Consider the following 122,988-nt stretch of genomic DNA (forward strand, 5'->3'; position numbering starts at 1 on the left):
TATATTCAATTCACAATTTACCTCCATTAATATAAGAAAATCTATTACAAATATCAACAATTTGGCACATTCCATTCCTGTTTTAAACACTTACTAGAACTAAAATAACAATGGCAAGGAAAGGAACGAGACAGAGGAAAGAATACCTACCGTTAGAGATGAAGTGTGCATAGAGGACGCGTTCGTTGCGACGCATTCAAATGTTTCTTAAACGAAAAACGCAGGAATATTATTCTTCTATCGAATGACAATCGAATTTTAATACATAAACTGATCACATTACTAATAAATACAAAAATATAATATCTATATCCCTTTATAAAAAGTATAAGACTCGAAATAAAAATCATCTTTTTATTGAATAAAGTCAATGGACCAGGAAAATCATGAGAAACATTTCAGTATAAGCATGTTAGGCAATTACAATTTCAATTGTAGATTTAAAAAGGAAAAATGTTCACATTCTATTTAATTTTCTTCCCCACGACGTTAATTTCAAATGTCACTGCAACGAACGTGCCAAGACAGAAAGAGTTCCACTAAATACGTATAACAAATTATGATTATAGGAGCACTACGAAGGCTATATAAGGACACAATTCTACGAAGACAGTGCACGCGATTTTAGTCCCTAAGATACAAGGACTAGTACACAATAAAGTCTAATTTACTGTAATATTTTTAACGACACAGATCGTTTACCATCTATAATACACAATAAGAGTATCGCATTTTCAGCCATTCATGTTTTGTTCAAGTCTCGATGCGGCCTTCAAAAATTTGGACGATATTTCACTTTACTAAATTGACTCTAATTTTGAGGATGAACATTTTAATACAATTTCAACTGATTCGTCCATCAGTAATTTAACCTCATTAGTACACAAAATGGAAATCAAGACAAAGACTGCCTAATTACAATTTTCAGTCACATTTCGCTAGTACTAAGTTCTTGAGAATAAAGTTGTCTACTGATAATAATCAAGATAATTATTTTGATAGACATTAAAAGCTTTATCCGCTGCGAGAACATTTAATATTATACGATTGAATAAAATAATGACATTAAATTAATTATAATAAAAAAAAACAATGATATAACGCAAATATTAATAGTTCGTAAGCTAAGAGTACAAACATTATCTATTAAAAAAATTGATTACACAATTAAATAGTTTAATAATATAATTGATATCTTAAAAAAAAGTATAACGTTGAGCTAATAAAAACGCTTGATAGTGACAACTTCTCAGCAGAAAGTCAAATATTAAATTGACAAGAGTCCATTGATTAGCGCAAAAATATACAATACCGGTATCACGGTCGGGTGAGACGCGTCCCCGTGTAAAGCTCTCACCGCGTGTCGCGCCGGCGAAGGAGAGGTCTGTATCGACCTTCTGGGAAACACTGCAACCGCACCGCCGTTAGACGATACAGCTACGCACCAGACCTCATCAGGTTCCGGTACTAAGAGCACTGCTTTCCAGCAATGTTGAGCCAGATCTGGTGTGAGGATGGCGGGTGTGGATCTACCCCCTCTCAGCCATAGCACGCGAAGGTTACGGCCACAAGCACCACATTCTAGCCGCCAGCCGTTGGGTGTAGGATCAGCATTTACAGCAGTCGCTGTGGCTCCGCCTAAGGATTTGGGAGACATTATTATAACATATAAATTAGTTTTCGCCATAATATTCTTATTTTTTTAAATATACGATACCACAATTATGGTAGATGAATTAATATGCTGTGAATTGTAACTGTAAATTGTACTTCAAAAGTAGGCAGTACACTGAATATGTTTTAATTTTTATGCAATCTTTTAAATTGATATTTTCAATTCGGCGTTTTAGTTAATCTGGCAAACTTTGTACCATAGCCTTTTTTATTTTATTTAAATTAATTTTATATTAAACTTTGAACAAATTATAACAATAGACTCCGTGTATTATATGTTACAAATGCCAAAGAATCTATCGTTACAAGTAAAACTTAAGAAGAGATCACTCACTATTTATTATATCAGATTAGTCACTATTCGAAAAAACTATATGTTTTTGTTTTTTTGTTTATTACTAGCTGTTGTTGAAGTTGAATACATTTACAGATTAACTTAAAATATTACGTTAATTTAAGACCTCATTGTATACCACATTGGTGTGTATTTCAGCCCTTAGGGTAGAATATCCAGAAATGCTTAAATACGTATCTTCTCATTTTTAATCAGTAGTCCAAAAATAAAGGTTCATGTTTATAACTTCAAAAATGACGGATTTCCAGACTAACCTATATAAGAAATGTCAAACCCTATTACACCCTTTAAGGGTAGAATATCCAGAAACGCTTAAATATCTATCTACTCTATTGTAATCGGTTTCCGAAAAATAAAGGTTCATGTTTCTAACTTAAAAAATTGTGCACTTCCATACAAATTTTCAACCCCTATTTCACCCCTGAGGGGTAGAATTTCCAAAATGTCTTCCCTATTGGGTGTCTACTCAATAAAACAATCCTACTTTCCAAATTTCAAAACTTTAATAGTTTACGCTCGGCGATGGTGAATCAGTCAGTCAGCACATGTTATTTTATAAGTATAGATAGTAAAACACAGTAGAAAGGGCTGATAACTAAGGTTACCAATCATATTTTATCTTGATCAAGAAACATCCATCTCGACTGATCATTGGGTTTTGAAGCGAAATTTCGTTGTGCGCTGCAGAAGCAAAGCTTCTATGTAATGTTACAAAATGAAATGTTTCCAATGCTAAATCTTCTTATTGTCCCGTAAATGTAAAAAAAACTTCTCGCTTTTCTCGCTCAATTTTTATGATAACATACCTGTTACTTTAAGCGTCACTCGCTTTAATTCTTTCAAGCGCTTGAGATCCGGCGCGCGCGCTCCCACGCACCTGTACTCGCCGCCTTCTTCGTACAAGGCTTCTTTAATACCTGCCCAATTCACACTGTTATAGAATATTCAGTATTCCACTTTCATATTTATGAATTCCTCCCACACAAACTTAATGTATTTTTTTACAATCTTTAATATAACAAAAGTGACGACAATATATCAAATTACGGTTTAATTAATTTGTTAGTTGATAATATAAATATTATATAAAATTAAATGTACTAATTTTACATTGCAATACAAAACACATCCTATACTGAAACTTGATTATACATGAATAAGTACGCTCCAAAACTATAAATTCAATTCATACCCAGAACGCCGTGCGCATGATGAGAACCAGCGGGAGCCCACGACTCACTTGAGTTACCGACCACTCGTCTCCACCAGCACCCCACGCTTCCTGTATTATATTCAAGGCTTAGTTAATTTGTAGAATAATATTATCTGCATATGAAACAGCATGCTTTTGCTATTGTCTCTCTAAGATAGAAATCGTGATTAAAGTTGTGATGTTGATGATTTCTAAACTTTAATGTCTGAAATTATTAATTTTATCTTTTTTCATGATATCGTTAAATTTTTCACAGACTTTAATTATGAAATTCGAATTATATATGCATCTATGTTTATGTTACTTATTTATAAGATAATTTAATTGTAAAACTTCTCTCCACTAAATTAAAATATTAACGAAACATCTCTGAATTTATTTATATTTTTTATCAGAAACAAGTTTTTTTTCAAAATAATTATGTAAGTTTAGTGTTTATTGTTATATTGAACATCATTTAAAATACTTTCAAGTAATATACATCTACAATTTTTAACTGCATGTTCGTTAAATATATTTGTCTAAGCGCTCGATACCTTTAGGGCAATGTAACTGAACGTTCCCTCCCAAGGGCACTTCAACTTTCTGATGATCTGGTTCTTCGTCGTTAGCGTCCGATTCCGTCGTTTGTGCGTTTTCATCCATAGCTGCTGTATAATTATTATTATTATTAATACAAATAAGCTTATCTTTTAATTTACCACCAAGACTTTGTTTTTCTTCATATCCCTCGGGAGACTAAATCGATGGTCATTGTTATGAGGCTCCGTTGTGGATTAAAACGACGTACCAAAAATATTGGGCTTTTCTATCGAGAAGTTCTCAAAAGGAGCTCAGGGTCTCGAAATGGGCAGTGATTGTATTGATGCTGCCGTGCTTCGGAAAGCACCTAAGGCCGTTTTTCTAAATTATTAGAAGATGTATTTGCAGTTATGTTACCTAGTGATATTATTTGTTTTTTGCTCAAGATGCTTAAATCTAAATTATTTGGCAGCAATAAAGTACACTATAAGAGCAAGTGATGCATCTCTACAGTGCCATATCTGTACATACATAATTATATCTACATAAGTATATCAGAACTCTTATGCATTCCAATTTAGAAGCGGGATCAATTTAATGGTGAATTATTTATCAAATTAAATTTACATATTTAAATCATGATTATTATTTGTATTTGAAATAATTATGTTCTTAATATTACGACGACCAAACATAATTTGTAAAATTTGATTAACAAAATTTGTAATATTAAAAGATTTTATAAAACAAAACATAATGATCTTTTCTCGAGTAGACTCAACTTTTGAATCGTCATTTCACAAGATTATGCTGAGTGTAATAATAATGACACCCAATCAGAATATTATAGCATATACCCTAACTATCTACAAGATTAAGACAATTTGTTAAATTCAATTACGGGCCTAATTGTATTGTATTGTTGTAGTGAACATGGCCATTTCATAAATGGCTATGATCTAGGAACTTAGCAGTTACCATAAAATTAAACACTATTTCTGTTATAATAAACATGGGATCTTAAGCTGGTTTTACATATAGCTCAATTCAGTACACTAACGAGACAGATGTGAAGGCATTTAGTCTGTTAGACGCTAATTGGGCAATCAGAGCCGTCACTGCCGCTCTATCCTCTACGATACTATGTAATTTATTATAGTTATATGATAGTTAATAGTCATATCAAAAGCCAGCTTCAGGTTGTCAACGTAGAAAGTGTTGACTATTGCGAGTTAAAATTCACGTACAACTACTGATTGACAAATTAATGAAAGTTAAATACATACGCAGCACATTAAGGTAGTATCCAATGGAAGAGTACTCGGTGTCCATCCATCGTGCTCGACATCGATACCACCCAGCATGGGACTCCCTCAGCCTAGCCCAGCGGAGCGTGGCAGAACCCAGAGACGCACCATCTTCAGCGCCAACTTCCAGAGGTGTTGGTGAACTAGGATTGTTAAAAATCGTTCAAAGTAAAGCTTATCTGAGGAGTATGATTTTGAACTAATTATACCGTCTCGCTCCAATTTGGGTTGGTCAAACGCGCGGTAAAATCTCATTGGTGCTCTGGGTCGAACATGCATACTTTGATTAATATACACTTATTCAAAAAATCAATTTTTAAATAAATTTCGTATAATCGTTCGAAGATACTGATAATAGCTGAAGTGGAAAATACTTCTCAGACCGTCACTGCGACGACCACAACAGAGCCAGAGATGTTATATCCCTTGTGTATCTTGCATGCATTGACGCTGGTTTCCTTGAACCCGAAATACAATAATACCACGTCTTCATGTGTTGCAGATCAAGTTTCAAACTTCGAAAGTCAAAGTTTGGAAATTAACCAGGTTAGCGCTACAGTGTATCGGAAAGCACATAAAACAGTTGGTTTAAAACCCTGTCTGGTCGTTTTGGATTGCTGTTCCGTCTGATCATGAGCATAAAATGTGTAGTTGGCTGACTTATTTCGGTAGACATTCTTCGTTCAGGATCGATTCGATGATCGAGAACGAAATCGATTAGGGTCATCATCGACATAATTATTATTACTAATATATTGAGGGTAACGTTTGATTACGGAGACAATTTCCTAGTAACAATAACGCATGCTCGAGGGAAATCTCGATCCAAGAATGAAGCAATTAGGTCAGTGCTGACTTCTCGTACAAGAATAGAAGAGTAAATGTTCCACATGAACCATTCAATACATCTTTAAAACATTACACAGCACTTTCTCCAATTAAACAGGCAATAGTTCCCTTGACATTGTCAGTCAACATTACAGTCAATGCCTGGTCCAGGAAGTTGAAGAAGAAATGTGACTTAGCACTCTGAAATTAGAGAAATTTAATTGCAACTACACAGAGACAGCAAGGTTAATGCACTATTTAAACAAATCAAGAATTTCAATTTTATAATATACCAAAGATATCATTTATTTTAAATATAGAATATCGGTAATTGAGAGTTAAGCTAATTGACAAAATTTGACTTTTTTTATATAAGTTTTAGAGGTGATGATGACCTACTTAGATGACAAATACTGGCCTCGGCGGCAAATGAAGCTCTATTGAATTTATCATAAACTTTGTCAGATATTGAGTAATAACAGATTATCGGTAGATAACATTAGTAGAACAGGATTAGCTAATACCAATGTATATAATATAAATATATATAATATAATGCGAACAGCTCACATGTGAATGCTCGTATAATTTCCTTTTTGTGTTTCACAAGCAGTTTTCCTAACGGGAAAATATAATAATTTTAATAGCATTTGTGCCTTGACTTATAAAAATATTATTTGGAAATATTTCGCTGAATGGAATATTGTAACAATAATTTTAATGAAGCCCCATACTTCATTCATTTATTATAATATGATTTATTTTTAAGTCATTAAACTAAGAATTGAAGGAACCTTCATTTGAATGGATTTTCCACGACACGTCATGGATTTTTTAAAGAAACACAACTGAAATGTAGTTATTTTCAAAAAGTTCCTCCAATTAAAAGTAACACTCGGGTCAGGAGTGGTCACGATTATAGTCCAGGGCGCTCGGATAATAGTCCAGGGCGCTCGGCGAGTACACCGCCGAGCTATTGTACTTTATTCATCCTAAAACTACCAAAACTTTTAAATAAAATAAGTTCTAATGTTCCTTACCATCCGATGAGAGAATTATTATGATAAATTAGCAATAAAAGTTTTAACTTACAAAGGGGTTATATCTTTACACTCAGAGTTTTTTTGTAAATAACCTCTAAAATGTTAGACTTCAAAGCGTTATAATTTTAGGTATTGTAATTAATTTTGAATATTTGATTAATAAAGTATATGATTACTGTTACATATTTACGATGGCGTTCGAGACTGTAGTTACTGAGATATAAGTTACAAGAAAGAGAATATAAAACAATAAGTCGAAAATTAATAATGTATTAATAAAATTAATATGATACTATGAAAAATAAACAAGTATTTCGGTCGTCTACCAGAGGTTTTGTTCAGCGTTAACTTTTTTATATAGCATAGAATACTTCAAGATCTTAAGACCTAACAATGTTAACAGAATCAAAATAACTCTTTCTATTTTATACTGGAATATTCCCTATAATATATTAATATTTGTTATTTTACCCGTTTGACGATTACCCCCGGACAAACGGACAGACCGTCAAATATAAAAATAATTATTGTTTTGGTAAATTTCAAGTAGCTGTATTAAAGTTTATACAACCAAATGATACAAACCAAATGAACGCAAACTTTTGGGTGACCAGTAACAGTAGAGCAAGTCATTGAGCTCCACTAACGTCCTGCCGGTCCCATTATCCTTAATTCGCTAGATTTCGCAGCAAATTTTTGTATTGTCATCCCCATTCATATTATGCGTCATGTAAACTTCCAAATCAATAAGATAATAAAACATTTAAACGATAGTTAAGTCCGACTTACCTAGAAGGTCTGTCAGTGTCTCTCATCCAAGTTGCTCTAGCCGGAGGGTTGGCGTCCACGTCACATCTCAAAGCAGCAGCCCCACCAGCAGAGAGTGATATCCCGAAGCCTGGCCACCGTGAGATCACGAATGACGGCGGATCTGGTATAAAATTTATATTATATATATATTTCATTGAGAAACAGTAAATAAAGGTAATTTATATAATTTTAATATAGATAGCCTATCTAATACGCCACTTATAATATGTCACCGTCTAAAGGAAACACGATGACGTATTTCGTAGCTGTCAACGCTAATCCACCCCGAGGGCTTAATATTATCCAAATTAAAAACAGATGAAAAGGACTAGGCTCGTGCCAGACTCACCCACTGATACACGAATAGTCGTTGCTTGGATGTGGACGTTTTGACTATAATTATTATTATTTTAAAAAGTGCGCCAGTTTAAGGGTATGTATAGTTGTGATGTTTCAAATATTCCAACTAATGACAGACAACCAATCAGCAGCACCTTAGGATTTTCCACCTCTAAGTGTGGCCCTCACTTTCGGTCCCTTATGCTGATAATGCTTACAAGTGACATGAACTTCGAGTTTTGCTGTGAGCACGTCGTGCGCCGGCGCGGGCGGCGTGTCCGGACGGCGCTGTCTTGCCTCACACTGTAACGTGGCGTTGTGAAGTTCTCGTGCCGCTGTTACGACCACTCGCGACCACGACACGCCTTCTGTTATAAGAGGAGATTATATAATTTCAAAGATTGCAAGGGGAAAAAATAAAAATAAATCTTTTAATTTCTTACCGATGGTATAATTGGTGTGATGTATGCGAAGATACGGTCGATGATCTAGAGCTGGTTCTAGAGCCAAAAGACGCCATGACAGTTCCGGAGGAGGAACCCCACCTAGTAATAAACAAAAAGAATACTTCAAATACAATATGCAATAATATAAAATTAAGTGGACAATTGACAATCATTACTTGTTGTGGACGGTCTGTACAGCTAGTTTAAATAAAATATGTCGATGGCACCATTCGTATATATGAGATATACATTGATAAAAGTCTGTACAAAAAATGTATTCGCCCTACTTTAATAAATATAGAATGTAATTGAAGAACTCTTCATCAGCAGCGAGCAGAAAAGAAAAATAGTTGTGATTTGCTTTCAAAACAATGTTCTCTTTTACAAATAATTCACTCACTCATAACTGGAATTAAATGAGAGAATAAAACACGTTCCTGTAACAAATTATACAACATATCTTTCCTTTCACCGTTCCGTATCGGAGTTCACGCCTCTATTGTTCTGCAAATCTTTAAAACTTGACCGATTTCACGCTTAAATCTAAGCCAACTGCACGAATAGCCTCCATTCTCTTTTACCCGTCCAAAGACTTCAATAAAAAGGCTTTTAAGAACTAGCACTGAAAGCATTTGAAAGTTCGAACGCTGCCAGAAAATGCAACTTGTATTGTAAAAGCATTTTTAACTCCAATAGAACCATTTACAAGTATTGGATACTTGGTAATTCTGTTGTTAGCGTTTAGAAGGAAAATGCGCTGATCTTAGCAAAAAACGAAAGAGAAGTATTCGTATTAACAATCCAAGCCCATGCTTGGATTGTTAATACGAATATTCCATAGCGTTCCATAACGCTTAATCCAAATATTGACCTAATTTTTTATATCGACATGACAATGGACTTTAAAATATACATTTGCTTTTGTATGTTTTGCCTAAAATATAATTTAATAACTTGAGGAATATCCGAATCTGAATTTAGAGTCAAGTTATATTCTTATTTTGTTTCAGACAATTATTAAAAAGATTGCTTATATAAGGCATAAATAAAAATAAATGGAACAATCAGGTCTAAGCAAGAAAACATTGATAAATCTCGTACAAAATAAGAAACTATCATGCTATTTATAAAGTTTTGACTCAAACTAAAAAAGTAAATATATATAAATGTTTACCTTCAGCCACACATCTAACTTCGAGCACGGTCTTGTCCCGCACCGGCACCCAAGTGTTACCAGCGTCCAGACGCCTTCCGTCCACTGCCAAATAGACTGACCGCACAGGTTCTGTCGCCCAAGTTTATTAAATTAGATTAAATTATGTTTGTATTATTTTGAACAAAATATAATTTTCATGAAACGATGCTTCCTCTGGTTCTTTTTAAATTAATAACACCAGCAAATTATTATACTTTTAATTTGAGCACGTAGTCAAAATTGCAAAGATATTGTGTTTCTGACAATATCGCCTTTAATAACCAATGGAATTCGTTAGAAACTTCGTTAAATCCAACCCGGCAGATTCGACGGATTCTGGCAAACCCTTTAAACTTTGGTATATTATCATATTTTGATGGGACGGTGATATGTATGGAAAGAGTAAAGGTATAGGATCGAGAGAGTTACATATTTTCCGAAGTAAGGGAGTGTACGCACTGTACCAACTTCTAAAGTCCGAGACGCACTGTGATTTTTTTAACTGCAAAACCCAATAGTCTTAACATTGTCTATAATTGCTTGCGATATGAGTGAAATCTATGACTTTATAACTATTATTAGAATTACTTCATATCAATATAGTATTATGAATAACTTCAAATGAGAAAACATTGTTTGGTCGTATTTCAGATAAGCAGCTTACGAAAAATCCAAATAAAGATGGAAACAAAAAGAATATCTGTCACTGGGTGACACTTTCGATTCGAACGTGACGTTGGTGCTACGCCTTTTTCCTGTTGTGAAGGAGTCGCAAGTGCACTATTGCTTGTACACATATTTGTGAACTATAACTTCTACTTCACAGTAGTCGGTGCTGAGATTAGTCATTGTGATTGAAATCAGGAGAATGTCCTCCTTTATTATCATCTTCAATTTAACAAACTAACACCAAATATCGTCTTAACGGTCGTATATTGATTTTGCTTAGCTCTAAATATTACTGTTTAACAATAAATTTTAAACTACCCTTTTTTATTACGACGTAAAATTCATGCCAATGATATACGACCACACTTAAAATTTGTTTGTTCTCTGTCATTGATCATCATCATTGATTTGATATTTGAAAGAAAAAGAAAGCATGTTTAATTTATCATCTAAACAAAATTATAGATCTATTCACTCCTGAAGGCGCGCCCCCCCGCGTTGAAATATTATCGTCCTGCACTAGTATGAGTGAGTGTCACTCAGGCATGTCTTGGTGTGCGTTCGACAACCAGGAGTAAAGACGGCAAAGAAATACAATGTAGATTATCATTATTTGTTGAATTTATTTTATTAGAAATTTTTTTTACCGTGGAGGGGTGTGGCATTAATATTAAAATTCCTATGATTTCAAGTCTTCAACTTCTTCTTCAACTTCAAATTTAATTCTTGCGGCAGTACATAATAAAGTTCAACTAGGTCAATGCAATTCTATCCATCCATTACAAATTTAAACGATACTCATTAAAATGTATGTAATGTTATTTTATTGTAAATATTGTTAAATTCCAACCATCCATTCGTGAATAAAAAACTTCTATCTAACTAAAATACTCGCATTGATTTAATTTTATTATTAAATTCATATCAAATTATTCCCTAAATCATAATATCTATTTCACATTATACAAACATTATGCCTTGGATTAATTCGATATGATATAAAATTCACTTTAGAAAATAATTATAATTTAAACTAAAACGTGCTAAACGAACTCAGTTGTCCCAGTGGTTAGAAAACGTAGATTTGAAACGTCGATGCGGGATCGAATCCGGGTAAGGTCAATTTACACATGCATAATTAAATGAGCGTATTGTTTTTATATAAGTCGATGTAAGTCTCATGTTCGATAGTGAAAGAAGACAAGGTGAAAATCTGTGTTGTATGACAAGCCATGTGTGTGCACAAAGCCACAATGAGTGAATGGAGAATATGTAATCTTTAAATGGAGAGGAAGACCAGTATGACATTTATTCGCCTTTATTTATGTTACTTGAAATATTTTTATGGAAAATATACAATTTTATGTTAGTCGACAGCTTTAGTTACTAACTAAACTACATTAATACGTTTCTGTAAACTATGAATAAATTATTACTGATTTTATTAAGCAAAATTAAATAAGCAATTACTTATATTATAATACGAGCTGTGCTGTTCAAATGGATGAAACGCATGCAACTGATCATCAGCTGCAAATGATCGTGGGTTGAAACCCAGGCGAGTACTTCTAAGTTTTTACGCATTTAGTACTAATCTCATGATCGGAGGTGAGAAGACGTCGACACGAGACCTGCGTTTATCATGCAAAATACCACATAAATATTGACGAACGCATATTGTAGCGGCGTGGTGGATTAAATTAATAGAAGATGAGGTCCTTGCCCGTGGAATCTTTAATGACTGATGTTTTACTTTTCTTTCTAAATTTAGCGACATAACTAATAATATTGTTCACAAATAGAATACTAGGTAATTACGATTAATACGGCAGTAATAATAATTACGAAGGTTAAATTTTACCATATATGAGAAGCCTCGTTGGTTCACCGGTCACGGTGCGTCCGGACCGGTCACGACCGGAGCACCTCCAGCGCGCGGCGTGGCCGCGAGAAGCGCGCGGTATTTCCACCGCATCGCCTTCTCTCCAGGCTGACTCTCCTCCACCAGGCGAAGACGGGAGATTGATTTGCTAAACGTAAATTGTTGTTGGAATATAAGCAGGTTGATTTATGTTGCTGGTTTGATGTAAGTTGTCTTTTTATGCATGGTAATATCATCTTAGTCAGCGAACTTGCGATGGAATGTCAAAAAGTGGGATTGTCACTGAATACGATGAAAACCAAATTCTAAACAATGGAGAACCTAAACAAATCACAAATAGAAATGAAAAAATATAATATGTTAACTAATATGTATGTCTCGGACAGTTAATATCATTTAAAAATAATACAAACAATGAAGGATACTTTAGCCTGGAAAAAATATCGGGGTTTGAAGGAAATAATGAAAAATAACACCATCAATACTAATGTAAAGAAAAAGGTTTTCGAAGCAGCAGCATTACCATGTCTAACATACGGTTGTCAGGTGTGGCCATTTAAAAAAGAGGACGAAGAAATGATTGCTATCTGTCAACGTAAAATGGGGAGAAATATGCTCGGATTAAAGCTTTCAGACAAAATTAGCAACGACTACATCAGAAGAAAAACAAAAATAACTGATGTACGAAAATGAATTAGATTACTCAAATGGCATTGGGCAGGACGTATCTACAGGAAGCGTATCAAAAGATGGACAAAACGTGTCACAGAGTGGTTACCACGAGAGAGGAAAAAAGGGAAGACCAAATCAAAGATGGAGAGGTATTTTCACTCAGAGATGTGGATCTGATTGGGTGCATAAGACGCGGGAAAGAGATATATGGAATGGTTTAGGAGAGTAAAAATGCTAGTTTTTTAAAGTAACGGATTCTGTTTCGACTTATTGAAATATCTTAACTCGTTAATTAGAGAAGTATTTATTGACATTTCGCTTTACATATGTTTTCAATTATTTTTTATATATGTTTAAACAATTTTAGAATTATATTATTGGCAAAGTCAAAGCGGTTCTGTGAAAAGAACATATTGATTTTAATCAAAGAACGCGGGCTCTTATACGAACATTTACCCAGTATTACGTTATGAATTTTAATATACGAAAAATTGTTGTTTACAGCTGTAAAGACGTATCACTGTGAATGTTACCCACATCGGTTATTAATTTTAAGTGCTTAGTGATAAGTTGATGGTGTAATTTTCAATAAATAATAAATAAATAAAATTACTGTAGAAGAAAGTCAATTTCATAAACATCTAAAATTTCTACAATCAATGTGGAACTATATTTTATCACGCTACGTCACGAAATAGAGACACCAGCATCACTTTTGATCAAAAATGATATAATTACGTGTTTTATACATTAAGTAAATCAAATCAAATTAATTTCCTTTTTTTAAATATAAAAGCATTACACTTACTTATCGGTTGACAAATTAAACACTACCACCTGTTCGGAAAAAATAAATACCTGAGAAAAACAGCCGATAGAAACTCGGCGGTTTTTTTTTTATAAATTTGTGATTATGTACAAATATTCAATTCAATATCAAAAAAGAAATAACCAGGTGGCGGTCGTTCATTCCCAAGAGGTGCTACCAACCATGAACTCACTAATTATATAAGAACCTTTTGTTTAACAATTTTTAAAATTTGGCAACAGAGGCATTTTGAATGCTTTCTGGGAGAACCTATTGTAAAAACATTGCCCCACAAAAGAATTACTGACTCTACGCAGTCGAGTAAGAGAAGAAACAAGTTTGAATTTGTTTTTTTTTTGTTTCTTGTACCAATGTACGAGCATTTAGGAGTATCACATCTTCCCACAAAGTGGTTAATTTCTTTCCGTAGATACATAACATTACAGAATATATATTGATCTATATAGTACATAATATCTTTTGAATTTGATTTTAATTTTGTCGCAAAAGTTCCTATATTCAGTAAATGAAGTGCTCTGTATCGTATTTTCGATTCAAAACAGGAAGCGTAACAGTTTGAACGTACGCTGCTTGCTTACGAAACAAATGCTTGTCCAGAATTTGTTTTACATATTAATTACTAATTAACTTCGCTACACGTCGATAGAATATTAATCAGGCAATCTTAGGTTATATTTTTCATGGAATATTTTAATTCCAATCTTACGAAATAAAACATTTTAATCTTGGGAGTAAATATTTGCTCCTTTAGCCATCTGATATCTCGTTATGTTATTATCATCTTTATTAACTTTTAATATTTATTAGGTTTTATATTTGTAATAATAAGCTTTTTATATTTATAATAAGATGAGTGGATAACCTCGACTGTGAGTGGTCTGCCTTACACCATCAAAGCGCCAACAACTACCCATGGCTATCGTAAAATATTAAATCCCCTGCGCGCGTAATTACACCAGCTCGCTCAATTTTTTTTTAATTAATATATTTTAACTTACTCCACTATTTTTTCCACCCGAGGCTATTTTATTTCCTTTAATCTTTTTTATGAAATGCATTATTGTAATTATTAATAAATTATCAATTTAAAAATCCCTTTTTCGATAAACAAATTCATATTCATCATTTTATAATTATCACCAGCGTAATATTAGCTCCACCGGTGAGAACAAGCTGTTTTAAAATCCAGTTGCAAGACTAATATTAATTATTATTGCCTTTGTTAATGTTGTTAAATAAAGATAAGAATCAGGACTTACCTCATTATCTTTATACCATCGCAGATTGGTGACGTTGACGAGATCGCACGGTATTCGAGCGTGCGCGTGAGGCTCCACGAGTAGCTCTCGTTCTTGTTTCAGCGGCTACGTAAGATAAAAGAAAAATAATCGGTATAAAGGATACTTGTGTTTATAAACAGGGATATAGTTCATTTCTATACGAAACCAAAAAATATATTATAGAGCTCGTAAAATATGTTAGCGCTTTTTTCAACCGCACTGAAGCGGACACTTGAGCTACCCTTTAAGTCTCTCTCAACTATCCTTAGGTAGAAGTGATAGACTTTAGCATTATAAGAAATATCATGTATGCGGCTTAGGCCCGCAATGAAGGTATAATTCCCTTGTGTCACTAAAATTACACTGGCTCACCGACCATTCAAACAGATATATAATAAATAAGTGTTGCTGTTTTGCAGGAGAATAAAATGGTTCCCAACAAAGTTTGCACAGAGACCTATTGACTTAATACGAGTAAATCATAATTATTATTAGAATTATCGAGAGAAGTAAGTTAAATAATCGCCTTTGATAAAAGGCAGCCCCAGTAAATAATTATGAAAGGCAAAACTATTTACCAAAATCTACCTAAAATATTTTATACAAATTCTTTGGATTTTTTTATAAAATACGTTTAATTTTTTAATCAATTAAATTTCTCGTAATTATTATTAAAGCAAAAACTTTTAAATGAAGTTCGGTACTTCATAAAAATATAAATTTAGGAATCTATACCAAATCAACTTTACTTCGAAGACACTTCGAACTAAGATAAATATTTTTTCTATTATTCATTGGTTCATTCAAGTTGTACTGAGTACGAATTGACTTTATTTATATTAGAACACGAGTCCCCAGTAATTGAACGTCGCACGACCACAAACAGCAAGCAGCGAAATTAAATTTAGCTTGTCTATATTTATTTGCGAACCAAAATACAAAATAATTTCTCAACGAAAGGAGAAAAAGGAGGGAGCAAATTAAAATTTAATGTCGAATAAAAGGCCTCCATTTGAAGCGGTCTGTTCCGTAGGACGGGTGGCGACCGTCTCGTAATTAATTGGCTTTTCTTGAGGATAAAATGTTGACTTCGCGATTGAGAGAATGTTTGAGATGTTTTCAGCATCTTTGCGTGAGTTAAGGAACAATTAAGAATTAAATACTTAATGTGTGTCACGTAAAACATTTCATTTTAGATTGAGTTTGATTTTCAGAGTACTATTACGATAAATGTATTAAATCTTATTATTAATACATATTTAAACCGTAACCAAAATGCTAAGACTGATGGAGTAGTCGTATGTTAGTGATCAAATAGACATGATCAGATTTAGATATATGTACATATATAGACAAATATGTTTTTTTGGGACATTAGTTAATCTAGAACTAACGAGTATATTGTCAGTCCATTTATAGTACCAAAATAGTAATTAGATTAATTCTATTAATGCTAATCTAATAGAAATACTAGGTGCCTATGAATTTTATGAAATATTTGTTAGTCCAAATTACTCGCGTATTGCTTAGTTTACCTGAGGCGGTGACGCAGATACTCTATCTCTTCTAGCCTCCCTCATCTGATCTCTGGGCTCATCTCTCATAGCTGGTGCGGGACGGATCACGAATGCGTCCACTCGTGATGACGCTCGCATGCCTGGAGCTGCCCCTGCGTCACCAATAGCATCGCGGACTGCTCCGCGGATATTGAGGATTGTGTCACCGGTTTTAACTCGACGTGACTGTGTATTATTTTTGAAAGATGTAGCAAATGTCGCAAAAATACGCTAGTCTTTATGAGGTCTATGAAAACTTAACTTAAGTTACCATTTTCAATTAATAAAGATAGTTGTACAAATTGTCCAAGCCTTGGAACTAGTATATAATGTTTTATTTCCTTTGTTAAATGTATCTTTAATATCTTATGTTATATTAATTGAAAATGTTAGCCGAAATATATTTTTTTGTATTTTACCTTAGTTGGTTTTTCCCATTCTTGTCCGCTGCTTCGTTTCTGACGATCAATAATATCATCATCCTCGGTTACTTTTTGGGGTATAGACCCTAGTATTGTTTCTCTCAACGATTCGTCGAAAGCAAAGTTTTTATTTTCGTCTTGAACTCTGCTTTCTTCTGCCATTAAAATCTTATTTAATTCGTCTACATTGGAACCTCGCGCAACTATAAAACCATTTGATTCTTTTAATTCTTCAGGACCATCGGAGAAAATATTTCTTGAATTATTAACGTCACCCGTTAGTTTTCTGTTTTGTACCATGCCTGCAGTAGTAACATCATTATAATCATTTTCAAATAATTTACTCTTATCTGTATAATCGATTTCATATTTATTTTCATCATATAATTTAGGAACTTCAACAATTTTATTTGAATTTGTTTCAAATTCACCGAATGTAGATTCTTCAGGAGTAACTAGAATGCTACTGTCTTCGATGCTTGTTTCAGGATCATCGTAGTCAACACCGTGCACTTCATTTACATCAGTGTTTTCAATAGAATCCTCATCGTTAAACTCATTTGTGTCAAAAAAAGGTTGCAAATCTTCGCTATTAAAATCTGGGATTAAATCACTTTTTGCTTTGTCGTTGTTTTCTTCGTTGATGTTTCTCTTTGCGAGGTTATTAATATCTACATAGTGGTCAGAGTCACGTAGAGGAGGGTAAAGGGGAGCATCACGGAGAAGCTCAGCCGCGTCGAGGGGGGCAGGGGAGCGTTCAGAACTACTCCTATCGGAGTATACAGCGGGAAGGAAGCCTGCGGACAAGATAAGTTGAATTATTTATTTGCAATCGATTTTATTTTGAATATAATTAAATATTTTCTAATTTCGATTCGTTGCAAGATATACATTTTAATAAATATATATTCGAATCACAATATTTCTAATATTTATTTTCAAATATATTGTGATATACATCACAACGCTGTTTATATAATAATATAGTACATATATTAAAATACTATAACAATTTTCAATGTGAATAAAAAAAAAACAGTAACAGATTTAGAAAACGCAACTTCTTCGGATTTTTAATGTTGTAGGCAAGCACTATAAGATCAATTTAAAAGCATCTGAACCATAAAATTTAAACCCAACTTCGTAACTTAAATATAAATAAAAGACACAGTTGATCTCACTTTCATTATTCATCGTGATGATAACCTGACAAAACCGGAGGAGTTCAACAGCAGGACCAACTTTTATGCATTTTCCACTGCACGGGGGTGAATACACTGCCAGAATTTGTCAACCTAAAGAGGTTTACCTGTTGGAACACAGGCCACTAAACTAATGACGTAGTAACGACTATACTACAATATAGGCAACAATTATGTTGTAAGTACACGGCTTCGTACTTTATTACTCTATGCTACCCCAAAATAAATCAGCACAATTTTTTGTTTTCTTATTTTATTTATGAACTATATTATACTGAACACATGATTCGCAGAAAACGAAAATGTTTGATTAAAAGTGAAAAAGTAAAAAAAAAATTGCGCCTACTTTAATACAAATCACTAACAAGATATTCGAGATAGGTATTACGACAACTCATTTAACTCGAAACAAGACGCAATCTAAATGACACGCAATAAAAAACGCCAAAATGATTGACACCCTCACCGAGAGTGGCGCATTTTTATTTAAATTATATTTCAAATTGTGACAAAGTCGAATTAAATGCCTACAAATTATATTTATTTTAACTAAGCGTCGCTTCATATCGCAGGGCTTAACTTCAATTGCGACATAAATTTGTTAAGTTGTTTTTCTTTACGTAATTGTTACATTTACTTGTCCTTGTTCATTTATTATCTCAACATTTCATTTCATTTATTGAAAATTTATTGTAGAACCAACTTTGATTAGAATTAGCTTATCAACCTGAAGGTCAATCGATAGGTTTCCATAAGGGCTGCTTAAGGGATGTTTTGTATTGATTGCACTCATCAAAAACAACAGCACTTAATACCTCCACAATCGATAGTGTTATGGGGATCCAAGAAAGCTTTCCAAGAAGGAAAAGGATCAGACGGCCGACGGGCTATTTTATTTCCCAGGTGGAATCATCTTATCTTGGCAACAATATTCTTACAATGTCAATGGATGGCGGTGATAGCTTACTGTGGTTAGTTATGTAAGCCTTGCTTTTCCAAATTTAAATAAATCATCTTTAATTTGATTTAATCCTCATTAGTATGAAAATTTAACTAAATTTGAATTTACGAGTATTTTAAATTCACTCAAGACTTTTTCTTAATTAATTTGAATAATCGCTAATGCCACTGTCCACCTCCCTAAAGGTTTTTCTTAAAAATACCTTCTACTGAGTCGTAATTTAAAGTTAGATTCTTTCAAAATAAATGATTTGAATTAAACAGTAGGTAACTTGAAACGTTGAATCTGTCCTGTCGCATAACTTCCAACTCTTAACCCTTCCTCATAGCAAGCGGATCAAAGCTAATAGAGATCGCCAAGTCAGACGTGAATATCCATTTAGCTGTTCTTTACAAGTTTCTGGCGCAACAAAATTTTATTTCCTAACAAATTTTGAGGCCATCCCTTTGTTCATTAGGAAACTTTGTGTCGCCGGAATTTTGCTTAAGAAGTCGCCTAAGGCTTTCCAACCAAAAAATATGTAGTTAGTCACAGCCGTTTCCTTCACTCGCTGGTCGGAGGTTAAACGTGAAACAGAGACGATAAATAGATGAAAATTAGATAAAACTTTTGTGGAACTAAGAAAAATAAATGATTACTCTGAAGTTTCGCAGTTAGTGAATGATAAAGACGGTGTTGAACCTTAATTAGAAATCAACGCTTTGGAAGTCGTAATTACAGTTGAATACAATTTGTTATTAAAACAATTTGGAAATTAACTTAACCTAACAGTAACCTAACCTAACCTAACCGTATTCGAAATAGATGAATCGTTGCGAAAATTTTGCGAACAGTTAAGTTTGTGCACTTTAAAGTATTCGTTATATTTATATCGTACTATTAATTATAAGTACGATACAATGTACTCGTAGTTTAATTACATAATTTTCAAAGATAATAATAATACTTTAGTTTTGAATTGACTTCAAACGCGCAGGAGACTCTCCACTCGTCTTTCTAAATATACATGTTTATGTACGTTCTGGTATAACTTCGGTTTGTAGGGTTCAGTGTATCTCGAAGGTAGGTAAGGTCCTATCATTATTTAATATGTATCGTTAACTGTTAAATTTTTATTCTGAAGCGTACCATCAGACAAATTGTTATTGAAGGTCTTTATTTGATAAAAAATAGTATACATTTTACATTTCATCTATAATATTTAAATAGTCAATTGATATTTTTTCAAATGAAACTGTTCTGAGCACAATTACTGTAAAATTTGGAATTCAATGTCGATTTCAAACGTTGCAACGTTTCTATATTTAACGTTTATTGCTAAAAATAGAAAATTCACATCTTTCACGTTTGTACATTTGCTCGCTCTTTTTGGCTAAAATGAAATAAAACATTAAATATAACCGGGCGTAACTTTTAATTGCTTACGCAAGAACGAAAAATTAATGATGATTTTAAATACAAGCAAGAAAAACGAATAAGCTAATATAAATAAAAAAGGAAAGGCGCTTCCCAAACTTCGACCTAAAATCGTGTACTTAAAACCCTAACCAGATTTGCCGGCTTCATTTATATTTCACTGAAGATCGCCGACCGTAAGCTATCTCATTACGTCTTAACGAAGATCTCTTTAAATAAAGATTCTCCGGTGCTATAGGATATATCGTATCGTGCATGTTATTTATTTATGTGTAAACATCTTAGCGCTTTGTATACGATAGGGAACTGAATTTCGTACAAGCATAACACTTAAAGCTTCAAATGACGTCAACACGAGCCTTGTTTACTTATCAATTCACATGACTACCTCGGCACTTGCATGTTTTTTTTGTAGGTACCAACAATGTTCTTAAATATATATAACGTGACCAAAAAACCCTAATTCCATTTTTTTTATTTTGCAGCCGTTCGAGTTAAATACTTTCAGTATATATATTACGTACATTAAATTAATAAGTATTTATATTTAATTATTAAAATACTTCAAACAATAATTGGTCGCTTCATCTTTCATAAAATAATACTGTAAGACGAGTTTTTATTAGAGTAATTATTATTTATTACATCTAGCAACACTACACCGATAATTCAAACAAAATATACATAAATCATTTACCATTTCATTAATATATTTATTATTAACATACGTCATTTGATTTTAAGCTATTTTGGTAACTTATTTTTCTAGGTTGCTTTGTATCGTCACCTAACTGGTATTGGAGCAGCAAAGACTGTTATGTACATTACTAGCGACCCGCCCCGGCTTCGCACGGTTGCAATGTGGGTTATCCCTAGGAAATAGACATATACCATCGCGGACTTTTTTGAAGATCGTTTTAAGGTATACAATACTGTAGTACATTATTTTGATCTATCTCGTAGGGTTCGGGCCACGTTTGCAATTTAAGCGCAAAAAATGTGTTTATTTAAGACATCACATTTGAAAACTAACATTATCAGTATTTCTCATCTATATAATGCATGTGTTATACATATAAACCTTCCATTCGAATCACTCTATCAATAAAAGAAAACCGCATCAAAATCCGTTGCGTAGTTTTTAAGATCTAAGAATACATAGGGGCAGACAGCGGAAAGCGACTTTGTTTTATCCTATGTAGTGATGCTGCTTACCGAGCATGACATACCATGGGCTGATTAGAGACACGTTTGATTAAGAAATAAGACTTATTTTCTGTAGGTATTTATTTAACTTTATCTGATACTATTTTTTTTAATTTCTAGTAACTAGACAGACTGGCAAATGGGTCACCTGAGTCATTGTCATTTTAAGAAATATTACGCATTTCTAACATAGCTGATCCTTCACCAACTAGTGGCTTGGGATCTACGATATTATGTCCTTTGTGCTTGAAGTTACACTGGATTACTCATCCTTCAAACTGGAACATCAATATTAAATTTTGGCGGTAGAATACGTTATAAATACCTACCAAATCTTGCAATTTAAAAACTATGTACACCCGACTGAGCTGAATTTTTCGGTATCGGTTCGTCAATTTAAGTTTCGCGAGGTGCAGAATATTGTTTCAATAGGAGATTAAAAGTTACTTCGAATTGAATACTTTTTATTAAATTTATCTTTTAATTATTAGATATTAACTGCCCAAATATATTCACACACCTTCACATATTCACCACAACATAGCACCAGCACACAGTAAACCACCATGCACATGACCAGGAGCTGTTCAAGTATCTGTACGAACTGTTATTATTAAATGTTTTTGCCTTATTTCCTTTGTGAACTTAAATATAATGACGATAAAGTATTTATAATATTATGCGAGGTTACTATATAGCCTGGAAATTAATTAAAAAATATGAAATAACCTCGATGTCCTGATTTAGAAATAAAATGTGATCTCAATCAACTTCAAAAAACCGTGACGTATAAAAGTAACTTCATTCAGCCTCTTATAAATAATTCCACGTCCCTTAGATTAAGAGGCCTCCGAGAGACTTTTATAGGACACAGCGGAAAGTAATAGCTGCCGCAGGAAGATTCTAAGAACCATCGCTGAGGATTATTTTAACCTCGCAGTTTAAACTTTTATGTGTATAAGTGACGACTTGTCATCAAACAGTTTTTTTAATATTAGAAGAGATATTTGATCTTTTGTTTGAAGATAAATAACTTGTACGCACTGCACTTGTTCAATAGAAGTCATGTCAGTATCATCCTCATATATGTTACAGTATGCTCAGATCATTGAAAAGGATTCTATATAATGATTTTTAGATTAAGTGGAACAGAAAAAAAACAACCGAAATAATACAGTTACAAATGTAGATGCATTTTATTGCACACGTGGATAAATAAAAGTGTATCTGTGGACGTTTGAAGATAAAAACGAAATAGAACGGGAACACATAGGAAAAGATTAACAATGTCATAATATATATGAGTTCAAGTTGGGTTGAAAAAAAAAACATAAATTCGTTTTTATTCATGTTGTTATCAAAACGTCACAAATGATATATGTAATGTCAAAAAACCCAAAGTGGCTCAAGCTCATCTTATTGGATCATGTACGAAAACTAAATTATCCGTGTTTCGACGTCATCTGTGCTAAGGGCCGACAAGCGACAGCCGACACGCCGACACGCCGAAACGTCGAACATGTACGTTATAAGAATTTTGATAGGAACTAATCGTAGTTATATAGTGAATCTCGGGGCGTGTGAAGTTGAGATTCTTGGCACGTCCCATGTATGAGATCTTGTAGCTGAGGCTGAAGCAACGAACACACTTATGAATTTAAACTTTAGTGTACATACAAATTGCTAGCTTCCGCGTTCGTAGCTAGTACAGGAGATGGTACTGAGGTATAAAGGAATGCTGCACCTACCATTCAAAACTCTAAGAGCACATTTTAATAATAAAAATAAATAATATGTTTTTGTATGATAAATACGACGTTTTTCTAATATCGAATATATTTATTTCGTTCGTAAATATAACTGTAGCGTTTCATTTAGTATAACATGTAACCATAACTTCGCTCATTAATAAATTTACACCTTGTGTTGAAAAACATAAGGAATAAGGTCTATTACTCATCACTATAAAATACAATGTGCTTAAAAGCAAGGAGTTTACTACCTTATAGTTTTGTATTTTACTTATTTCAAGAATATATAATTGATTTTATTGCCGGTTCTTCTCAATGGAATATACTGAATGTATATATTTATTGTAAGCTATACAATATTTTCGATTTGATTTTTGAAGTAGCTGACACCTTATCATGGCAATGACGTGGAAGCATTTATAGCCCAGAGATCATCATCTTATATTCCCAGCTAAGGTTACGGGTTAAGTGCGACTAGAATATTTTTTTATGTGATAAAAACAACACAATTAACCCCGAACTTGAAGTTAATTATAACTTGTACGTGCTCGCGGTTAAGAAACACAGAGTCAGGAACTTTAAAGTTGAGATGTATTCAAGCGCCGCGGAACAGTCTAGTTTATTTAACGCGGTCCTTGAAAATTTATCGTTTTCTTGACTTACTTCTATTAAGTATATACAAATATATGCCGTGACTTTGCCTATGTGTTCGGTGGTCTTGTTAATATGAACATATTTTAATTTTTTTCTTACCGTTAATCACGTTACTAAATGTCATAAAACTATGTATGTGTAATTGATAACCGCATTTTTTAATGAGGCGGTATTGAACAAGGTAGGAAGTAATTACTAATAATAATGCACATCTGCATCACCAAATAACTTAATAGTTCCCAAATCATATCATAGAAAGCTAGACATTGAAGCGGCTACTTTCCACATCATATAAAACAAACATAGAGATAGACTTTCTTTTAAAAATTACGCCTGAAAAATAACTTACCAAAATATATAGACAAAACCGTGGTATATTGTAAACAAATAGATTTAAATAAGCCAAGCGTCCAAGAAGCATTTCAAATTATTTTCAGAAATTCAATAGTAGCAAGTATTATGACAGGCAAATTTCAAAGTAGAAATTCGTTTGAGTTAGAAGTTTTATATTCTAATGAATGGAAATGATTCTGCGAAACTGGTAAATGAAAACAAGAAGTAAATATGTTGAATATCGCGCGTTCCGCTCTAACGTGACTTTGGACATATTTTAAAGTATTTTACAACTTTCCCATTACAAATTTCTGCTTCAAAAACTTCGATCTAAATTCTATGGACCCTCTCCGGGTAATCACCCGTCATTAGCATTGGAGAGAGACTCACGTAGCGACAATTTGTGGTCCACCCCATCACCTACAGCTTTAGAATCTTTATTACTTTCTGTATAGGGTTCATTATCGCTTGTTTTTGTTATATCTTCAGTATCGCACTAACGATCTTTATTATCATTGTAATAAGGCCCATTATCACTTGGTTCTGGTTTTATTTGTTCAGCCAGGAAACGATTCGTTAGATGTTAAGCATTTTATGAATCTGCTGTAGGTTTGCTAAAAGATAATTTGCAACAGACGTCATCATCTTTAAGTATTAGAAAATTAATCAACAATTTCACTTATGAATTATAAATCTTTTATTCCAAAAACGATTTCTTTTGCTATTTTTATAGAAAAATTACAAGAAAACATTGTTTGAAAATTAAATCAAAGCGATCGAACCATTACTTTGAATCAACACTTTCGAGAGTTTCCTGTTTAAAAACGAGTTTTCATACAATTCCATCAAAAGAGTCAACATTAGTAAGACCAGAATGTGTTCAAATACAGCAACGGATACAGTTGTTCCAGTTGTAGCGCTTCATTTGTTTGTGAGTTTATAAAGTTCACTTTACGATTGGATCGATATTGTTGATTGTTCTGGTGTTAGGTAAAATGTTAATATTTATAAAATTCCTGCATTTCTCAGTGACTTGCGTTGAATTATTTTTTAATTTCAAACCTGTTATTCGTCAACTGTTACTCATAGGCGTACCAGAGTATCGTTGCTAAAATATTGAATATCTATATTCAACCCGAAATGAATTCTGTGCTAAAATTAAATTGTTCAGTAAATTTTATCCAAATTGTCAAAAAAATGAAGTACAAAATAATGAAATCAGAAAAATAAGAGAATTCCATAAATTTCCGCAGAATTCCGCTGTCTTGCGGCTTACAATAAAATTAACATACACTAATTTACAGTAATAAGACAAACTCCCACGACTCTCGCAGTGTCGAGAATTCTTAATTCGCCCTAAATTTAAATAAAAGGGCCGAGATGTCTCGTTTGATGAGCACTTATGTATTAATCATAGGGTTTGAAATGAATAAGTCCTGAGTTTTCACGTGATTAATAACACTCCATAAGTCATCTCGACGGGAAAGGAACGTCGTAAAGAAATTTGCATGTGTCGGTCGAAATAGCCACAGTCCTGAATGAGCAGAGATGAACGAATGGCAGAATACGTGGTTCCAAACCAAAGATGGCGGGTTCAAGCTCTTTGGTAAATATCTGCCATATGGTATCTAGCATATTGGAGTAGCAGCAGCAGCCCATGTGTGAGATATTTATAAGCTGTTTCTTTACTTTATATTTCCTTCACATTCACTATGCGTGCTAGAATAAGTTCTAAGCCTTCTCTTTTATCGGAGTGGCCGTAATTGTTCGAGCATCCATGTTGATAAAATATTATTTGTAATATTATTTTATTGATATACAGCGAAATATAAAACAAAAAACATCGTATCCGCGTTTTTATAAATCGTGTATTTACTACTGGTACCCTGATATTGGATATAAATATAATTTTCGGTCGCTCTGTTCACCGCATAACTTGAAATTATTACTCAATACAAACATTACATCGGTATAGACTTATTAAGTCCTGCAGATATAACAATTTCATTAATATTAATGTAAGTCGTTAAACAGGCCCGAGTGAAGCAAACGAAAATGAACCTTGTCTATTTGGCATTAGAGTGGTATTATATTGTCTCCAAACAGTTTTCACATACACATACGAAGGGAAGTAAATTTAACATCTCCGGGTTCTACATTAATTTCAAAGGACCGAGACAGGAATATTGTTTTTACAACGAATCCGCTAAATAGAATTAAGGATGATTACTCGATCCTGATTAAATAATATATTTAATTTATATCTCCTGAACATTTGCTGGAAAACCAGGTAAGGCGAACTTTAAATGTAGAACAAAATCAATAAGATCTTTGAACCAATTTTACCTTCCATTCATTTATTTTTCTTTTCATTTAAACGATTTTAAATGTTAAGCTTTGTATTTTAGGTACAGTATAATATGTAACTATAAAAAACATGTAACTCATACTTTACTCAGATAACGTTCTACGTACGGGGCAAAGTAAATTTTACAGGAGAAACGTTTAAAGTTTGTAACAGATATCTAAGAAATCTCGCAAAATATTTGACTGAAATTTGCCACATAGCATAAGACAATGATCCTTTAGAGGTTATATATTTATATGATAATTAAGTACGTTTTAACGAATGGCACTTTCAGCTTTTTGCTTCAAAGAGATTAAGGGAAACTTAAACAGTAAATTCAATAAAATGCCGCATGTTTCTTTACACCTACTGGGCCTTTTTGTAAACATATCAAACAGTGATTATTCATTGGAATATTTTGATCATTGTCACAGATACTGGACCTTTTATATGAATGAAACAGCTTACATCAAATTTACTTTATTGCAGTCAAAATAAAATCAGTTTCGCTATTATTTACAACGGCTCTCGTACTAACGATCGTAATGACGATAGTATTGCGGCTGCACGCTGACACATCGCGTAAATGAACGACCAAGGCACATGCGCCCACGATTCTAGCCGTGCCCCGGCCGGTGGCACGTCTTAAAGGGATGAATGGTGATGTACGCCCCTTTGCGCGGCTTTTCTTGTAAGAAAATAAAAACATTAAGAACTTACATTACTGACAGTCTCAAAACATAAATATAATGTACTTCTGTATATACTTATGCATTTACACGTAGACAAGTTCAGTTCACGTCGCGTTTGTTGCTTTTCCTGCCACAATTAATGAACGCGACTAAAATAGTTTTCACTTCAAAGATATAAAAATTCTTAAATAAATTGAAGTTGACCTCACCTATTTCAGTCAAGGCGGAACACTAGAATTTTGCAGGCGATATTGTAATGTTCATGAAAATCAGCTCCCACTTGGTATAGTAATTCCTCAAATGTTGGATATTTTTAGTGTGGATTTAATGGCAGTCGGTGGTTCAAAGTTTAATGTTTCAAGGAAATATTACTAAGCTAAGCACAAAACCACCCGAGTAGTCACAACTTGCGGATGTGTGTTTATATGTGTAGAGCTACGATGCCCCAGATTTTCGATTTCGAATCAAAATAACACCAAATCAAATGTTTCGACTTGGACCAAGCATTGAATATAATAGAACAATGAGCCAACTTAAGTCAGAGATAAGTAAGTAAGCAATAAAATCCGTCTAGTTATAAATAGGTAGACGGATAGATCTACAGAGCGCTATCGACAGTAATTTAGTGAGATCGCGATATACCCTGATCCCCCTTTATGCCACCAAGTTGATTGAACCTCGTAAAACGGACGGATTCAGGGAACGAATTATGAAGTGAATTCCGTAATACTTGTGTCTGTTGTAACATTTACTAGAGATATTAGAATGTTACTTAATATATTAATTAAAAAAATTAAAAAATACCGTGAAGAAAATAAAATATATATATATTTTATCCACGTACTATAAATAATAGGTATACTAGACCTTCAATAGTAATACTGTGTGGAAACTGGAATAAGAATATCGAAGAATTAAATCAAAATGTTCTTTACATAATACGCACTTTAGAATCGTTATGTTACAGTATTATATTAAACATTAACTTACTGATATTGTTCTACTGAGAAAAACGACCACGTAATTCAGTAGTTACTATTTTGTATTAGTTAAATACAATTAAAGTATTATTTATACAGAATTAAATTGCTATTTTAGAACTTATTTTAACAAGTAAAGTAAAATTTAGTTTTGTTGTGGTGCTTTTTGTTGATTTTAGTTTAACTTGAAAACTTTTCAGCCTATTAATGTTGAAGTTTCTTATCATGATAATTTATAGTTTCAAAATGTAGGTTTATTCGTTGTATATTTTATGACATATAGTTAAGTCACAATGTAGTCGGAGGGAATGTCTCCCAGGTGCTTTGTCTTTATCTCCCAAACTCGAGAAGATATATCAAAACTTTGTACAAGGACTTCTACACTAAAAATGGGTACTAAAAATTCCAAAAAAAACTTGATCAAAATCAAAGTTTTATCATTCGTGTAAGTTATAACGAGAACCTTTGAACGTATTTCATACAATAATACATATTGTGAATCTTCTATGCAGGGATGGATTCGCTCACTGAAGCTACTAGTCTAATAGTTGCCCTGAAGAACCTTCTTCACCACCACCGGATGCGGAAGACAGAGAACCGGAACTCGGGCGCATCATGGGGCAGTCCTATATCGAGTAATGTACTGCGAATGGTTGACTGCGACCTTAAGGAGTGGTAACTTCTCCTGATCTGACAAATTGTACGAAGATTGCTTGCTTGTTCCAAAGTTCACGTTAAATAAAAATATTATAGTACTTATGAGCAGTTGAAGACTGAGGAGATATATGTATTTTGATTGACTATCGTGCCAATCGAACATTAATAACGTAAAGTGCCTTGACATTTCTTGGCTTTTAATATAAAATTTCCAAGCAAATGAGATTAAACAGTTTAATTCCGAAACTGTCTGTTAGAACCCTGTAACGTTCACGTCATATCAATTTAAGTCGGGTCGTAACGTATTTGCTGTAATTGAATTACAACGAAGCTTTGCAGAAGTCGAGAGCTAATTACATAAGAGGGCAAATTACGGGGGGGTATTCGAAATTTTATTATTATGACCTTTTTGTAACCATTGATGCAGAAGACGCTGAAATCGAGTTACGGGTTTAGGCGATCGCGTCTCTGAGCTAATACTGTTTATCTACTTACGCACTAAATCCAAGTATTCACAACTTTACAAGTGCTTACTTTAGTCTCGGTAACTTATTTTTCAAGTATTTTTTTTCTACTTTATCGATAGGAACCGACAAAAAATTCAGCGATTTTTCATAATTCTCAGCTTTTTTAATAATCATATTGAATTACGTTTATATATCGTGTATGAATGGCCCAGTGGTTAGAACACGTGCATCTTAACCGATGATTTCGGGTTCAAACCCAGGCAAGCACCACTGAACTTTCATGTGCTTAATTTGTGTTTATAATTCATTTCGTGCTCGGCGGTGAAGGAAAACATCGTGAGGAAACCTTCATATGTCTAATTTCAACGAAATTCTGCTACATGTGTATTCCACCAACCCGCATTGGAGCAGCGTGGTGGAATACGCTTCATACCTTCTCCTCGAAGGGAAAGGAGGCCTTAGCCCCGCAGTGGGAAATTTACAGGCTGTTAATGTAATGTAATGTAAAATGTATGAAAATCCAACAAAATACAACAAAATATTTACGAACTTCGAGTTCTTTTAACATTATTTCGTAAACAAGTACAACCTTTAATTGTTCTACTGCTGGATAAGGCGACGTGTCCCTTCACCGCTGAGCATGGGATGAATTAAAAAGTAAAATTGAGCACATGAAAATAATCTGGTACAAAACACGTACATGGTACGTAATAATTTATTGATGGGCTAAGTTTTTTACATAAAAAATGGTCTTTCAAACGAATCTGTCATTTGACAAATCAATTATTTTATTCAAATACAACAAATTATCAGCATAACGAGCTGATGTTTGTTGTGTAATAAAGAAACCGCTTTAATATCGTAAAATAGATTTTATCAGTGATGTTTTCAGACAAAAGCTGAATTATATTTACGTATTCATACCAGGGGTGCATAACAAGTAGGAGCGCGAAAGAATGTCGTAATTACGAGCGATCATTGTTAGCATTGCGAAGTTCGGAGGTCTTGTCCCTACGCGACTGAAATGTAGTTGCGAGATATAAAATTATTTTGCGGAACTCCGCGACAAAGCCGGTGATCATCCGTCGTAGACTTAATTCCCAAGGGATGGTCTCGTTTCGAAGCCGGTTCTACGTTATATTTAAGATTATTTTAAATCACTAGGAGAGTATATTCAATAAATATTCTTTTCTAAATATATGATCATGCAACTTCAACGGCTGGAATCACTGTCGGTTCAAATAAAATATATTGTTAAATAAAAATGTTATTTAACTTATCAAATCGAATCAAATCAAAATATATTTTATTCAAGTAGGCTTTTACAAGCACTTTTGAATCGTCATTTAACAAACTATTTAAAGTAAAGCTACCACCGATTCGGAATGTAGATTCTACCGAAAAGAACCGGCAAGAAACTCAGTAGTAGAAAGTATACGTATACTTTCATATAACTTTTATGTATTTTTTTTTTATATAATTCAAATTAGAATAATATAACACATATAATATTATATTTGTGATTTTTGTTAGGGCTTGATGCAGGCCCGCCAGGGGAGGCACCGCCAACACATATATTCTACCGCGAAAAACCAATACCTATTATTGTGGTATCCAGGTGAGAAGGGTTCATTGTAATATAACGTAATTATCGTTGCCAACATTTTAGAAACACTTCGTATAACAGATGTTTGTTTTTTATATAAAATATAATTCAAAAATGAACAAAATTATATGTCTTGCTTATTAATATTCAAATGAGTGGGGAAAACACTTTATCATGGTTTCATATAAATATTAAAGAGTCTACCTGACTAATGACCGGCGGAAAACAATTCGATGTTTTCGGCGGAAACAATGACAACTTTGTTTTTTCTTTGGTTTAGACTTTCTTTCAATTTGATTTTCTCTGCATTATATTTAATTAAGCTAGACATTAGCTAAGATAACAGACGAACACAGACGAATATAAAAATCTCCCAGAACATTCTAGAAGATCTGAACCGGTTACCGAGAGCGATGAAAAGGAGAGGAGTAATGCAAAGGAAAATACTTAAACACCACAAGGAAATGTTTTTATTGCTAGTAATATACACCTCAAAAACTAAAAGTATATAACTTTTGTGTATGTGTGAGTAAAACGTGCTGTCGAAGTATAAGATTTATTTATTTTAACAATACTTCTTAGAACAGTTCGAGGTTACTTGCATTTATTATTTGGAAATGATCGAAATTGTTGAATAAAGTAAGTAAGCTTAAGTTATACAAGTTGATAATTCATTCGATATTTGATCGATTGACAATTGGCAATCGATAACGGTACGGACGACAAATCTGACGATTAACGTATAACGTGAAATTTTAATTTTCAACAAATTGATAAGTTCAACCATAATTGGTAGTTAGGCTCTAGAATCCCCGCCCCGTATCCCGTCTGAGTACCACTTAAATATTCTACCGTTAAACAGCAAAACTTTGCCTTGATATGTTCTCGTTTGAAGGGTTAATTAGCCAATCGCTAAACTGACTACAGACACGAGGGACATAACATCTTAATTCCCATGGCCGGTAGCGTTGGAGATATTTAAATATTTACGAGGTGGTACATACTCCCCACCGGGCAGCCTATTTTTCCACGTTTCCCTTTTAAAATATATTAATAAACGCCATACGAGATAACGAGACATTAAGGAATTAAGTTTTGCTTTCACGTCGTATGTTATAACAAGATAACGATGCGTGTTATATATGTAACCTATATGTTATTATATGTTTCGTAAAGTGTCTAGTATTTGTTGGGGATCAGTATTCGCTAATATTGTATGACATGCATATGATTAATGATAAATATTACGGAAACTCTTTCCTATGGTAGGACTAACATTCCGCACCGAAGACTGTTTTAAATATGATTTATTCTTGTAGAATTACGATTCAAAAATGCTTGTAAGTCTTCGTAAAATTTGTATTTTGATTTTAAAATTAAAGTACGTTTGTAAGTAGTTTTTGAATTGACTTCAATAACATTAGTAACAATCGAAATACCCTAGATACTCTGATGGATGTATCTTCTAGAATTTACGACTTTAATATACCTGTATCATTCATTATGGCCGGACAAAAACAATTTATATCAACGATAAAAACATCCGAATTTAAGAGGAAAGTTTTAAAAATATGCCCTTGTTTGTTTCCATTGTGAGAAGAATGATGGTTTCCGCTCGTTTCGATTGCAGTACACTTTGCAGAAAAATTTACGTCAAAAACGCATTCAACTTTGAACTCTATTGTTTAAATTATACGATGTATTTTGCGTTGTTCTTTATTATATTTTCATTGGCCCCACACAGAAGACTGACGGAGCATTGAATTTTGATCTTTGTTAATATAGAATGAAGGTTCATTATCATAAGTCATATTTGAGGTCTCGTGAGCGGAACTGTGGTTAGAGGAAAAAGGATCTTACAGATCTTATTACAAAGACTATGTTTAAGTTAGGGCGAGATAAACGATTTTATTTACCAAATAACTTTACTGTTTAATATTCAGGTGGAGTTTCGTCTGGGGATGTTTTGAAGGAGTCACAACTAGTTAGAGCGAACGACTGACTCTGACTCTGCTTGCCTTATAGATTTGTCTTAACCTACAAAATAACAAACATTCTGACCTGTGAGATAGATTAGTATATTATCGGGTTGCTCCTGACAAGTCAAAACGCTCTTACTTCGATTCTATAAAAAGATGTGATTAATCCGCTCGTCACTAAATTGCTTGCGGATAGAAGACATGTCTTCGTTATTATGAAGAGTTAATAAAACGATTCGTAAGTTACCTTTCGAAGTTATTACAACGATACTTTTTTTATGTTATATTTGTATCTCCATAAACATGTTGTCCTTGTGTTTGGTATATATCTTTAATTTTGAGTTTTTTTTTATATTGGTATGCCTGTATATTTGTATGACCAGGCAGCATCACAATTTAAGATTGAGGATTAATTATCATTATCATTATTTCTGTACATAGCATTTCAGGCTTTTGTTCACAAATATTAAAATCAAAATCAGACAAAATCACAAATGTTACTGAGGCGATAGAGACCTGGAAGGTAAAGTGCCCCAATGATGACATCCCCAAGGAAGTTACAAAACAAAAACTTTGGGATTCGCCATTGGTCCACGTTACACTACACAGTTTGACACAAAATTTAACAAGTGCCCAAAACCGTGCCAGCCTATTCTAGCGTTATTAACTAAAGAGTCAAGTCACTGGTTGAATTCATTACCCTCTAAAAATCTTGTTACACTTTTAGAGAATTAATGTTTCCGCATATCAATTGGTCTCCGACTGGGAACACCGCTGTGCTCTGAGCACAGATGCCCGTGTGGAAAGGAGGTGGACTCTTTCGTTTCACATGGTCTCTCTTGCCCAAGGAGTTCAGGAAGGTTTTTCCGCCACGGCTCTCTTAATGATACAATAAAAAGGGCTCTTGCCACCATCGACGTTCCTGCTCTTACAGAGCCTCGTGGATTCAGTCGTGATGATGGTAAGAGACCTGATGGATTAACATTAGTTCCCTGGGAACGAGGACGGGCCCTTGTGTGGGACGCTACATGCGTTGACACGTTGGCCCCGTCTCGTATCCGAGAAACAATGTTAAGAGCCGGTGCCGCTGCGGAAAAAGCTGAAGCAAAAAAAAGATCTAAATATTCGTGTCTTACGTCAAATTACTTTTTTGTCCCATTTGCTGTCGAAACACTTGGCCCTTGGAGTAATGGTGCAAAAAGCTTCATCAAAAGTATAACACCTCGCCTTATTGCCTCCACTGGTGACAGGAGGGCTGGTTCGTTTTTCCAGAGGATCGGAATTGCGAGTCAACGGGGAAATGCTGCTAGCATTCTTGCCACCATTCCACGCGGTCAAGGTTTATACAGTAACTATTTTTAATTCATATTTGTATATATATTTAAGCACTTAATGTTATCTATTTTTTTATCAGTATTTGTTAAAATAAATTTATTTCTCCAACTAATTGCTAAACAATTAAAAAATTAAAAATTATTTTTATCTTATATATTTTTTGTCTTGAATACATACAGGTTTCCTCAGAATGTATATTTAACGCGGAGCTCGCGATGAATTTATAATAAACACAAATTAATTATATGAAATTCAATGATGCTTATCCGGCCTTGAACCAGTCAACTTCGGTTAATAAATACGTCTATACATACGTACATGTATATCGATATTTCGACATTATAACAAAATTCTATTATTATATATTTTCCAGCTTAAAGTCCATATTTATGAATCGATTTACTTAAGCGAATTATAACGAAACGTTTCATACAAGTTCGAATGTCATTCCGCCCAAAGAAAAGTCAAATATTTAGGATAAATTCTTCCGAATGTATGATTTATAGTATAAAGGTATATCAAGAAATTCGATCGGAAACAGTCAAGCAGGCGAGCTGATCAATGGTTATCGTCGCTCTCGTCCTGCCCCGGTCTGACGTTCCCTCAGATTTGATCAAACTAGGTCAAGGCATCCGAATGTCTGTACCGATACTTCGAGATTTACTTCGAAAAATATTTGTTAAAAAATGTTTTCATAATTATTTGAAGACATTTGCATGGGGTTATTGTAGTATTATTTTGATTCTCTGTTTAACCTTTGATATCATACTAAAGCAACTGAACCGATCTTAATCAAATTTTCGGTTGAGGAAGGCTGGGACGTGGAAGAGTATAAGAGTAAAGAAGAAGTGAAAGAAGAAGAAAAGAATAACAGGTAAATTATAAAGTATGCAAAGGCGGCTATTCACTTAGAGTGATATTTTCCAGGCAAACTGTATTCAGGTTTAAAAAAGGTCATAAATCGGAGACACACAAAATGTGCACTTAAAATCAAGTTAAATAACAAAAGCTATGTAGTAGTAAGTACCATATCCATCAGATATTCTACCGCCAAACCGGAACACAACAATACTACTCTGTATTGTTATGTTCCGGTTTGAAGGGTGAAAGAGCCAGTGTAACTACAGGCACAAGGGGCATAACAACTTCGTTCCCGAGGTCGGTTGCTCATTGGCGATGACCATTTATCGTCAGGTGGCCCATTTGCCCGTCCATATCATAAAAAAGCACTTACTAGTTTAATTACAGACACAAGAGAAATAACATCTAAACTCCTTTGTAAAGTCTCGGAAATTGTGTCGCCTGATACTAAGAAGACGTTTCTATAATCAATAGGAAAGTTCGCTTGTTCGCCGATGTTATCTTGTAATTTTTATTTAATTTTTAATTTAAAATGCTTATTTATCTATTAAAATAATCAAATTAAATTAAATCCATTAACGTCTGTCATCAATATCTGTATCGTAACCAAAACGCTTATCGAATTTTCCAAATACACCTTTGAAATCCTTATCCTGATATAAAGCGTTCCCTGGATTACGTCATACGTTTCTTATGGGTTTTAACACAGATATCGTATGTGCTGTCGGCAAAATATAACTTAGCAGGGAATCAGGTGACGGGACAGAGCGAGCCCGTTGTTAGCACAATCATTATGCTAACATGCCTTTGTGTGACACCGATGAAACGAAGCCTTCAATGACGAACACGGCTTTGTAGCGCAAACGAACGGCCTCTGGCTGCGACGGCAGAGCAATGTTGATGTTTGTGTACGCGATACGTTACGTTGCGTACATTTCGATGTCTCCAGCACTTAATGTACAGTTAATGTAGTTTCAGCTTACACTGAGCATGTTAAAGTCGGTATTCGATTTACTTCCCCCCTCTACTTCACCCTTTTCATCGCAAAAACATTTAAGCAACTCGTCAAATGCTGATAAGAATTTTATATGTATTGATAATATAATTTATTTTTTGATATATGTATATTTTATATGGATTATTAACATGAAGTCTAAAATAACTATGAATTAAAGATAGTTACTGTATAAATCTCGACCGCATGGAATGGTGGCAAGAATGCTGGCAGCATTTCCCCGTTGAATCGCAATCGTGTTTGCATTTTTAATTTATTTTAAAACAATACTGAACTCGTGATATGGGATTTCCAAAGTTTCTGTTCGTTACAGCATTCAATAGGAGATATACCGATTCACAAACCAAATAATCTTTAAAAGTTCAAGAAAGATATTTTTTTAGCTTTAACCAACATGTGTTCGATAACAACGCTTTAATACTGAAGCAGCATAATATTTCCCGCAATTCCGATCCTCTGGGCAAAAAATGAACCAGTCATCAGCAGTGGAGGCAATAAAGCGAGGTGTTATGCTTTTAATGAAGGTTTTTGCACTACTGCTCCAAGGTCCAAGTGCTTCAACAGCAAATGAGACAATACATAATTTGGAATAAGACACGAATATTTGGTTCATTTGTTCGTTCCAGCTTTTTCCGCAGCGGTTTCGGCTCTAAGCATTGATTCTCGGATACGAGTCGGGGCCAGCGTGTCAACGCATGTAGCGGCCCGCACAAGGGCCCGTCCGCGTTCCCAGGGCAGCGACGTCAGTCCATCGGGTCTCTTACCATTGTGTATTTTATATTTACATTTATTAATTTGTTTGTTCTAGTTATAGATTAATGCTATTTTATTTATTATTACGACAACTTATAGTTTACTGTAATTCCGTTCTACTAGGTAAACGAATAGACACTGCCTTCGTGTATATTTGTTTTCTTCAGTACAATTATACAAAAAAGGTAAAGGTAATCCGTTGTCAGATATCCCGATGTTTAACCGATGATATGTCGATTGCCAGCTGATTAACTTATGATATAAAGAGAAAAGAGAAAAGTCGCTCTTAAATTAATAATGCACTTCGTTTTGAAGTCAACCGGCATCAATAATATCAAACGGAATACCAAAGCAAACAAAAACACCAGCACCAAGTACCGAAGAATACTTATTACGTATCACTAAAAGCAAGTCAAACGCTGAAATAGTTTAAGGCATTTTCAACTCTATTTTTCAATGTAATAAGAATTACAATAACTTGGATTCCAAGTTTGTAATAGCATGCAGTATTATTTTCATTTGATTTATTATAACCCTTGTTGAGTTGGTTTTAAGAGTCAAATTTACTTGTAGAATACTTGCAATCGTAGATTGGAGAATAAATGTACGATTATTGTTCCAAAGTGCAATTATGATTGCACTAACAGTGTCGGTGTAAAGGCGGCGCTGCGGCAACAACACTTAGGGCTTCTGACTCATTTGACATATACTCTGCATTACGTCCAACATTTGATCAAATTCATCAGCTGAGTAGATCTAAATTGACATCAACATTAGCTTACACTAATAACGTTTGCAAGTTTTTTTTAAATTAAAAATAATTTAGTTTTTATTAATTAAAGTATACTAAATATATTAATATTACAGTTATTATAAAAAAATATAATAAAAAAAAAGAAAAAGAACCGACCTCTCATTCGAAGTGTAGGCGAAAGTTTGTACGAACGTTTGTTAATCTTTCACGCAAAAACCGCTGGGTGGAGTTAAATATATTATATACTTTATACACCAGGATAATATATAGGCTGTTAATGAATAAAACCTGACAACCAACCCTTAAAACGCGAGCGAGGGCGCGGGCGAAAATTAGTTTGTCTTAAAAATAAGAAATAAAGTTTTCATGCGCGCTCTGAGGTCTCACGTCATTAAAGTTGATTGTCTTTTATAACGCGAATACATTAAAATATCACCAACATAAATGTAATTTCATACGTTTCTCAAACACTATCGTAGACTATGTATTAGGCACTTATTTTAATGTCATATTCAAAATATTCGACAAATAAAATGCCAGGCAATTTCGAAGTTATAACAGAATACGCAAATTTGAAAATTAAATTATAATTGTCTGGGTTGTTTAAATAGAAACGAAGAATAAATTGAAAGTAAGCAGGTAAAACCTAGCTATTTTCACAAGCGTATGTCAGGTGACCTCACGTTAGGGCGACGGCGGTGCGCACTGAAGTGGCTTTCAGCTGTGCGCTCACAAAGGCCCTAATGAACGCGACACGCGAGTTTGTGGCCGCAGTAACACGTGTTACGGCAGACGAAATTAAGTGGACAGCACGGGGACAAGGTAACTACAGAACTATAGCCGTGTTTGCATTTTTAACTTATTTTAAAACAATACTTAACTCGTGATATGGGAATTCCAAAGTTTCTATTCGTTACAGCATTCCATAGGAGATATACCGATTCAGAAACCATAATATGTATATCTCTTTAAAAGTTCAAGAAAGAGGTTTTTTTAGCTTTAACCAACATGCGTTCGATAACAAACCTTTAATACTGAAGCAGCATAGATAGCCGGTATTTGCCCAGCAGCGTTGATTCGATATTAAATCGATTTAAAAAAATAAGTATTATTACAGTATTTTATATTCAAAATACTCAAATTATTAAAGCATTGGGAAATTTAGTTTAACATAATATGCATGAGAAGTTTCGTCTTTTTATCTTAATGTTGTGTGGGTCAGAACTTACCAATTCCACCAAACAATTTAACTATTTTTTAACACTATCTGTCACAATACAATCAAAGTTAACTAAAAGCTCTCGCAAAAACTACTACAACTAGAAAATAGTAGTAGTAGTATTAATTTTTGAACATGGATTAAATAAAAGCTTGCTTTTAAAATCCTTACATAACATTTTCTATTCATTGAGTCGTTGAGACTTGCAAACTTAGAGCTTTAAAGTTAACGTTGTTTTATGTAAATACGAGGAAGGTATACGCGTTGATATGCAAATGTTCCGCTCAATACTAATTGATTACGTTTGCTCTCAGATATTAATAACGCTTGGGACAATTGTGTGCTTTGACATTGTCAATACGCTCTAACCGTGAGATACGATTCGATACAGCTGCCGAAGCATCGCCGCCTGTAGGGCAATCATTATAATCAATCAAACGTAACAATATAATAGCTATACCTCATCCACTTTCTATCGTGATATATTATTTTCACGAATCAACTTACGAATCATCAATAAAGACTTGTAAAAAAAAATGTTTTAATTTAAAGAAAGAATGCCTATTATTTCTAATAGTAGACTATATCTTAACAAGATTATAACATATCAAATATAACCTAAACGAATGTTATTTAAGAATAAAATCTTTATTTAAATCTGACAATTAATTTTATACGAGTGTTTTGATGCAAACTTAATTGTTTATATCGAAACAAAGTCCGTCGAAAGGAGCGGGATACTCCGCGATAAGTCAGCAGCTTTCCAGCGCGCCGACGGGAGAGCTTTCACTTATAATTTTAATACGAGGCCCCAAGATTAGACGCAATATATTCACAGATCGTAAGCAACCTTTGCGTAAAAAATTATACGCTAATTATGTATTTATAAAATTATATATTTAAACTTTTTTAATTCATTTAAATACTACTGTTCCGTTTAAAAGGTTCAGAATGTCAATTGCTTTAACCTTATCTTTAGTCGGCTTATTGCCGGTTCTTTTGATTATAATATTAAGATGACAATGTATAAATGATTAGATAGGTATTGAAATTCCACCTTTTTTCGACGCAGATTCTTTTAGAATGTTAGTATAAAGCAATCATGTTTGCCAGAATGGCGACTGTTCAGAGGTGGAGCCGGCGTGTTCACGGGACGATAACGTAAGCCGATTACAGTTGTAAAATTTCTTCTCGATTTAAAGTATAATTTATATCGCTCCCCGACAACAGGTCTATTTGTTAATAAATAAACTGAAGATAAGGAATTTAAATTCCGAAAGCCGACAATTGAAAATTCTCAGAACCGTTATATAACAAAACAGAAATATTACGTTTCTATTGTTGTTTATATCTGTTAATTAAAAATAAAATAAATAATGCTACAAAATGAACTATGTAACACCTCTCTTATAATAGTCAGAATAAATTATTCAAAATCGGAAATAAATTATCCATGACGTAGTTATGAATAAAAATGCTTAAGTTATGTACTAACATAGTTGTATATTATAATATAATCATTTTACTTACTTGAGCACTGGCTTAGTAAGTAAAATGATTTTTTCTCTTTGAGTAATAAATACCTTTTAACATAAATACACTTAATTAATAAGAATTTTATCAATATTGTACATACCTACATATAATGCTAAAAAAGAACAAAAAAAAAAAATAGAATATTACGGTACAATTCTGTGAATGTCTCACTGGGCGTCTTCACTCTTCACTCTTTCAGCTCAACTGAAATTTATTTATCAAGTTATATCCACTTATCATCAATCGGGTCGTAGATTAATCTTAGATCTTAATCAAATTTACATTTGAGTCATTTTCCAATGCAAAACCAATATGTAATGATTTAATTCCAGCGACGAGTTCGCTCGCTGCTGGGATTTCATTACACATATAACATGTTATGGGCACATCTCGTGGCAATTACAGCGGTCCTACTGTAACCGCAGCTGTGTGAGGCCTTGTGTAACGACTAACGTGAGGTATATTCTAATGCGTTTGATGTGTGTTATTTGATTTGTAAAATAATTTCGTTACTCCAAAATGATTATAGCTCTAAATAAGTTTAACAATTTGCCCGCTTTGAGTGTATGTGTACACTGTCAGGTTTTAGTAATAATTATATGTATTCGGAGTTCTTAGTGACGAGAACTTATAGACATATCTAATATTGTTCATCACCCTACATAATCATATAACAAATAATGACAACAGCAAAATGTATGCCTCTGAATATAAAGCATTGCTTGCAAAGATTGTTGATGACAAAATCAGCGCTAGGAATCCTTTAGTTTTAGGTGATGCTGAATTTCTTGGAGATACTGGAGATTTCCAGAGATATAAATAAATCAATGCCATAAAATCATTTTACACATGCCATGCCTTTCACATCGTCCTGTCTCAGTGTGTCCCAGTGTGTGACACAAGCACTACTTGTCGCGTCTCCTGAAACGGATTCAGAGCAATGAAACGTCGACGCGATATCAGCATCTTGTCACCGTGATTTAGATAATTTACATTGAAGATAGCTGTTAATAGACAGTAACAGTAAAGTTAACTCCAAGGTCGCAGATGATGTTATTTCATTAGAAATCCTTATACCAGTGTAAATGCAAACATAAAAACAAAATCTATAAGTAATGAACGCAATATTTTTGGTCACCAATTAATTTGATCGCGAAATAAAATCCATACGGACACAATTGAAATAACTAAATAAATATCAATTCATCTTGTTGCTCCATCAATTCGTCGGATTGAATGATCGTTTGCGTAAACAGACGATATTGGAAATTTTAACGGCTGTAAAACGAGCAGGATTCAGAACGAAGCGTAACCGAATGATGCCGAACGTGACCGAACGTTGCCGGTCAGTCGTTTCGGTCGGAGGCAATCGGGAAGTTGTTTATTTCGATTGTTCTGCGATATGCTCCATTTGTCGTCCTTGATATAAATTTGAAAGGGTTGATTCGTACCTGACGATACAAAATTATTCAGTCGACCTTTTTACCATAATCGCTTCGGGGTATATTATCTTTCACGAATCGATTGTTTCAGATTACAGTCATCAAATTTAGTCGTATCCAATATTATTTTAGTAAATTGTCTTTTAATGACCCCCTGTTAGGCTAAGGTCTCCGACCTAATGAGGAGATGATTTTGCGCATATTTAACTGTAACTGTAACCAATACGGCTAGTGGATACAGATCAGTATGTATTAATTTGTGGCAGAATCTCATCCCATACATACGTTTCCATTTTTGTTTTGGAACGAATTACCAGGTTTCTAATGAAAGATTGTGTTCACCTTTTAATTAAAAGTTATAAAATATTTTTATCTAGCATGTAATTTATAAATATGTATAAAATCGTACTTTTGTAAATCTATAATATATACATATTTATATGTATTTGGGTACTTATGATGTGTATTTATAAATTGACGTACAGACCTTTTTGACTGTAAATCCCGGATTGGTAAATAGGGAATCCGTTCATAATGACGTAATTCACTTACTTAGGTACTTAATTAACTTTGATAGTGTACCCTCTGGCGAATTTCAGACGGTGGCTATTCTCAAGACCGAAAACTAGTCAACTGCGCCGAAAATTTTGCACAAATGTGTGTCCAAACATTAGTGCACTCTCTATTCCTTCATATTTACTCTGTCGGATATAATTAGGTGGACTAATAGCTTTCCGTTATCTTTAAAGCACGGGGGTGTAAACACGTCCAACTCCAAGCTTCTACAACCTTATAAATATTACCCATCAATAGTATTATAAATCAACTTCAAAAGTGTATTTATTGCGGAGATGAAATGCTGCGGAAATAGAAAGAGTTCCGAGATGATATTAATATAAATCTGTTCCACGGTCAGATGAATAAAAGAGCAATATATATCTGGAGCTGAGTCCGAGCCGGTCAGGCGCGAGTTCAGCAATCCTTGACTCCTCTGTTAATTACTTCGTTGTTTTAAGTCTCAGCTTAGCGCAGGAATACTTATTGCCTCGATTCCCTTTTGGGGATTAACCCGAGATGAAATGTTTTCTCGATTAACGGATCGTTGTTTGCCGAGATATGGATTGCGATGAATTTGTGTAAAAAATCATTGTTTCAATTTTTTTACCCACCAAACGTATTAAATAATTATAAGTTTTCTTAAACTAGATTTTTACAATTTCAATTCTAACTTTGGCAACTAAGAATATTTACTTTATTCCGTTTGTCATGCTATTTATTCGTGAGCACTATAACTTGAACTGCTAAAACTATACCCATTAAACATACGAGATATACGTCCATGTTACCCTAGTAAAATAATATTATCTATTGTCAACGAGTATAAAGTCGGTCGCCTAGCCTTTCACACACCGAAGCGGTAAAAATATATTTATAACAAAATTTTGGTCGCAGTCGCGCGTAAACGAACACAATTATCGAAACCATTCCCAAGAGATATAAATTGCAATACAAATGAGCCGATACCGCCCGGTGACATCTGATTTATAGAATCGCTCGCGGTCCCGAGGTGCCCAAGGTGCCTAAGTTTTATATTCGCTACATTAATTCTCGGATGCCTCGGACGACTATTCAATGAGTTACCAATTTAATAAATTCGAAGTTTCTACTGTCTCGTTGGTCTTAGCAAAATCAAATCCCAAGTCGGACAATAAGAGTTTTTCATTTTCATCAGTTCCCTGTATGCCTCGCTACACATGTGAAGGCGTTAGTGTTAGTTTGTTGTCTGAACTCTTAGTAATTATAAACTTAATACACTACTAACCCAAGGAGGTCTCGCCATGAAAATGTAATTTAATTATTATTATTATCGTTGTTTTATAGGCAAAAAATCTATTTCTGTATTCTGTATTACATATTTTTACTTTTCTTACTCATATTTTAAAACAGAACGAAAAAGGAACCAAAAATATGGTGTTGTATAAGTAGGTAAGTAGTGGTTTATTGTATAAATAGGCGGGCAAATGGGCCACCCGATGGCAAGTGGTCCCCACCACCCGTTGGCGATGTCGCTGTAAGAAACATTAACCATTCCTTACATCGCCCATGCGTCACCGACCTTGGGAACTAAGATGTTATGTCCATTGTGCCTGTAACTACACTGCCTCACTCACCCTTCAAACCGGAACACAACAATACTGAGTACTGCTGTTGGGGGGTAGAATATCTGATGAGTGGATAATACCAACCAATTTAATTAGACAAGCAAAATGAATGTTGGTGATGGTGATGCCTACTCCGTTTACGCAGTATACTTATACTTCAACATCGATTTCAAATAAACTCGACACAGGATACTTTCTTACTTGAGTTATAAAAATAGTCCAAGACTGCAATCAAACAACTCTGTCTCCCGTTCAACGTCCTCAGTCGCGAAAAACTTCTTGGCGAAACAATTATGTAACAATGTATTACAAGCTGTGATAATGAACTCTAGAAACAAAATAGTCGTGCGTGTTTGCTCAAGTATTTGATCACTCAAGTATGAACTCGTCATTATAAAACGTATATCAAGCTTTATAAGATATGCAATATATTCTATAAAGATTAATAACTTTCGGTAGAAACTACATAAAGATTTTAATTTAATGTGCAATATATAAAACAAAATCAATGAATATATTTTTGTCGTCGCAATTCATCGTCAGTTATTAACATAATTAAATTCTTCCGAGTGGAATGCCTCCGTTAAAATCAAAATTTTAATTTAATCCACACAGTGGCTATTTATAAAATCACGCATACAACAGACGGACGGCCTGCGGACTCGGTATATACTATGCAGTTATTACAGCTAGTAAACGCGGACTGATATGATCACCGACAGTTATTGTTGTTCGAATAATAAATTCAAACAGGCTCCCAATAACCTCGATTATTCTAAACAGTTGAACCGATTCGAATAATTATTCGTTTACTTTACCCGATATTCATATTGCAAGTCGATTGCAGTAGAAATTATTATGGTAATAGGTGCCCCTCATTGGCTTCCTTTGTTGTCGGAGCATTAATTAACATCCGATGCACTCGAAGCACTGCGGTTACGAAAACCTACCGAGTGGCGAACTCACTCGATAATTTTATAATGGGAAATTTCTTTGGGTTGCTCATTTAATTTTGTGCGATGGAAAATTTTAGAGGCAGTTCTATTTACATCGCAAAGTGCGACGTCAGGTTCAAAGGAGTTCTTTGTTTTACCGATCTCAATGATAAATTGAAATGGTTTTCTTCAACAGATGTGATATTACTTTATAAAACGCACGAGTAAAGCACGGGTTTCATGCTATACCACGCTATAGTCTGTCCAGTCGAAGAAGGAATAAAGACGAACAAGCCTTAGACTTAAGTATTCCAAGTAACACAACACACCAACAGGTCTTGATTAATATCTCCTTGTGGTGGGAATATGCTACACATGCTTATTACCGTTAACTATATCAGAGTTCTTGTAAGTTTACAACTAACATTACCAATTAAACTGGTCACTAGAAATCCAGCAATTAGTCTCGGTGTGATTTCGTACACAAAAGCCATTAAGTTTCCTTTAAAATATGTCTAGATTTAATTCCATAAAAAATAATAATGATCACATTGGCATATACATACGTACGTACGAGTGGTTGGTACCTACCAGACTATCTTGCATAAAACCCCACAAACAAATAATTAACAATTAAAATTATATTTTTAAAACAAAATAAGTATCATAATACATAACACAAGTCCTTATATTTACAATTAAATTGTTTTTAGTTAAGAACAATTAAACTAAACTCAACCCATCGGATTGTAGACTGTAATAAAAATTCGAGACGTTCCATATCTACAACTACTGTCAAGTAACACTCGGAGAACAGTCTCAAGTTATCTTTAAACTTGATACGTATTATATTACTGTACAATGGAACATTATTTTTAAGAAACATTTTAAACGAACTTAAAATAAATATTGTACTGGATAATTGGTACGTATTCGATATTTCATACGACTTAACTACAAATTTCACTGATATTTTAGATTTTCACTTATCATCAATATTGTTTAGAAAGAAAAGGCTATAACCTACATAGCTACAGCTGGGCAAAAGCATCCAACTCACTTAGAAAGACAGATTGAATCCTTATTACGCTGATCCAGTGCGAATTGGTGGGACATGATCACCTCTCAGATCACCTTGCAGAACGTTATAATAGTGAGAGCAGTAACCACCCTGGGAATAAGATACGGAGGTGCTTTCGGAGGTGAACTGGTTCCGGATGGAAACTAGGGGCGAATGGCTTCCGACCAAGGTCTAAGAAGGTGGAGCGATCAAGGCTCTAGCTCAATAAGCCTTGATTTACAGAAAGGTGGAGGAACTGAAGTTTCCATCAGTAGGCCTGGCAACAGTGAAGCCAATCCGCCTCACATACACTCACGTACAGCTGACGCAGGTGCTAGCCAGGCACTGATGTTTCGGTAAGTATCTGCACGGGATACCAAAGCGGGATGTATCACCCTCCTGCCACGAGTTTGATGCGCCACTGGACATCTGACGATATCATACCCTGGCGACAATATTCGGCAGAGATCTCTCCAAGGCGTAGTATGGCATAAATCACACATATGCTGGAGAGATGGTCTATTTCTGCGAAAGTGTCATCGTGAAAGAAGGTTTCAGAGCGGGGGGATTTTATTCAAGTAAACTTTACAATGAAGGATTTTTGAATGGTCGATATTTAAATACCACCGTTTCGGAAAGCAGCCTCCAGCGAGAAGAAACGGCAATAAACTCGCATAGTTGCTCTTTTCAAATAAACAGATTTACTATGCTGTTTTTTAGAATAATAATTACTGTCCTGTGATGGAACCCGAGCCTAAATCCAGGCGTGTTTTTCTAAAAAGTATTATTTTAATTAATAATAAGATTTATTTATTAATATAGTTATAATGAACTTTTTAAATTTAGTATATGATAATTGATTATATTACGCGGTATCTTATTATATATGCGTATACCATTGCCCAAAAACGTTCTCTTTACTGTATGCAAACGGAGAGTAGGGGTTACAAGTTTATTCTTATTTCTTGTATTAATTGTATGTAGTATCAGCTTTTATGGAATACTTTTGTATATTCTTCTAACAAAATACATTTAGTCTTTTTTGCATATAGTACCTAATATTTATGTCAAACCAACCAAGAACCCGCGATAGAGCACTGCACGCTTACAACGTCATAGTTGTTTATTTTTCTGTTGAGGTTAAAAAAAAGGGATGTATCATCTGCAAACAGTACAATGTCGCCAGTCTTATTTACAAAATAAGGGTAATCATTTACATATATTAAAAACAGGAGAGGTCCTAAAATTGAACCTTGTGGTACATCCATTTGCGCCAGAGCGCCATTTGATTTTGCACCGTTAACAACAACCTTCAAAACTCTTTCATTAAGGTATGAGAAAATGAATTTCAATGTAGGGCCATTGATTCCATAATATTTAAGATTTTCTAGTAGAATATAATGCCTAACGCAATCGAAAGCTTTTGATAAGTCACAAAAATCTCCAATAGCATTTTGTGACTTCTCCCACGCATCATAAATGTGCTCAATAAATGCTATACCCGCATCAGTAGTCGAGTGACCTTTAGTGAAATTTAATATAATAATAATACTTCAATTGATTAAGCATGATTTTTTCCAAAATTTTACTTAATACTGGAAAAATTGAGATTGGTCTATAATCGTTTGGGTCACTTTTATCACCGGCCTTGAATAATGGGATTACTTCACTGTATTTTAATAGGTCTGGGAAAATACCAGATTGTACACATTTATTAAAAATGACAGCTAAATAAGGAGCCAAGACGATAATTATATTTTTAATAATTGTAACTGATAGATCCCATAGATCGCTGGTTTTTTTTTTAATTTAATGTTTTAAAGTTTTTTATACATCGTACGGAGTTAGACTCTCAAAAGAAAATTCTATTTCATTCGGGGGAACGTAACACTTAAGTAAGTCAAAGGCGTCATGGATATTAGAGATCACAGGAATATTAGAGAAATATTCTTCGAATTGATTGGCCGCATCTAAATCTTCACCCACAATATTTCCTTTTATATTAAGGGATAATCACCCTGCATCAAACTTCATTCTGCCCGTCTCTGAACTTATAATATCACAAGTAATTTTCATTTTATTTTTAGATTTTAAGATTCTGTTTTTAATAGGCAAGGAACGAGTTGTTTGACAAACTTGTTTGAATAACTTAGAATATTTTTTAACAAAATTGAGAAATTTACAATTACGATAATATTTCAAGTTCATATAGCTCATACAATTTATATGCTCATACATAGGTTTTAATTTTATTTTATTATCTAAATATTTTAATGTAAAGTCATTTCTTTTCGAAATATTAAAGTTCTATACTGAGAATATCCAAGTGATTAAACGGTGACAAAGATCAAGGTTAACACACTTACGTAGTGCTCGTAGCGATGTCATAGCGGATCGATCATATAATCGCTACGCAATTAAATACTTAGAGAAAAGTCTTTAAGTTTGAAATGAAAAACTGAAGAAGTAAATATAATTATAATTAATTTAATATTCTACCAAGTGCCACGTTGGCTAGTTTATAAAGCTGCCGACAACGAAGCGAAGAGTTTATATCCTGGATCGGAACGATGTATTGTATTTTTTTTTTCCACATACTGTCGGTAGTCCCAAGTAAGTAAGTCGGCAGTGTTACGCTCCTGTGCCTGAGAAAGCAAGCAAATCTCACTTAGGATAACAAGCCATTCTCATACACATCGGCTTTTTGTTGCGTAACAATATATTTTCCATCAAAGACTAAGTCGTTACTGCACTCATTTTTCACACTGACACACTTATCTGTCTGTCTGTTGCAATATATAAAGAGCACTCGAGTAATGAGTAATAATAGAATAAGTGCAGTACAACATTTTCTCAATCTGAATGAAGAGAAAATCGCGATTAAAAAATCTATAACTCACACTTTCCTACAAACATTTCTTCTATAGAAGAACAAATACGAGTAGCAAAGATGCATTGTGGCAACTATACATTTTTTTATAAACTTTTCAAGTTTCAAGGAAATTATCTTTAAAGGAATCGAGAAGAAGTCGCTCCGCTAATATATTCATGGGTTGAGATTAAAAACTGAAGCCGCTCTCATCAATATTAAAGGGAGCGGTAATTATTCATTATAGACTTTGTTACTTACTTTCTCTTGGCTTTTGTAAATAATAACAAAGAATTATTACTCTAACAACTTTATTTTTTATATTAGGGTTCATATCTTAATATTTAGTGTACAAAAAGCGAGCTCAATGCTAGGATCATCCTTTACCACCCAACATCGTGTAGAAAATGGGGTGTGCCCATAAAAATGATTTTACAGAAAAATAGTTTACTCATACTCAAACATACAAATACACGTAACTACAAAAATGTATAATATCCGTGATATCCTTAAATCACCAAACTCGTACTCGAAACACAAAGGATATTGATCACGGTCTTGAGCACTTTGCGAATCTCTTGAATGAAAAAAATATTGAAAATCAACAATTCTTAGACCAATATCTTGATTTATTCCGAAGACGAGAAAATACTTCAAATAGTATTTAGTCGGATTGCGTACAAGATGGCCGCCGTGACCGCCCAGAGCGTGTTCTGCAGACACGTTGCAAATAATGCTGCGACGGAGCGTGTTTGATCATAGATGAAAAAATAGAAGCGACTTGTTAGGAATGGTTGGAAACTGTTGATGATCAGATCACTAATTTTTATGGGGAAAATGCTGAATATGTAATGAGTTTATTCATAGTTACACATTTATTTTGTCTTTTTCTTTTGAATGTTAATTTACTGATGTTAGAAGGAGATGAAACGTTTATTAAACATAGCACGGATAAGGCCCTACTCTTTAATCAAATAGACAATCAGCGTACGGAGTTTACGATTTCACAATATTTTATAGACGTTAGATTTAAAGAATTCAAAGTTACTTATACCACGAACGGTAAATATATTCTATTTAAATTAAACGTTTCTAAAATTTAAAGCATTCGGCCAAAATATAATATTTAAGACATAAATAATTTATAAAGTATTTCAAATATTCTACAAATAAAGGATTTGGTGGCTGATTGCCGAAATCTCGTTACGGTTAGAATATCGAAAATTTGTAACAATCTATATAAGTTTCCTCTTAACTCTCATACATGCGAGTGATATATATGTGTGCGGGATGCGGGAGAGATGGATGTGAACGATCGGATGACGAATAATAGAGGAGAATGGAAAGATAACACATGCTGCGCCGGCACCAGTAGCTTGAGGCATGGGCAGGGAGAAGAAAGACACACACATTTTGAATTCTCTTACTTTTTTTATAGTATAGGTAGGCGGACGGGCAAAGGTCACCCGATGGTAAGTGGTCACTACCGATAGACATTACTGAGTATTACTGTTTGGCGGTAGAATATTTGATGAGTTGGTGGTACCTACGCAGACGTTCTTGCACATAGCCCTACCATCGAGAAAAATCTCAGAAGTTATATCATCAGATATAAAGTATAATATTTACATTTGAATTAATCTTATAGAATAACTTTTCAAAAGGGTCAAAGCCAAATCGAACAATAATCGAAATATAATCGAATCGAAATATGCCAACAGAACTAAATAACACGAGTATTTCATGTACGGTAAATAATTACTAAATAGCGTAAACAAAAGGGGACTTAAGCTCGGTTTTTGCGGCAACTTTATCGGCGGCTTATACGGCCATTCGTTAGCGCAATCGATTCGATTACATTTTAAAGTGTGTTTCCGACCAACGTAATAAAATAATCTCCGTTTAACCTCCAGTTAACTTTACTGACCAATGTATATCGGTTTTCAGTTCCATTAGTAAAAATACATTATTATAATAAGTACGAGCACCGCATCTCACCAAAGTGTAATTAGAAATTGCTGGAGTTTAATTCTTATCTATCAGTATCCTTAAATATAAGATATAAGTGCAATCCTTACCAAATATTTACGGATTAAGAATTAAAATTATCAACTATTGTCTGAATAAGAATATAATAATAATGAATACTAACAACATATAGTGAATTGACACCACAGCTTGAAGGTGTGGTGTCAATGGACTAAAGCAGTTTGAGATGGATTGAACTCGTTTATAAGATGTCTTTGGAGAATCTTCTCTTGCCTGGAACACTCCCCGACTGCGATACTCAAAATAAACAAACCCCAGAAGGGCTTTTAATATTTTTATTAGTTTATTAGTTTTTTGGTGCCTATTTATCTTCAAAAAAAGTTAATAATGATGAAACTTGAATTAAGAACGATTTTAAATGATAAAATCTATTTTGGACTTTGTGTCTTTATGAATGAACTAGTAAGTAGTGTATTGAGGGGCTGGAGGGCTTGTCGTATTTTCACCAGCTTTATGGAATAAATAGCTGGTGACATACCCGTATTAACGGGGAACTTGAGAATTTTAATCAAAGCAGTTAAAACTAGTTCCTTAATTAAGCCAACTAGTTAACGATTAAAACGAAAACCAACGCATTGCATTCCCCATCTCACCCCTCAGGGAGCGAAATATTTCAGTGAACACAGCGTTTTATAAGATTAGAGATGAAAACAGCTTTTAGAGATATTCAACAATAGCGCTTCTGCCGCATTTATTCTATGGTCGGCGAGATAGGGGCCATGGAATTCTGTTGATTGTACGGATTAGACGATGTTGTTGGAGACAAGCGAATTTGAAATCAAATCCCCGGGGATACAGTCCCAATTTATTTGTAGAGGGGATAGAAATATACGATTTCCGATAATAAAATAGGGAATGTGTCTTTGTAAGGCAGTTTTGGAGATTGCGGGATTCCCAGTTGTTTTTTACATGCAAATTGCGCTCAACTGCCGGCTTCGTGGAATGTTTTAGCGGATATAAATAAGTATATACAAATTAAACCTAATAAAACTGCGTCTAACATCTTGATCATAGTATAATACCGATGAAAGTATGGGGGGAGGAAAAGATATAGGAAAAATAAACGATTTCATTTTATGTATCGTATTATCAAGTGAGTTCACTTGGTATTTTGTGAGTCGCGCGGAGTCTCGTAGAGTCCCGATCGTTTTGAAACGTCGGGTTACTTCAAACGGAGTGATCGATTTTATATCTGAGATATTTATAATTGCTTCTTTGATGAAACAAATGAAAGGTTTTAGTAACGTGTCTGAGTTCCGGCTCACATTGAGTGTTTCATACATTACGCAATATTGCTTTTTTTTGTCGTATTAAGTGTTCATAAAGGAAAGAAAAATGAAAAGAGGAAACGGTTCAGATTAACTCAAGTGTACTTAAATTAATTGAACAAACTAATACATATATAAATTGTTTATAGTCATATAGAAATCGAGTATAGTTTTGTAAACTACATATAAAATAAATAATAGCGGAAATTTTAAGTATATAGTTGATTTTTTTTTTATTTATTAGTAAATGGTGTTTGTTGTTATGTGTATTGACGACGATTCTTTGTACGGATGTTTTTCTTTTTCTCTATTTTCTGTCATATCGTAGTCACTTCGACGTAGAATAGAAGAACAATATAAAATATACTACATTTTTTTATTTTTATTAAATAATTATTCGTTTTATTTATATTCGATTTTTGGCATTTGGTACAACGTGAATGTTACCTGAAACCTCTCAAATAAGGTGATTATTGGTACCTCCGGCTAGTCTTAAAAATGCTACGATTACGTTATGTTACTGGTAGGATAACATTTGGTTACGGTATGATTATAAAGATCAATTATTGATTTATAAGGATATTAATTTGCATAAATCAAAATCATAATTATAAGCGTTTCGTCGGTCATTCATGTGACGTAGTATCCGTAGGCGGACGGTCAAATGGGCCATCCGTAGGCGGACAGTCAAATGGGCCACCTGACAGTAAGTGGTAACTGGTAGTAAGTGCTTACATACGATAACGCCTTGTGAAATTTTAACCATTCCTTCCATCTCTCACTTCCAACCGGATCACAACAAGACTAAGTATTGCTGCCTGGCATGGCGGTAGTATTATGTGCGGGTGGGACGGCGTGCGCAAAGCCCTACCACCAAAGATATAAAGACATACGAGACAAACGAACACTAATACTATAAAATAGTTTCTTATATCCAATCAGGGCTGGGTACACATATGTTTTAAAAAGGTTTGTATTGCACGTCAAATATATTGGCTATAATTTTAATCGAATAATAGTCGCTGAAATATAAAGACAACAAAGTAATTCTCGAGAGTTCATTACGAGCATCATTATGTACTAGGTTTAATGTAAAACAACTTATGTATATGTTTTCCTAAACATAAATTACTCATATTAATCACAAAACAAGAACCGTTTAAATATTAACTCAAGCTAAAGTAATCCTAATTCCTTCACCAATAAAATGAATATTGCGTGCGAGAATTTGCCTTTATACCCTTTCAGACAGAAATTATATCCATTGTTCTATTTGGGCTAATCTCGACTCCATTTATGCGAGCGATGTTACAATTCCCATATGTTTTGTTTTCCCCTAAAATTCTATTTGAATTAAATGCCCTAATCTGTTTATACATACAGTAGTTAGTTAAACTCGATACCGGCTAATAATAATAAATCTGCAACACAAGCAGAGCCCGCGACGTCGCCAGCGTACTGTGATCATCATTTATTCCAAAACCTTTTATACCTCTGAGGTATTTTCACCAAAATATTTAAAGTATCCAGAGTAGAAAGTCGAATATTTCGAGACAAACATTCTTGAAAATTTTTTATATCGCTTTTAAAAATATTTAATGATAAATAAACAATAAATATAGATTTTCTAAAAATTAAACATTCTTTATTACGAAAAAAATCAACTTCCTTTATATGAACAAATATTTTTAACAACGAGGAAACGCAAAAATAAGACAAGAAAGAAAAAGGGCATATTAAAATACCTTAATGATATACATACTTAGAGTAAATGTACCAGGCCAACAGAACGCTCGAGGCAGTGAATCCCGTATGGTAATTCTATACGAACGTTTTACAGCGCCTTGAACAAGTACTACTCACCCACTCGAGCTTTACAGCGCCCAGATAGATATGCGCTCCTTGTACATGCTATCTTAAATAGAAATTCTCTTTCCTTTTGAAAATTTCATTATCTTTTCTTATAAATTGAAACCAATTTTTTTTTAATACAGCTCACAGTACAGCTTTTAAGTTTTCTGGATAAACTTTGTCAAACACGAAATTATGAAATGTCAAAAACTTATACTGCGCTATTGTCTATACAAAAACAAATACTATACCGATTGAAATATGACAATAGCATCTCAAGCCAATTTGACTACCAGCTTTTTACGAGTAAGATACGAAGTGGGTTTTGTTTACAGAATAGCACTGCACATAATTATGTCTGATAAAAGAGTCTAAATTAATTAATGCTGTAATTACTGATTTTCTTGAACGGGCCGCATCGCTTTACCATTCAAAAGACTTTCATTTTAGTAGTGCTACACTGCATACCTTCGGGTTGCAGCCGAATGGGCCGGCAAGCCCGGAGAAGTACCACTCTCTCACTTAAAACAGCCGTAAAGTGGTAGCTATGCTACCGCGTTTCGTCGTGTATGTGAGATTCCCGGAGGACCGATGCCCCCCCCCCAACGTGATGGTTGTGCAGAATTCGGTTACATTACCCCAGGAGAGTACCATCAGTGACTGCGGTGGAGAATCCCTCTCTGGGCATCCATGCTAAGGACGTACACCACTTGAGCAGGGATGCCCAGGCTGCCCTCCGAATTTGGGGGGGGGGGGGCAATTTTGCGCTCGTCTCTGTTCGGGGCAAGCGGAGCAGGCATCATAAGGCAACCCCTACCACCCTCACTGTGGACTTCTGCAACATAAGGGGACTCAACTCCAACTTGAACGCCGTTCACTTTCACCTTGAGACGGCGAAGCCGGCCTTGCTCTTTCTTACCGAGACCCAGATATCATCTCCTGCCGATACGACACCAGGTATAAAATGGAACATTCATTTATACCACGAGCTGGGGTCTGCGTTTACGTCAGAGATGAGATCTGCTCTCGACGCTTCAGCAGCCTTGAAGGGCAGGACCTATCGATTATCTGGCTGCGTATAGACTGCGACGACCATCCGCGAATCTACGCGTGCCTTTATAGGTCCCATAGCGGTAATGCCGAAACCGACCGACTGGTCGAGCACGTCCAAATGGCTACAGATTCCGTGCTGCAGTAGATCCCATCCGCAGAGATCGTAATTCTTGGTGATTTTAATGCCCACCATGCCGAATGGTTTGGATCACGCACTACCCATCATGCGGGTAGATCTGTTCTCGACTTCGCTTTAGCATATGATTTGACACAACTGGTCACCTCGCCAACGCGAATACCAGACGTGGAGGATCATAGACCTTCCCTTTTGGACCTTCTGCTGACTTCCCATCCGGATAGCTATCAGATTATCGTTGATCCCCCTTTGGACTCGTCGGACCACTGTCTCGCTCGGAGTACAGTGCCAATTGCGCGGTACTCACGACCTCGTTTGGTCCGTCCGTGGGCTGCCGTCGCGTGTGGCACTACAAGTCAGCAGATTGGGATGGGATGCGGTCCTTTTTTGCATCCTACCCATGGGGGCAGGTTTGTTTATCGCCGGATGATCCGAGCGTTATTGCTGACTCTGTTACCGATGTGGTGCTTCAGGGTATGGAACTGTTCATTCCATATTCTGCTGTGCCCATCGGTGGCAAGTCCCAGCCCTGGTTTGGTCGTTTCTGCAAAACGGCCTCACGCCGAAAATGGGAACGTTACCATGACTGTGCTAACGCATCGGCGTCTCGTGATGTAAAGACCAGCGCATTCAAAAGGAATATAACTCTGCCTCTAGGTCCTTCAAAAACGTGATTGCTAAGGCGAAGACGGAGTACATTGGCAGAATTGACGAGAGACTGGTGCGTCTCTCGCTAAAGCTGTCTTAGGGAATTTCTGTCAGCCTTCCTTTCCATCTCTGTACAAGGACGGTGAGTCATTGGCCCATACCGCAAAGGAAAAAGCTCATCTTTTAGGCTCTCTCTTCGCGGCGAACTCGACTCTGGATGACCGAGGAAAGTCACCACCAACAATCCCGCGGTGTGATACCACAATGCCGGAGGTTAAATTCCGGCATAGTGCAGTTCGTAAAGCACTTCTTTCCTTGGATATTCATAAGTCGAGTGGACCCGATGGCATCCCTCCAATCATGCTACGGACTTGTGCTCCCGAATTGGCGCCGGTCTTAACGCGTCTTTTCCAGCAATCCTATGCATTCGGCGTCGTCCCGAACTCCTGAAAGACTGCTTTGGTGCATCCGATCCCTAAAAAGGGCAAACGCTCAGACCCGTCCAACTATAGGCCTATAGCCATCACCTCCTTGTTCTCCAAGGTAATGGAGTCCATTATAAAATGCCAGCTCCTGCGGTACCTAGAGGAGTACCAGCTGATTAGCGTCCGCCAATACGGTTTCCGTCCACGCACAGGCCGGCAACGCACCTGCAACCCTCCTGGTGTTGCAGATGTCCATGAGCGGTGGTAATCACTTTCCATCAGGTGAGCTTGCTGCTCGTTTGCCCCCGATAACATTAAAAAAAAAAGTGCTTAAAAGTTAAATGCAATTCCACGCGGTGAGTTTACGTTCTCAATTAACATATATGTTTGTGTTTATAGTATGTAGTGTGGCCGATATTGTTCCAAAATAAATGAATATTAATAAAAGTTTATTTTCGACGCAGAATATTTGTGCCCAGCTGCAAATACATCTATAAATTTGCAAATATTAATATTTCAGTATATCTGCGATGTTTAAGAGTTATTACTTGCGCCACTGAGCACGTTTCCATTTTCCTCATGACAAGCAAAGCGATCGAAAAATAGGTCACATTATATAAGCGAACGCGACTAACTCCTCTAGAAAGATAAAATATTTTGTGTTTACTCATTACATAGCAGAAGCAATAAATCAAATTATATAGGAGTCGTAAATATGTCTGTTTACTTAACAAGGCGATAGAGAAATCATTACATACCTGAATTATGAAACTACCATTTATATTGGACAAATTTTATAATGAAGAATTGTAAATGATTGTTTTAAACGTGTACAATTTTTTTCTTTCCTTTTCAGATGAGGGTATAGTTTACGTTATACTTTTGATACAAATAAATAGTCATTAGCCTAAGATTGTTGATAATAATAATTCGTTCTATATCATAAAAGTTCTTCGGTTTCTATTCTTGAATCTCTTGTCCGAAAAACGCTACTAAAATCGCTTCTCTTATGCAAGAGTAATACCTTTAAATGGATGTCAGTTGATTGAATCGGACGTCGCATTGACAGATTACTGGCGGGGCCGGCTCCGCTCCGGGGGGTGGAAGAAGTTTCTAGAAGAGATAACTTACGAGTAGAACAATGAATTAGAAATGACATCGACACTTGTCAACCGTTTTATGAGTTTATCCTGCCTACACTTCCTAGATCGGAAAAGATATTCTGGGAGAAATCACTTTGCCACCCACGAAATGTTGAAAACCTACCTCTGGTGATACGATATTTATATTCATTATATTAGACATAATAACATACTCAATTCCACCAACCCGCATTGGAGCAGCGTGGTGGAATATGCTCCATACCTTCTCCTCAACGGGAGAGGAGGCCTTAGCCCAGCAGTGGGAAATTTACAGGCTGATTATGTTTTATGTAACATACTCAATGACTCTTCGACAATTTATGATTATGTTCTGGGGTGGGTCTATAGTTTGTTTTTACAGAATAGTTACTCGAACTTATCAATTTTCATTTACATTAAATAATAGACAATGTTTAATAACAGCCACCAGTGTCTAAAGGTTTCTGAAGTTTTTTATCACCCGTACCAGTACCTGTGGTTACAGGTGTGCTTTTATAGACCATAGCAAAATAATATAATAATCAAATCAGATATATGAAAACAGATCGATGTCTACGTCTTTCTAATATACCACGTCACCACTACCACTGCCCCATATATTCTGAGTAATAATCGTCACCAGTCAGGGCGGGTAAGACCAGCGGAAAATGCAAGAAGTAAATTATATCAATACATTAAAAGAATATTGTTGGTTTGGTTCAATTCAATTTTTTTTAATTCAACGAAAACTTGTATTCTTCGGGCGCATTTTAGTCCCAAATAAAAAAATAACAACAAAAAAGTTAACTTTGAATGAGCAGATCAGTTTCTGCTGCCTCTGTAGTAATTGCTGAAATTCTAGCGAAACTTTAAAAAAGAATATAAATATATATATATATATATATATATATTTTAGTAATCAAGTGTAATATTAAATTTGTCCATTGAGATTGGCGCTGTGAGGAGTATAAATAAATTCGTACATCATTAAGGCACTGCCGAGCACGAGATCTAAGACAATAAATATGTCGCTTATGCCTGTAATTACTCTGACTAACCACTCACTCGGAAACACAGCAACACAAAGTACTGCGGGCTACAGAGTTGGTATTCCCCACGCCGACCTAATCCTTCTACGGGTAATAACGACCGTTTTACAATGCAAAGAATTTTTTTTTTCTTTTTGCGTTTAGAAATTCAAATCATTTGTAAAAAAATAAAATACATTAAAATAAAAAAATATATTATTCATCTATATAATCTTGTGTTGAATGAATAATATGTAATTGTATTTAACTAATATAGCTTTGCATTTTAAATGTTGGAAGAGACTAACTACTCAGTTTCTTGCCAGTTTTTCTCGGAAGAATCTACAATCTGAACCGGTGGTAGATTTACTTAATATAGTTTTGTAAAATGATTGTTCATAGTGCTTATATACTACTTGAAGAAAGTACATTTTAATTATGATTTTTATTACGAGAGGGATGACCTTCCTAATGTTTTTATCTCCGCTGTAAGCCCGAAATCGGAATTGCTGTTATCTCGTACCGAAGATTACTCTGGTTTACGGTCCACTCGCCTGTCACTTCAGAAAGACACGGCAACGCTATTGCTCAGTAAGAATGTTTGTACGTCAATATAATCTCAATGCGAGAATTATGCGCAGAAATTATTCAGTTGTGGAAAACACATCTCATAATAACTCGACTTAACAAATAAAGTTTTTGGTTTAAAATATTGTACAAGCCATTTATTTTTAAATGAAAAGACACTCAACGACAGCATTCTTCGTCCAATACCGTTGAAATACGAATTGCGAGCTTATATTTCTCATTTATTTGATTCTGCCACGAATTCTATATACAATATCAATATATTACCGATTTAATTTATAGTCTGTTCCAATGGCAGGAGGGGTGAGGACAAATAAACATATTCCACTCGGCTTGTAATAGCTGTGCAAACTAAATTTTGTTAATATTTACACCTTCTGCCATTGGAATCAACAAAATAATCGTCAATATAATTAGTATTAAAATATTAATTAAAATGAATTTCAAGGTCAACGGCTTCAAAAAAAAAACAAAATTTAAACATAGGTTATTACGCACAGCATAGTTTTAAAGTTTTAAGGAAATTTTATCGTTGAATTATAAAATACTTAAACTTACCAATAAGAATGGTGCAATAGAGCGTGGTTACAAGAGCGCGGCGCGTCATCGTGCGCGCGGGAGGGGGACGGGGAGAGTGCGAGCGAGACGGAGCGATGCACCGCGCGCGCTCATCTCCATGGACGCTGCATCTGTCAACGTGTTACATCGTCAATACGTTGTACTGTAATCTGAGAGCCGAACATGCAATAAACTGTAACGACGTCACATTTATACTGCGGTATTCCATTTCGCGATGGACGTCTGATTCTTAGATGAGTTTAACGTTTGCTCCCCTAGATTATGTGTCCGTGTGTTATATAGTAAGAAATATATGAAAACTCAGTAGTAATTCAGTACAAACAGGCACATTCAGTATAAACAGAACATTATGAAAAACATCTATCAAATATAAATAACAGTTCCAGTTGTAAGTACTAATAGAACTTGAAAATATGCAGAGAAAAAATTACATCTAAATAAAATATAAAAACGAATGAGAATGACAATAAAAATATTGACGTGTCCGAATAGCACCGCTCAGCTTCGAAGGTTTCAGATCTCAGTCTCTGTCATGTGTATGGCAATGCACTAAATCGTCAATAATTTATGATATATAAATAAAAAACACAGCTGGGCAAGAGCATCCGCCCAACTTGAGTGGAAGGAACGATACTTTTGCTGACACGCTGTTACGGTTTGGGTGGACGAATACACATAGCAGAAAATAATCCAACACTTGCAGGTTTCTTCACGGTGTTTTCTTCAAATGAGAAAGAGAGATTTAATTTCGAAAAAATTATAAACAAAAATTAGCCACCTAAGAAATCTGCCTTGCTTATCCATCATGGTCTCTGCTAAGGTTGACGTTTGCTCTGACGTGTCATCTCGTTCTATAAAACGATAATTTCTTCATAAAGCCGGGCTGAACCTAAAATCTGAACATCGATTTATCAAAGAAACGATTTCATGAGTCAAGGAAATCGATTTTTCAAATCATAGGCATTGGTTCGACCCCCAAAACAATACTAGTCAATCTCAGGCTAGAGCGACTTTTCAGCTTTATTTCAGATACATTTGTTCATAAAGACGCGTCAACCCTGACTGTACTTGTCCCGCAGAAAATTGCTCTAATCATTTTTTCTATTAATAAATGTTACACAAGAATTCATGATTAAGTTAACAAAATTCCCGACTGATCCCGACTAAAAATCGTCATATCTATATGTTTTCAGTAAAACATAACAAAAAATCGTTAACACTGCCTCGTATAATTGTATTTCTTATAAAACAAAACTTGGAGATATTGCGGGACATGTCAAAAAGAAGAGACAAATTGCTAACAATAAAACTAGTACTTTTCATTTTAAGCCTTATCCTTTTACTGTAAATGTCATTTTTACTTAACAACGTTATATTTCACTGGAAATTCAATTTTCAAACCACTATATTAGAGCTGCTTTTCATTTGAATCTTCCTCAAATTCGCCAAGCGGATAGACGTGATCAGATAATAGCAATGGATTTTAAGTTGTATTATATTAATATAGGGTGTATATTTGTTCGACAAGTGACGTTCTGAGTTAGGAAGTGTGGAAGGAAGCGTTTAGAGTGCTTCCTGAGAAAGTCGAGAACTTTCTATTGAATATGTGTAGAATATTAATAGTGAAACTTTATTTTATATTTTCTGTCTTTCCGGCGACTTTAGCCGCCAGATGGCGTGCAATGTCTACTGATCAATTAGACATCATGTTTTACAAACAGACGAACTGACTGACTCACGTAATGACTCACAGTTTAGTTGGACTTCAGTAGAAACAATTCATGGTTGGGAATACTATTAGATATTTATATGATCAAGTTATTTTTTCTAATGCAGGGGTAGGTGCTCAAATTGTGGACCAATAGGAGTTCGACATTGAAATCATAGAGGCGAGAGCGTAGCGTACATCAGAATCTCAAAAGAATCTGTGTCCAAAACTTCAGAGTGTCGTATTTTTAGTAGTTCTCACCGATAGTTCCATTAAGGTATTATTGACGTGGAGGACAAACAACGTATCAGCAGTACATAGACTCAGACGTATAAACTTATATATTTTGCTACTGTTAGTTTTTTTAAGTAAACCAAAGTCAAAGTCAAATATGTTTATTAAATATAGAAGTTTTTACACTTGCTTATTGATAGTCAAAAATCTACCACCGGTTCGGAATTTAACACCTCGGACCTGAGAGGGACCGGCGAAAGAAACTCAGTGGGATATTTTTTTTTTTCATTTTGCATGTACAATAATAATTATATTTTAGCTATTTGAAACAGCCTGGAGGCGATCATTTCATCCCCAAGGTGTGCAGTCAACTAAAAAGTCCAAATAATAAAATGTATTTTTCATTGATATTTTTAGGTCTTTTGTTTTAAGATACTTCAATTTGTTTACGAGTGAGCGTGGCAACGGAAGGTCACCACAATATTCGAAACATCCGGATAAGGTAAAAAGTTGTAAATATCCCACTATTGGCCAAAGACTCCCCCTCCTCTCAAAGAGGTTTTTGAGCTGATTCCACCACTCTGCTTCAAGGCGGGATACAAAATGTATGACAGAATTTCAAGCGACATATGTATAAAGCTTATCACGAAATCAATTACAAACAAATAATTAAGCAAGAACATAAAAACTCAGAGGTGGCTTTACCCCTACGGGCTTGAAACCGCTATCTTTGGTTCAAACACACTACACATGTTCTACGATAAGCGACTTATATGAGTCGCTTATTGTAGAACACTACTATCCTCCACTATGTATTTAAATAAAATATACATAACGGTAATAATAGAAGTAAGTTAGAATTCAAATTAGGTACATTGACATCCACGACTTACGCAATGCAAAACTACGAATCAAGCTTAATAAAATAATATATAAATTGTTTTAAAATGATCGTAGCTTCCTTTGAAATTGTCCGCTCAAAACGTATATTCAAGAACAAAATGAATCTTAATGCATTGCATTTCGGTTGAAATTACTTTGAAACAATTTTCATCTCTAAATTCCCTCATTTATTTAAAATGTAGCTTTCAATAAAGCGTTAAGGTTGTAATTCCCTTGCACAAAATAGTTCTTATGTAGTTTGCCGATTTAAATATTACCGCTATGCAAAATTAGCTCTTATGACAACGGTATATGAATACTTTTTCTTCGAACTCGACACCCCTCAGCTATCATTACAATGATTCAACGTGTTACAATAAATCAGGGTTTGATTAAAGAGTGCTTCAACACGTTGGGGGAGAAATGATTGCTCGGACACGCGGCTCTGTTTGTTCAAACAACTTTATAAAGCAGTTTCATAGAAGCCGCTATTTATCTAATTAAGTTGGTATTTAAGGATGCTGAGCATCGACTAATGCAGCCACCCAGTTCTCGGTAAATGGTTTCCAACGTGAGCCTGTTAATCGAAGATTTTTCTAGTAACTTAAACCTATTTATGCTGGAGAATACTGTAATCCATCTTATTCTGTCTTTAAGACCTGAAGTAATAACGTCCTGGTAAGTGAAAACCTCGTTTTTCAGAACTTTAAAATTATTAGTTTAACTTAAGGACTAACCTGTAATTCCGGCCAATCTCTGCTCTATAAAAGAAGGTCGGAACTTATTCTAATAAGCAAATGTGCCAATTTTATTCGATATGGGCAAGTTTCACACAGTGGTTTTTCAGCGCTGAGTCTAATAAATATAGTTAAAAAACAAATAAAACACATGAACATTCAACGGTACTTCCTCGAAATTGAACTTAGGTTCATTTTAAAGTTGAGAGATCATCTATTGATAACTCCTTTTTTTGCATGGTGGGTGCGACTACTAAGGTCGTTGATTTATATTCCGGAGTCAAGGCAATAAAAGTAATCGGGATTTTCCGTCAAGAAAATTTAAAAATATCAGGACAACTAAGGCATTCGCTGTGTTATACCCTCGTGTCTCGAAAAACATGTAAAGCCATTTGGTTTCTTTTTGTACTTTGTATTTTTATACACTTACTAGCGATCCGCCCCGGCTTCGCGCGGGTGCAATACTGATACTAAATATACTACAGAATGTCATTATGTGTATACAAAGTTCATAGATTTTTGTCATTAGACAATACAAACCGCTATTTCTCTGCATTTTAAATCCGTTCTATATTCGAAAATATTTATTTAATCATATTGATCGATATGAAATAGACAATGTATTTAAGATAATGTAATGTACTTTATTGGATAATGGTTAATGCTGTATTGCTTAAAATTGCTTCGTAAATAAGCCTCTAAAATGATAAGTGTTTCTTTACTATATTGTGCATGTATTATACATATAAACCTTCCTCTTGAATCACTATATCCATTAACAAAAACCGCATCAAAATCGTTGTGTAATTTTAAAGATCTAAGTATACAGACAGACAGCGGAAAGCGACTTTGTTTTATACTATGTAATGATGATGTACTGCAATATCTTCCATGAAGTTGGTCAATCTCATTTGAGAATACGCTGGTTGGAATCAGGTAGGATATTATCATCTTATGATGGGCTCTTATTTTGGGTTACTTAATTCTATAGGCATAACCAAATTCAACTGTTTTCATTCTTTAGATTCAGAGAAAATAAAAAGACCCTATAATGACCTAACTTCAACCCGTGCCAAGTTAGGTTATTGACTAATTACAATTAAACCGGACATCCGGATTAATAACAAGAAGACGTATTGAAATCAATTCATAAATTGTGATCTCAGAAGATATTTAATTTAACCTTACTTGAGTAGTAACAAATTTATTAGTAAATAGATCGGAAATTCAAATTCTCGGACGTAGGTATATTTTATTATATTAATTAACATATTAGTTATCGACATGCTTATCAAAATTACATTAGCGTAAGATTTGTCCTCATAGAAACTTGTTTTTGTTTTTTTTTTCCTGTAGAAGTAGGTACTAAACAGCATAAATTAAATAATATCAAGTAAACAGTCCAATAACAAAATTTGATAACTGCGAAGATACGGTATAAATTAACATTATTTACTATTCTCAATCTGGAATTTATGTTATGATATTTAATCAGGTCGGATATTTACCCAGATAAAGCTTTTCTACGGATACAATACTGATACGAATAGATCTTTAATATATTATGTTTGTACCAACCTTTACGTGCAAGAAATGCCAAATAAGGTGATGGAAAAACCAATAATAGAGTATTGATACTGACAACAGTTAACCAAGCGCGTGTTATGAGGTTACTTTCTTGAAAATATAGCCACGCTGGATCAAACTTGGAATATATTTGAACTATGACGTTCAGAACATTTTTACCGATCACTGTTAAATGTACGTGTTCTATATAACATGTCTTCTCAACTCCATCATAATGAATCCATCCTTTTCAAATATGATCATTGAGTGAAATCCCGTCGTAATAACATAGGTATTTCTCTTTGTCAAAAAAAAAAAAAAAGTTATCTGTATAAAATATATGGTATTAATGAATAGTTGACAGATCTCATGTGAAAATAATGTAATGCTTATTTCACAAAACTGTAAGCATTACTACTGTATATAAAAAAGTCAATAATCAAGTAAATAAATTGACGATCAGAAGCGTTGGCGGCACTTTATCGTGAATTACTTTTAAAAGTCTTTCGTAATATTTTAATTCGTAAAGAGAATTAAATGGCAAAATGGTGTTCAATATCACGAAAGATTCTTCACGATTAAAAATTTCCCACTCTCATTTTTACGATCGAATTCATTTGAACAATTATATTATTCATTAAATGTGTTGCATTCAACAATAGTTAAATGAGAATGCAAGGAATATAAAATTCAGCATCGCGCCGGAGCGTTCATTATTCACTAACTATTTATAATTTAAACTTCATTCCGATATAAAATATTTTATCGCTACACACATGTCCGAATATAATGGCTAATGATTGAATGTGACCACAATTTCGTAGCCAGTAAATAAATAATTTCGAGCAATTTAATCACAACAATTATTTTAAATAAAAGTACATAGATTTATTAGTTTAAATGATATCGCACATCAACCGATGAAACGATATTCGATCCAAATATTATATAAGCTTCATTATGCAGAATATTCAGTTGAATTGGCAATGAGTATCAAGTCAAAATGTAATCGTATTATATTCTAAAATCCAGCAAAGAGATTTATTTATTTCGCTTTAGTAACGTCCAACTATTTCATAAAAAATTGCTCATCAGTTCCTATAATATAAGAATTTATTCTATGAACTTTAACATTTTCATATACTTTAATCATACGTAGTTGGAATCATTTCAGAATAATGAACATTAACCAGAGTGTAAGTATATACTTGTGTCATTTAGTACCTAGTGAGTTAAGCCTCCAGTACACGCTGCAGGGCCAACGCGCTCGGCCAACTTTGGGCTAATATTCTAGTCCCGATACTCGTAACAGGACTGCTTACACGTTGGCGTAAAGTTCATTAAGAGTAATAATAAAAAGTATTTTAATTAATGAAATAGGGATTCAAGTATTTTTTCCAACATTTACATTTTCTTTAAAAGGCATGATAGTATAAGATGAAAAAGTAACAGAAAACGCTGATCAGGACAATCTAACCGCAAGAGGCAGATAAAATTAACTGGACGTAGGTTACGAGATCTCGAGGGAGAGTGAATAATGAACCGCCGGTCCCCGAGGCGTTTCCGTGGAAGCTGCAATTTCAACTTATGTTCTAGATTTTTTATCTCTGACATAAAAAATCCCGACACGCAAAACTCCGAAGCTATATTTAAAAAAAAGAAAGTTACATTTTAAATTGTGATTAAAAGTGTAGTTTAAAAAAGCTTTTTCATGGGTTAACATTATTTACAATTCAATAATCGAACATGGAACGAAGTTTTAATGCCAGATTTCAGAGGCGAATAGTCGGATTTACTTATTCTGTACAAACTTATCAGTTGTTTGCAATTTGAGAGTCATCAGACATCTTCGATCTTGTAACGTTTGAAATTGGAACTTCGGAACGTTGGTGAGGATTGCCTGATCATATTTGGACCGTTATCTTCAAGCTCGATTTCCTAAATGCAATTGTGTACAGGTGTAGTGCTTTTTACGTCATTAAGTACATTACTAAAATTGTTTGTTATTGCTGCTTGCTAAAGGTTTTGAGCTTAGTCCCTTCGCTCCTCCAGTACGTGTTGATGGACACACATGTAACAGAATATCACCCTACACGTACAGGTTTCCTAACGAGAGTTTCAATCATCGCTTTTCTCGCGTTTGTCTGGATTTGAACCAAAAATGATCCGTTAAGATTTGTGTTTTTTATAGACTATGTCTTTCCATAGCTCAGATACAGCATATTTGAATCTAGCAATGATGATTGCTTTCAATTACTAAACATTTAAGGTTTAATAACAATATGACATGATTAGTTCTTTCTATATAAAAAAATATATATCATATAAACATACCTGACACCATACAAGTACTGGCAAACTGACATTCAAATTTCATCCACGTAATGATGTTACTACGATTTCTATTTAGTTGAGTTTATATGACGATTTCTGTTAAACCTTTTGACGACGAGACTCTAATGTGCGCTGTTAGATGTGTTGGCCGCAGGTGGTTCGTGTAAGAGACTTTTTGGTCTAGCAGCTATCTTCTAAGGCCGCAGATACTAAGAATCCGGTTTCGAATGCCGTTGAGACCAATAATAGTTTTTGATTTTGTTTTGTAAAATATACCTGATATTTGAGAGAAAGAATGTAAATAAAAACATTTTTAACTCTCACAGTATTTCTATACTTATATCTCACCATTTCAACTAGAAGAAAATTCTAATAAACAGACCTCAAAACCGTTGAACAAAGTTGAATAAAGAATATATACGATTTTCCACAAATTTAATAAATTTTGAAATTACTGCTATGATTTTATTTTAATTTCAGAAATAATTATTTTGCAAATAATTATTTTCTTCTAAAAATTATCTCTCATACACATTGCAGAAACGGTACGGTTGCCGTTTTCTAGTTCTCAAAGGGAAAATTGGAAACTTACGTGTCGTAATGATAGTTTCTTTAATTAACTTAACGACTTGTGAATGATATTAATGCATTGTTGGTGATTATTGACTTTGAAGAATGGAAAACACAGACTTTGATTACTATTTTGGTGATGGGCCACATTTAGGTTATTATATTTTTATTATGACATGGAAATTTTATAGATATTATATATATGTATGTGTATTCTCGTTACTTGCACCCTGCTGAATGTCTTTCTCCGATTCTTCCCAAGTCCGAGTTGCTTATTTCCGAACCGGTGGTACGTTTTTGACAATCAATAAGCAAGTGTAACACTTCACAATCGATAAGGACTGACTTAGACTCCAGTTATTTTCAAAGACCTGAGGTCTATTTTTCTTTCATCCTAATTTTTCCATCTGATTTTTCAATTTCAATATGATGATTATTGCTTGGTCTTCGTCAACAATATTAAAAAGAAGAATATTTCGAGGGACATGAAAGTTATCAAGACAATATCATCATAGAATATTCGCAATTTCGTCTCCGCAGATTGTCAGCTGTTTCGGGCGACAAACGGCTTGGGAAAAATTTACGCAATAACAAGTTGCGGAGAGGAATCGGTGCTGGGAATTTTATTATTCCTTTAATTTTGTGTTACAACATTGTAGGCGAGGCTTTAACGTCCCAAATGTCAGATTGAAAATACGCATTTAATCTCGATGGAATTGAATACTTGTTTAGTGACATAAAGTGAAAATGAATTCAGACAACAAACAAAATGACAATAATAGATAAAGGATTATTTTTAAAATACTAAATCCAAAACTGTTGTAAAAATAAAAGTGAAAGAAAATGATTATAATTGTAGTTGTTTGTTGTATGTTATATCAATATCTAATTATATTGATTTATAATTGCTTTTTTGAAATTTTGTATGCCTTTGGGTAGTTCGATTCGAATTGCGAATGATATCGATAAGTTATTATTTTGTTTGTTATTATTAGTTATTATAATAATAATTTAATTTCATTGTAAACTGACCACGTCTATTCGCACGTTTTACATTTGTTTTTGGTTATACAGCCATATCGCGGCTCTCTAGCCGACCAGTAACTTTATTCCGCTCTATAAGATTATTATTATTTGTTAAATCGTAACAATTTAGTAAATTACAATCAAGAATCCTCTTTAATTTTCTGCACATCTCCGGCTGGAGCTCTTCAAAATAAGACCATAACCGATCTTGCAGAGATCGCAGCTATCGTCCCGTAATCGCTGGGACAAAAATTGGCTTACGCTATTAATATATACCTAACATATATATATATTAAGCATTTTTAAAAATTCTTGTTAAATTATGATAAGCTATTTTTACGCTTTTTCATTTTAGAAGCTACTTTGATCAGATGAATTGAAGATATTGTAATAATCTAACAATATTTTAACTAGCTAAGTTTTATACTCTCTGGAAAACGGAAAGAACTAGGCGTTTTCTATCGACCCTGAATCCGAAGTAATGAAATACGCACTGCCAATTTAATCATTGTGACACATCATTAATCTATACTTCTATTGATTAAATCTGATGCATATCAATCTCATTGCATATATTGTAAAGAAGACAAGTATTATCCCAGCCGTACTTTTCGACAAATTCTTTCCACGACTATGGGAATTAAAGCGCCGCACCCACTGGTCCAAGAAATTCTTCCATGAATTCCAGTTTAAGTCTCCTCAAATGTTACATTCCAATAAATATTAAGCAATCTGAAGTTCCAAGATAATTTTTATGCGTAGTCGTAGCGTAGTATATTCGATTGTTCGTTGTGATTTTAATCTGTAATGTATCTTTAACTTTCTCCGAATTGAGCCGAGACCGTTCGATAATATATTTAATAATCTCTCCAAGGAAATCACCAAAGCGTTATATATATACCCTTGACACAAAATTGTCTTGAAAACCTTCTCCGTAATCCGATAAAAATAATCCTACGACATCGATTACTGAACTATCCCTCTAAGAACTCATAATACAATTCAGTCACGGACTCGTCTTCAAGGACTGTCTAATTTATTACTGAAGTGGAACTCGAGGCCCGAGCGTTATATTCAGTTTGATTTTATTTTGCTAATTTCAAGACGATAATACATACGGAATGTTATTAAAATATGTGTGAGGATACTCAGGACTATTACAAGGTATTGCAATCTTATCAAAAGTATTTTGTTATTTGACTTGAAGTTAAGCTATATACACATATATGTGCGAAAAAGGATCGTCTCTACCGAGAAGAAAAGGTGATAATATCAGTTGTTACTACATAGTCCTGAAATCCGTGAAAATCAATCAATACTAATTCCATGTGTAATCTTCTACTGTAGCTTCAAGGAAAATTGATATAAGCCATATTGAATTTGTTACCGGTTTTTTCTGTAGAATTTTACATTCCGAACCGGTGGTAGCTTTACTTAATATAGTTTTGTAAAATGACGATGAATAAAAGCCTACTTGAATATTTTGGTTTTGATTGAAAAAATAATCAACAATCAATCTTAAAACAACTGCTGCTTTTACGGGTTTCATTCCCATTTGGTGACGATATTGAATTTTTATCACACCACCATAGTATTTACATGATATACCACTGAGAAAATACTTTAAAGTTCAATCACGGTGGTCCGAGGGAATGAAGCGGATTTACCAGATGGGTGCTATATTAGAGAGGAATACGTTGATTGGAGATATTTATGTGACCCTTGCGTCCTTTCATGTCGGTCTGCCCTATGAATTACACCGTTGGCTTAGCGACATTATAGTTACTACATTTCGTTTAATATTATGTAAATGCGTATATTAAAGGATTGAAACAAATTTTGTAGACACTATAGTAACCGTATACAATATTTGAAAGCAGTATTTCGAAATGCGTTTCCAACTTAACATTCTTAGAAAATCGACAATTGCCTCCTTTTTTTACGTGTATTTGTATTTCTATACGTATTTAGCACATATCATAAAAAAATATTTTCTGTCTGTTCGGACTCTAAGCGAAAAATATATTTTTACATAATAATAATATTATGTTTATATTTTGAACGTCTTGAATAATCAGTGTTTCTGTTCAGTCGTTGCATTACGGGCTCGGGCACATCACAATGTGTTAGTTCCGGTGTGAAGGACGAGTGGACCGTGGAAATTACTAAGACAAGATAATTAACATACCAGCCCTTAATTTTACACAGTTCAGTATGAAATACAATTGATTAGGTACTCAATGTAATATAAACTTTGGCCTACGGGCCCCCGTTTCTGTCTTTAAATGAACTATTATAATTATTTGAATTATTCGTGTATTATGTGACGGTTCGGACACGTAATGATTCCGTATGTAATGTCATTATATAGCTATACAGGGTAAACCATAGACGTTATATATTAACTTGATGTAAAAAATAAGAAAAACATTTGAATTAAAACATAAGTAAATATATAAGATAATGTAAACAAAACATTAATACGGACAATAAATATTAAACGATAGCAAAAAAACAATAGCTATACTAAAGCTATGTATACCTATAGGATTAAAAAATTAGCGTATTCATGTACACAACATACCTAATTATATACATTATACAATAACATGTACGATTTAAGATCGAGTAAGTAAACACCCAAAGTACCTACTGACAATTATTTTAGCTGTATTAAACTTGAAAAAAATAATATTTATGATCAATTAATTTTTAAGCACATTAATAGATTTGTACTTTTACTCTTTAAAATTGGAACGAATATTATATTCATCAGTAGTAAGAAACTAAAAACACCGTTACAAATGATACGGTTCGTTTGTTTTGTTTACGTCATAAAACTTATATAAAATACTTACATGGAAAAAATGGTATTTAAAATATACAGCAAATACTGTTGTTTGATATAAAAACCAACAACACAATTTATACTAAAAGATACTTCGTATGTTAGGAAATTTATTTTGACGGTATATTAACAAAGTTTCTAGTGAAACTTTATCAGTGCGATGAGTATTAATAAAGAATGACAACACGCATATCCAGAAAAATAATGAATATGAACGTTAAAATAAATAATACAATTTATAAAATAAAATACATTTATTTTTAACAGCAAACGAGTAGCTAATAAATCATAGTTACTATTCACAACAACATCTTACCGCGATACGAAGAATATGAGCACACACTACACACGTCTGCGCGCTAAGGCCGTCGCGCCACCACTGATACGGTCCCCGCCCCGACGCTCGCCCTCGGGGAGGAGGTCCGGGAGACGATGCGGGACGATCAGGAGACGATATTCGGTATCTACTATATACGTTACATTAATAATCTCTGAAGAAGTTGTCTGCACTAAATTTACGTCACAGGTTATATATAGAAACGTTTAACCAAAATACAAACCTAAAATTGAATCCCCACCGCGAAAACATAATAGTCGTCCGTATAGAGATTTTTTTTAACATGAACAAACAGGACATGCTGCTTAATTATATAAAATGTAGGTATTTAAAACGGTACTTAAACATTTTTTTAGAATAATTCTACATTTGTTAATAAAGGGGATTATATTAAAAATCTAAATGTGATTAAAGTATGCTCTTGTCAGCGCTTTTGAAGCGTCATGTTGGCTTAAATTGTAAATCTACCGCCATTTCGTAATGTAGAATAGAAAAATCAGTGGTTATTTTATTAGAATTGTATTCAGTTATGTACTTTATTGCAATGAATAATAATAATATTTCACACAGACCATCAATCCTTCCAAAAGGTTAAAAAGACTGCACTTGAAATCGAACGCGTATAATCGTGTTTATTTTCAATAGATTATTTATAAGTTACAAAATATCAAAAGTAAGGTAACGCTAACCAGCCTGTTGCCACCACAGAAATAGTCACTACACAGGATAAAACAACAACCCGTCGTCTGTCTGTCCCTTTATAAGCCTACTTCTTTAAATCTTTTTTAATAGAAGAAGTGATTCAAGAGGAAGGTTTATATGTATAATACGTTCACAATATAGTAGAAAAACCCTGATAATATTAAGGGTGTCCAATGTGATGTCGTAAATAAATACATTTTTTGCGCTTCCATTACAAACGTTGGCTGAACCCTACGAGAGATAGGCTATTAAATAGGCTAGGCTAAGCATACTCCACCACGCTGCTCCAATGCGGGTTGGTGGATGAAATAAGACACATGCAGGATTCCTCAAGATGTTTTCAAGAAGAGATGAATTATAAACATAAATAAAGCAAATGAAAATTCTGTGGTTGAACCCGCAATCATCGGTTAAGATGCACGCGTTCTAACCAACGGGCCAAGGAATTATTTAAGAATCAAATATGCTTTTTTACCTTTTTTAGCCTCTCATAAATAGAAAAGCATCTCTTGCTACTCAAATTACTTAACATTATTATATAATATGTTTAGTCTCGTAGATTCGATACTTGCAGTTTAAATGTTATTTATTCTTTGAGATAAATCGATCGGCACACAATGAGGAGATCATTGTGTCCTAACACTATATAATATTGAATATAGCGCCGTCTGAAATAATTTGAATATTCTTAAATTTATTTTAACACTGTCGACTCTTGTTGTCTTGGTCATAAAACACTTATCAAAATCTATTTGTTGCAATTTTAATGAGTATATTTTTTTGTTAGAATGCATTTCGTGAAACATCTACGTACACGATTCGATGCGCTCTCGACGCGTCTTGAATGGAACTAGCACGAGGTACTTTATTTGAATGCAAATAGAAAAATAAAGCAATGACATCAATTATTATCATAAAAATATTTAAAAACTAGCTAAGCTAACGACTTCTGCTGTTTCAATAATCATTTATTTTTTGTTTAAATAATAACCATTGCTTAAATTATGTGTCGATTTAAATCCATTAAAACTTTTCTTTTCTTTTTAATTTATATAAAATAATTAAAACGAAACGCCTGAATTTTATTTATAAGTTTGTTAATATACCTATATTATGTTTGTTAATAACTTATATAATTTTCTCGAGGTTCAATACACAAAACATCTCATGAGCACTTTTATTTCAATAAGAATACTCGATCTACATAGAAAATGGATAGTACGAGTATATAAAGAAATAGTCGCAAATGTAAGTCAGTAGTCGTCGAGTAGTCGTGACGTGACCATGTCGTCCCGTGTGCTGTCATGGCTCCCACACTTCGCTCTCTTGCTGCCTGTCCTGTTGATGGTAAATATAAAAATCGTTTATCCTTCCATCTCAATATTTATTACTACCGTATGAGTCGCTTTGAGGACCATACCACATAACACAAGCGATACGTGTTATGTGGTGCCGATATGTTTATAACGTACGTATTACTTAATAAAAACTGCTGTTCATTTCATATTACTCCTGTTATGTGTTACTAGTTCGATAGTTTGTAACGTACAGAGCTTTTCAAAGGAAATACAAATCTCATCAAATGATGGTGATGACTTTTTGGCTGATTTCTGCCACAGCTGTTTCGAGGGAGAATATTTCACGGCTCAGTATATAACATGGCATATAAGTGTGAGACCAACGACAACGGTACTCTTGCCAATGAAATTTACTATCAGGCACGACCCGAATGAGAGAAGCACGACCAACTTCCAAGCTCGATCGCGACAAAACTCATTCTTCTTTTTAAAAAATGATGGCGTTTGTTACGAATGTTACGATTATTGCCACACGAATGGTAGAGTTAACCATAGTTAATGTATCAAGCACTATATTATAATATATGATATGATAGAATGATACTAATTAACTATTTCTGTATTTTCAGTTATGTTCCTGCGTAAGCGGTCAAACGTTAGTATTATTGGAATATTATTTAATTAATATATATTTCAATATTTAGTATGAGGATTATTTTAATAAAAGACAATTTTAATCGAGAGAATCATTATGAATTGCTTTAAATAGACTGCCGTGCACATAACTGCCGTACAAAGTCTTTCTTATCATAAATATACAGATTTTTTAATAAATATGGAGCAGAGATCTAAGACAGAGATGTCCAATAGAATAAGAAAACATTGGGTACATACGAAGGATACCCGGAAGCATTAAATTTGCTTTATATTCCCAATAGCTCACCTTTGTGGGTTATAATAAATCATTCCAACCAAAATCATTTTAGCTCGAAGTCTCAAAAGGATCGCGCTACATTATAGTCATTTGTTTAAATTATTTATTTCAATGTATCCACTGTTGCAAATTTTTCCAGAGCAGCGCCGTAATATTGATGGGTTAAAATTTAATGCCTATTATTAAAACGACGAAAGCCTAACACAGATTATTTATCTCCAGTAACGGCACATCGATCGTGGCAGCTCTCATCATCAACAAGATCGAGAGGTGTATCGACAAATTGAACGCCATTGTCGACGTCATCGGATTAGTGGGATGAGGAGATGTCGGTACGTCACTGTCAAACTGATTCTCCTACTTATATATTAACGCCAAAACTAGACAATACGTTCAAATGTCACTCAAGTTTACCTTTGTGGAAGCCAATTAAAATACTAACAGATAAACTAAAGTTCTATATAAGATTTGTGTTCGTTACAGCGCGTGTCGACCAGGCGATGCTGTGGGCTGAGAAGATGGTCTTATTTATTTAAAATAATTTGTAAATGATTAAATTTTTTTTTTTTTTAAATTACTGAATTTAAAAACAATAAAGGTTTAGTATCAATTAAAAATAAGTACCTATTTCAAATTGTTAATTTATTATTATTTATTGTCACTGCCGTAATATTAAACGAGACAAAAATAAAACAAGTTTTTTTTACTACACCCGTTTGCTAGACGATCATAACGATAAATCATTGACGCATAAGCCCTCACACAAAATAAATACTTTTGGTGGATCTAAAGGTTTAATTTTATTTTTACCTTATTAATAGTATTTGATTTGTTTGGTTCTAGCGACGTCCTTGTTACAACAAAATTATATAGCATTAATTATGCATACACTCCAGCGACAGGAGAAACAAAAACAAATGACCAACTTGGGTGTTGAATTAACGTGACGTCATCCATCGAGAACTTGAATATCAATGGTATTTGTTACGGATTCTTTGAAAAATTGCGTTTTTATACCTGGCAAGTTGTTATTGAATTGTTTGTATTAAATTTGAAATAAAAATTAAAGTCGAGTGGAATATCGAATAACTTCTAGAAACTTTAATTGATAATAGACTTATGTGATTATTATTAGCTATTCTGTTATCGCTCTGACAATTTCTTTAACTATTAATAATCATTATTTTGCTTTGGTTTAAATTGCAAATCAAACAAGAGCACACGCTCGTATAGGCTAAGCTTATGTATTATTACATTATATTACAGTGTTTTTAAAATTGTTTGTTTCCCAAATAAATGAATAAATGAATAAATGAATAAATTAATAAATGAATAAATGAATAAATGAATAAATGAATAAATGAATAGATGAATAGATAAATAAATAAATAAATAGATAAATAAATAAATAAATAGATAAATAAATAAATAAATAAATAAATAAATAAATAAATAGATAAATAGATAAATAAATGAATAAATGAATAAATAAATAAATAAATAAACAAATAAATAAATAAATAAATAAATAAATAAATAAATAAATAAATAAATAAACAAATAGATAAATAAATAAATAAATAAACAAATAAATAAATAAATAAATAAATAAATAAATAAATAAATAAACAAATAAATAAATAAATAAATAAACAAATAAATAAATAAATAAATAGATAAATAAATAAATAAATAAATAGATAAATAGATAAATAGATAAATAGATAAATAGATAAATAGATAAATAGATAAATAGATAAATAGATAAATAGATAAATAGATAAATAGATAAATAGATAAATAGATAAATAGATAAATAGATAAATAGATAAATAGATAAATAGATAAATAAATAAATAAATATAATAATAATAATATATATATATGTGCTGTATATAGGCTTTGAATTAACCCATTAAAGCCCTTAATGTAAAAAATTCTTACTTTAAATGCATTGCTTTTTGGAGCGAAGTCTGAATTGGCTAAAGTCATCAAGCGAGGAAAAAGCGTTGCCTTTCATTTCTCTTTCCGTTCTCTTTGTATTGTGTACGATTTCATCTGATGTTACTTAAACTTATAATTTCCTATGTCTATCCTAATTTGAAAATCGTTAACATTTATAACAAATTGATTGATGAGTGTTACGTATAGTGTTGTGTAAGAACTGTTTGTAGCGGAAACATAGCAGAGCTATTAGAAAATAACATGGGACATGTACATCCAATGTTTGTTTATTTAGATCCTTCTTCGACTGGAATAGGCTACAGAATGTTAACACAAAATTTTATTGCCTCCGCTGGTGACAGAAGACTGATTTATTTTGCGTCTCAGAATCATAATTATTATAACAGGAAAAATACTGCATTTTTTTTTACATTCCACGCGATCATGATATCAATTATTAACTTCGTTCTGTATGTATTTAAGTTCAATTATTTTAAAAATGCGTATAGCATTATCCTTTAAAGCTATACAAAAAAATATATACAAATCTTATATAGAACTTTAGTTTATCTGTTATTATTTTAATTGGCTTCCACAAAGGTAAACTTGATTTAATAATAATAATACACACACATACACAAGTACTTATAAATTTATGACATTTTGAATAAGTATTTAATTTCAACTGTGCGAATAAACATTGTTTAGAACACTCACATACAATTATTCATGTATCAAAATCGTTAGGACGTTTAAATGACAATACAAACATCTCAAATACATTATCCCTCTGTAGCTCAGCTCCTCTCAGCCGACATTGGAGCAAACGCCGACGCCCACACCTAACACGCCGATATTATTCGTAATAAGGTTTTTATCGAGATCTAACTGGAAATAGTAAAAGGTACTAACGTCATGTGACTATGTTCCCTTATTAAGTAGAATTAAATTTTAATGTTCATCTTTCTGTCCGATACGTCCACTGAGATGTGTTTTGTTGAACTAGCTCATGGTCGACATGCAGTGCGTTGCTTTAAAAACAACATCCAGTAAGACTTACGTTCGAATATTCACCGCGTTCAATATACAAGTACCAATTATTATGGTAATCCGTTCAACGGTATAGAAGTCGGTGTCTTGCAGCGCTCTCTATTTACAAGCAAGTTGATAGTGTCTAAGCCTCCATAAGAATACGTCTATGTCGATTAATCTCAAACAAATATACCAACATCTACTTTAATGTACGTGATTACTCCCTTTGTTATTAAAATCTACTGAAATCCCTTTGTTATTAATATCAAACTTGGTAATTATATCCGGATCGGTGAGCAAGAAAATACGACAAAGTTCATCGGATATTAAGTATTAAACGAAAGTATAAACTGTATTTAGATTTTTTCTATATATAAATTATTTTAAGGAGACTGTTTACAAACATTTTGCATTTTTATTTGAAGACGTGAGAAGTATCATCTGTTTTAGAAACAGGAACAAGACAAACATCACGATGCGACGTGAAATCATTAGAATTTGTAAGCTCTATAAACTACCTCACCGCTGCCATTCGTAATAAAAATCCCAAAATGTTTGGGAAGCGGTGACCACGACGGTGGCGGCTCATACTCTAAGTCTAAATATCTGTACAACGCGAGCCTCGGCCGTGTCGTTACTTCGTCAGCGTGCTCGTTATTTACTAAAATATGTTTCTCGTCAATCTTTGAGTACCGCTGCTCTCTCATTTACACAGAGTATTGATTCAATTCAATCAATAAACAGGATACGTTTGATGAAACATCAGATAGATAAACCAAAAAAATACATATCTTTGACGTTTTTTTACAATAAATGGCACATTATCCCTGTTAAGAAATGTTAAACACCATTCCGGGTGGTGCTGGAGTCGGATTGAAAAACTAGTGAAAGAATATCAATTTTTTAACTTAATATTCAATAATTAAATATTTTAACAGAGGCTTACAAATTATTTAAAGAACTGTAGCAAGTAATTCGTTCTCACGTACAGCTCCACCTGTCTTAGAGAACATAATTGGAGAAATATAATACGTTTTTTGTATTTCATATATTTAGACGTATTTAATTTAACATAATATGTTTTGACAACAAAATAAAATATAACCCCATTAAAAATGAATGAGTTTTTTCAAAGAAATATGAAGAGATCTACATAAGTAAGTACTCGTAAAGTTGCACGTTACTCCCCCGTATCAATAAACTGTACCTTAAAAAAATATTTACAATGACTTAAGTTTTATTATTTTATAAATACAAATATAAATGCGAAAGTAATTCTGTCTGTTTGCTTCGTGGTTAAACCGCTGAACTGATTTAGATAAAACGATGATTATTTTAAATGTCGCGCGGGTAAAGCCGCATGTTCAGGTAGTTGTTACAAATTTTATTGACATTTAATCTGTTGTTGTTATAAATGAAATTAATATATTGTACATTTTATTATTTATTTTTATTTACTATATATTTTAGTTTCATTTTTGTTATAAAAAGATAAACTGGATTGAAAGGTTATCAGTGTAATAATAAACGGATAGAATAAATGGAATATAATTACGACAATTACGTTGATGACAATAAGATAACATAACATAACTATATCTGTATACAACATACACTAGCGGCGCGTGCCGACTTCATCCAATAACTATTATGCTAGTATTTTATTAATTTATTCCAAAATTCCCAGTCGCAGCGCCACCTGCTCGGTCTAAGCTTAACCAACCAAGGACTCACTAAAACACGCAAAAAAAGTAATCAAAATCGGATTCACTTACAGAAAATATATATATTATATAAGATATACAACTTGAATTTATTCAAGGTACATAGTATATATAATATTATGTACCTTGAATAAGTTCAAGTTTTACCAGACAAACAACTCGTTAATTGGGTGATCGGATTTTCCTTATTTATTAGTATTTTATTGTCCGTTAGAAAACGAGCCTTTTGCCAGCGGGTTAAACCCGTTTCTAACGATATAAACGCGGTGCGCGGCCACTTCGAACACAGTCTAAGTTCGTGTCTCTTCACTGAAGTAACAGTTCTCACCTTCATCAGCTACGATATATCCTTCGTGTCCGTCAAAATGGTGAAAAATTCAATGTTGCTGTTGGTTTGCGTCACATTCCTGGTGATCGTTTCGTCTCCGAAAAATGCCGTCGAAGCGGACAAACTTATCGGCAGCTGCGTGTGGGGCGCCGTCAACTACACCTCGAACTGCAACGCCGAGTGCAAGAGGCGAGGATACAAGGGAGGTCATTGCGGGAGCTTTGCTAATGTCAACTGTTGGTGTGAAACGTAATATTACTATCAGACAGAATACACAGACCTAAATAAGCATCTAACGACATCAATCGCCCAGCAGCTATTCGCATTTAAGAAGTTGCAGGTTTTTTCAACATATTCAGAAACGGTATAACATTTGTAACATTTTTATTTAGTAATGATGTTCTATTTTAATGACAACTTGTCAAGTCAATAAAATGACCTGTTTAAATATTGATCGCTTATTTTATTGCATCCCATGTCATTTTTTTATTTCATTCGTATTAATATACTGCCGGTATGAGACAGCGTAATTTATTTACTGTTTTATAAACAAGAAATTTTAATATTATATAAAGTTAAAACGTTAATGTTACAAGAAAACTCATTAAATGTTTTCCATAAGAATGTCTAATGTCCTTACGGCGCTATGCAAGATGTTTATATTGTCGAGTTAGAGGTGAATGTTTTCCTAGACTAGTTTTGTGAATGGGTGTACGATACAGTTGAGGCGCATTTCTTGACATTCAGGTGGGGGGTAATTTGAAATAATCGATACGGTTGCTGAGGATTTTCTATGGGAAAATAAAGTCAAGTCATTTTTATCGAGACGCGAGGGAGAGATTATTTTTTGTAATCATTCAATCTTGTCTAAATTTATTTTATATTGTAGTTGGTGTGCAAATAGATAAATACAAAACCTAATGACCGCAATTCCGAAGATTGTGTGGTATTCCACGGGGCTTCTAAAAAGACTACATTGTACGGCAGCAGTTCGTAAGAAATAAATGTGCGCATAGAAATTCATTGTCATAAAACATTAGAAAATTCCAAAGCGCCCGCGCACTCGTTTTTATTAGAAGTGTAACACGAGGAAGATAAAAAAAAGTATCGTTGATTCGTGAATTTTACGAAATTCTTTTCCGAGTGTATAAAATAATAAGTTGGAACTGAATGTTTCTATTTACAATAAATATAAATATATAACTTTATTACATAAACTACCGCGTTTTGTTTTGTTTTGCACTCTAATAGACAATGAACTTATAAATGCCCACACGTCGCTTACTACAATTCTATTCTACATCTTTATGGATATCCTATTTGTTCAAATCGATCAATTTTCTCATCAACTTTTGTCTCGTCTATAAAGTTTCTTTTGCTCTCTGTGATTACCACGATTACAAAATTTTATAATTTTTTATTGAATTTGAAATTATATTTAAGTTATAAACTCTAGCGTATCATTTCATATTGAATATCAATATTTGTTATAAATATTGTAAACTAACATGATTTGTTTTTTTCGCTTTCATAAATAACTAGCGACTCGGCTTCGCACGGGTGCAATACTAATACTAAATATACTACAGAATGTCATTATGTGTATACAAAGTTCATAGATTTTTGTCATTATACAAACCGCTATGTCTCTGCGTTTTAAGTCTGTAATTTCTTCGAAAACATTAATTTAAATTACATGCTGTAAAGGGGCATATTAATCTATATTAAATGCACAATGTAATTAAAGTACTTAATTGGATAAGGATTAATACTGTATTGCTTAAAATGTCTTCGAAAATAAACCATTATTTCTCGTAAAATATAAAGGATAAAAATGTTTGTTGTGGGCTATCCCTAAAAGATAGACATATACCATCGCGGACTTTTTTGAAGACCTTTTTAAGGTGTACAATAGTGTGGTACTTTATTTTTATCTATCTCGTAAGGTTCAGCCAAAGTAAGCGCAATTAATTTAAAAAAATAATTCATTAATTTAAAAATAATCTCTCTTAAAAAAAACTACTAAAACCATGTCTATATTGATATGAGATCATGATTATTTAAATGTAAATAAAATATTAAATATTGATGTGTAAAACACAAAATTATATTTTATATAGAACGAAACACAAATGCTGTAAATAGGTTATTGTCATTCTTTTAAATACATTTAACTTCAATTTCACGTTGGTTCTTGAAGTTGTAGTTAATAAGTTATAGTAAAATCTGCGAACTGAACATTTTTTTTTGTAAAATTCTAACGCGCACGAGGTCGCGGGCACAGCTAGTAAAATTATTAGTAAAATTTTAAGGATAAGCGTATCAAAATGACATATCATCGTAAGTCGATTGTCAACATTTTACAAGTGGTTCCTACAGAATTGCACTACACGTCTTGTTGAAAATTATTTATTTTCCCGTTCACTTGAAGCTGTCTTCAACTCGTACTGTATATGTCAATGACCTTCACCCTGGAAAATACATTTAATTGTAGTACAATGATATTTTCCATCAAAAAATTAACAAATATATAAAACAATTGTGATCATGGAATCATTATTATAGAATTATAATTAGATCTATAGATTGATGACAATTAGAAACGCTTATTACGACTGTTGCAATGTAACAATCATTTGGGTATTATTAATATTCCTAATAAATATTGGTTTAAAAATAATAAATAAATAATAAATGAGGTTGCACAAAAAATAGGAAGTTTATTTTGAATGAATCGATGTTTGTTTAAATTTATACAAGATATGTGTCTAGTATAAATTAAAAAAAATAATGTGAAGCTTCATAAGTGTTAAATAATTGATTCCAAAGTAATCCACTTAGACTCTAATTGTACCTATGTATGTATAAGTAGGAAATAAAAATAAACATATAAATATAGATATGTTGGCAAAATCACTTTACTGTTTTAAATATGTTTATGTATGTCACGGTAAAATTGTAAGAACAATTCAATTTACAATAACACACAATACAATACAATTTTGATAGTTTATCTCATCTTTTAGGTTACGTAGGTTCGTTTACAATTTATTTCAAATTAGCCAATTTTATTAAAAACAATAACATACATATATACGAATCAAATTCGGTATCGCATTAATAATATACATGTTGTTGTGGCCATTTAATTTACTATGTAAATGTGTTCGGTACGAAGCTGGCTAGCTGTTTTGACAAGCGACACTTGCACCTAGCTTAGTCAATGTGATCGACAGATGCTGAGTTCACTTGTTTTTGTTTCTTAGCGGAGGGATCATCGGGGGGAACGATACATTAAAGTAAAACTGGTCTTCGCCAGACGTTTTCTTTTAAATAAACGTGTCGAATTTAAGACCACAATTTTGTTAATGTTGAAAACATCATATGAATTTTCGTATATTGATTTGTATTTCAAATAATATATTGTAAAGAAAAGGACACCAATATTGTATATTTCATAAATACTCATTTATTAAATATTGTTTTTAATACTTAATATTTTGGCGATTTTTATGAGAAATACCTAAAAGATGAATATTTTTTTACTAATATTTTTAAATCGGTTATGAGTTCAATAACAACGAGCAATAGGTATCGTCCTAAGGTTCAATGAAAACTTATTAAAATGAGTTTACCTCAAACCAAGGCATATATTTTAGTGCTAGAACCCACCGACATAGAAACCAATGGACGGCGGGACATACACGAGAACAAATACAATAAAAATACATTAACATTAACATCGTACACCCATTCACAAAACTAGTCTAGGAAAACATTCACCTCTAACTCGACAATATAAACATCTTGCATAGCGCCGTAAGGACATTAGACATTCCTATGGAAAATATTTAATGAGTTTTCTTGTAACATTAACGTTTTAACTTTATATAATATTAAAATTACTTCTTTATAAAACAGTAAATAAATTACGCTGTCTCATACCGGCAGTATATTAATACGAATGAAATAAAAAAATGACATGGGATGCAATAAAATAAGCGATCAATATTTAAACAGGTCATTTTATTGACTTGACAAGTTGTCATTAAAATAGAACATCATTACTAAATAAAAATGTTACAAATGTTATACCGTTTCTGAATATGTTGAAAAAACCTGCAACTTCTTAAATGCGAATAGCTGCTGGGCGATTGATGTCGTTAGATGCTTATTTAGGTCTGTGTATTCTGTCTGATAGTAATATTACGTTTCACACCAACAGTTGACATTAGCAAAGCTCCCGCAATGACCTCCCTTGTATCCTCGCCTCTTGCACTCGGCGTTGCAGTTCGAGGTGTAGTTGACGGCGCCCCACACGCAGCTGCCGATAAGTTTGTCCGCTTCGACGGCATTTTTCGGAGACGAAACGATCACCAGGAATGTGACGCAGACCAACAGCAACATTGAATTTTTCACCATCTTGACGGACACGAAGGATATATCGTAGCTGATGAAGGTGAGAACTGTTACTTCAGTGAAGAGACACGAACTTAGACTGTGTTCGAAGTGGCCGCGCACCGCGTTTATATCGTTAGAAACGGGTTTAACCCGCTGGCAAACCCAACAAATACAAATGAGGTGCTATTAGTTAATGCACACTGATAATTAAGGCGGAGGGCGCCGCAGCGATCTGTTACAGACATCATATTTAGAAATTGGAAATCTATATTTAATTATTTCATGATATTTCAAATAGAATATTCAAAGGCACTAATGTAGGTACACCTACATATAATATAAGCGTCTCGTATTTTGAGAACATTACCTATATATTTTAAAGATTTTTAATATTACTTTTTGGCTTTTTTTAAACAAATAAAAGTTTTGTTTGTCTGTGACAATATTTATTTCTCAAATAAATCTAAAGACAGAGCAACATTCACGTGACTATTAATGCCTTGAAGGAATTAATGAACAATATTAGAAGTTCATTTGGACTTATTTTGTCTTGTACTTATAACAAAATGTAATTTAAAACATTTAATTTATCTCCCTGACCCCGTGCGCGACTTGCGAGGTTGTTGTTCAACTATAGTATCTGCTATTTGGTAAGGGTCAGTTAAGATTAATAGAAAAATGTTCATTAAAATCAAAAGCTTTCAAATTTAAATACAGTTCAGACACTTGTATTGTGCATTAATAATAAAAAAATGTTATTAGGAACATGTCTTTTACTCGTGCAATCTTAAAATTAAATTAGGAAATGAAGTGTTTACAATTTTGTAAATATTGTAAATTAGTAAAAAACTATTTGCTCCTAGATAGTGTGCCCTACATACGATTGTCACGACATGATAGCGAGACAAAGGTAAACCTCTATCTCTGTATAAATACGGGAACCCGATAACATTGGCCTGCCACTATCAGCTTCTTAGGTGAGGATCGCCTCAGCAGATCGTTGCATATAGAAACACGCATATAATAGTTGGAAACATCAGTTGTTATGAATATATAATAAGAGATTTGGTGCGTGACGTCAATTTACCCAAACACACAATTTGATAATCTTTGCATAATTGACTTTTAATTAACTAACTACGACTGTATTATAATCATTAACTTCCAACGAATATAAAACTAAATTTGTATTCAAATATCTCTATCCTAATAAATTTAAATTTAAAGCTGTAACCATTTTTATCGAATCGTAGCTGCGATAGAATATTTATAGTATTTTAATTTATTATAATCATATAGTCTCTCTCTCCCTCCCTCTCCCCCTCCGCCTCTCTTATTTAATTCTAAATGTAAAGTGAAAACTGCTCTAGCCGCGTTAACCGAATTCTCCTAGGGTAAAAACGTATGGGTTCGCATCACAATATCTTGCGCCAGACCGGTGACGCATTGCGCCCTGTGCACATATTGTAAAGCGCATTACTACATCATTACATCTAATAGATATTGTAATAAATGTAATTATTTTAATCTATATAGATTAATTATTAGTAAAATTAAGTTATATTGAGCTATTTTTTTTTGTATCTGGATTGAGTATTGCTGTTGGCCCTACTGGCCTTTACAGTGTCACCGAACGTTGGGGCGAGTGTTAAGACTCTGCCTTAGGGTGAACCCTTTTGGGCTCGAAAGTGACGTTCGTGCTGAGGGTGTCTCCTATGAGATCGCACCTCGGCTCAGAACGTAGTCGGTGGGGGTATATTGAGCTCGTGCGGCCTATATATATATATATATATATATATAGGCTGCACTCAATAGAAGGACAATATCTATAACTTTAGTACGCGGGAGTTAAGTAGACGGAGCGGCGGCGACGGGATTAGCGTCGGTCGCGGGTTGCCAGCCGTCGTAGGAAAATAAATGAATTCAAATATAAATATAAATTCTTACAATGTCTCGTCAATCTAATTGTAAATCTGATAACGATGGTCCTCATTTAACTTCGTAATATATATATTGTTTGCTAAGTATACTAGTAAGGCCTAAAATAATAATAAATAAATAATAATAATAAATAAATAATAATAATAAATAAATATTGGACAACATCACATACATTACTCTGATCCCAATGTAAGAAGCTAAAGCACTTGTATCATGGAAATCAGAAGTAACGACGGTACCGCAAACACCCAGACCCAAGACAACTTAGAAAACTTAATTAAGAAATTACTGATATTCCTATTTACCCCTCGTTTTAAGCTTCTCACTTGCGTTAGGAGCGGGCACGACCACAGCCCAAGGGGTCAGGATCGATCCTGCGACTTTTACACCGCTAGGCGGCCCGTACACCATTGCGCTATTGACGCATTATTATTATATTATATATGAAAATTTATATGTCAATTCAAAAAAAAAATACATCTAAATATTTATTGAAAACATATCTTCAAGTTGATTTGTTTGAAACTTTGGTTAACTACAGTCTATAAAACGGTCTGATTAATTCATAATGCGAACAAAAAGTTAAAGAACATGGAGATACAAACACAGAGATAAGAACAAAGTCCAAGGTAAGTTGAGCTCTCATTGATTAGTATATTATATTAGTATATTAAACAGTATTCAGCTTAGGCTGATTCGGTTGCCTTATAGTTGAAAAACCTGTATATTTTATTTTTGTTTATTTGGATAAGTGCATTGACTTCCTGAATTATTACTATGTTTGTTAAAAATTGGCGCTTCCAATAATTAGTCTTGTATGATGTTATTTTGTTTGGATAGTAGGATATATTATAAGTTAGGTTAGTGACGCATGGTTAGATTTTATTTAGATTTTATTATAAAAAAAACTACTACTTTTCTTAGTTAGTAAATATAAACAAACAAACAAACAAAATTAAACTTTGGCTGTATGTGTATATTACTTACTTAAACTTAGACATTTTTTTACTGCAAATTACTTTGTTTTTTTATTTATCAGGGTGACGTGAATTTAGGTTTGGTACTTACTTTCTTCTACGAGTTCCTCCGTTACTTTATACTGGCAGGCCGAATTACGAACCAGGATGAGGTTAAAATGTTTTTACAGAGTGGCGTTACATCATCCCTCTGCATTTGACAGTAAATATACGAGCGTGACTACTAATCTAAGTAAGAAATTATTAAATAATTAGAGAATTACAAAAAACTTTTACATTATATTTTGTATGTTTGAATGAATTCTATAATAGTATAGTAATCTCCTATGTAATCTAAGCCCACCAAAGCTATGTCACGGTATCAGATGAAAGGTGATCAGTTTGCAACGTGATAGAAGCAGAGATTTTAACAGGGTGCGGCGCAGGTGATTTTATGTTTATACACCGGGTCCCTCTCATTCCAAAAAACTTTTCGTTTACTTTTAAGTGAGTCCAGTTTACGTTTATGTGGCTCCGTCGCGTGTTCGCAATTCTAAAAAAATCTATGCTTTAATCCTCGACGGCTCTACGTGAAATATCGTATAAATTATGCACTTAGACAAATACATCAAACTTTTTAATATTACAAGATTAAATTATAAATTTAGTGATTAATATTGATGGTGAAGCTCTCAAATAAGTCATATATTTAAAAAAAAAACATAATCTGTCCATCCATTTGGGAACTACAATGCCACAACAGACAACTAATTTTGAGGCTCTAAGTCACGCAAACGGAGTCGCGGGCACAAGCTAGTACATAATATAATTTAAATGATATTATAAAAACAATATGTAGTACCGGCCTTTTTCTATTCTTCTTTAACGAGAGCGAATCTAGCGCGAGGCCCTACGTTGTCGTGCTGATGAATATGTCACATTTTATTTAATTGTAACATCTAGAGTCATTGTTCATATAATTTTACTCGCAAATTCCCTCACCATAGTATATAAGTCGCAATAATTTCATCTACAGCACAGTTGAAGAAACTCGTCAGCAAAGATGGCGCGCGTGTTCTCTGGTCTCTCAGCTTTTGCTCTCTCGTCGCTTGTCATGTTCATGGTAAGTAAACTATCCTGGGATAGCTAGTAGGAAGATATAGCTGCTGTTCCTGGGTCGCGGTAACAAAAGGGCTTTACGACAAGAAATTCTTAGGAGCAAACTGTGAAGAAAAAATATTTATTATGTTATAAAGTTGACGGGACGGGCAAGTGGGCCGCCTGATAGTAAGTGGTCACTACCGCCCACAGATATAGACGCTGTAAGAAATGTCAACCCTCCTTACATCGCCAACGCAGTACTAACTACTACTAATGCGGTTATGTATGTGTGCGAATTTCGTTACTCTGACTCATTTACCCCTAAAACCGGAACACACCAATGTGATATGTGATGAGAGGCTGTCACCTACTCAACCAAGTTAAAGAGCAAAATAAAGTTGAAATTATCAATCTGTGTCTGCCTCTCATTGTGCCGATTAATCGGCATTGAAAATGGAGAACGTACTGGTGATTCGATGAACAACAACCGATTATAAAGAAATATCTCTTTTACAGATGAGTGCTGGCGTGGAGTGTCAAATGGAGTAAGTGTAGTACCTTCTAAGTCAAAACGACATAATGACACATATATTTCAAAAATTTTAAGCTGTTATCGGATAGCGAAAGGGAATTTTCATGTAAACTGTTGCCAAGAATGTATCATATGACTTATACTATCAAAAATTATACTTCAAGTATAAGAAACCACATCACCGATAAAATGTAAAAAAAATTGAAACTCAAATAATAAAATTTTAAGTAAAAATTTATTGATTAAGCATTTTAATTTTGTTAGTTTGAAAATTTAACGATATACTGAATTTGGACAAGCTGAAACGTTTGTTGAGAGAGTGTGTTATATTGTTTACGAATCCTAGGGAGTTTTAGTATTTGTTTTTTTTTTATGTACGACTTAATATAAACTATTCTAACCAGGTATATAGTCACATTCACTGTCGCCGCCCTCGCCAAACAGCCAGGCTTTGTATTGTGTAATAGTTTGAAGGCTGATTGATTCTGTGTCAATAGAGGAAAGGGATGGGAACATGATATCTACAATAGTAACACAATGTACACGAGATTACTCACATATAGACCGGCTTCCTTCTAAATTCATATAAAGGTTTAATAAATAACAATATGCTAACGCCAAACAAGGGAGTAGGCATTAATCAGACCTGTGATTACTCACGACGAGATTGCAGTCAATCGATCGACATTATTATATATATTATTATTTATCTTTGTACGAGTACGTGTGGGTGGTAAAATATGTTTTTGTTTCTGACTTCCGACTGTGAAATTTCATTTAAGTAAAAGAGTACCTACTGAGGTTCTTGTTCATTCTTTTCGGGATAATAAATACATACTACTAGATATGGAATGAGTGACATCTTTATATTGAATCACGTGTCATAATTTTTTTTTATCAACTAATTTAGATTTGATTGAAGTTCAGATCTTTACAATATTTTAAAGTTGAAACACTTGACTTGTCGTCAATCAGACTTTACGAACACTGACTGTACTTCAGTAAAACTTGCGAGCATCAGTTCTTTACATATATAGTTCTGATCTATTGCATATTATATTATAGTATTGCGCAGAATGACCCGTTATCATTCTTTGTTTTTATTGGAGATCACGGAAAGGTACACAAATATCAATACTTATATACATCGGTCGAAGTGTCATAATCATATTTTTTATTGCACCTCGATCGGATATTGTAAAGGAATCGATATTAAACGATAAAATCGTCTTATGGAACAAACCCTTTTATTATCAAAAGACATTATGCATATATACGTGTGTTTATATTTAAAAAAAAATCTCCCTTTATCCTCAGGTTGGCGAGCAATACGAGTGCGCTTTCGTCGCTGATAACCTCCCATCTCGAGCACACCATCGACAACCTGAGCTCCTTCACCAACATAATCTCACTGCTCGGCGGAGTGGCCGGTTTGTGTTACCAGTACCTTCACCTTTCCCCAAAAGAGTACTAAGTTTGACTCCAATTTATTTATAATTCATTATGTAGTGTGTGTGTTTGTAAATATTAGATCATTACGAAGTGTTAAATATTTGACATAATCACATTAATGTCAACCCAATAACTAAAACTAAAGTAAAGAACACTTTAATGATTAATAACATGTCGCTGTGTCAAAAATGTTTTTTTTCGGTACCTCTTAAATCATTATTTTTGTGTAATCTAATATTCAATCTTGATTCCAGGTCTCGGTTAGATGCAGACATCTAAATATTTAAAGAAATCAGACAAAACCAAAAATTAAATATGAAAATAAATTATTACAATTAATTTAATTTTTAACACAATGTTCCACTGCCTTTCTCTTAAGACTAATAAATAAAGTTACAATAAAGCTATTCAACGTATTTTATTTTTAACTAAATGACGTATTATGTAGCGGACTTTAAGTTACACAGTGCATTCTCTCTTTCAGTCATCATACGAAGGAAGAAGATAGCATTGTTTAACCAATCAACGTCTCATCAAACTTTTTACTCCTCTATCCTTATCGGTCTAAGCTGACAACATCTATTTCGATCTATCTGAAAATCTGTTAAACAAGCTTTTATTATGTAATTTCGATAACGTAATTCAAAAATGCTTTTAAATTATTTTACGGAAAAATCTGTGTGTTCTTTAGTTACAATCTATTATCAACTCCATCATCTTCTATTAAATCAAATCAAACCGAAATATATTTTATTCAAGTATATTTTTGAATTACGGAATACAATTAAATACATTACAATACAATTAAATACGCAATTTTGAAGTACGGATCCTGGCACATATAATACGTTAAAATAGGATACTACTTCAGATACACCATCGGGAATGCTACAAAATTGAGCGGCGAAGGACGACTGCAGGTAGGATGGGTCTCTGCAATACTACTGCCACGGCCAATCCGATGCTGCCGATGTTTGCAGGTTGGGCACGTGATGGACCAGTGCACAGATGGACTTCACTGCAATCCTCATATATCATCGCTGATAAGGAAACTAAGCTCCGCACGCGATTAAGAAAGTTTTACAACTAGCTGATGTTGATACAGCTCGATTGTACTTTGGTTACTTTCATACAATTACTACCATCAACCCGCATTCGAGCAGCGTGGTGGAATATGTTCTAAACCTTCTCCTCAAAGGGAGAGGAGGCCTTAGCCCAGCAGTGGGAAATTTACAGGCTGCTAATGTTTCATACAATTTATGTCTAACGGCATTTTGTACACGGTGTTTCATAGATTCAAGTCAATTGTAAAAAGTACATTAGTTAGTTAATGCTTGTTGACTTGGAAGTCTGCCTGGAGGCAGGAGACATAACATACATATATAATTGTATTTAACTAACACGACTGTTTTTAAATGTTGAAAAAGAGTAACTTCTGAGTGTCTTGCCGGTTCTTCTCGGTAGAATCTACATTCCTAACCGGTGGTAGCTTTACTTTAAATAGTTTGTTAAATGACGATTCAAAAGTGCTCGTAAAAGCCTACTTGAATAAAGTATATATGGGCGCTCGGCAGTGCTGCCATCTAGTTTCAATTTATGTAACAATTCAAAACAAAACTATATCCATGCGCGTTCGCCGTGCTGCCATCTGTTGTCAATATATGTAACAAATCCAATAAAACTTATAATCTGTAAAGCGACATCTATCAAATAATTTGAGACTTAATAATACAGGAAATATTATTATCTACTCTTAGTAATAAAGTAAGTAAAATGTAGAATAATAAATTGTAATTCACATTTTATAATCAATCTTAGATAATACTAAGTTATATTTCTTATTTTGGAATGTAGAATGTATCAAGCAAGTCATTAACATTTGTTTTGTACCTATGGCGTTTTAAGCCTGATTTCCGGATAGATTTATTATAATAAGTAAGGAATTAAATAAATTAAGATTTAGTAGAAGTTTTGGTTATGGCAATTATTAACTAATACTGTTTAAATAATTTAGAAATATAAATATGATCTATTTTTGTCATAAAGTTTGTTTTAATAAGTTTGAAATGTAAATATGATTTCTTTTTGTCAAGAAATGTGTAAATTTGATTTGTCCGGTATATTTTTAATATAGATAGTGATAAATAATAAAGCTAATTACAATATATTTCGATTTTTAATTAAGATCAAAAATAATTTTATATTTTTTTTTTTATTATTATAAGCCATTAATAGTTATTATGTTTGTAACAAAATAAATATGGTCTTGTTGTTGATATAAAAAAAGGATATCATAGTTTAGTTAGTAGAAAAGTAAGTTCAGGCCGGCGTTCCTCGGATAATTGTAGAACTATTCACTATTCAGACCATTAAATTTATTAATGCAAAAAGTGTTTTTCGGTATTTCTACATGAATCCCGGGGAGAATTCTGGCGAATCGCCGACATATATCTTGTGGAATTATTACGAAGAGACAATAATACACTGGTTTTAAAAAGAAATAGTATTGTAACCGCGAGAGTTTAAAATATTATTGCAGTCATTCAATACTACAGGCAGCGTATTACGTTATATACAGGATATCCACGTGGACAACGGCGCGGGCGTGGCTACATTGGGTAGGTCGTAACCGACCGTAAGGATCCAGGATAAGATGTCACTGTTGTTTCAAACTTAGTATATTAAAAAAATTAAATCTCTTGCAAAAAATTAAAAACCATTGATAATTCAGGAATATTACTTAATACAAGATTTTATTAAAAATGAATTGTCTACTAACGCACTCCGTAATTAAAGCGATGGAAACAAATAATTACTGAGTTTCTTAGCGGGTCTTAACGGTTAAATACATTGCGACAAGTGGTAGCTTTAATAAATAAATAAATAAATATAGCATACTAATAAAATGAAAAAAAATAAGTGTGTGTGGGTGGGTGGGTAGGTAGGTGGGTAGGTAGGTAGGTAGGTAGGTAGGTAGGTAGGTAGGTAGGTAGGTAGGTAGGTAGGTAGGTAGGTAGGTAGGTAGGTAGGTAGGTAGGTAGGTAGGTAGGTAGGTAGGTAGGTAGGTAGGTAGGTAGGTAGGTAGGTAGGTAGGTAGGTAGGTAGGTAGGTAGGTAGGTAGGTAGGTAGGTAGGTAGGTAGGTAGGTAGGTAGGTAGGTAGGTAGGTAGGTAGGTAGGTAGGTAGGTAGGTAGGTAGGTAGGTAGGTAGGTAGGTAGGTAGGTAGGTAGGTAGGTAGGTAGGTAGGTAGGTAGGTAGGTAGGTAGGTAGGTAGGTAGGTAGGTAGGTAGGTAGGTAGGTAGGTAGGTAGGTAGGTAGGTAGGTAGGTAGGTAGGTAGGTAGGTAGGTAGGTAGGTAGGTAGGTAGGTAGGTAGGTAGGTAGGTAGGTAGGTAGGTAGGTAGGTAGGTAGGTAGGTAGGTAGGTAGGTAGGTAGGTAGGTAGGTAGGTAGGTAGGTAGGTAGGTAGGTAGGTAGGTAGGTAGGTAGGTAGGTAGGTAGGTAGGTAGGTAGGTAGGTAGGTAGGTAGGTAGGTAGGTAGGTAGGTAGGTAGGTAGGTAGGTAGGTAGGTAGGTAGGTAGGTAGGTAGGTAGGTAGGTAGGTAGGTAGGTAGGTAGGTAGGTAGGTAGGTAGGTAGGTAGGTAGGTAGGTAGGTAGGTAGGTAGGTAGGTAGGTAGGTAGGTAGGTAGGTAGGTAGGTAGGTAGGTAGGTAGGTAGGTAGGTAGGTAGGTAGGTAGGTAGGTAGGTAGGTAGGTAGGTAGGTAGGTAGGTAGGTAGGTAGGTAGGTAGGTAGGTAGGTAGGTAGGTAGGTAGGTAGGTAGGTAGGTAGGTAGGTAGGTAGGTAGGTAGGTAGGTAGGTAGGTAGGTAGGTAGGTAGGTAGGTAGGTAGGTAGGTAGGTAGGTAGGTAGGTAGGTAGGTAGGTAGGTAGGTAGGTAGGTAGGTAGGTAGGTAGGTAGGTAGGTAGGTAGGTAGGTAGGTAGGTAGGTAGGTAGGTAGGTAGGTAGGTAGGTAGGTAGGTAGGTAGGTAGGTAGGTAGGTAGGTAGGTAGGTAGGTAGGTAGGTAGGTAGGTAGGTAGGTAGGTAGGTAGGTAGGTAGGTAGGTAGGTAGGTAGGTAGGTAGGTAGGTAGGTAGGTAGGTAGGTAGGTAGGTAGGTAGGTAGGTAGGTAGGTAGGTAGGTAGGTAGGTAGGTAGGTAGGTAGGTAGGTAGGTAGGTAGGTAGGTAGGTAGGTAGGTAGGTAGGTAGGTAGGTAGGTAGGTAGGTAGGTAGGTAGGTAGGTAGGTAGGTAGGTAGGTAGGTAGGTAGGTAGGTAGGTAGGTAGGTAGGTAGGTAGGTAGGTAGGTAGGTAGGTAGGTAGGTAGGTAGGTAGGTAGGTAGGTAGGTAGGTAGGTAGGTAGGTAGGTAGGTAGGTAGGTAGGTAGGTAGGTAGGTAGGTAGGTAGGTAGGTAGGTAGGTAGGTAGGTAGGTAGGTAGGTAGGTAGGTAGGTAGGTAGGTAGGTAGGTAGGTAGGTAGGTAGGTAGGTAGGTAGGTAGGTAGGTAGGTAGGTAGGTAGGTAGGTAGGTAGGTAGGTAGGTAGGTAGGTAGGTAGGTAGGTAGGTAGGTAGGTAGGTAGGTAGGTAGGTAGGTAGGTAGGTAGGTAGGTTAGGTTAGGTTAGGTTAGGTTAGGTTAGGTTAGGTTAGGTTAGGTTAGGTTAGGTTAGGTTAGGTTAGGTTAGGTTAGGTTAGGTTAGGTTAGGTTAGGTTAGGTTAGGTTAGGTTAGGTTAGGTTAGGTTAGGTTAGGTTAGGTTAGGTTAGGTTAGGTTAGGTTAGGTTAGGTTAGGTTAGGTTAGGTTAGGTTAGGTTAGGTTAGGTTAGGTTAGGTTAGGTTGGGGTACATGTCAGTCACCTCCTCGTGGTGTACCCTGGGCAACGGGGCCGGCTAGAGCTTGCTCGTCGACCACGGCTAAGACTGGCGGGAGGGATGCCGCGGGGCCGCTCCTGGTACGTCCCTGATCGGCGTCAGGGCGGACCATGTGAGTGGTCTCGTTGGCTAGGAGGGAGTGGGAGGGCTCGCTACTCGAGCCTACCAGGTGTTTTACACCGGCGGTCAGCGGCGGAGCCTACCATCTTATCCGCCGCAGGGCGTCATCTTCGTTGACGCCCAGCCTCCAGTGACGGACTCGGGGGAGTTCGTCACATTCCCACATGGAGGATGAGGGGGAAGGCGCGCACTAGGCGCGCTTTCCATGAATATTCAGCCGCCTTACGGCGGCTGCCGCTGGTGGGGTCGCGGTTGCATGCCCTTGGCGATCCCGTGGGCTCACCACTCGGCGGCATGGTGGAAACCCGAGGATGGTTTTAGTGGGTAGGACAGGGCATCTGCCCTGGCACGGGGCATTAGTCCCCGGTTGAGTCCCACATACCCGTCCCGGTCCCCCGACCGGGCGGCATGCGTAAATGCATTTCCTCCTCGTTAAACAAAAAAAAAAAAAAAAAGGTTAGGTTAGGTTAGGTTAGGTTAGGTTAGGTTAGGTTAGGTTAGGTTAGGTTAGGTTAGGTTAGGTTTTTTTTTTTTTTTTTTTTTTTTAAACTTTGCTCCCTCTATATTATTTACTAAATTAAAGACATACGGGGAAAATCCATCATGGACGCCTGGGAATGGAGGGCCCAGGCAGTGCCGGACTCTTACCGGCTAAAAACCCCGTTGTCAGCAAATCAATTTCTATGCTCGTTTTTTCCTCCCTTTACCCCTGATATTCTTTCAGGGTCTTTATTTACATTTTTCAATTTACAATTTCAATATACTATATACAATTAAAATAATAATACAATTAAATTTCAATATACTATACACAATTTAAAAGCTTACATCTAATCTAAAACATTTTATAAATACTTACAGCTAAACCAATAATTTAATTTCCTATTTATCTACATTTCTTATATTTACAATTTTGCATATTTTCTCACAGTAGCGCATAAAATCGGTACTGTGTTCTTTATTGTCAGTCAAATCCGGTAGGTTACTCTTATCTAGTTTCACCCCCGTCTTTTGTTCTAAATTAAATCTGTCATTTTGATGAATAGGACACTCTAACAGGCAATGCAGCGTCGACTCCACCGCCTGTGGATCGCATAGACATGATGGACTCTCTCTGCACTTGAACCGGAACAAGTAATCGGAGAATCCACCATGTCCCGTGAGCATCTGCGTCAGGTAGCCTTGGGGTTTAATGTTCCGAATCATTTTGTACGCCTTTACCGCGTCCGGAAAGAACGCTCTCGTTACGGAAGCCGTCCCTCCCGACTGGTATCGCCGGTTCCATTCATCGAGAGTCTTCTCACGAATGTTCCTCTTGACGAATGAAACCGGAACCTGGTCGTAGTCCGGCTTTCTCCGGCTCGAGAGCGCTGCTTCCTTCGCCAGGCAGTCTGCGCGTTCATTTCCGGGGAGACCCGCGTGGGCTTTGATCCAAAACAAGGATACTATCTTGCTTTGTACCAAAGCCCGATGTAAGTTGCGTCTGATCTCCACCGCCAACGGGTGAAGATTCCATTGGCCCGTTACAGTCTCCAGCGCTGCTCTGGAGTCACTGTACAGACCAAAGGAACTCCCACCGCTTTTGAGGATTTCGCCTGTGGCTCTGCAGATGGCCAGGAGTTCCGCCTGGTAGACTGTGCAGTACGCGGGTAGGCTGAGTTTGACCGCCTTGGTCTCGACCTCATTATTCCATAAGGATAATGCGGCCCCGACCCGGCCGTCAATCTTGCTCCCGTCGGTGAAGATTCGCACCTGCTGCACATTGTTTTGGTCTACCTGGTTCTGGTCTGAGAGACTTCGGATCTCCAGGTCCATCTGCATCGCCGGGTGAGGAGCGTCTGCAAATCCAGCCGCTCGTTCGGTCTCTCGATCGCCCAGCACTAAACGGGATGACCCTCTTCGTGCCTCGTAAAGGGCGGCTGCTTCCTTTACTCTTAGGTCAAGAGGCAGTATCCCGGCCAGTACTAGTGCCGCGTTCAGGGAGACTGTGCGGTAGGATTTACAGAGCTTCTGGGCGAAACCTCTCTGAACCGCGTTTAGATGTTTTTGCACCCCAAGTTTTCCCGCCGCAGGTGCCCACGCCGCTGCTGCATATGTAATTATCGGTTCTACTGCTGCTTTATAGATAAGCCTAATTATTTCTGGGTGTAGACCCCAGCTCACTCTCGCGGCTTTCGACAGTCTTCTATATATATCTGTGCCTTTGGCACATATGTTCGCGACGTGTTTGTTAAATGTAAGCTTTCTGTCTATAGTGAGCCCCAGGATCTTAATCTCGTCGGACATTCCGATATCCACCCCGGCCATGCTCAAACGTGGGGTGTCATATTTTAATTTATTGGTCATTGCCATGGCGCAGGTCTTATGAGGTGCGAATTTTAATTTGTTCGCAACACCCCATTCGTGAGCAAAACTCAGGGCGGCTCCGGCCTGTCCCTCTATCTCTAGAGCGGTGTCTCCCGCAAAAACTAACACGACGTCATCCGCGAACGCCTGGCAAAAGAATTTCCTTCTCTCCATTTCTTGTAATAGTGGGTCTAACAAGAGATTCCACAGGATAGGGCCACCTATTGACCCTTGCACACATCCTTTGTTTGTGGCTCTTGCCGTTTCTTCCCCTGCGTACCTGAGTCTGACTTTCCTTTCGTCGAGATAACTATCTAGTAGCCTCCTGATATTTACCGGTACTTTTTCCTCAGCCAGACGGATTCTGATAGCTGGCCACCATGCGCTGTCGAAGGCACCCTCTATGTCCAGTGACACCAGGGTGACAAGCTTTTTAAGCTTAATCAGCCCTCTGATGTGGTGTATCAGGGTATAGAGGGCGTCTTCGGTGCTCTTCTGGGGCATGAATCCGAACTGGCGAGTACTAAAACGCGGTATCAGCTGCCATTTAATCCTTGCTACTATCATCTTTTCCAGGACCTTCCCCAACACCGGCAGCAGGCCTATAGGTCTATAGGATTTGGGGTGGTTAGGTTAGGTTAGGTTAGGTTAGGTTAGGTTAGGTTAGGTTAGGTTAGGTTAGGTTAGGTTAGGTTAGGTTAGGTTAGGTTAGGTTAGGTTAGGTTAGGTTAGGTTAGGTTGGGGTACATGTCAGTCACCTCCTCGTGGTGTACCCTGGGCAACGGGGCCGGCTTGAGCTTGCTCGTCGGCCACGGCTAAGACTGGCGGGAGGGATGCCGCGGGGCCGCTCCTGGTACGTCCCTGATCGGCGTCAGGGCGAACCATGTGAGTGGCCTCGTTGGCTAGGAGGGAGTGGGAGGGCTCGCTACTCGAGCCTCCCAGGTGTTTTACACCGGCGGTCAGCGGCGGAGCCTACCATCTTATCCGCCGCAGGGCGTCAGCTTCGTTGACGCCCAGCCTCCAGTGGCGGACTCGGGGGAGTTCGTCACATTCCCACATGGAGGATGAGGGGGAAGGCGCGCACTAGGCGCGCTTTCCATGGATATTCAGCCGCCTTACGGCGGCTGCCGCTGGTGGGGTCGCGGTTGCATGCCCTTGGCGATCCCGTGGCCTCACCACTCGGCGGCATGGTGGAAACCCGAGGATGGTTTTAGTGGGTAGGACAGGGCATCTGCCCTGGCACGGGGCATTAGGCCCCGGTTGAGTCCCACATACCCGTCCCGGTCCCCCGACCGGGCGGCATGCGTAAATGCATTTCCTCCTCGTTAAACAAAAAAAAAAAAAAAAGGTTAGGTTAGGTTAGGTTAGGTTAGGTTAGGTTAGGTTAGGTTAGGTTAGGTTAGGTTAGGTTAGGTTAGGTTAGGTTAGGTTAGGTTAGGTTAGGTTAGGTTAGGTTAGGTTAGGTTAGGTTAGGTTGGGGTACATGTCAGTCACCTCCTCGTGGTGTACCCTGGGCAACGGGGCCGGCTTGAGCTTGCTCGTCGGCCACGGCTAAGACTGGCGGGAGGGATGCCGCGGGGCCGCTCCTGGTACGCCCCTGATCGGCGTCAGGGCGAACCATGTGAGTGGCCTCGTTGGCTAGGAGGGAGTGGGAGGGCTCGCTACTCGAGCCTCCCAGGTGTTTTACACCGGCGGTCAGCGGCGGAGCCTACCATCTTATCCGCCGCAGGGCGTCAGCTTCGTTGACGCCCAGCCTCCAGTGGCGGACTCGGGGGAGTTCGTCACATTCCCACATGGAGGATGAGGGGGAAGGCGCGCACTAGGCGCGCTTTCCATGGATATTCAGCCGCCTTACGGCGGCTGCCGCTGGTGGGGTCGCGGTTGCATGCCCTTGGCGATCCCGTGGCCTCACCACTCGGCGGCATGGTGGAAACCCGAGGATGGTTTTAGTGGGTAGGACAGGGCATCTGCCCTGGCACGGGGCATTAGGCCCCGGTTGAGTCCCACATACCCGTCCCGGTCCCCCGACCGGGCGGCATGCGTAAATGCATTTCCTCCTCGTTAAACAAAAAAAAAAAAAAAGGTTAGGTTAGGTTAGGTTAGGTTAGGTTAGGTTAGGTTAGGTTAGGTTAGGTTGGGGTACATGTCAGTCGCCTCCTCGTGGCGTACCCTGGGCAACGGGGCCGGCTTGAGCTTGCTCGCCGGCCACGGCTAAGACTGACGCGGCGGGTCAGGGGTCGCTCCCGGTACATCTCTATTAACAGAGTGTGGACTGTGGAGCGGCTTCGTGGCAAAGAAGGGGGAGTTTTTCTTTTGTAAATTTTATTTTATTTTCTTTTCTTTTCTTTTGTTTTCCTCTTATTTGAGTTTGCTTTTACTTATTTGTTTTGTTTTGTTTTGTTCTGTTTTCGTTATTATTTTTGTCTTTTGTTTCGTTTGCTGTGTTTTGTTTTGTTTGTACATTTTTGCTTTGTAAATATTCTTGTTCCTACTTCTGTAGTGGGGTCGAGACGCGACCGCACCTGCTTAGATGCAGGCGCATCTAAGCGGGATTCGTTCGTCTGTCTTCTCGTTCACTGAGGAGCAGACCTTTCGGCGGGTCCGCTGAGTCGGGTTGGCCGGACAGCGGACGGAGGCATGATTCAATGCCGCCGTCGGGGGGCTTGGCTTAACCGCCCGGCCCCAGAGGAAGGACACCTCTCAGATAAAAAACCACCCAATCCCAAGTGGCTTCGCAGCGCGATGGGATGCATGGCCGAGGGGTAGATCGGTCCCGACTGCATTCCTTTCCCACCCTTCCTCATCCTTATTCCTTCCTCCTCCTATCCTTTCTTTATCCCGCCGGCAGCCCCGGCAAAAAATTTGTAAAATGAGTGCTACCGAAAAAAATTATTCCTCAAGAGGGTGTCAATCCCTCCCCGATCCGCTTCACGGATCGGGCAGTCCCATATCGAAATATGAGGGGGACAAAGTCGCACTACCGATTTCCATTGACGACCATACCGCGAGCATACTGGACACCGATCTGACGAGGGTACCTGTGGTACGACTGGAGAGGCTGGGCGCGCTTTCGGACACCGATAGCGTGTCGAGCCGCATGAGCGTGGCGAGCGCGGTGAGCATCAACAAACGCTCACGCAAACGCGTGAGAGAGAGCGCAGACTCAGGGTCCGATTCGGCACTGAGCGACACGGAGAGGAGACGGAAAGAGAGGCCCGCTACTACCGGCAAGTATGCCGGTATCGGCCTATCCAGGCGAGAGGCTGCGGCTGCAACGAAGGCCGCAGCAGCCGCCGATAAACTCAAAGAGGACGAGCGGCAGATCGCGGCTCTGACGAAAAGGGTGGTGGAAGGCAGAGCCACCCCCCTGTCGGAGTCGAGAGAGGCTGCCCTCTCAGGGGTCGAGGCAGATGAGCTTCCTGCCTCTGACCTCAATAGGAAAATGACAGACGCGGTTGCGGCCATTAGAAGAGTGGGCAAGGTCTCGAAGGGCCTTAGCGGCTGCAGCCAGAAGGCGCTCAAAGAGGCCACGGCCTCGATACTGGAATGCGCCCAGGTGCTACTCACCCGCACCAACACGGAGGAGACGGAGTTGCTGCGAGCCCAGAACACCAAGCTCGCAGCTCAGGTGGATGTCCTCAGAAAGGAACACGAAGAGCTCAAGGCCGAGATGGCCAACTTCCGCCGCGAACACCTCAGGCGGGAGGTGGGCCTTCTGAGAGACACGCCACAACCGCAACTGCAACAGTCGTCGCAGGAGACGGAGTTGACTCGCCTGATCCGTCAGGAGATGGCGAGCTTCAACGCCCGTTTCTCGGTGCTCGAGGGGAGGATTCTACGTCCTCCCCTAGCTGCAGACCATCGCAGCGCACCGGCGCCGCCGACGTATGCGGCCCAAGTCGCAACGCCCCGTGCCGCCCAACCGGCACAACCGGCTGCTGCAGCAACTACGAACATCAAAAAAAGGGGTAAAGTGGCCAAAAAGACAGATGTGGCCCAGGCCGCAGCGCCCCGTGCCGCCCAACCGGCACGGGCGCCGCGCACTCGAGGAAAGGCCGGTGAGGCGAAAGAGGCGGAGTGGACGGTTGCGGGCGCTGCCAGAAAATCGAAGAAGGCGCGCCAGAAGGAGAAAGCGGCGGCCAAGCGCCAGACAGCGAGGCTCAGGACCCCTCGCTCTACCGCAGTGGCTCTCACTCTGCAGCCGGGGGCGGAGGAGCGGGGTCTCTCGTACGCTGGCATCCTGGCCAAAGCAAAAGCCGAGATCTCGTTGAGTGATCTCGGCATAACGGGCCTCCGGTGCAAAACAACTGCCACCGGGGGTCGCCTCCTGGAGATCTCGGGGACCACCAGCGGTCCCAAAGCGGACGCCCTAGCGGAGAAGCTCAGGGCGTCACTAGGACCAGACGACGTCCGAGTGTCCAGGCCTACTAAATGCGTGGTTTTGCGTATTTCGGGCCTGGATGACTCGGTGACGGCGGATGAGGTCGTCGCTGCCATCTCCAGGACCGGAGGATGCCCGACGGATCAAGTGAAGGCGGGCACGATACGTCGGGGTGTCTCCGGTCTCGGGACGACACACGTCACCTGTCCCGTAGCGGCGGCCAACAAGATGAAGGACGGCAGGATATTAGTCGGTTGGGTCTCGGCGCAGGTCGCGCTTTTACCACCCAAACCCTATCGGTGTTACCGCTGTCTAGAAGGAGGACATGCGGGGGCACGGTGCACCGCTGGGGTAGACCGCAGCCAAATGTGCTTCCGCTGCGGTCAACCCGGTCACAAGGCTGGCACTTGTCCTGCCAAAACGCCGCACTGCGTCATCTGTGCGGCGTCCAACAAGCCAGCCGACCACCAGATCGGGTCGAAGGCCTGCGCGAGGTCCACTACGAGGTCCACTACCAGGACACAGCCGGCTCATCCGCCGGCTAAGGCCAGAAAAGAAAGGAAGAAGGCAACCAGCTCCTCGCAGCCGGTTCACCCACCGGCTGCGGCACAAGATCAGCCGAGGACTGGGGAGGAGGCGACGGCCATGGACACCTTATAATGGCCCTACGTCGTTTTCTCCAAGCCAACATAAACCACTGTGCCAGGGCTCAGGATCTCTTGCTCCAAAGCATGGCGCAGTGGTCGATCGATGTGGCCGCCGTCGCCGAGCCGTTCTTCGTGCCACCCAGGGATGACTGGGTGTGCGACAACAACCGCTCGGTAGCGCTCATTCGGAGGTCTACCGCCGACACCCTTCCCTTCGAGGCCGTCACCCGAGGGCGGGGCTACGTCGCGGCAATCTGGGGTGATATCATGGTCGTGGGGGTATATTTCGCCCCCAGCCTTTCTCTCGCAGATCTAGAGAGTATCACCCTGGAGTTGAGCACGGTCGTCCGTCGCAGCTGTCCTCGTCCCGTGATCGTCCTGGGGGACTTCAACGCCAAGTCTGCGGCTTGGGGTTCCCCGTCTACGGACGCGCGGGGTGAGTTAGTGGAGGAGTGGGCGGTCGAGCAGGGCCTGCTTCTCCTGAATCGAGGTTCGGTGCAGACGTGCGTGCGGCAGCGGGGTGGGTCAATAGTGGACCTCACGTTCGCTAGCCCCGCTCTCGCGCGCACCGTCCACGACTGGCGCGTCCTGGAGGACGTCGAGACGCTATCCGACCACCGATACATCCAACTAAGCGTCTCCGCCCGAACCTCGATCGGGCCGGTTCAAGCGGCCCCGGCAGGCGCCGGAGACGGTCCGCGTTGGGCGCTGAAACGGCTCGACAGGGAGGCTCTCCTGGAGGCCTCAATCGTCAAGGCCTGGCTGGATGCTCCAGGCAGACCTACAGACATCGACGAGGAGGCGGAGTGGTTCCAGGAGAGCATGTCGCACATCTGCGACGCTGGCATGCCCCGAGTCCGGCCGATACCATCCAGGCGCCAAGTATACTGGTGGGCGCAGTCGATCGCGCAGCTGCGCATCAATTGTGTACAGGTGCGACGCCGGTACGCAAGGTGCCGCCGACGACGAAGAAGTCGCCGCCGCCCCTTTACAGCGGCGGTCGAACAGGAGAGAGAAGAGGCGGAACTCTACACTCGCTACAGGGAGGCGAAGAACGCACTCCAGCTGGCCATCGTCCAGGCCAAGGCCCAGGCCAACGGCGAGTTACTGGAGACTCTGGACCTAGATCCATGGGGACGCCCCTACCTGATGGTGAGGGGCAAGTTGCGCCAGTGGGCTCCCCCACTGTCCCGGAGTCTCCAGCCAGAGCTGCTGGAGGAAGTAGTGAGTGTATTATTTCCAACAAGACCGGAGCACACACCACCGGCTATGGTTCCGCCTCGGAACGTGCCCGACGCGGAAGACGACGACGACAACGACGACGTGCCCGAGGTGACCCTGGCGGAGATGAGAGTCGCGGCGGCTCGCATCAGGAATACCGCCCCAGGCCCCGACGGCATCCCGGGCCGTGCATGGGTCCTCGCCATGAGGCACCTCGGGCCACGTCTATCTGCGCTCCTGAGCGCCTGCCTGGAGCGAGGCCAGTTTCCAAGCCGATGGAAGACGGGGAAACTGGTCTTGATCAGGAAGGAGGGGCGGCCCGCGGACTCACCATCTGCATACCGACCGATCGTGTTGCTGGACGAGGTGTGCAAGATCTTCGAGCGCATCATCGCCAGTCGCCTCGTTCAGCACATGACCAGGGTGGGACCGGATTTGGCGAATAACCAATTCGGTTTCCGCCAGGGGCGCTCGACGGTGGACGCGATCATGCGCGTGAAGGCCCTCGCGGAGGAGGCAGTCGCCCGGGGTGAGGTGGTCTTGGCGGTGTCGCTCGACATCGCCAACGCTTTCAACACCTTGCCCTGGAATACCATCAGGGAGGCACTCCGGTACCATGGAGTGCCGCGCTACCTCCAACGCATGGTCGCGGCTTACCTGTCGGGGCGAGCGGTCGTGTACCCGGGTCGAGAAGGATGGGGTCGGAGAGAGACGTCGTGCGGCGTTCCGCAGGGTTCCGTTCTGGGACCACTCCTGTGGAACGTGGGGTACGACTGGGCTCTGCGCGGTGCGTTTCTCCACGGCGTCGGCGTCATTTGTTACGCCGACGACACGCTCGTCACAGCGAGAGGGAAAACGTACAGGCAGGCGGCCATACGCGCGACTGCTGGTGTCGCGCACGTCGTGGGTAGGATCCGGCGGCTGGGCTTGGAGGTGGCATTGCACAAGTCGGAGGCCCTGTGTTTTCACGGGCCGAGGACGAAGCCGCCTCCCGGTTCCAGCATCATCGTGGGAGGGGTATCCATCGCTGTAGAGTCGACGATGAAATATCTAGGACTCGTCCTCGACAGTCGGTGGAACTTCGGGCCGCACTTTACACGGCTCGCCCCCCGTTTGTTGGGCGCCGCTTCAGCGCTCTCGCGCTTGCTGCCCAACCTCGGGGGACCCAACTCCTCGTGCAGGAGGCTCTATATGGGGGTCGTACGGTCGATGGCGCTATACGCCGCGCCAGTGTGGACGGATGCCCTGACGGCCCGAAACATCGCCGTGCTGAGAAGACCGCAGCGCGCGATGGCCGTCAGGATGATAAGGGGATACCGTACGATCTCCTTCGAGGCAGCGAGTCTCCTGGCCGGATCCCCGCCCTGGGACCTCGAGGCAAAGCTCCTCGCGTCGCTCTATTGGCGGCGCGCGGAGGCGGCCGAGCGAGGCCAGCGCCTGGTGCCTCGACAGATCGAGGCACGCAGGGCAGAGCTTCGCCAGGTCCTAGTAGCGGAGTGGCAGACGCGTCTGGCGCTACCCACGGCGGGGCAAGCCGCCGCCGTAGCGGCGGTGAGGCCCGTTATGAAGGAGTGGCTCAACAGGAGCCACGGCGCCCTCAGCTTCCGGCTGACGCAGGTGCTTACCGGACACGGGTGCTTCGGGAAGTACCTGTGTCGCATAGGCCGGGAGCCGACGTCCCAGTGCCACCATTGTGGCGATTGTCGCGACGATACGGCGTTGCACACGTTGGCGGAGTGCCCAGCTTGGGCTGAGCAGCGCCGCGATCTCGTCGCGGCCGTAGGTGCTGCGGGAAACCTCTCGCTTCCGGCTGTCGTCTCAACGATGGTTCGGAGCGAGGCAGGGTGGAGTGCCGTCGCCACCTTCTGCGAGGGCGTGATGCTCGCAAAGGAGGCGGCGGAAAGGGAGAGAGAGGCTGCCTCCTCTCTCCCCTCTCGCAGCAGACGAACTGGGCGTCGTAGGGTGGCCGACCTCCGACCACCCTAGGGCGTGGCCTGCGGACGACAGACTCGGGGCGTCTCGTCGTCCGATCAGCAGCAGGCCTCGAGGCGGCGGCGTCGTGTTCCGCACGCGCGCCTCGTGATGGAGTCCTGCGGCCGGGGTGACAGCCGCAGTGGGTGACGGGGCTCGCCCGACCACCTGGCGAGCCAATACCCGTCGGGGGGGTAGCGACGAATGCTTCGGCGATTCCCGCCCTTCCGACGCACGGGTACCTGGAGGACACGGGTTGGTTTTTAGTCAGTAGGAGTCTGACAGTCCCCTTCGCCCCTCCCCCGGGGCGGAGGGACTCCATCGAGGATTTTCCAACCGAAAAAAAAAAAAAAAAAAAAAAAAAAAAGGTTAGGTTAGGTTAGGTTAGGTTAGGTTAGGTTAGGTTAGGTTAGGTTAGGTTCTGTCCAGTCGCGGCGGCCAAGAAAATCCTCGTAACCGGCAGAGTCAGAGTGGGGTGGATCTCGGCGCGGGTGCTTTTGCTCGAGCCGAGGCCGCTCCGCTGTTATAAATGTTTGGAGGGAGGCCACATGGGGGCCGTTTGTGATAGGGGCGTGGACCGCAGCCGTTTGTGCTTCCGCTGCGGCAAACCCGACCACAAGGCCCGCGAATGCACCGCCGCTGATGCGAACTGCATCCTGTGCTCAGCGGCCGGTAAGCCGGCGACGCACGCCTTGGGCAGTAAGGCGTGCCAGGGCAGCAAAGCTCGCCCTGTCAAAAGAACGGGAGGTGCGGTGACGAAAGGGCCCGTCACCGTGTCCCTAAGGACTGAGGAGCCTATGGAGACCGCACACTAATGGCCCTGCGTTGTCTCCAGGCCAACTTGAACCACTCCGCCAGAGCCCAGGACCTCCTAGTCCAGAGCATGGCGGAGTGGCAAATCGGAGTGGCAGTGGTGGCGGAGCCCTACGTCGTTCATTTACGGGACGACTGGGTATCCGACCACGAGGGAGTGATTTCCATCGTCGCTCCCGCTATCGCCGGCGCCCCTGCGATCGATTGGGTCGCCAAAGGCAGAGGGTGCGTGGCCGCCATCGTACAGAACAGCGCGTTCGTGGGAGTCTACGCCTCTCCCAACCGGAGTCTCGCCGAGTTCGAGCAACTTCTGGTTGAGGTCGGGGCTCTGGTCGGGCAGGTTTCACCGAGACCGGTGATAGTCGCGGGGGACTTCAATGCCAAATCCACGGCTTGGGGTTCCCCTGCGACCGATGCCCGAGGAGAGGTGCTAGAGGAGTGGGCCGTGTCACTGGGGCTCGCGACGATCAACAGCGGATCGGAGAGCACGTGCGTGCGGCAGCGGGGCGAGTCGATCGTGGACTTAACGTTCGCGTCCATCGCCCTAGCCCGCCGTGTTCGGGATTGGAGGGTGGAGACGGGGGTGGAGACTCTTTCGGATCATAGATATATCCGATTCGATGTCTCCGCGGTTCCCGTCATCCAGCCCGCTGTTGAGCGGTCAGAAGGTCCGCGGTGGAGTCTGGGCCGCCTCGACAGCCAGTTGGCGAAAGAGGCGGCCATCGTGGAGGCCTGGTGCGCCGGTTCCGACCCGGTCGTCCAGGTCGACCGAGAGGCTGACCGACTCGGTGCCGCCCTGTTCCGCATTTGCGATGTGGCGATGCCGAGGGTGCAGTCTCAGACTCCACGTCGTCGTGTATACTGGTGGCGCCCGGAACTGCGGACGCTGCGGAGAGCGTGCGTTGCGGCCCGCCGCCGATACGCCAGGTCGAGGAGGAGACGGATACGCGACCACAACCTGGAGGAGGCTCTTTACACCTCCTACAGGGAGGCTTGCGTATCACTCCGGACGGCGATCGCACAGGCGAAGGAAGCGGCGTGGGTGGAGTGGCTCGCCTCACTCGAGGCAGATCCGTGGGGGAGACCGTATCGGGTCGTGAGACAGAAGCTCCGACCCTGGACACCCCCACTCACCACGACCATAAAGCCGCAGCTTCTGGGACGAATCGCGGAGGAGCTTTTCCCGGAGAGAGAAGCGTTCGTCCCACCGGCGATGGAGCCCGAATACGTCGGGGAGGTGGCGGGTCATGCGTCCCCGGTTACCGAGGCGGAGTTGGGTGCGGCTGTCCTGAAGCTCCGTTCGAAAAGGACAGCCCCCGGGCCTGACGGGATACCGGGACGCGCGCTGGCGATCGCGCTGGAGGAGTTGGGCGATGGCACGTGCCGGCTGTTTTCCGCCTGCCTGGCTCAGGGTAGGTTTCCGAATCGGTGGAAAACGGGAAGGCTCGTACTCATCCGCAAGGAGGGACGAGCCCCCGATCAGCCGTCGGCCTACCGACCCATCGTGCTGCTCGACGAAGCGGGCAAGCTCTTTGAGCGTATCATCGCAGCCCGTCTAGTCGACAGCATGGAGCCGGGCCTGAGCGAGTCGCAGTTCGGCTTTCGCCGGGGCCGCTCTACTCTCGACGCAGTCGCCAGGCTGAGGGAGCTAGCAGAGGAGGAGGTCTCTCGGGGTGGGGTGTTGCTGGCAGTGTCGTTGGATATTTCCAACGCCTTCAACACTCTGCCCTGGGAAGTGGTACTCGAGAGCCTGAAGTACCACAACGTTCCAGGATATCTGCAGCGAACCATCGCCGACTACTTCTCCGGCAGGGCGGTTGCGTTCCCGACGACGGAGGGATTTAGCAGGAGGGACATGACGTGCGGTGTTCCACAGGGCTCGGTTTTGGGGCCGTTACTGTGGAACATCGGCTACGATTGGGTGCTTCGCGGGGCCACGTTGCGGGGGGTCAGCGTGACCTGCTACGCTGACGACACCCTCGTGTCGGCCCGCGGCAGCACCCATCGTGAGGCGGCGTATCTCGCCACGGCGGGAGTGGCGCATGCGGTCCACCGCATTCGTGCTCTGGGCCTTGAGGTGGCCTTGCACAAGTCCGAGGCCCTGATCTTCCACGGACCTCGGAACGCGCCACCTCAAGGGCTGACGATCACTGTCGGCGGAACTTCCATCACCATCGGGTCGACGATGAAGTACCTAGGACTCGTCCTCGATGGCAGGTGGAAGTTCGAGGAGCACTTCCGGCGCTTGGCCCCAAGACTGGTGGCTGCAGCCGGAGCGTTGGGCCGCATATTGCCCAACGTCGGGGGACCGGGTGGTTCCTGCAGGCGGTTGTACTCCGGCGTGGTGCGTTCGATGGCACTCTACGGTGCGCCGATATGGGCGGACGCTCTGAGCGCTCGCAACGTCGCCTCGCTGCGACGTCCGCAGCGGGCGATGGCGCTCAGGGCGGCTCGGGCGTACCGGACGGTGTCATACACCGCGGCCGGCTTGCTGTCCGGAAGCCCGCCATGGGACCTCGAGGCCGAGATCAACTCGAGTGTCTACTGGCGGGCCAAGGCTGCAAGGGCGGGAGGGACTCGACTCGTCCCGCGAGTAGTCCAGCAGTGGAGGGAGGAGGGAAGACGCCGCCTCATGGAGAAGTGGGAGGATCGGCTACGAGTTCCGGATGCCGGTGGGGAACTCGTGGCGGCGATCCGCCCGGTCTTGAGAGAGTGGGTCGAGCGTAAGCACGGCCCACTGACGTACCACCTGACGCAGCTCATATCCGGGCACGGCTGCTTCGCAAAATACCTGTGCGAAGTGGTCGGGAGAGAGCCGTCGGTGGTATGTTTACACTGCGACGACGGAGCCGTGGACACGGCCGAGCACACGCGCGCAGAGTGCCCAGCCTGGGCGGAGCCTCGCGCAGCCCTGTCCACGATAATCGGACCTGACATCTCGCTTCCGGCCCTTATTCGAAAGGTGGTCACGAGCGAAGAGGCGTGGGCGGCATTACGGGTCTTCAGCGAAGCCGTAATGTCCGCGAAGGAGGAGGCGGAGCGACGGCGGGAGGACGATCCCGATTCGCTTCCGCTGCGCCGACGGAGACCTGGTCGGCGGCGCCGTGACCATCTGGGCCGGACGCATTAACCCGGACGTGACACAGTGTGGACGGCGGCGGAACTTTACATCCGCTGCCGCCTAGCCTCCAGCGGCGGACTCGGGGGGAGTCCGTCGCGGTTCTGACGGAGGCGGAGACGGAAGGTGCGCCGTAACACCTGGCGCGCCTTTCGCGGCGAGTCGCCCCTTTACAGCGACGGCCGCTGGCAGGGCCGCGGTGGTGAGCCACGCGCGTTCCCGTAGCCCTGTCGCCTGCGGTGAGGCGGAAATTCTAGGAGGTTTTAGTGGGTAGGACGGGGCCTTCTGCCCCGGGAGTCCCACATATCCGACCCGGTCCCCCTTCGGCCGGGCGGAATGCGTAAATGCATTTCCTCCTAGTAAAACAAAAAAAAAAAAAAAAAAAAAAAAAAAAGGTTAGGTTAGGTTAGGTTAGGTTAGGTTAGGTTAGGTTAGGTTAGGTTAGGTTAGGTTAGGTTAGGTTAGGTTAGGTTAGGTTAGGTTAGGTTAGGTTAGGTTAGGTTAGGTTAGGTTAGGTTAGGTTAGGTTAGGTTAGGTTAGGTTAGGTTAGGTTAGGTTAGGTTAGGTTAGGTTAGGTTAGGTTAGGTTAGGTTAGGTTAGGTTAGGTTAGGTTAGGTTAGGTTAGGTTAGGTTGGGGTACATGTCAGTCGCCTCCTCGTGGCGTACCCTGGGCAACGGGGCCGGCTTGAGCTTGCTCGCCGGCCACGGCTAAGACTGACGCGGCGGGTCAGGGGTCGCTCCCGGTACATCTCTATTAACAGAGTGTGGACTGTGGAGCGGCTTCGTGGCAAAGAAGGGGGAGTTTTTTCTTTTGTAAATTTTATTTTCTTTTCTTTTCTTTTGTTTTCCTCTTATTTGAGTTTGCTTTTACTTATTTGTTTTGTTTTGTTCTGTTTTCGTTATTATTTTTGTCTTTTGTTTCGTTTGCTGTGTTTTGTTTTGTTTTGTTTGTACATTTTTGCTCTGTAAATATTCTTGTTCCTACTTCTGTAGTGGGGTCGAGACGCGACCGCACCTGCTTAGATGCAGGCGCATCTAAGCGGGATTCGTTCGTCTGTCTCCTCGTTCACTGAGGAGCAGACCTTTCGGCGGGTCCGCTGAGTCGGGTTGGCCGGACAGCGGACGGAGGCATGATTCAATGCCGCCGTCGGGGGGCTTGGCTTAACCGCCCGGCCCCAGAGGAAGGACACCTCTCAGATAAAAAACCACCCAATCCCAAGTGGCTTCGCAGCGCGATGGGATGCATGGCCGAGGGGTAGATCGGTCCCGACTGCATTCCTTTCCCACCCTTCCTCATCCTTATTCCTTCCTCCTCCTATCCTTTCTTTATCCCGCCGGCAGCCCCGGCAAAAAATTTGTAAAATGAGTGCTACCGAAAAAAATTATTCCTCAAGAGGGTGTCAATCCCTCCCCGATCCGCTTCACGGATCGGGCAGTCCCATATCGAAATATGAGGGGGACAAAGTCGCACTACCGATTTCCATTGACGACCATACCGCGAGCATACTGGACACCGATCTGACGAGAGTACCTGTGGTACGACTGGAGAGGCTGGGCGTGCTTTCGGACACCGATAGCGTGTCGAGCCGCATGAGCGTGGCGAGCGCGGTGAGCATCAACAAACGCTCACGCAAACGCGTGAGAGAGAGCGCAGACTCAGGGTCCGATTCGGCACTGAGCGACACGGAGAGGAGACGGAAAGAGAGGCCCGCTACTACCGGCAAGTATGCCGGTATCGGCCTATCCAGGCGAGAGGCTGCGGCTGCAACGAAGGCCGCAGCAGCCGCCGATAAACTCAAAGAGGACGAGCGGCAGATCGCGGCTCTGACGAAAAGGGTGGTGGAAGGCAGAGCCACCCCCCTGTCGGAGTCGAGAGAGGCTGCCCTCTCAGGGGTCGAGGCAGATGAGCTTCCTGCCTCTGACCTCAATAGGAAAATGACAGACGCGGTTGCGGCCATCAGAAGAGTGGGCAAGGTCTCGAAGGGCCTTAGCGGCTGCAGCCAGAAGGCGCTCAAAGAGGCCACGGCCTCGATACTGGAATGCGCCCAGGTGCTACTCACCCGCACCAACACGGAGGAGACGGAGTTGCTGCGAGCCCAGAACACCAAGCTCGCAGCTCAGGTGGATGTCCTCAGAAAGGAACACGAAGAGCTCAAGGCCGAGATGGCCAACTTCCGCCGCGAACACCTCAGGCGGGAGGTGGGCCTTCTGAGGGACACGCCACAACCGCAACTGCAACAGTCGTCGCAGGAGACGGAGTTGACTCGCCTGATCCGTCAGGAGATGGCGAGCTTCAACGCCCGTTTCTCGGTGCTCGAGGGGAGGATTCTACGTCCTCCCCTAGCTGCAGACCATCGCAGCGCACCGGCGCCGCCGACGTATGCGGCCCAAGTCGCAACGCCCCGTGCCGCCCAACCGGCACAACCGGCTGCTGCAGCAACTACGAACATCAAAAAAAGGGGAAAAGTGGCCAAAAAGACAGATGTGGCCCAGGCCGCAGCGCCCCGTGCCGCCCAACCGGCACGGGCGCCGCGCACTCGAGGAAAGGCCGGTGAGGCGAAAGAGGCGGAGTGGACGGTTGCGGGCGCTGCCAGAAAATCGAAGAAGGCGCGCCAGAAGGAGAAAGCGGCGGCCAAGCGCCAGACAGCGAGGCTCAGGACCCCTCGCTCTACCGCAGTGGCTCTCACTCTGCAGCCGGGGGCGGAGGAGCGGGGTCTCTCGTACGCTGGCATCCTGGCCAAAGCAAAAGCCGAGATCTCGTTGAGTGATCTCGGCATAACGGGCCTCCGGTGCAAAACAACTGCCACCGGGGGTCGCCTCCTGGAGATCTCGGGGACCACCAGCGGTCCCAAAGCGGACGCCCTAGCGGAGAAGCTCAGGGCGTCACTAGGACCAGACGACGTCCGAGTGTCCAGGCCTACTAAATGCGTGGTTTTGCGTATTTCGGGCCTGGATGACTCGGTGACGGCGGATGAGGTCGTCGCTGCCATCTCCAGGACCGGAGGATGCCCGACGGATCAAGTGAAGGCGGGCACGATACGTCGGGGTGTCTCCGGTCTCGGGACGACACACGTCACCTGTCCCGTAGCGGCGGCCAACAAGATGAAGGACGGCAGGATATTAGTCGGTTGGGTCTCGGCGCAGGTCGCGCTTTTACCACCCAAACCCTATCGGTGTTACCGCTGTCTAGAAGGAGGACATGCGGGGGCACGGTGCACCGCTGGGGTAGACCGCAGCCAAATGTGCTTCCGCTGCGGTCAACCCGGTCACAAGGCTGGCACTTGTCCTGCCAAAACGCCGCACTGCGTCATCTGTGCGGCGTCCAACAAGCCAGCCGACCACCAGATCGGGTCGAAGGCCTGCGCGAGGTCCACTACGAGGTCCACTACCAGGACACAGCCGGCTCATCCGCCGGCTAAGGCCAGAAAAGAAAGGAAGAAGGCAACCAGCTCCTCGCAGCCGGTTCACCCACCGGCTGCGGCACAAGATCAGCCGAGGACTGGGGAGGAGGCGACGGCCATGGACACCTTATAATGGCCCAACGTCGTTTTCTCCAAGCCAACATAAACCACTGTGCCAGGGCTCAGGATCTCTTGCTCCAAAGCATGGCGCAGTGGTCGATCGATGTGGCCGCCGTCGCCGAGCCGTTCTTCGTGCCACCCAGGGATGACTGGGTGTGCGACAACAACCGCTCGGTAGCGCTCATTCGGAGGTCTACCGCCGACACCCTTCCCTTCGAGGCCGTCACCCGAGGGCGGGGCTACGTCGCGGCAATCTGGGGTGATATCATGGTCGTGGGGGTATATTTCGCCCCCAGCCTTTCTCTCGCAGATCTAGAGAGTATCACCCTGGAGTTGAGCACGGTCGTCCGTCGCAGCTGTCCTCGTCCCGTGATCGTCCTGGGGGACTTCAACGCCAAGTCTGCGGCTTGGGGTTCCCCGTCTACCGACGCGCGGGGTGAGTTAGTGGAGGAGTGGGCGGTCGAGCAGGGCCTGCTTCTCCTAAATCGAGGTTCGGTGCAGACGTGCGTGCGGCAGCGGGGTGGGTCAATAGTGGACCTCACGTTCGCTAGCCCCGCTCTCGCGCGCACCGTCCACGACTGGCGCGTCCTGGAGGACGTCGAGACGCTATCCGACCACCGATACATCCAACTAAGCGTCTCCGCCCGAGCCTCGATCGGGCCGGTTCAAGCGGCCCCGGCAGGCGCCGGAGACGGTCCGCGCTGGGCGCTGAAACGGCTCGACAGGGAGGCTCTCCTGGAGGCCTCAATCGTCAAGGCCTGGCTGGATGCTCCAGGCAGACCTACAGACATCGACGAGGAGGCGGAGTGGTTCCAGGAGAGCATGTCGCACATCTGCGACGCTGGCATGCCCCGAGTCCGGCCGATACCATCCAGGCGCCAAGTATACTGGTGGGCGCAGTCGATCGCGCAGCTGCGCATCAATTGTGTACAGGTGCGACGCCGGTACGCAAGGTGCCGCCGACGACGAAGAAGTCGCCGCCGCCCCTTTACAGCGGCGGTCGAACAGGAGAGAGAAGAGGCGGAACTATACACTCGCTACAGGGAGGCGAAGAGCGCACTCCAGCTGGCCATCGTCCAGGCCAAGGCCCAGGCCAACGGCGAGTTACTGGAGACTCTGGACCTAGATCCATGGGGACGCCCCTACCTGATGGTGAGGGGCAAGTTGCGCCAGTGGGCTCCCCCACTGTCCCGGAGTCTCCAGCCACAGCTGCTGGAGGAAGTAGTGAGTGTATTATTTCCAACAAGACCGGAGCACACACCACCGGCTATGGTTCCGCCTCGGAACGTGCCCGACGCGGAAGACGACGACGACAACGACGACGTGCCCGAGGTGACCCTGGCGGAGATGAGAGTCGCGGCGGCTCGCATCAGGAATACCGCCCCAGGCCCCGACGGCATCCCGGGCCGTGCATGGGTCCTCGCCATGAGGCACCTCGGGCCACGTCTATCTGGGCTCCTGAGCGCCTGCCTGGAGCGAGGCCAGTTTCCAAGCCGATGGAAGACGGGGAAACTGGTCTTGATCAGGAAGGAGGGGCGGCCCGCGGACTCACCATCTGCATACCGACCGATCGTGTTGCTGGACGAGGTGTGCAAGATCTTCGAGCGCATCATCGCCAGTCGCCTCGTTCAGCACATGACCAGGGTGGGACCGGATTTGGCGAATAACCAATTCGGTTTCCGCCAGGGGCGCTCGACGGTGGACGCGATCATGCGCGTGAAGGCCCTCGCGGAGGAGGCAGTCGCCCGGGGTGAGGTGGTCTTGGCGGTGTCGCTCGACATCGCCAACGCTTTCAACACCTTGCCCTGGAATACCATCAGGGAGGCACTCCGGTACCATGGAGTGCCGCGCTACCTCCAACGCATGGTCGCGGCTTACCTGTCGGGGCGAGCGGTCGTGTACCCGGGTCGAGAAGGATGGGGTCGGAGAGAGACGTCGTGCGGCGTTCCGCAGGGTTCCGTTCTGGGACCACTCCTGTGGAACGTGGGGTACGACTGGGCTCTGCGCGGTGCGTTTCTCCACGGCGTCGGCGTCATTTGTTACGCCGACGACACGCTCGTCACAGCGAGAGGGAAAACGTACCGGCAGGCGGCCATACGCGCGACTGCTGGTGTCGCGCACGTCGTGGGTAGGATCCGGCGGCTGGGCTTGGAGGTGGCATTGCACAAGTCGGAGGCCCTGTGTTTTCACGGGCCGAGGACGAAGCCGCCTCCCGGTTCCAGCATCATCGTGGGAGGGGTATCCATCGCTGTAGAGTCGACGATGAAATATCTAGGACTCGTCCTCGACAGTCGGTGGAACTTCGGGCCGCACTTTACACGGCTCGCCCCCCGTTTGTTGGGCGCCGCTTCAGCGCTCTCGCGCTTGCTGCCCAACCTCGGGGGACCCAACTCCTCGTGCAGGAGGCTCTATATGGGGGTCGTACGGTCGATGGCGCTATACGCCGCGCCAGTGTGGACGGATGCCCTGACGGCCCGAAACATCGCCGTGCTGAGAAGACCGCAGCGCGCGATGGCCGTCAGGATGATAAGGGGATACCGTACGATCTCCTTCGAGGCAGCGAGTCTCCTGGCCGGATCCCCGCCCTGGGACCTCGAGGCAAAGCTCCTCGCGTCGCTCTATTGGCGGCGCGCGGAGGCGGCCGAGCGAGGCGAGCGCCTGGTGCCTCGACAGATCGAGGCACGCAGGGCAGAGCTTCGCCAGGTCCTAGTAGCGGAGTGGCAGACGCGTCTGGCGCTACCCACGGCGGGGCAAGCCGCCGCCGTAGCGGCGGTGAGGCCCGTTATGAAGGAGTGGCTCAACAGGAGCCACGGCGCCCTCAGCTTCCGGCTGACGCAGGTGCTTACCGGACACGGGTGCTTCGGGAAGTACCTGTGTCGCATAGGCCGGGAGCCGACGTCCCAGTGCCACCATTGTGGCGATTGTCGCGACGATACGGCGTTGCACACGTTGGCGGAGTGCCCAGCTTGGGCTGAGCAGCGCCGCGATCTCGTCGCGGCCGTAGGTGCTGCGGGAAACCTCTCGCTTCCGGCTGTCGTCTCAACGATGGTTCGGAGCGAGGCAGGGTGGAGTGCCGTCGCCACCTTCTGCGAGGGCGTGATGCTCGCAAAGGAGGCGGCGGAAAGGGAGAGAGAGGCTGCCTCCTCTCTCCCCTCTCGCAGCAGACGAACTGGGCGTCGTAGGGTGGCCGACCTTCGACCACCCTAGGGCGTGGCCTGCGGACGACAGACTCGGGGCGTCTCGTCGTCCGATCAGCAGCAGGCCTCGAGGCGGCGGCGTCGTGTTCCGCACGCGCGCCTCGTGATGGAGTCCTGCGGCCGGGGTGACAGCCGCAGTGGGTGACGGGGCTCGCCCGACCACCTGGCGAGCCAATACCCGTCGGGGGGGTAGCGACGAATGCTTCGGCGATTCCCGCCCTTCCGACGCACGGGTACCTGGAGGACACGGGTTGGTTTTTAGTCAGTAGGAGTCTGACAGTCCCCTTCGCCCCTCCCCCGGGGCGGAGGGACTCCATCGAGGATTTTCCAACCGAAAAAAAAAAAAAAAAAAAAAGGTTAGGTTAGGTTAGGTTAGGTTAGGTTAGGTTAGGTTAGGTTAGGTTAGGTTAGGTTAGGTTAGGTTAGGTTAGGTTAGGTTAGGTTAGGTTAGGTTAGGTTGGGGTACATGTCAGTCGCCTCCTCGTGGCGTACCCTGGGCAACGGGGCCGGCTTGAGCTTGCTCGTCGGCCACGGCTAAGACTGACGCGGAGGGATGCCACGGACTGCTCCTGGTGCTTCTCTGTTTAGCAGAGTGGACTGTGCGAGCGGCTTCGTGGCAAAGGGGGGGTTAGTGTTGTAACGTCTTGTTTCGTTTTATTTTGATTTTTGATACTTTTCGTTACGTGTTTTGGTGTAAATACATTTTAATTTGTATATATTAGGGAGTAAGTTTGTTGTGGTGTACAGTAATTTTATTTTAAATTTGTAAATATCGTGTATAGCATTGTTTGTGCTGAGTCTTCGAGGTCTTTTGGCCTTCGGAGACCGAAGGAGTAGCGCGTAATCCTGCACAGTGAGGTGTCGTGGACATGTCTCGCGGCTTCGTGCAGGACCGCGGGTCTTGCCTTAACCGGCCGGACTGCGAGGAAGAAAACCTCTATAAAAATTACCCCGAATCCCAAGTGGCGACGCAGCGCGAGGGGATGCATGGCTGATGGGAGGTTCAGTCGTGACTGCGATCCTCGTCAGGGTACCGGCCGACACCCTCGACGAGTTACGCTAGGCTTATCCAGGTGCAGGGGGCACCACCTGGACGGACCTTCACTTCCCCCATACTCGTGGGATTTTATATGGAAGCTCAAAAATCAAAAACTCACAACGGACAACGAAGTGCTAAACGATTGGAAACTGACGATATGGCGGTGGAGGTGGGCGCCCCGATGGCGCGCGCTGAAACCGATGACCCTGGCTTGAACGAAGGACTGGCTGCCCGGCCTGTGCGACTCTCCGAGTCGGACTCGTCGGTCTGCAGCATGATGACGGTGGAGTCGGGAGACATACCACCTAAGGAGGCGACACAGAAGAAGAGGAAGGGTGAGAAGCGGACCCACGCTGGGGAAAGCTGCTCTGGCTCCGAGAGTGACGCGAGCGGGCAGCTGAGTGAAAACTCAGAATCCTCAGCGAGGTGGCTGAAACCCGCCACTAAGAGGGGGCGTGGCCGACCGCCCACCCACGGAAGATACGTGGGCATAGGGAAGTCGCAGGCGGAGCTCCGAGAAGCGAAATCGAAGTCGAAAACGGATCGCTTCCAAACGGAGGACGCGTTGGCCGCTTACAACGAAGCGGCCAAATTGGCGTTGGAAGAGAGAGCGGCCCGCTCTAGGAACCGACAGGCAGAAGTTCATACCGAAGATGCACCGAAGACGTCCGCCGCTTTGGACGCGACCGTCCAGCAGGCGCTCGACGTGGTGCTCCAGGTTGCCGACAAATCGGGCAACCTGAAGGGTACGTTCGTCAAGGCTCTGAAGACTGCCGCCGACACCATCAAAGGTGCGGTGGCGGAACTCAGGGCTCTGACCATGTCTGAGGAGGTGGCCCGCCTGGAAGCTGCCAACGCACAGCTTTCGGGCCAGTTGGCCGAACTCCGCAGGGAGGTGACCGAGATGCGCAGGAAGCCACAGGACACGAACGAGGAAGGCCTTAAGCGCATAATGGAGGAGGCGCTGCGGTGCAGCCGGGAGCAGTTCAGCAACATGCTGAACGCCCGGATGGAGGGCATCGAGCGTCGCCTCCTTCCGGAGCCACGGCTGCGGCCTCCGCTAGCCGCAGACCGCAAGGCGGCAAAAACTGCGACTGCGACAGCACGGGTGACGGCACCGGTCGAGCCGCCCACTGCCAAAGCCGCGGACACGGTTGCGAGCTCTGCCACGGCCCGACGCCAAAAGAAGGGGAAACGGCCCAGCATGGCTGCCCAGGAGGCGGCAGCGGCTGCGGCTAAGAAACCCGCACCTCCGCCAGCGTCGCGGCCGGGTAGCTCCGGAACATCTTGGGCGGCTGTTGTTCGCCAACAGCCGAGCAAGCCGCCCAAGAAGCCTAAGGCGGCAGCGGGATTGACAACGGCGACCAAAAAAGGGAAGAAGGAGAAGCGTCCAGGAAGGAAACTCCGCTCTCCTCGCACCGCGGTGATCACCATCACCCTGAAGCCCGGTGCCGAGGAGAAAGGCTTGAAGTACGAAACCGTCCTGCAACAAGCGAAGAGCCGCATCAAGCTGAGCGAGGTCGGCTTGACTGCGGTGCGGTTCAGGACGGCGGCCACTGGAGCGCGGATGCTCGAAATCCCGCCGGGCACCGTCGACGCGGAGAAGTCGGCGGATGCCCTTGCGGCGAAGCTCCGCGACGTCCTGAGTCCGGACGAGGTCCAGATCCATCGACCGACGAAATGCGTCGAGGTCAGGGTCGTGGATCTGGACGACTCAGTGACGCCGGAGGAGGTGGTGGCAGCGGTGGCCACAGAAGGAGGATGCTCCGAGGGCGCTATTAGGCCGGGCGTGGTTGTCCGGAGCGCCAACGGCTGCAGGTCGCTGTGGCTCAGCTGTCCAGTCGCGGCGGCCAAGAAAATCCTCGTAACCGGCAGAGTCAGAGTGGGGTGGATCTCGGCGCGGGTGCTTTTGCTCGAGCCGAGGCCGCTCCGCTGTTATAAATGTTTGGAGGGAGGCCACATGGGGGCCGTTTGTGATAGGGGCGTGGACCGCAGCCGTTTGTGCTTCCGCTGCGGCAAACCCGACCACAAGGCCCGCGAATGCACCGCCGCTGATGCGAACTGCATCCTGTGCTCAGCGGCCGGTAAGCCAGCGACGCACGCCTTGGGCAGTAAGGCGTGCCAGGGCAGCAAAGCTCGCCCTGTCAAAAGAACGGGAGGTGCGGTGACGAAAGGGCCCGTCACCGTGTCCCTAAGGACTGAGGAGCCTATGGAGACCGCACACTAATGGCCCTGCGTTGTCTCCAGGCCAACTTGAACCACTCCGCCAGAGCCCAGGACCTCCTAGTCCAGAGCATGGCGGAGTGGCAAATCGGAGTGGCAGTGGTGGCGGAGCCCTACGTCGTTCATTTACGGGACGACTGGGTATCCGACCACGAGGGAGTGATCTCCATCGTCGCTCCCGCTATCGCCGGCGCCCCTGCGATCGATTGGGTCGCCAAAGGCAGAGGGTGCGTGGCCGCCATCGTCCATGGCAGTGCGTTCGTGGGAGTCTACGCCTCTCCCAACCGGAGTCTCGCCGAGTTCGAACAACTTCTGGTTGAGGTCGGGGCTCTGGTCGGGCAGGTTTCACCGAGACCGGTGATAGTCGCGGGGGACTTCAATGCCAAATCCACGGCTTGGGGTTCCCCTGCGACCGATGCCCGAGGAGAGGTGCTAGAGGAGTGGGCCGTGTCACTGGGGCTCGCGACGATCAACAGCGGATCGGAGAGCACGTGCGTGCGGCAGCGGGGCGAGTCGATCGTGGACTTAACGTTCGCGTCCATCGCCCTAGCCCGCCGTGTTCGGGATTGGAGGGTGGAGACGGGGGTGGAGACTCTGTCGGATCATAGATATATCCGATTCGATGTCTCCGCGGTTCCCGTCATCCAGCCCGCTGTTGAGCGGTCAGAAGGTCCGCGGTGGAGTCTGGGCCGCCTCGACAGCCAGTTGGCGAAAGAGGCGGCCATCGTGGAGGCCTGGTGCGCCGGTTCCGACCCGGTCGTCCAGGTCGACCGAGAGGCTGACCGACTCGGTGCCGCCCTGTTCCGCATTTGCGATGTGGCGATGCCGAGGGTGCAGTCTCAGACTCCACGTCGTCGCGTATACTGGTGGCGCCCGGAACTGCGGACGCTGCGGAGAGCGTGCGTTGCGGCCCGCCGCCGATACGCCAGGTCGAGGAGGAGACGGATACGCGACCACAACCTGGAGGAGGCTCTTTACACCTCCTACAGGGAGGCTTGCGTATCACTCCGAACGGCGATCGCACAGGCGAAGGAAGCGGCGTGGGTGGAGTGGCTCGCCTCACTCGAGGCAGATCCGTGGGGGAGACCGTATCGGGTCGTGAGACAGAAGCTCCGACCCTGGACACCCCCGCTCACCACGACCATCCAGCCGCAGCTTCTGGGACGAATCGCGGAGGAGCTTTTCCCGGAGAGAGAAGCGTTCGTCCCACCGGCGATGGAGCCCGAATACGTCGGGGAGGTGGCGGGTCATGCGTCCCCGGTTACCGAGGCGGAGTTGGGTGCGGCTGTCCTGAAGCTCCGTTCGAAAAGGACAGCCCCCGGGCCTGACGGGATACCGGGACGCGCGCTGGCGATCGCGCTGGAGGAGTTGGGCGATGGCACGTGCCGGCTGTTTTCCGCCTGCCTGGCTCAGGGTAGGTTTCCGAATCGGTGGAAAACGGGAAGGCTCGTACTCATCCGCAAGGAGGGACGAGCCCCCGATCAGCCGTCGGCCTACCGACCCATCGTGCTGCTCGACGAAGCGGGCAAGCTCTTTGAGCGTATCATCGCAGCCCGTCTAGTCGACAGCATGGAGCCGGGCCTGAGCGAGTCGCAGTTCGGCTTTCGCCGGGGCCGCTCTACTCTCGACGCAGTCGCCAGGCTGAGGGGGCTAGCAGAGGAGGAGGTCTCTCGGGGTGGGGTGTTGCTGGCAGTGTCGTTGGATATTTCCAACGCCTTCAACACTCTGCCCTGGGAAGTGGTACTCGAGAGCCTGAAGTACCACAACGTTCCAAGATATCTGCAGCGAACCATCGCCGACTACTTCTCCGGCAGGGCGGTTGCGTTCCCGACGACGGAGGGATTTAGCAGGAGGGACATGACGTGCGGTGTTCCACAGGGCTCGGTTTTGGGGCCGTTACTGTGGAACATCGGCTACGATTGGGTGCTTCGCGGGGCCACGTTGCGGGGGGTCAGCGTGACCTGCTACGCTGACGACACCCTCGTGTCGGCCCGCGGCAGCACCCATCGTGAGGCGGCGTATCTCGCCACGGCGGGAGTGGCGCATGCGGTCCACCGCATTCGTGCTCTGGGCCTTGAGGTGGCCTTGCACAAGTCCGAGGCCCTGATCTTCCACGGACCTCGGAACGCGCCACCTCAAGGGCTGACGATCACTGTCGGCGGAACTTCCATCACCATCGGGTCGACGATGAAGTACCTGGGACTCGTCCTCGATGGCAGGTGGAAGTTCGAGGAGCACTTCCGGCGCTTGGCCCCAAGACTGGTGGCTGCAGCCGGAGCGTTGGGCCGCATATTGCCCAACGTCGGGGGACCGGGTAGTTCCTGCAGGCGGTTGTACTCCGGCGTGGTGCGTTCGATGGCACTCTACGGTGCGCCGATATGGGCGGACGCTCTGAGCGCTCGCAACGTCGCCTCGCTGCGACGTCCGCAGCGGGCGATGGCGCTCAGGGCGGCTCGGGCGTACCGGACGGTGTCATACACCGCGGCCGGCTTGCTGTCCGGAAGCCCGCCATGGGACCTCGAGGCCGAGATCAACTCGAGTGTCTACTGGCGGGCCAAGGCTGCAAGGGCGGGAGGGACTCGACTCGTCCCGCGAGTAGTCCAGCAGTGGAGGGAGGAGGGAAGACGCCGCCTCATGGAGAAGTGGGAGGATCGGCTACGAGTTCCGGATGCCGGTGGGGAACTCGTGGCGGCGATCCGCCCGGTTTTGAGAGAGTGGGTCGAGCGTAAGCACGGCCCACTGACGTACCACCTGACGCAGCTCATATCCGGGCACGGCTGCTTCGCAAAATACCTGTGCGAAGTGGTCGGGAGAGAGCCGTCGGTGGTATGTTTACACTGCGACGACGGAGCCGTGGACACGGCCGAGCACACGCGCGCAGAGTGCCCAGCCTGGGCGGAGCCTCGCGCAGCCCTGTCCACGGCCA

At 40.0% G+C, this 122,988-nt stretch overlaps 1 protein-coding gene and 1 long non-coding RNA gene across 3 annotated transcripts; one reads left to right on the forward strand and one right to left on the reverse strand.

Annotated features, from left to right (window-relative positions):
* Window positions 1-858: 858 nt before the first annotated feature.
* On the reverse strand, window positions 859-72,260 carry LOC113392045 (uncharacterized). Of its 2 annotated transcripts, XM_026628275.2 has the most exons (15): window positions 72,202-72,260; window positions 59,960-60,090; window positions 17,040-17,839; window positions 16,600-16,806; window positions 15,044-15,148; window positions 12,263-12,431; window positions 9,712-9,822; window positions 8,535-8,636; window positions 8,310-8,459; window positions 7,732-7,873; window positions 5,051-5,214; window positions 3,779-3,892; window positions 3,222-3,311; window positions 2,836-2,946; window positions 859-1,638 (listed from the first exon to the last, which is right to left on the reverse strand). In XM_026628275.2, exons 2-15 carry the CDS (start codon window positions 60,006-60,008, stop codon window positions 1,268-1,270), a joined length of 2,685 nt encoding a protein of 894 aa, XP_026484060.2. In that variant the 5' UTR covers window positions 60,009-60,090; window positions 72,202-72,260; the 3' UTR covers window positions 859-1,267. The 2 variants fall into 2 exon arrangements, with proteins under 2 accessions (XP_026484060.2, XP_026484061.2); XM_026628276.2 differs by lacking the exon at window positions 16,600-16,806.
* A 1,921-nt stretch (window positions 72,261-74,181) lies between these two features.
* Window positions 74,182-75,488, forward strand: LOC113392063 (uncharacterized). The gene is made up of 3 exons (XR_003368384.2): window positions 74,182-74,271; window positions 74,852-74,877; window positions 75,379-75,488. It is a non-coding gene; the product is annotated as an uncharacterized LOC113392063 (long non-coding RNA).
* Window positions 75,489-122,988: the final 47,500 nt, after the last annotated feature.

This window comes from Vanessa tameamea, chromosome 27 (genome assembly GCF_037043105.1).
Source record: "Vanessa tameamea isolate UH-Manoa-2023 chromosome 27, ilVanTame1 primary haplotype, whole genome shotgun sequence".
NCBI classification, from domain to species: Eukaryota; Metazoa; Arthropoda; class Insecta; order Lepidoptera; family Nymphalidae; genus Vanessa; species Vanessa tameamea.

What these genes read in the sequence shown, in the direction of transcription:
- LOC113392045 (XM_026628275.2), bottom strand. Translation starts at nt 60,008, where the DNA reads ATGACGCGCCGCGCTCTTGTAACCACGCTCTATTGCACCATTCTTATT. An exon ending in GATGGTATAAAGATAATGAG is followed by an intron (nt 12,432 to 15,043) that starts GTAAGTCCTGAT and finishes ATTTACGTTTAG; the next exon opens with CAAATCAATCTCCCGTCTTC. An exon ending in AACGAGGCTTCTCATATATG is followed by an intron (nt 9,823 to 12,262) that starts GTAAAATTTAAC and finishes CTTGGGCGACAG; the next exon opens with AACCTGTGCGGTCAGTCTAT.